Source organism: Ranitomeya imitator, chromosome 4 (genome assembly GCF_032444005.1).
Source record: "Ranitomeya imitator isolate aRanImi1 chromosome 4, aRanImi1.pri, whole genome shotgun sequence".
NCBI classification, from domain to species: Eukaryota; Metazoa; Chordata; class Amphibia; order Anura; family Dendrobatidae; genus Ranitomeya; species Ranitomeya imitator.
Window position 1 is genome coordinate 179286032 of NC_091285.1, and position 144179 is coordinate 179430210.

The window sequence follows — 144179 nt, forward strand, 5'->3', positions numbered from 1 at the left end:
AAACTGCTGCGGATCCGCAGCGTTTTCCGCAGCGTGTGCACATACCTTTAGAATTAGGCTATGTGCACACGGTGCAGATTTGGCTGCGGATTCGCAGCAGTGTTCCATCAGGTTTACAGTACCATGTAAACATATGAAAAACCAAATCCGCTGTGCCCATGGTGCGGAAAATACCGCGCGGGAACGCTGCGTTGTATTTTCCGCAGCATGTCAATTCTTTGTGCGGATTCCGCAGCGTTTTACACCTGTTCCTCAATAGGAATCCGCAGGTGAAATCCGCACAAAAAACACTGGAAATCCGCAGGTAAAACGCAGTGCCTTTTACCCGCGGATTTTTCAAAAATGGTGCGGAAATATCTCACACGAATCCGCAACGTTGGCACATAGCCTTAGGGTTAGGGTTGGAATTAGGGCTGTGGTTAGGGTTAGGGGTGTGTTGGGGTTAGGGGTGTGTTGGAGATAGGGTTGTGATTAGGGTTATGGCTACAGTTGGGATTAGGGTTAGGGGTGTGTTGGGGTTAGTGTTGGAGGTAGAATTGAGGGGTTACCACTGTTTAGGCACATCAGGGGTCTCCAAACGCAACATGGCGCCACCATTGATTCCAGCCAATCTCGTATTCAAAAAGTCAAATGGTGCTCCCTCACTTCCGAGCCCTGAAGTGTGCCCAAACAGTGGTTTACCCCCACATATGGGGTACCAGCATACTCAAGACAAACTGCGCAACAATTACTGGGGTCCAATTTCTCCTGTTACCCTTGTGAATCTAAAAAAATGCTTGCTAAAACATAATTTTTGAGGAAAGAAAAATGATTTTTTATTTTCACGGCTCTGCGTTGTAAACGTCTGTGAAGCACTTGGGGGTTCAAAGTGCTCAACACATATCTAGATAAGTTCCTTGGGGGGTCTAGTTTCTAAAATGGTGTCATTTCTGGGGGTTTCTACTGTTTAGGCACACCAGGGGCTCTGCAAACGCAACGTGACACCCGTAGACCATTCCATCAAAGTCTGCATTTCAAAAGTCACTAGTTCCCTTCTGAGCCCCGACGTGTGCCCAAACAGTGGTTTACCCCCACTCATGGGGTATCAGCGTACTCAGGAGAAACTGGACAACAACTTTTGGGGTCCAATTTCTCCTGTAACCCTTGGGAAAATAAAAAATTCTGGGCTAAATAATTATTTTTGGAGAAAGAAAACGTATTTATTATTTTCACGGCTCTGCATTATAAACTTCTATGAAGCACTTGGGGGTTCAAAGTGCTCACCACACATCTAGATAAGTTCCTTTCGGGGTCTAGTTTCCAAAATGGGGTCACTTGTGGGGGGTTTCTACTGTTTAGGCACATCAGGGGCTCTGCAAACGCAACGTGACGCCCGCAGAGCATTCCATCAAAGTCTGCATTTCAAAACGTCACTACTTCAATTCCAAGCCCCAGCATGTGCCCAAACAGTAGTTTACCCCCACATATGGGGTATCACCGTACTCAGGAGAAACTGGACAACAAATATTGGGGTCAAATTTCTCCTGTTACCCTTGGGAAAATTAAAAAATTCTGGGCTAAATAATTATTTTTGAGGAAAGAAAACGTATTTATTATTTTCACGGCTCTGCATTATAAACTTCTATGAAGCGCTTGGGGGTTCAAAGTGCTCACCACACATCTAGATAAGTTCCTTTCGGGGTCTAGTTTCCAAAATGGGGTCACTTGTGGGGAGTTTCTACTGTTAAGCCACATCAGGGGCTCTGCAAACGCAACGTGACGCCATCAAAGTCTGCTTTTCCAAACGTCACTACTTCACTTCCGAGCCCCGGCATGTGCCCAAACAGTGATTTACCCCCACATATGGGGTATCAGCGTACTCAGGAGAAACTGGACAACAACTTTTGGGGTCAAATTTCTCCTGTTACCCTTGGGAAAATAAAAAATTGCAGGCTAAAAGATCATTTTTGAGAAAATAATTTTTTATTTTATTTTCATGGCTCTGCGTTATAAACTTCTGTGAAGCACTTGGGGGTTCAAAGTCCTCACCACACATATAGATTAGTTCCTTGGGGGGTCTAGTTTCCAAAATGGGGTCACTTGTGGGGGAGCTCCAATGTTTAGGCACACAGGGGCTTTCCAAACGCGACATGGTGTCCGCTAACAATTGGAGCTAATTTTCCATTCAAAAAGTCAAATGGCGCGCCTTCCCTTCCGAGCCCTGCCGAGTGCCCAAACAGTGGTTTACCCCCACATATGAGGTATTGACGTACTCGGGAGAAATTGCCCAACAAATTTTATGATCCATTTTATCCTACTGCCCATGTGAAAATGAAAAAATTGAGGCGAAAATAATTTTTTTGTGAAAAAAAAGTACTTTTTCATTTTTACAGATCAATTTGTGAAGCACCTGAGGGTTTAAAGTGCTCACTAGGCATCTAAATTAGTTCCTTGGGGGGTCTAGTTTCCAAAATGGGGTCACTTGTGGGGGAGCGCCAATGTTTAGGCACACAGGAGCTATCCAAACGCGACATGGTGTCCGCTAACGATGGAACTAATTTATCATTCAAAAAGTCAAATGGCGCTCCTTCCCTTCCGAGCCTTACCATGTGCCCAAACAGTGGTTTTCCCCCACATATGAGGTATCAGCGTACTCAGGACAAATTGGACAACAACTTTCGTGGTTCGAGGTATCGACGTACTCGGGAGAAATTGCCCAACACATTTTAGGATCCATTTTATCCTGTTGCCCATGTGAAAATGAAAAAATTGAGGCTAAAAGAATTTTTTTGTGAAAAAAAAGTACTTTTTCATTTTTACGGATCAATTTGTGAAGCACCTGGGGGTTCAAAGTGCTCACTATGCATCTAGATAAGTTCCTTGGGATGTCTAGTTTCCAAAATGGGGTCACTTGTGGGGGAGCTCCAATTTTTAGGCACACGGGGGCTCTCCAAACGTGACATGGTGTCCGCTAAAGAGTGGAGCCAATTTTTGATTCAAAAAGTCAAATGGCGCTCCTTCCCTTCCAAGCCCTGCCGTGCGCCCAAACAGTGGTTTACCCCCACATATGAGGTATCAGCGTACTCAGGACAAATTGGACAACAACTTTCGTGGTTCAGTTTCTCCTTTTACCATTGGGAAAATAAAAAAATTGTTGCTAAAAGATAATTTTTGTGACTAAAAAGTTAAATGTTCATTTTTTCCTTCCATGTTGCTTCTGCTGCTGTGAAGCACCTGAAGGGTTAATAAACTTCTTGAATGTGGTTTTGAGTACCTTGAGGGGTGCAGTTTTTAGAATGGTGTCACTTTTGGGTATTTTCAGCCATATAGACCCCTCAAACTGACTTCAAATGTGAGGTGGTCCCTAAAAAAAATGGTTTTGTAAATTTCGTTGTAAAAATGACAAATCGCTGGTCAAATTTTAACCCTTATAACTTCCTAACAAAAAAAAATTTTGTTTCCAAAATTGTGCTGATGTAAAGTAAACATGTGGGAAATGTTATTTAGTAACTATTTTGTGTCACATATCTCTCTGGTTTAACAGAATAAAAATTCAAAATGTGAAAATTGCGAAATTTTCAAAATTTTCGCCAAATTTCCGTTTTTATCACAAATAAACGCAGAATTTATTGACCTAAATTTACCACTAACATGAAGCTCAATATGTCACGAAAAAACAATCTCAGAACCGCTAGGATCCGTTGAAGCGTTCCTGAGTTATTACCTCATAAAGGGACACTGGTCAGAATTGCAAAAAACGGCAAGGTCTTTAAGGTCAAAATAGGCTGGGTCATGAAGGGGTTAATCACCTGACAAACGTGCAGTCCTAAACAAAAATAAATAAGGGGCTGAATGAACAAGAGATGAGAAATTTGTGTTTCTCCTGGGCCAGACACTAAATAAGAGCTGCACAAAACCTTAAGCTTATTTCTAGAGATGACCACAGATGTTACAGGAAAATTCGAATTGCAGTGAAGTTATTTGATACAAAATGATTGTTCCTATTTATACTCTGGGTTCTTTACATGTTTTTTTTTACGCCTGCCGTCCATTAAATCATGCCTCTTCTTTTCTCCTTCGACCTTCGCCTATTGCTTGCATCTTGTTTGACTTCTGCAGTCGGGCAACACGCCTTGTAACATTGTGATCTCATGAAATGCACCGCGATGACACAGTGAGCAGTGACGTCAAAGGCCTTGTTATGCTGGAATCCATGGTCTGGATTAACCCCTTTCTGACATTAGACGTACTATCCCGTCAAAGTGGGGTGGGCCCGTATGACCACAGACGGGATAGTACATCATGGGGGAGCACGGCCGATCGCACGGCCGATCGCGGCCGGGTGTCGGCTGACTATCGCAGCTATCGCAGCTGACATCCGGCACTATGTGCCAGGAGCAGTCACGGACCACCCCTGGCACATTAACCCCTAGCACACTGCGATCAAACATGATCGCAGTGCTCCGGCAGTATAGGGAATCATCGCACAGGGAGGGGGCTCCCTGCGGGCATCCCTGAGATCTCCGGAGCAACACGATATGATTGCGTTGCTGCGAGGGTCTCTTACCTCCTCCTCCCTGCAGCAGGCCTGGATCCAAAATGGCCGCAGGGCTGCATCCGGGTCCTGCAGGGAGGTGGCTTACCAGTGCCTGCTCAGAGCAAGCGCTGGTAAGCCTGCAGGAGTGCATGTCAGATCGCTGATCTGACACAGTGCACAGCAAAGTGTCAGATCAGTGATATTACACTATAACATGATGCCCCCGTGGGGCAATGTTATAGTGTTAAAAAAAAATTAAATGTGTAAAAAAATTAAAAAAAAATCCCTAAAAATATAATAATAATATATTGTACCTATAAATACATTTCTTTAACTAAATTTAGAAAAAACAATAAAAGTACACATATTTAGTATCACCGTGTCCGTAGCGACCCCACCTATAAAACTGTCCCAATAGTTAACCCTTTCAGTGAGCACCGTTAAAAAAAAAAAAAAAAAAAACGAGGCAAAAAACAACGCTTTATTATCATACCGCCAAACAAATAGTGGAATAACACGCAATCAAAAAGATGGATATAAATAACCATGTTACCGCTGAAAACATCATCTTGTCCTACAAAAAACAAGCTGCCATACAGCGTCATTAAAGAAAAAAGAAAAAAGTTATAGTCCTAAGAATAAAGCGATGCAAAAATAATTATTTTTTCTATAAAATAGTTTTTATCGTATAAAAGCGCCAAAACATAACAAAATATATAAATGAGGTATCACTGTAATCATACTGACCCGAAGAATAAAACTGCTTTATTCATTTTACCAAACGCAGAACGGTATAAACGCCTCTCCCAAAAGAAATTCATGAATAGCTGGCTTTTGGTAATTTTGCCTCACAAAAATCGGAATAAAAAGCGATCAAAAAATGTCACGTGCCCCAAAAAAAACAATAGAAACGTCAACTCGTCCCTCAAAAAACAAGACCTCACATGACTCTGTGGACCCATATATGGAAAAATTATAGCTCTCAAAATGTGGTAATGCAAAAAATATTTTTTGCAATAAGAAGCGACTTTCAGTGTGTGTGTGTGTCAGTCCACTAAAAACCCGCTATAAAAGTAAATCAAACCCCCCTTCATCACCCCCTTAGTTAGGAAAAAATAAAAAATTACAAAAATGTATTTATTTCCATTTTCCCATTAGGGTTAGGGCTAGGGTTAGGGTTAGGGCTAGGGTTAGGGTCAGGGCTAGGGTTAGGGTCAGGGCTAGGGTTAGAGATAGGTTTAGGGTTAGGTCCAGGGTTAGGGCTAGGGTTAGGGCTAGGGTTAGTGTTAGGGCTAGGGTTAGGGCTAGGTTTAGGGTTAGGGCTGGGGCTAGGGATAAGGCTACAGTTAGGGTTGGGGCTAAAGTTAGGGTTAGGGTTTGGATTACATTTACGATTGGGAAAAGGGTTGAGATTAGGGTAAGGGGTGTGTTTGGATTAGGGGTTCAGTTATAATTGGGGGGTTTCCACTGTTTAGGCACATCAGGGGCTCTCCAAACGCGACAGGGCAACTAAACTCAATTCCAGCCAATTCTGCGTTGAAAAAGTAAAATGGTGCTCCTTCCCTTCCGAGCTCTCCCGTGCACCCAAACAGGGGTTTACCCCAACATATGGGGTATCAGCATACTCAGGACAAATTAGATAACAACTTTTGGGGTCCAATTTCTCCTGTTACCCTTGGGAAAATGCAAATTTGGGGGCTAAAAAATAATTTTTTGTGGAAAAAAAAAGATTTTTTATTTTCATGGCTCTGCCTTATAAACTGTAGTGAAACACTTTGGGGTTCAAATATCTCACAACACATCTAGATAAGTTCCTTGGGGGGTCTAGTTTCCAATATGAGGTCACTTGTGGGGGGTTTCTACTGTTTAGGTACATTAGGGGCTCTGCAAACGCAATGTGACGCCTGCAGACCAATCCATCTAAGTCTGCATTCCAAATGACGCTCCTTCCCTTCCGTGTAGAGTTGAGCGACCTTGACCTTTTTAGAGTCGAGCCGGGTTTCGCGAAACCCGACTATCTCAAAAGTCGGGTCGAGTGAAATCGGCCGATTATGACGTAAAGTCGGGATCGACCAAAACACGAAACCCAATGCAAGTCAATGGGGCAGCATAGTCGGCAGTGAGTGGGGGCCAGGAAAACACCTAGAGTGCCCATTTTAATGTCAAAACCATCCATTCTTCTTAATGAAGCTTGTCAAGCGTAATTTACCTTATAATAATTGGAAGGCATTTGAAATTGGGGGTCATTTGGCTAAAGTTGTGGTGGGTAGGGCTGGTTCAAGTAATTAGTGGGCCCAGGAAATCTGGACCACGTCACGGCAGTGGAGCAGGGAGAGGTAAGTATTTCAACTTTGCAAGTGCTGTGAACCTGAGCAAGCAGGGGGGGCCCACTCGTTGGCATTGGCACTGGCACAGGGCCCCTCAAAGTACAGCGGTGTGTTTGCACGGCGGGGGCGCCTCCCACCGGCAGCAACACTTTTGCGTACTATGAGAGGCCCTGTGCCAGTGACGTCGCCAACTAGTATTCCTCCCCCCACCTGATGAAGGAACCTGCACTTTCATCTGCACCTTCCTCTTTGTCCCCGTTTAAGGTGGTATGGTATGCGGGAAGAGCAACCTGACTTTCAGCAGGGTCACAATGTTGTTGTGTAGCGTGCACGGGGAATGTTGCGTTATGGGTCAATGTACCAGCAGACTCATCTATCACTGGCTGGGCAATGGGCAGGATGAGGAGGAAACACAGATATAGGCCCAAAGAATAAAGTTGGCTAAATGCAGTTCAAAATTGGTAACACAGGAATAACCAGGGGGCATTGCAGTGGAGGACAACTGGAATGAGAGGCTGACACAGAGAGTAGGCCCAAATCAGTAAGTAGTCGAAATGCAGTTCAAAATTGGCAACCGTAGTAAACAGGCGGCACAGCTTTGTTCAGTGGAGGAGAACAGCAAGGAGTGGCAGACACCGATAGTAGGCCCCAACCCAACTAGTAGGCCAAATGCAGTCTAACATTAACAACTACTTAACGAGCACCTGAAAACGGAATTTCAGGACAGGAAACCAGGAGAACAGCAAGGAGTGGCAGACACCGATAGTAGGCCCCAAACCAACTAGTACGCCAAATGCAGTTGTTCCGTTTAACCACAATTTAATGAGAGCCTGAAGATAGAAGTTCAGGAAAGGCAACCTGGAGAACACCTTGGAGTGGAACACACCATCTCTCTACACCCCATACCCAATTTGTAGGCCTAATGCAGTGTAGTTTCCAAGAACTACTAAACGAGAGCCGGAAGATCGAAGCTCAGGAAAGGCAACCTGGAGAACACCTTGGAGTGGAACACACCATCTCTCTACACCCCATACCCAATTTGTAGGCCTAATGCAGTGTAGTTTCCAAGAACTACTAAACGAGAGCCGGAAGATCGAAGCTCAGGAAAGGCAACCTGGAGAACACCTTGGAGTGGAACACACCATCTTTCTACACCCCATAGCCAATTTGTAGGCCTAATGCAGCGTAGTTTCCAACAACTACTAAACGAGAGCATGAAGATCGAAGCATTGGCGAGGAAACCTGGGGAACACCTTGGAGTGGAACACACCATCTCTCTACACCCCATACCCAATTTGTAGGCCTAATACAGCATAGTTTCCAACAACTACTAAACAAGAGCCGGAAGATCGAAGCTCAGGAAAGGCAACCTGTAGAACACCTTGGAGTGGAACACACCATCTCTCTACACTCCATACCCAATTTGTAGGCCTAATGCAGTGTAGTTTCCAAGAACTACTAAACGAGAGCCGGAAGATCGAAGCTCAGGAAAGGCAACCTGGAGAACACCTTGGAGTGGAACACACCATCTCTCTACACCCCATACCCAATTTGTAGGCCTAATGCAGTGTAGTTTCCAAGAACTACTAAACGAGAGCCGGAAGATCGAAGCTCAGGAAAGGCAACCTGGAGAACACCTTGGAGTGGAACACACCATCTCTCTACACCCCATACCCAATTTGTAGGCCTAATGCAGCGTAGTTTCCAACAACTACTAAACGAGAGCATGAAGATCGAAGCATTGGCGAGGAAACCTGGGAAACACCTTGGAGTGGAACACACCATCTCTCTACACCCCATACCCAATTTGTAGGCCTAATGCAGCATAGTTTCCAACAACTACTAAACGAGAGCCGGAAGATCGAAGCTCAGGAAAGGCAACTTGGAGAACACCTTGGAGTGGAACACACCATCTCTCTACACCCCATACCCAATTTGTAGGCCTAATGCAGTGTAGTTTCCAAGAACTACTAAACGAGAGTCGGAAGATCGAAGCTCAGGAAAGGCAACCTGGAGAACACCTTGGAGTGGAACACACCATCTCTCTACACCCCATAGCCAATTTGTAGGCCTAATGCAGCGTAGTTTCCAACAACTACTAAACGAGAGCATGAAGATCGAAGCATTGGCGAGGAAACCTGGGGAACACCTTGGAGTGGAACACACCATCTCTCTACACCCCATACCCAATTTGTAGGCCTAATGCAGCGTAGTTTCCAACAACTACTAAACGAGAGCCGGAAGATCGAAGCTCAGGAAAGGCAACCTGGAGAACACCTTGGATTGGAACACACCATCTCTCTACACCCCATACCCAATTTGTAGGCCTAATGCAGTGTAGTTTCCAAGAACTACTAAACGAGAGCCGGAAGATCGAAGCTCAGGAAAGGCAACCTGGAGAACACCTTGGAGTGGAACACACCATCTCTCTACACCCCATAGCCAATTTGTAGGCCTAATGCAGCGTAGTTTCCAACAACTACTAAACGAGAGCATGAAGATCGAAGCATTGGCGAGGAAACCTGGGGAACAACTTGGAGTGGAACACACCATCTCTCTACACCCCATACCCAATTTGTAGGCCTAATGCAGTGTAGTTTCCAAGAACTACTAAACGAGAGCCGGAAGATCGAAGCTCAGGAAAGGCAACCTGGAGAACACCTTGGAGTGGAACACACCATCTCTCTACACCCCATACCCAATTTGTAGGCCTAATGCAGTGTAGTTTCCAAGAACTACTAAACGAGAGCCGGAAGATCGAAGCTCAGGAAAGGCAACCTGGAGAACACCTTGGAGTGGAACACACCATCTCTCTACACCCCATACCCAATTTGTAGGCCTAATGCAGTGTAGTTTCCAAGAACTACTAAACAAGAGCTGGAAGATCGAAGCTCAGGAATGGCAACCTGGAGAACACCTTGGAGTGGAACACACCATCTCTCTACACCCCATAGCCAATTTGTAGGCCTAATGCAGCGTAGTTTCCAACAACTACTAAACGAGAGCATGAAGATCGAAGCATTGGCGAGGAAACCTGGGGAACACCTTGGAGTGGAACACACCATCTCTCTACACCCCATACCCAATTTGTAGGCCTAATGCAGCGTAGTTTCCAACAACTACTAAACGAGAGCCGGATGATCGAAGCTCAGGAAAGGCAACCTGTAGAACACCTTGGAGTGGAACACACCATCTCTCTACACCCCATACCCAATTTGTAGGCCTAATGCAGTGTAGTTTCCAAGAACTACTAAACGAGAGCCGGAAGATCGAAGCTCAGGAAAGGCAACCTGGAGAACACCTTGGAGTGGAACACACCATCTCTCTACACCCCATACCCAATTTGTAGGCCTAATGCAGTGTAGTTTCCAAGAACTACTAAACGAGAGCCGGAAGATCGAAGCTCAGGAAAGGCAACCTGGAGAACACCTTGGAGTGGAACACACCATCTCTCTACACCCCATACCCAATTTGTAGGCCTAATGCAGCGTAGTTTCCAACAACTACTAAACGAGAGCCGGAAGATCGAAGCTCAGGAAAGGCAACCTGGGGAACACCTTGGAGTGTAACACACCATCTCTCTCCACCCGATACCCATTTTTTAGGCCTAATGCAGTGTAGTTTTCTACAACTACTAAACGAGAGTCGGAAGACCGAAGCAATGGCAAGGAAACCTGGGGAACACCTTGGAGTGTAACACACCATCTCTCTCCACCCCATACCCAATTTGTAGGCCTAATGCAGCCTACTTTCCGACAACCTGGGGAACACCTTGGAGTGTAACAAACCCTCTCTCTACACCACGGAAGGGCTGATTCTTAGGAAGGAAGGCTGTCGGAAAGAAGCAGGGCGCGTCCGAGGGTGATTATATTCTTATTAGGTATATACTCACCCTCGGACGCGCCCTGCTTCTTTATTTATAATGAATGTTTATTTGCAATGTGGTTTTGACTTACTCTATTTTTTTGGTAAATAATGATTTTATTATTTTCATTGTTTTGCATCTTCTTGGCAATAATATAAAGAAGACGCGACAGGACAACACTCGGTGGATGCCATATCTGTGTTTTAAATTGAAAAAAACTTTCAGTTAACTACTTGCAGGAGAAAGTTATTGTAGCTGGTGGCCATTTTTAGTACTGTACCAGATTTTTGTTGTATGTGTTTGTTTTTAATGTTAAAATGTCTGCATTTGATATCTCTCCAGTATTTTCTTTTTTATAAGCAAAATACTTATTTTTATATATTCTGATGTTGGTTCCAGGGGTACACGGGCAGCAGTGGTGTGGTCAGTGGAGGCTTAGTGGAAGGAGTGACCGCAGACAGGCATCGAAGGCCTAAAATAATAACACATGGCTGTAGGCAATTTTAAATTGGTTCCAGGGGTACACGGGCAGCAGTGGTGTGGTCAGTGGAGGCCTAGTGGAAGGAGTGACCGCAGACAGGCATCGAAGGCCTAAAGTAAAAAAATTGGGCTGGCTGTAGGCAATTTTAAATTGGTTCCAGGGGTACACGGGCAGCAGTGGTGTGGTCAGTGGAGGCATATTGTAAGGAGTGACCGCAGACAGGCATCGAAGGCCTAAAATAATAACACATGGCTATAGGCAATTTTAAATTGGTTCCAGGGGTACACGGGCAGCAGTGGTGTGGTCAGTGGAGGCCTAGTGGAAGGAGTGACCGCAGACAGGCATCGAAGGCCTAAAGTAAAAAAATTGGGCTGGCTGTAGGCAATTTTAAATTGGTTCCAGGGGTACACGGGCAGCAGTGGTGTGGTCAGTGGAGGCCTAGTGGAAGGAGTGGCCGCAGACAGGCATCGAAGGCCTAAAATAATAACACATGGCTGTAGGCAATTTTAAATTGGTTCCAGGGGTACACGGGCAGCAGTGGCCTGGTCAGTGTAGTAGTAGTAGAAAGAACGGACCGCAGACAGGCATCGAAGGCCTAAAATAAAAATATTGGGCTGGCTGTAGGCAATTTTAAATTGGTTCCAGGGGTACACGGGCAGCAGTGGTGTGGTCAGTGGAGGCATATTGTAAGGAGTGACCGCAGACAGGCATCGAAGGCCTAAAATAATAACACATGGCTGTAGGCAATTTTAAATTGGTTCCAGGGGTACACGGGCAGCAGTGGTGTGGTCAGTGGAGGCCTAGTGGAAGGAGTGACCGCAGACAGGCATCGAAGGCCTAAAATAATAACACATGGCTGTAGGCAATTTTAAATTGGTTCCAGGGGTACACGGGCAGCAGTGGCCTGGTCAGTGTAGTAGTAGTAGAAAGAACAGACCGCAGACAGGCATCGAAGGCCTAAAATAAAAAAATTGGGCTGGCTGTAGGCAATTTTAAATTGGTTCCAGGGGTACACGGGCAGCAGTGGTGTGGTCAGTGGAGGCATATTGTAAGGAGTGACCGCAGACAGGCATCGAAGGCCTAAAATAATAACACATGGCTGTAGGCAATTTTAAATTGGTTCCAGGGGTACACGGGCAGCAGTGGTGTGGTCAGTGGAGGCCTAGTGGAAGGAGTGACCGCACACAGGCATCGAAGGCCTAAAGTAAAAAAATTGGGCTGGCTGTAGGCAATTTTAAATTGGTTCCAGGGGTACACGGGCAGCAGTGGTGTGGTCAGTGGAGGCCTAGTGGAAGGAGTGACCGCAGACAGGCATCGAAGGCCTAAAATAATAACACATGGCTGTAGGCAATTTTAAATTGGTTCCAGGGGTACACGGGCAGCAGTGGCCTGGTCAGTGTAGTAGTAGTAGAAAGAACGGACCGCAGACAGGCATCGAAGGCCTAAAATAAAAAAATTGGGCTGGCTGTAGGCAATTTTAAATTGGTTCCAGGGGTACACGGGCAGCAGTGGTGTGGTCAGTGGAGGCATATTGTAAGGAGTGACCGCAGACAGGCATCGAAGGCCTAAAATAATAACACATGGCTGTAGGCAATTTTAAATTGGTTCCAGGGGTACACGGGCAGCAGTGGCCTGGTCAGTGTAGTAGTAGTAGAAAGAATGGACCGCAGACAGGCATCGAAGGCCTAAAATAAAAAAATTGGGCTGGCTGTAGGCAATTTTAAATTGGTTCCAGGGGTACACGGGCAGCAGTGGCCTGGTCAGTGTAGTAGTAGTAGAAAGAACGGACCGCAGACAGGCATCGAAGGCCTAAAATAAAAAAATTGGGCTGGCTGTAGGCAATTTTAAATTGGTTCCAAGGGTACACGGGCAGCAGTGGTGTGGTCAGTGGAGGCATATTGTAAGGAGTGACCGCAGACAGGCATCGAAGGCCTAAAATAATAACACATGGCTGTAGGCAATTTTAAATTGGTTCCAGGGGTACACGGGCAGCAGTGGTGTGGTAAGTGGAGGCCTAGTGGAAGGAGTGACCGCAGACAGGCATCGAAGGCCTAAAGTAAAAAAATTGGGCTGGCTGTAGGCAATTTTATATTGGTTCCAGGGGTACACGGGCTGCAGTGGTGTGGTCAGTGGAGGCCTAGTGGAAGGAGTGACCGCAGACAGGCATCGAAGGCCTAAAATAATAACACATGGCTGTAGGCAATTTTAAATTGGTTCCAGGGGTACACGGGCAGCAGTGGCCTGGTCAGTGTAGTAGTAGTAGAAAGAACGGACCGCAGACAGGCATCGAAGGCCTAAAATAAAAAAATTGGGCTGGCTGTAGGCAATTTTAAATTGGTTCCAGGGGTACACGGGCAGCAGTGGTGTGGTCAGTGGAGGCATATTGTAAGGAGTGACCGCAGACAGGCATCGAAGGCCTAAAATAATAACACATGGCTGTAGGCAATTTTAAATTGGTTCCAGGGGTACACGGGCAGCAGTGGCCTGGTCAGTGTAGTAGTAGTAGTAGAAAGAATGGACCGCAGACAGGCATCGAAGGCCTAAAATAAAAAAATTGGGCTGGCTGTAGGCAATTTTAAATTGGTTCCAGGGGTACACGGGCAGCAGTGGTGTGGTCAGTGGAGGCATATTGTAAGGAGTGACCGCAGACAGGCATCGAAGGCCTAAAATAATAACACATGGCTGTAGGCAATTTTAAATTGGTTCCAGGGGTACACGGGCAGCAGTGGCCTGGTCAGTGTAGTAGTAGTAGAAAGAACGGACCGCAGACAGGCATCGAAGGCCTAAAATAAAAAAATTGGGCTGGCTGTAGGCAATTTTAAATTGGTTCCAGGGGTACACGGGCAGCAGTGGTGTGGTCAGTGGAGGCATATTGTAAGGAGTGACCGCAGACAGGCATCGAAGGCCTAAAATAATAACACATGGCTGTAGGCAATTTTAAATTGGTTCCAGGGGTACACGGGCAGCAGTGGCCTGGTCAGTGTAGTAGTAGTAGAAAGAATGGACCGCAGACAGGCATCGAAGGCCTAAAATAAAAAAATTGGGCTGGCTGTAGGCAATTTTAAATTGGTTCCAGGGGTACACGGGCAGCAGTGGCGTGGTCAGTGGAGGCATAGTGGAAGGAGTGACCGCAGACAGGCTTCGAAGGCCTAACATAACAAAAATGTCAATACAATGGTATTGTCAGTGGCAGGCATTGAAGGATGTCAGCCCATAGACTAAACATTGGTGGAGCTGTGAGATAATTTTGCAAGTGGTAGAGCACTGTTTGAGCTGGGGGGGGAACTGTCTTGTGGCCGGCGGTACAGGCCCAGGGCCCCTCATATTACAACGGTGTGTCTGACGTTGGGTGCGCACCACCACCACCAGAGACACTTTATTGTACTAGGAGGGACCCAGTGGCAGTGCCGTCGACCAAAAGCGGGCACACCCACCTCTTCAGACAAACAGCACTCTCACGGGTGCTGTCGCCAAGTGTCGATACCACGGCCCCGTGTGGGGAGTTTGGCCATTTAGTGAGGTGTAAACATGTCGTATGCTGGACAATCAGGTGCAGAAAATTACGAGATTGGAAAAGGCATTCAGAATAGTCCACAGGCAAGACCTTTTCATAGGAAAGCTAGGTGTCGGCTGGGCAAGGTGGGGCAAAAGATTTCGAAATCCAGTTGTGGTTCATTTTAATGAAGGTTAGATCATCTACATTTTGGATAGCCAGACGAGTCCTTTTTTCTGTTAGTATTGAACCTGCAGCACTGAATACTCTTTCTGATAGGACACTAGCTGCCGGGCAAGCAAGCTCCTGCAATGCATATTCTGCCAATTCTGGCCAGGTGTCTAATTTTGATGCCCAGTAATCAAATGGGAATGACGGTTGAGGGAGAACATCGATAAGGGATGAAAAATAGTTTGTAACCATACTGGACAAATCCTGTCCTGTCTGCGGTCATAGCAAAATCACTCCACAACCTGGTCAGAAAACCCCTCTGGCCAACGCCACTTCTGATTTCTGCCCCTCTAACTCCTCTGGTCTGCTGGCCCCTGCAGCTCGTGTGAGAACGATCACGGGCGCTGTGTGCAGGGAATGCCAGAAGCAAACGGTCAACAAGAGTTGATTGTTTGGTTGCTAATATTAGTTCCAAGTTCTCATGTGGCATTATATTTTGCAATTTGCCTTTATAGCGAGGATCAAGGAGGCAGGCCAACCAGTAATCGTCATCGTTCATCATTTTAGTTATGCGTGTGTCCCTTTTGAGGATACGTAAGGCATAATCCGCCATGTGGGCCAAAGTTCCAGTTCTCAAATCTGCGGTTGTGCTTGGTTGAGGGGCAGTTTCAGGCAAATCCACGTCACTTGTGTCCCTCCAAAAACCAGAACCCGGCCTTGCCGCGCCACCAATTTCCAGTGGCCCCGGAAAAGCTTCCTCATTAAAAATATAATCATCCCCATCATCCTCCTCGTCCTCCTCCTCCTCTTCGCCCGCTAACTCGTCCTGTACACTGCCCTGGCCAGACAATGGCTGACTGTCATCAAGGCTTTCCTCTTTCTCAGCTGCAGACGCCTGATCCTTTATGTGCGTCAAACTTTGCATCAGCAGACGCATTAGGGGGATGCTCATGCTTATTATGGCGTTGTCTGCACTAACCAGCCGTGTGCATTCCTCAAAACACTGAAGGACTTGACACATGTCTTGAATCTTCGACCACTGCACACCTGACAACTCCATGTCTGCCATCCTACTGCCTGCCCGTGTATGTGTATCCTCCCACAAAAACATAACAGCCCGCCTCTGTTCGCACAGTCTCTGAAGCATGTGCAGTGTTGAGTTCCTCCTTGTTGCAACGTCTATGATTAGGCGATGCTGGGGAAGGTTCAAAGAACGCTGATAGGTCTGCATACGGCTGGAGTGTACGGGCGAACGGCGGATATGTGAGCAAAGTCCACACACTTTGAGGAGCAGATCGGATAACCACGGATAACTTTTCAGGAAGCACTGCACCACCAGGTTTAAGGTGTGAGCCAGGCAAGGAATGTGTTTCAGTTGGGAAAGGGAGATGGCAGCCATGAAATTCCTTCCGTTATCACTCACTACCTTGCCTGCCTCAAGATCTACAGTGCCCAGCCACGACTGCGTTTCTTTCTGCAAGAACTCGGACAGAACTTCCGCGGTGTGTCTGTTGTCGCCCAAACACTTCATAGCCAATACAGCCTGCTGACGTTTGCCAGTAGCTGCCCCATAATGGGAGACCTGGTGTGCAACAGTGGCAGCTGCGGATGGAGTGGTTGTGCGACTGCGGTCTGTGGACGAGCTCTCGCTTCTGCAGGAGGACGAAGAGGAGGAGGAGGGGGTGCGAACGGCTACAGCCAACTGTTTCCTAGACCGTGGGCTAGGCAGAACTGTCCCAAACTTGCTGTCCCCTGTGGACCCTGCATCCACCACATTTACCCAGTGTGCCGTGATGGACACGTAACGTCCCTGGCCATGCCTACTGGTCCATGCATCTGTTGTCAGGTGCACCTTTGTGCTCACAGATTGCCTGAGTGCATGGACGATGCGCTCTTTAACATGCTGGTGGAGGGCTGAGATGGCTTTTCTGGAAAAAAAGTGTCGACTGGGTAGCTCGTAGCGTGGTACAGCGTAGTCCATCAGGGCTTTGAAAGCTTCGCTTTCAACTAACCGGTAGGGCATCATCTCTAACGAGATTAGTCTAGCTATGTGGGCGTTCAAACCCTCTGTACGCGGATGCGAGGCTAAGTACTTCCTTTTTCTAACCATAGTCTCATGTAGGGTGAGCTGGACTGGAGAGCTGGAGATCGTGGAACTAGCGGGGGTGCCGGTGGACATGGCAGACTGAGAGACGGTGGGAGATGGTATTGTTGCCGCCGGTGCCCTAGATGCAGTGTTTCCTACTACAAAACTGGTGATTCCCTTACCCTGACTGCTTTGGCCTGGCAAAGAAACCTGCACAGATACTGCAGGTGGTGCGGAAAATGGTGGCCCTACACTGCCGGAAGGGATGTTGCGTTGCTGACTAGCTTCATTGGCCGAGGGTGCTACAACCTTAAGGGACGTTTGGTAGTTAGTCCAGGCTTGCAAATGCATGGTGGTTAAATGTCTATGCATGCAACTTGTATTGAGACTTTTCAGATTCTGTCCTCTGCTTAAGGTAGTTGAACATTTTTGACAGATGACTTTGCGCTGATCAATTGGATGTTGTTTAAAAAAATGCCAGACTGCACTCTTTCTAGCATCGGATACCTTTTCAGGCATTGCAGACTGAGCTTTAACCGGATGGCCACGCTGTCCTCCAACAGGTTTTGGCTTTGCCACGCGTTTTGGGCAAGATACGGGCCCGGCAGATGGAACCTGTTGCGATGTTGATGCCTGCTGCGGCCCCTCCTCCTCCGCTTCAGAACTGCTGCCGCCTGCACCCTGTTCCCCCAATGGCTGCCAATCGGGGTCAAGAACTGGGTCATCTATTACCTCTTCTTGTAGCTCGTGTGCAACTTCGTCTGTGTCACCGTGTCGGTCGGTGGTATAGCGTTCGTGATGGGGCAACATAGTCTCATCAGGGTCTGATTCTTGATCATTACCCTGCGAGGGCAATGTTGTGGTCTGAGTCAAAGGACCAGCATAGTAGTCTGGCTGTGGCTGTGCATCAGTGCACTCCATGTCAGATTCAACTTGTAATGGGCATGGACTGTTAACTGCTTCACTTTCTAAGCCAGGGACGGTATGTGTAAAGAGCTCCATGGAGTAACCCGTTGTGTCGCCTGCTGCATTCTTCTCTGTTGTTGTTTTTGCTGAAGAGGACAAGGAAGCGACTTGTCCCTGACCGTGAACATCCACTAACGACGCGCTGCTTTGACATTTACCAGTTTCACGAGAGGAGGCAAAAGAGCTAGAGGCTGAGTCAGCAAGATAAGCCAAAACTTGCTCTTGCTGCTCCGGCTTTAAAAGCGGTTTTCCTACTCCCAGAAAAGGGAGCGTTCGAGGCCTTGTGTAGCCAGACGACGAACCTGGCTCCACAGCTCCAGACTTAGGTGCAATATTTTTTTTCCCACGACCAGCTTATACTCCACCACTACCACTACCCTCATTACCAGCTGACAATGAACGCCCCCGGCCACGACCTCTTCCACCAGACTTCCTCATTGTTTTAAAAACGTAAACAAACTAACGGTATTTGTTGCTGTCACACAAATTACACGGTGAGCTATAACTTCAGTATGATTTAGCTACCCCTTTACAGGTGAGTGAGACCACAACGAAAATCAGGCACAATGTTACACACTCTGTTGTTGGTGGCAACAAATGAGAGAGATGCCACACACGCAGGACTGTCACTGAAGCACAAATGTAAATATTAATCTCCCACTGATTTGATTTTTTTTTTTTTTTCAGGGAGACTTTAGGAAAAAAAAATAATAGAATAAAATGATTTTTTCAGGAAGAATTTAGAAACTAAATAAAATAAAATGATTTTTTCAGGGAGAATTTAGAAAACAAATAAAACAAAAAAAGGCTTTCTATGGCCCACTGAGTGAGAGATGACGCACACAGGAGTCAGGAGTGGCACACAAGCCCAGAGGCCAATATTTATCTCCCACTGATTGATGTAGTGATTTTTTCAGGTAGATTTTGGAACCCAAATCAAGCTAAAAAAATAATAGGCTTTCTATGGCCCACAATTGGAGAGAGAGAGAGAGAGATGGCACACCCAGGAGTAAAGACTGGCACACAAGCAGAAAAGGCAATATTAATCTCCCACTGATTTGTTTTTTTGTTTTTTTTCAGGGAGACTTTAGGAAAAAAAAATAATAGAATAAAATGATTTTTTCAGGAAGAATTTAGAAACCAAATAAAATAAAATGATTTTTTCAGGGAGAATTTAGAAAACAAATAAAACAAAAAAAGGCTTTCTATGGCCCACTGAGTGAGAGATGACGCACACAGGAGTCAGGAGTGGCACACAAGCCCAGAGGCCAATATTTATCTCCCACTGATTGATGTAGTGATTTTTTCAGGTAGATTTTGGAACCCAAATCAAGCTAAAAAAATAATAGGCTTTCTATGGCCCACAATTGGAGAGAGAGAGAGAGAGATGGCACACCCAGGAGTCAAGACTGGCACACAAGCAGAAAGGGCAATATTAATCTCCCACTGATTTGTTTTTTGTTTTTTTTCAGGGAGACTTTAGGAAAAAAAATAATAGAATAAAATGATTTTTTCAGGAAGAATTTAGAAACCAAATAAAATAAAATGATTTTTTCAGGGAGAATTTAGAAAACAAAACAAAAAAAGGCTTTCTATGGCCCACTGAGTGAGAGATGACGCACACAGGAGTCAGGAGTGGCACACAAGCCCAGAGGCCAATATTTATCTCCCACTGATTGATGTAGTGATTTTTTCAGGTAGATTTTGGAACCCAAATCAAGCTAAAAAAAATAATAGGCTTTCTATGGCCCACAATTGGAGAGAGAGAGAGAGATGGCACACCCAGGAGTCAAGACTGGCACACAAGCAGAAAGGGCAATATTAATCTCCCACTGATTTGATTTTTTTTTTTTTTTCAGGGAGACTTTAGGAAAAAAAATAATAGAATAAAATGATTTTTTCAGGAAGAATTTAGAAACCAAATAAAATAAAATGATTTTTTCAGGGAGAATTTAGAAAACAAATAAAACAAAAAAAGGCTTTCTATGGCCCACTGAGTGAGAGATGACGCACACAGGAGTCAGGAGTGGCACACAAGCCCAGAGGCCAATATTTATCTCCCACTGATTGATGTAGTGATTTTTTCAGGTAGATTTTGGAACCCAAATCAAGCTAAAAAAATAATAGGCTTTCTATGGCCCACAATTGGAGAGAGAGAGAGAGATGGCACACCCAGGGGTCAAGACTGGCACACAAGCAGAAAGGGCAATATTAATCTCCCACTGATTTGTTTTTTGTTTGTTTTTTCAGGGAGACTTTAGGAAAAAAAATAATAGAATAAAATGATTTTTTCAGGAAGAATTTAGAAACCAAATAAAATAAAATGATTTTTTCAGGGAGAATTTAGAAAACAAATAAAACAAAAAAAGGCTTTCTATGGCCCACTGAGTGAGAGATGACGCACACAGGAGTCAGGAGTGGCACACAAGCCCAGAGGCCAATATTTATCTCCCACTGATTGATGTAGTGATTTTTTCAGGTAGATTTTGGAACCCAAATCAAGCTAAAAAAATAATAGGCTTTCTATGGCCCACAATTGGAGAGAGAGAGAGAGATGGCACACCCAGGAGTCAAGACTGGCACACAAGCAGAAAGGGCAATATTAATCTCCCACTGATTTGTTTTTTTTTTTTTTTTCAGGGAGACTTTAGGAAAAAAAAAATAGAATAAAATGATTTTTTCAGGAAGAATTTAGAAACCAAATAAAATAAAATGATTTTTTCAGGGAGAATTTAGAAAACAAATAAAACAAAAAAAGGCTTTCTATGGCCCACTGAGTGAGAGATGACGCACACAGGGGTCAGGAGTGGCACACAAGCCCAAAGGCCAATATTTATCTCCCACTGATTGATGTAGTGATTTTTTCAGGTAGATTTTGGAACCCAAATCAAGCTAAAAAAATAATAGGCTTTCTATGGCCCACAATTGGAGAGAGAGAGAGAGATGGCACACCCAGGAGTCAAGACTGGCACACAAGCAGAAAGGGCAATATTAATCTCCCACTGATTTGTTTTTTGTTTGTTTTTTCAGGGAGACTTTAGGGAAAAAAATAATAGAATAAAATGATTTTTTCAGGAAGAATTTAGAAACCAAATAAAATAAAATGATTTTTTCAGGGAGAATTTAGAAAACAAATAAAACAAAAAAAGGCTTTCTATGGCCCACTGAGTGAGAGATGACGCACACAGGAGTCAGGAGTGGCACACAAGCCCAGAGGCCAATATTTATCTCCCACTGATTGATGTAGTGATTTTTTCAGGTAGATTTTGGAACCCAAATCAAGCTAAAAAAATAATAGGCTTTCTATGGCCCACAATTGGAGAGAGAGAGAGAGATGGCACACCCAGGAGTAAAGACTGGCACACAAGCAGAAAGGGCAATATTAATCTCCCACTGATTTGTTTTTTTGTTTTTTTCAGGGAGACTTTAGGAAAAAAAATAATAGAATAAAATGATTTTTTCAGGAAGAATTTAGAAACCAAATAAAATAAAATGATTTTTTTCAGGGAGAATTTAGAAAACAAATAAAACAAAAAAAGGCTTTCTATGGCCCACTGAGTGAGAGATGACGCACACAGGAGTCAGGAGTGGCACACAAGCCCAGAGGCCAATATTTATCTCCCACTGATTGATGTAGTGATTTTTTCAGGTAGATTTTGGAACCCAAATCAAGCTAAAAAAATAATAGGCTTTCTATGGCCCACAATTGGAGAGAGAGAGAGAGATGGCACACCCAGGAGTCAAGACTGGCACACAAGCAGAAAGGGCAATATTAATCTCCCACTGATTTGTTTTTTGTTTTTTTTTTCAGGGAGACTTTAGGAAAAAAAATAATAGAATAAAATGATTTTTTCAGGAAGAATTTAGAAACCAAATAAAATAAAATGATTTTTTCAGGGAGAATTTAGAAAACAAATAAAACAAAAAAAGGCTTTCTATGGCCCACTGAGTGAGAGATGACGCACACAGGAGTCAGGAGTGGCACACAAGCCCAGAGGCCAATATTTATCTCCCACTGATTGATGTAGTGATTTTTTCAGGTAGATTTTGGAACCCAAATCAAGCTAAAAAAATAATAGGCTTTCTATGGCCCACAATTGGAGAGAGAGAGAGAGATGGCACACCCAGGAGTCAAGACTGGCACACAAGCAGAAAGGGCAATATTAATCTCCCACTGATTTGTTTTTTTTTTTTTTTTCAGGGAGACTTTAGGAAAAAAAATAATAGAATAAAATGATTTTTTCAGGAAGAATTTAGAAACCAAATAAAATAAAATGATTTTTTCAGGGAGAATTTAGAAAACAAATAAAACAAAAAAAGGCTTTCTATGGCCCACTGAGTGAGAGATGACGCACACAGGAGTCAGGAGTGGCACACAAGCCCAGAGGCCAATATTTATCTCCCACTGATTGATGTAGTGATTTTTTCAGGTAGATTTTGGAACCCAAATCAAGCTAAAAAAATAATAGGCTTTCTATGGCCCACAATTGGAGAGAGAGAGAGAGATGGCACACCCAGGAGTCAAGACTGGCACACAAGCAGAAAGGGCAATATTAATCTCCCACTGATTTGTTTTTTCTTTTTTTCAGGGAGACTTTAGGAAAAAAAATAATAGAATAAAATGATTTTTTCAGGAAGAATTTAGAAACCAAATAAAATAAAATGATTTTTTCAGGGAGAATTTAGAAAACAAATAAAACAAAAAAAGGCTTTCTATGGCCCACTGAGTGAGAGATGACGCACACAGGAGTCAGGAGTGGCACACAAGCCCAGAGGCCAATATTTATCTCCCACTGATTGATGTAGTGATTTTTTCAGGTAGATTTTGGAACCCAAATCAAGCTAAAAAAATAATAGGCTTTCTATGGCCCACAATTGGAGAGAGAGAGAGAGATGGCACACCCAGGAGTCAAGACTGGCACACAAGCAGAAAGGGCAATATTAATCTCCCACTGATTTGTTTTTGTTTTTTTTTTCAGGGAGACTTTAGGAAAAAAAATAATAGAATAAAATGATTTTTTCAGGAAGAATTTAGAAACCAAATAAAATAAAATGATTTTTTCAGGGAGAATTTAGAAAACAAATAAAACAAAAAAAGGCTTTCTATGGCCCACTGAGTGAGAGATGACGCACACAGGAGTCAGGAGTGGCACACAAGCCCAGAGGCCAATATTTATCTCCCACTGATTGATGTAGTGATTTTTTCAGGTAGATTTTGGAACCCAAATCAAGCTAAAAAAATAATAGGCTTTCTATGGCCCACAATTGGAGAGAGAGAGAGAGATGGCACACCCAGGAGTCAAGACTGGCACACAAACAGAAAGGGCAATATTAATCTCCCACTGATTTGTTTTTTGTTTTTTTCAGGGAGACTTTAGGAAAAAAAATAATAGAATAAAATGATTTTTTCAGGAAGAATTTAGAAACCAAATAAAATAAAATGATTTTTTCAGGGAGAATTTAGAAAACAAATAAAACAAAAAAAGGCTTTCTATGGCCCACTGAGTGAGAGATGACGCACACAGGAGTCAGGAGTGGCACACAAGCCCAGAGGCCAATATTTATCTCCCACTGATTGATGTAGTGATTTTTTCAGGTAGATTTTGGAACCCAAATCAAGCTAAAAAAATAATAGGCTTTCTATGGCCCACAATTGGAGAGAGAGAGAGAGAGAGAGATGGCACACCCAGGAGTCAAGACTGGCACACAAGCAGAAAGGGCAATATTAATCTCCCACTGATTTGTTTTTTGTTTTTTTTTCAGGGAGACTTTAGGAAAAAAAATAATAGAATAAAATGATTTTTTCAGGAAGAATTTAGAAACCAAATAAAATAAAATGATTTTTTCAGGGAGAATTTAGAAAACAAATAAAACAAAAAAAGGCTTTCTATGGCCCACTGAGTGAGAGATGACGCACACAGGAGTCAGGAGTGGCACACAAGCCCAGAGGCCAATATTTATCTCCCACATTTTTTTTTTTGTTCCAGGGAAAATTTATAAACCCAATAAAAAAAATAATAAATAGGCTTTCTATGGCCCACTATCTGAGAGAGAGAGAGAGATGGCACGCTTAGGACTGGCACACAAGCCCAAAGGCCAATATTAATCTCCCTTTTTTTTTCAGGGAGAATTTATAAAACCAAAAAAAAAAAAATAAATAGGCTTTCTATGGCCCACTATTTGTGAGAGAGATGGCACGCTCAGGACTGGCACACAAGCCCAGAGGCCAATATTAATCTCCCACTTTTTTTTTTTTTTTTTCCAGGGAAAATTTATAAGCCCAATAAAAAAAATAATAAATAGGCTTTCTATGCCCCACTATCTGAGAGAGAGAGATGGCACGCTTAGGACTGGCACACAAGCCCAAAGGCCAATATTAATCTCCCACTGATTGATTTATTGATTTTTTCAGGTAGAATTTAGAACCCAAATAAAGCAAAAAAAAAAAATGGGCTTTCTATGGCCCACTGAGTGAGTGATGATGCCAATATTTTTCTCCCACTGATTGATGTAGTGATTTTTTCAGGTACATTTTAGAACCCAAATCAAGCAAAAAAATAAATAGGCTTTCTATGGCCCACTATTTGTGAGAGAGATGGCACGCTCAGGACTGGCACACAAGCCCAGAGGCCAATATTAATCTCCCACTTTTTTTTTTTTTTTTTTCCAGGGAAAATTTATAAACCCAATAAAAAAAATAATAAATAGGCTTTCTATGGCCCACTATCTGAGAGAGAGAGATGGCACGCTTAGGACTGGCACACAAGCCCAAAGGCCAATATTAATCTCCCACTGATTGATTTATTGATTTTTTCAGGTAGAATTTAGAACCCAAATAAAGCAAAAAAAAAAAAAATGGGCTTTCTATGGCCCACTGAGTGAGTGATGATGCACACAGGAGTCAGGAGTGGCACACAAGCCCTGAGGCCAATATTTTTCTCCCACTGATTGATGTAGTGATTTTTTCAGGTAGATTTTAGAACCAAAATCAAGCAAAAAAATAAATAGGCTTTCTGTGGCCCACTAACTGAGAGATGGCACACACAGGAGTCAAGAGTGGCACACAAGCCCTGAGGCCAATATTTTTCTCCCACTGATTGATGTAGTGATTTTTTCAGGTAGATTTTATAACCCAAATCAAGCAAAAAAATAAATAGGCTTTCTATGGCCCACTGAGTGAGAGATGGCACACACAGGGATGGCACTCTAGCAGAAATGTCAATCTTAATCTCCCACAAAAAAAAAAAAAAAAAAAAAACAAGGAGTGTCCTTCAATTACTATCTCCCTGCAGTAATCTCAGTCAGGTATGGCAGGCAGCAATAAGGAGTGGACTGATGCACAAATTAAATAAAAAGTGTGTACAAACAAAAAAGATAGCTGTGCAGAAAGGAAGGAACAAGAGGATTTGTGCTTTGAAAAAAGCAGTTGGTTTGCACAGCGGCGTACACACAGCAATGCAGCTATCAGGGAGCCTTCTAGGGCAGCCCAATGAGCTACAGCGCTGAGGGGAAAAAAAAAAAATGTAGCTTCCACTGTCCCTGCACACCGAAGGTGGTGTTGGGCAGTGGAAATCGCTACAGCACAAGCGGTTTGGTGGTTAATGGACCCTGCCTAACGCTATCCCTGCTTCTGACGAAGCGGCAGCAACCTCTCCCTAAGCTCAGATCAGCAGCAGTAACATGGCGGTCGGCGGGAACGCCCCTTTATAGCCCCTGTGACGCCGCAGACAGCAAGCCAATCACTGCAATGCCCTTCTCTAAGATGGTGGGGACCAGGACCTATGTCATCACGCTGCCCACACTCTGCGTTTACCTTCATTGGCTGAGAAATGGCGCTTTTCGCGTCATTGAAATGCGACTTTGGCGCGAAAGTCGCGTACCGCATGGCCGACCCCGCACAGGGGTTGGATCGGGTTTCATGAAACCCGACTTTGCCAAAAGTCGGCGACTTTTGAAAATGAACGACCCGTTTCGCTCAACCCTACTTCCGTGCTCTGCCATGCGCTCATACGGTGGTTCCTCCTCACATATGGGGAATCAGCGTACTCAGGACAAATTGGATAACAACTTTTGGGGTCCAAATTCAACTGTTACCCTTGGAAAAATACAAAATTGAGAGCTAAAAATAATTTTTGTGGAAAAACAAAGATTTTTTATTTTCACGGCTCTGCGTTATAAACTGTAGTGAAACACTTGGGGGTTCAAAGTTCTCACAACACATCTAGATGAGTTCCTTAGGGGGTCTACTTTCCAAAAGGGTGTCACTTGTGGGGGGTTTCAATGTTTAGGCACATCAGTGGCTCTCTAAACGCGACATGGCATCCCATCTCAATTCCAGTCAATTTTGCATTGAAACGTCAAATGGCACTCCTTCCCTTCCGAGCTCTGCCATGTGCCCAAACAGTGGTTTACTCCAACATATGGGGTATCAGCGTACTCAGAACAAATTGTACAACAACTTTTGGAGTCCAATTTCTTCTCTTACCCTTGGGAAAATAAAAAATTGGGGTCGAAAAGATTATTTTTGTGAAAAAATATGATTTTTTATTTTTACGGCTTTGCATTATAAACTTCTGTGAATCACTTAATGGGTCAAAGTGCTCACCACACATCTAGATAAGTTCCTTAGGGGGTCTTCTTTACAAAATGTGGTCACTTGTGGGGGGTTTCAATGTTTAGGCACATCAGGGGCTCTCCAAACGCAACACGGCGTCTCATCTCAATTCCAGTCAATTTTGCATTGAAAAGTCAAATGGTGCTCCTTCGCTTCCGAGCTCTGCCATGCGCCCAAACAGTGGTTTACCCCCACATATGGGGCATCAGCGTACTCAGGACACATTGTTCAACAACTTTTGGGGTCCATTTTCTCCTGTTACCCTTGGTAAAATAAAACAAATTGGAGCTGAAGTAATTTTTTTGTGAAAAAAGTTAAATGTTCATTTTTATTTAAACATTCCAAAAATTCCTGTGAAACACATGAAGGGTTAATAAACTTCTTGAATGTGGTTTTGAGCTCCTTGAGGAGAGCAGTTTTTAGAATCGTGTCACACTTGGTTATTTTCTATCGTATAGACCCCTCAAAATGACTTCAAATGAGATGTGGTCCCTAAAAAAAAATGGTGCTGTAAAAATGAGAAATTTCTGCTCAAATTTTCACCATTATAACTCCCTAACAAAAAAAAAATTGGTTCCAAAATTGTGCCGATGTAAAGTAGACATGTGGGAAATGTTACTTTTTAAGTATTTTGTGTGACATATCTCTGTGATTTAAGGGCATAAAAATTCAAAGTTGGAAAATTGCAAAATTTTCAAAATTTTCGCCAAATTTCCATTTTTTTCACAAATAAATGCAGGTAATATCAAAGAATTTTTACCACTATCATGAAGTACAGTATTTCACGAGAAAACATTGTCAGAATCACCGAGATCCATTGATGCATTCCAGAGTGATAACCTCATAAAGGGACAGTGGACAGAATTGTGAAAATTGGCCTGTGTGACAGCTCTGAGAATACTCAAAACCGAATATGTAGGAATCAAAAACTCTAGTGCGTGTACATATAATCCCTTAAAACTTTACCTTTATTAATATAAGATATAAAACCCAAAACCCAATAAAAGGAGAATGATATCAAAGTATGCCACAAAAAACACTCTATCCTATCTCCGGTCAGGGATATTGCAGGGGAGAGAGGGAGAGCCGGCGTTGTGGGGGTGCCAAAAAAATCATTTCTTAGGGTGCCAACCTCCACAGCAAGGCAGGCATGAGCAGTAGGTGTATCTAGGACCGGAGATAGGATAGAGTGTTTTTTGTGGCATACTTTGATATCATTCTCCTTTTATTGGGTTTTGGGTTTTATATCTTATATTAATAAAGGTAAAGTTCTGTGTGACAGCTCTCCAGCGACCAAACAGCGACGCTGCAGCGATCGACATCATTGTCGGTATCGCTGCAGCGTCGCTTAGTGTGACGGTACCTTTAGATTTAAATTGGATCCCTCTGCTGATCCGCTCATATCTAATGTTGAGTGATGGTTTGTGTGAGTCTATTAGTGTCTGTAATTTATAGCTGTATGGCCCCGATTCATCAAAGCTTTCACTGCTGAGTTGCAACTTTAAAGACTTGAAAAGTCACAAAATTTAGGCGCAACTGTTTTCATGCCAGCTTCTCTGGGCACAGTGGGGGCGTGACACCACAGCTTGTCTTATTCATGATGAACTGTGGCATTCTGCACCCCAGAAATCATAGACTGGAAGCCATAGACTGGAATGAAATTTCTGACGTAGCCCTTGGATGTGCACGACACCTGTCAGTTGCTCCAGGTTCATGATCAGATGTGCACTTTGGAAGTGTCTGACTCCACGATGTCCACTCATTGAGACTGGCATAAATTGCGCCTGTCTTGATGAATAGTACATTCGCCTAGAGCTGAATTATGATTTGCTGCCATCATTTGCTGATTATCCTCACTCCAAATGGGAGGCTTTCTCTAAACACTAAGAGAACTTATAGGCAACCCGAAATACTAACCCGTCTTCCCAAAATAACTTTGGGCTGCAAAAGTAATTTTTATTTATGATATGAGTAACGGCAGTGGAAATTTTTCATATACATATATAGGGAATTAAATCAGTTTGTATAATAATATTTAACTTTTTAAGAAATATTTCATAAATTGCTGAACACGATCAAGCACATCAAATCTACCTTTCTGAAAAGTAAATTATTTGGCGTCTACCATTTGCAGATTATACACATGTCTGTTTCTAATGGACAAAAGATATTACTAATTAACCCATACTGCTGTGATTTCAGCAAGAGGTGATTGAAACAGCATGTTTTTCTAAGATGAAAATTGATATACATGTTTATAGAGTCCTATTATATGACACTAACATATTTTGTCTTTTGTTAGAATATTGTATTCATGGCTTGATTTTATTAACACTATATCTAATACTCTTTGAAAAGATTAACCTTTTTAATGTCAAAATGTACTAGCTTCCATTAATCATGTTCAAGATACAATGCATTTTAATCTCACTCCAGTATTCTTCCTGTGAAAAATAGAAAATAACACTAAGGTACGTACGTGTTTTTTATTGAAGAAAACTCACAGGAGTATAATGAAAGCTGGAATCACACACATAGTTTTCTTGCACTGTTTTGATGAAGATTTTGATACTGTGATTGAAACACTGTTGACAAGGCTGCATTGTTCGAAGTACCCTTCCCCCACAGATTCATTATATTTAATGGTGGAATTCACCCCTTTTCTTTTTCTTTGCTATGCAATACTGATCATTATGCATGGTGTTTAAAAAAAATTAGTTATGAGCTGGTTCTTTGCAATATCCAGATCATAATTTTTGTGCCACATTTCACACTTCTAGTGGAGGAGGCTTATTCGCCGTGCAGTGCTCCTCTTCAGAGGAAAAGAGGACTTAAACCCTATAGCGCCACCTGTTGGAAGTAGCGATCCTACAAGTTACAATCAACCCTTTAACGAGTCGTGCAATATGACTTAGGATAAAAGCCAAATCAGTATCTCAATTCACAGACACGGTGTTTCGGGCTGTTGGCCCTTGTCAATGCGAAGCATGAGAACTTATTTGGCTAGGTGAGAAGCTCTGGACTGGGGTCTAAGGGGTATCGTTTCTCCTTATGGAGAGTGACATACCAGCTGGCTTGTCAAGGTAAGGAGGTTTATTCACCGGGCAATGCTTCTCTGGGAAATTTAATATGCAAATTGCCTCTTCAGAGAAAAAGAGGACTTAAACTCTATAGCGCCACCTGTTGGAAGTAGTGATCTTACAAGTCACAATCAACCCTTTAACGAGTCGTGCAATATGACTTAGGATAAAAGCCAAATCAGTATCTAAATTCACAGACACGGTGTTTTGGGCTGTTGGCCCTCATCAGTGCGAAGCATGAGAACTGATTTGGCTAGGTGAGAGGCTCTGGACTGGGGTCTAAGGGGTGAGGTTTCTCCTTGTGGAAAGTGACATACCAGCTCTGGCTTGTCAAGGTAAGGAGGCTTTTTCACCGTGGAATGCTTCTCTGGGAAATTTAATATGCTAATTGCCTCTTCAGAGAAAAAGAGGACTTAAACTCTATAGCACCACCTGTTGGAAGTAGCGATCCTACAAGTCACAATCAACCCTTTACCGAGTTGTGCAATATGACTTAGGATAAAAGCCAAATCAGTATGTCACTCTCCGCAAGCAGAAACCTTACCCCTTAGACCCCAGTCCAGAGCCTCTCACCTAGTAACATAGTTAGTAACATAGTAACATAGTTAGTAAGGCCGAAAAAAGACATTTGTCCATCCAGTTCAGCCTATATTCCATCATAATAAATCCCCAGATCTACGTCCTTCTACAGAACCTAATAATTGTATGATATAGTAACATATATTGTATGATATAGTAACACCTAACCAATTTCTCCACATTGTTCTCAAAATAAGCTACTATAGGACCACTGTAACACCAGTGCAGTTGCCTAAGCTGTAAGGGTAAACCCATCCTTTTGAACTGAACAAATCAAAGACTACTGACCTTGCAAGAGATCAGTTGCTCTGATCAGTCAGGATGGAGCACACCCTGGTTTTCTCTGATCTCTCTAACTACACATTCACCAGGCATATCTTAGGCTATGTTCACATTAGCGTTCCGCTAATGTGCGTCGCTGTTGCGTCGGCGACGCAGCGGCGACGCGCCCCTATGTTTAACATGGGAGACGCGTGCGGTTTTTTTGTTGCGTTTTCCGACACGTGCGTCGTTTCCGACGCTAGCGTCGGACGCAAGAAAATGCAACAAGTTGCATTTTTCGTGCGTCCGATTTTCGTCAAAAAACGACGCGCGCGTTTTTTTGTGCGTCGTGCGTTGCGTCACCGACGCAGCGGCGCGCAACGCTAATGTGAACGTAGCCTTAACACACAATTTGTATCAGAGACCTTCTCCGCAGACTTATGTGCCTGGAGAAGATACTGTAGGATTCACTGCTTGATCTATATACTACTCACAGTGCCTTATGGTGAGTGAAGGCGCAAGCAGTGTAGAGTTAGGTTGGGCTGTATGGATGCATGGAACGCTTGCACACGGTGTTAACTCTCATGCTCCAAACACTTAATAGTGATTTACAGTATTTTGCAAAGTGTTCAGTAGAAGCACAACATTTGGAAAATACCCTAATATTCCTCAGAATATCCTTGCATTCCTGGAGCAGTTTCTTTCTGAAGCCAATGCACTTCTTAGAACACGTGGTTTCTTATGAATGGGACACAGGTGATTAGGGTTTGTGATCTTTTCACCTTTGTTGCTCTTGTCAGTGGCTTATGTGCAGGTGCTTAGGGGCAGGGGCCTTGTATGTTCTGGTGTAGGAATGAAGCTCAGGATGAGGAATTGGCAGCAGATTGTACTTATCTTGAATACAGGATACTGAAGAAGGATCTGTGTCCTGTTGCATTGGAAGAATATCTGTACTGTCAGTAACAATTGTAGCATTCAGGAATTAGCTATTTTGGCTTAGTAGGTAGTCTCTTATATGCATAAGAGGGTCTTCTGCATCTATTTTGCTTAAACTGATGCTATTTATTTGACTCCCAATGACAGCTTATTGCAGGACCTTAAACCTTGCCATGATTGTGGCGAGCTGGCACTCTTTCTCTTGAGCCTCTCTTTCTGACCTTTTTTGTGCTGCTTCTGCTGTCACGCTCACTCTGAATGCATTCATTTCTGCCTTCCTGCGCACCGGTCTACTGCTACACTTGCTTCCAGTGCATTCATATCTGCCTTCTTTTGTACAAATACGGTTTGTATTTTAGTTACCTCAGCTTGTCCATGTGCCCTTTAAGCTGCTCACTAAGACTTAAATGTTTCGAAGAACATCACTTAGATCAGTGTTCCCCAACTCCGGTCCTCAAGAGCCACCAACAGGTTATGTTTTCAGTATTTCCTTAGTATTGCACAGGTGATAATTGCATCATCTGCACAGGCAATAATTCCATCACCTGTGCAATACTAAGGAAATCCTGAAAACATAACCTGTTGGTGGCTCTTGAGGACCGGAGTTGGGAACCACTGACTTAGATGATCATTTTGACTACTTGGTGGACCCAGAAATACCAGATAACATCTTTGAAATTTGTGCAATTCTTGAATCGATCTTGGATTTAACATCAGGTACTGTGGTCTCTCTCAAAACTAAGTTACTGAAACTTTGCAGATCTTCAAGAGAATCATGTGTATTAACCTTCTTCAGAGTTATACTATATCCTTGGGCTTTTCTGTCATAAATGTCATACACTGAACACAGTTTTTCTAGAGCTTCCTCTAATGGTAGTTTGAGGGAAGCTGACTGAGAGATGATGTTGATGTGACTCAGAAAATGTTGCCGTAAGTCTGATACATTACAAAAAAGTTCATGTTGACCTTGTAAGAGCATTTAGACTTCTCACTGGAATGTGGATAGGGACCTATGCTTCATTCACGTGATGGTGGATCTTGCAAAGGGCATGTAGTCTTTTCCTCAGCCATTCTACTTCACAGGCAGAATGGATCTGTATAGTTAAATGATCTACTGGATTGTAACGTGGTATATACTGAGGGCAGCTGTGTTGTGAATGATGCTTTACACACTCACAATGATGATTTCCTTTATGCTGGTAGCAGACTTTCTGATGTCAGTGCTGTATCTACAGTACATCGAAGCTGTAATATGACTTTATGGATGTATACAGCAGAAGTCATTTTTACTATTCTGACATCATAACTAGGATGTGAGTGCAGATCACTCTTGACTCGAGATATTGTTTCAAGATTGCCTTGACTGCAGTAGGCACGTATAAAGATTACAGAAGAAGGTATATTCATGTACTATGTACTATGTACTATTACATTAGCAGTAGATGCACCAGCTGCAGTAGGCAAAAAATACTTTTCTGAATCAGAGCTACAAGACATGTGCTTCTTACAATGGCTGACACAGAAATAGGAAGAAAAGGAGGGGGTTGCTGACATCGGAGCTAAGCAGGCAGAAAGGGAGAGAAGGAGGACAAACTTCTAAAAGGCAAACCTTATGGCACAGCAACAATACAATGGTGTATGATACCCATGTTGTGGGACATAATTATCACCACTGTGCCCATTGGGGCTCACAATCAATGTTCCCTATCCGTATGTCTTTGTGTGGGAAACCGGAGCACCCAGAGGAAACTCATGAAAACACAGGGAGGACACACAAATACGTGCAGGTGTTATTCTTGGTGAGATTTGAACCCAGGATCCCAGAGCTGCAAAGTAATAGTGATAAATACTAAGCCACGTGCTGCCAAATTTTGTAAATCTTTAACTCTAGTAGCGTGCCCTATGCTGTAAAGAAGTAAATAAAGAGATTAATTTACTCTATAAAAATTATTTAATTTTCATTCTTGATCAACACAATAAAAGTTTAGAGAAAAAGTCTTCATGCGCCTACTGACCAAATTTAACCTTTACTGTCTCTGAGTTCTTATTAACAAACCTTGTTGTCTTTTTGAGTGGAAGAGTTAGGGTACCGTCTCACAGTGGAACTTTTGTCGCTACGACAGTACGATCCGTGACGTTCCAGCGATATCCATACGATCTCGCTGTGTCTGACACGCAGCAGCGATCAGGGACCCTGCTGAGAATCGTACGTCGTAGCAGATCGTTTGGAACATTCTTTCGTCGCTGGATCTCCCGCTGTCATCGCTGGATCGGTGTGTGTGACACCGATCCAGCGATGCGTTCGCTTGTAACCAGGGTAAACATCGGGTTGCTAAGCGCAGGGCCGCGCTTAGTAACCCGATGTTTACCCTGGTTACCAGCGTAAATGTAAAAAAAACCAAACACTATATACTTACATTCCGGTGTCCGTCAGGTCCCTTGCTGTCTGCTTCCCGCACTGACTGACTGCCGGCCGTAAAGTGAAAGCAGAGCACAGCGCGCTGTGCTGTGCTTTCACTTTACGGCCGGCAGTCAGTCAGTGCGGGAAGCAGACGGCAAGGGACAGACATCGGAATGTAAGTATGTAGTGTTTTTTTTTTTACGCTGGTAACCAGGGTAAACATCGGGTTACTAAGCGCGGCCCTGCGCTTAGTAACCCGATGTTTACCCTGGTTACCCAGGGACCACGGCATCGTTGGTCGCTGGAGAGCTGTCTGTGTAACAGCTCTCCAGCGACCACATAACGACTTACCAACGATCACGGCCAGGTCGTATCGCTGGTCGTGATCGTTGGTAAATCGTATAGTGTTACGGTACCCTTAGGGTACCGTCACACTATAACATTTCGATCGCTACGACGGTACGATTCGTGACGTTCCAGCGATATCGTTACGATATCGCTGTGTCTGACACGCAGCAGCGATCAGGGATCCTGCTGAGAATCGTACGTCGTAGCAGATCGTTTAGAACTTTCTTTCATCACTGGATCTCCCGCTGTCATCGCTAGATCGGTGTGTGTGACACCGATCTAGCGATGCGATCCAGCGATGCGTTCGCTTGTAACCAGGGTAAACATCGGGTAACTAAGCGCAGGACCGCGGTCCGGCGCTTAGTTACCCGATGTTTACCCTGGTTACCCGGGGACCTCGGCATCGTTGGTCGCTGGAGAGCTGTCTGTGTGACAGCTCCCCAGCGACCACACTATGATTTACCTACGATCACGGCCAGGTCATATCGCTGGTCGTGATCGTAGGTAAATCGTAAAGTGTGACGGTACCCTAAGGCACACATGCAAATTGAATGTTTGCAGCATCTTTTGTTAAACTGGAGCTGACATTGCTTATTTAGCAATAGAACTTAAAAGAAGGGGTGGGGGGTGTTTCTGTGATTACAACTCTATAACCTATTCTTCTGAAAAGAAAAGAAGAAAGTATGGCAAGATCTTCAAAAAGACTCCCCAGGGATTCCCTTAACTCCTCACAAAGCACCAAATTGTTGAGTGTATAGAGAGCATGCAGCGAGAAATCCTTCTAAACCATTTTTCCTTTTTACTTTACAGCATCAGTGCTCTCAGCAGCTTTTGTTTTTACTTGATTATTTAGAAAAAAATATATATACCCTCATAACATTGCCAAGAATGTCAATGCATTTTCAATTAGCTATTATATTTTCAAATAGACCAACCTACAAAGCCTGCAGCAAAGCATAGCTATAAACGCGGCTTTTAATATGCTACTTACTATAAACCTGTACTAGAAAGAGCTGAAAGAGGCAATAGATTGTATAGTGATGGGCAGGTCCAGTTCGGGTTTTCCATAGCCTTTCGGAGATAGTCAGAGTGAGAGTTATTATGCTTCCGTGTCATTCACCCACAGTCTATACCAGTAAGGCTTTAATTTTTTTTGGTTTAGTTTTGTTTTTCTTTTGTAAAGATCACATACAGTGGAATGTAAAAGTTTGGGAACCTCTAGTCAAAATTGCTGTTATTGTGAACCGCTAAGCAAGTTGAAATGATCTCTAAAAGGGCTAAAGTTAAAGATGGATAGCAAGAGATAAAAAATTGGGAGCTTAGATCTCAAATAATCAAAAAAAAACAAAAAACTAGGCAATGCAGTAAATAAATAAATCCCCAGTTTAGATCAAAATACAAAAAATCTTTATTAACAATTAAATAACCAGGACACATTCATGTAAATATTACCATTAGTGTTGAGCGATACCGTCCGATACTTGAAAGTATCGGTATCGGATAGTATCGGCCGATACCCAAAAAATATCGGATATCGCCGATACCGATATCCGATACCAATACAAGTCAATGGGACATCAAGTATCGGAAAGTATTCTCATGGTTCCCAGGGTCTGAAGGAGAGGAAACTCTCCTTCAGGCCCTGGGATCCATAGGGATGTGTAAAATAAAGAATTAAAATAAAAAATATTGATATGCTCACCTCTCCGGCGGCCCCTGGACATCACGCTGCTAACCGGGAGGCTTCTTTGTTTAAAATGCGCGCCTTTAGGACCTGCGAATGACGTCCCGGCTTCTGATTGGTCGCGTGCCGCCCATGTGACCGGCATGCGACCAATCAGAAGCCGCGACGTCATTCGCAGGTCCTTAATTCCTAGAATTAGGAGTTTTTGTGAATGAGAATGACGTCGCGGCTTCTGATTGGTCGCGTCACATGGGCGGCACGCGACCAATCAGAAGCCGCGACGTCATTCTCATTCACTAAACTCCTAATTCTAGGAATTGAGGACCTGCGAATGACGTCACGGCTTCTGATTGGTCGCGTGCCGGTCACATGGGCGGCACGCGACCAATCAGAAGCCGGGACATCATTCGCAGGTCCTAAAGGCGCGCATTTTAAACAAAGAAGCCTCCCGGTTAGCAGTGTGATGTCCAGGGGCCGCCGGAGAGGTGAGCATATCAATATTTTTTATTTTAATTCTTTATTTTACACATCCCTATTGATCCGATACCGATACCCGATATCACAAAAGTATCGGATCTCGGTATCGGAATTCCGATACCGCAAGTATCGGCCGATACCCGATACTTGCGGTATCGGAATACTCAACACTAATTACCATACATTACGAAAATAGTACTAAAATCAGGCAGGCAATGATACAACCGTGGGGCAGCACAAGGAGCCAAAGGATGTGGTGAGGAGCACAGAAGAGGTGCACTGCGGCACTTGGGGGGGCACCCTAACTAGGGGTAAGTTGACTGTGTGAATGCTTTGGCATGGCCAGGCTTAGGGAGCAGTTGGGGTACCTTGCCCTTAAGGGTGCATGCAGATATACTAGTGTACTGTGGCCAAGACAGTATATGTCAACCGCTATTACATTGGTGGCCGCCAGGTATACTTTAAAGGCTATGTTCAGCTGCATCTTGTTACACTTATATAAATGATATATTTAATCTGCAACCCCGTGCTCCTCACCACATCTTTTGACGGGTTCATTGTGCTGCCCCATGATTGTATCATTGCCCGTCTGATTTTAGTACTATTTTAATAACGTTTGGTAATATTTACATGCCTCTGTTCTGGTTGTATAATTATTAATAAAGATTTATTGCATTTTGATCTAAACTGAGGATTTATTCATTTATTTATTTACTATATTAACAAGGTTTTTTTGATAATTAGAGTTCTAAGCTCCCAATTTTTTTCACTCAAGCTATATTATATGGAGAGTTTCTCTAGCCATAATTATGGTTCTTTCTTCAATCCATGTTTCTACCTATGTATGCATAAAACTATAAATGGTACATTTCGTTTGTATTTTAAACAAATAAAGATATATATATATATATATATATATATATATATATATATATATATATATATATATATATTTATATATATATTTGTGATATTTTTTTTCTTTTTTATTAAATTTGCAAAAATTACTACTTTTCTGTTTTTGGGGTGCAGAGTGTGCATTAATGTGAAAAAATGAACTTTTAGAATTTACCAAATGGCTGCAATGAAACAAAGAGTTAAAAATTTAATGGGTTCTGAATACTTTCCGTACCCACTGTATATACAGGGGTTGGACCAAATAATGGAAACACCTAACGTTTTGGCATCATAATCTTCGAACATGTTATAAACATGCAAACCATGACATATGGTAATGTTTTGTAGTTGATTATTTGTGTTATGTGATATGTGTATGTAAATTAACTGTTTGTTTTGCAGAATTCTAAGAACATTGATGAGAACCTGATATCAATGGCAGACCTCTCTGATTTTCAAAGAGGCAAAATTGTTGGTGCTCGTATGGCAGGCGCTAGTGTTACAGAAAGTGCCTGAGTGCTTGGCGTGTCAAGAGGTACTGTCTCAAAAATAATGACTGCGTTAGAAAGAGAAGGAAAAATGTCAAAGCACAGGTCCGGACGAAACTCAAAGTTGACTGAGAGAGACCGTCAGACTCTAAAGCAAATTGTGAGAGAGGATCGCAAGACCACGGCTCCGAAAATCACTGCTGAGCTCAATGAACACCTAAAGAACCCAATTTCCATGAAAACAGTTTGTCGGGAGCTGCACAAATCTGGATTCCACGGAAGAGCTGCAATTAGAAAACAGCTGCTCTCAATGACAAATGTTTCCAAGCGTTTAGAGTGGTGTAGAAACCCCCAGAATTGGTCCCTCGAGCAGTGGAAACATGTGATATTCTCAGACGAATCATCGTTTACCCTATTTCTGGAACATCCACAGCTGAGGTTGCACGCTCGAGAGCCGCCAACCTGCCCTCCAGCTGCTGGATTAACCGCTGCAGTCTCTGTTCATCCACCATTACTAGCCAGACTCTGGTGCTAGTATAACGTTAGGGCTAGCGGAACGCACCAAATAATGAAGAGGTAGATATGAGGTGCGTTCGCAGCCCTGGGTCCTCCATGCAGAGATGGTACCTGCTGCAAAGTAATGTTGGATGGACACTTGTTCACATGTGGGTTAGACTTCACCCTGTGTGAATAGTAGCGAACTCTGTTGCTTCACAGAGCCGCTAAAATGGGCTGCGCCCTGTTAACAGACACAGAGTGCAGCTGCAAGACACTAGTGGGCTCTCTATGAATCACCCCCACTAATCTGGTGATTGGACTCGCTCTGACCCTCGGTGGCTTTTGAGCCCGTGCCTGAGGACGCCCCGAGTCAGATGCAGAGTCCAAGTGGGAATTCCCACCCTACACTGACAGGCTGTCAGGAAAGCGCACTGACTGCGAAAGGTGCCGTATAAGCGGGCACTGCAAAAGGCACTGTAAACGTGTGCTAGGTGTGCAGGTAACATTGTCGGGTGCTAGATAGCTTTCACCATTCGTGAGCAGTCAACAGCACTAGGAATGGGAATGATTAAGGAGCTTTCATCCATCAACAGTCATTCATCTACATACACACGTTAACAAGTTTATACTAGCGCATGGCCGTGTGGCCATGCAAATGTTTTATAGAGGAAGCTCTCCGGGACCTTCCTTGTGGTCCAATAGGAGCTGCTGCAGGACCTGAGCATGTGACCCCTGACCTCCAATGAAAGGTCTTCCCTTGGGCATGCTCAGTAGAGGAAAAGCACGACTTAGTCCCAGGAGTGTCTGCCTGCCGCTGAATAGTGCTGGTTACAATGGCTGAGCCTGGAAGGGCAGCAGTAACCAAGCACACAGTATCTGCCTGAGCCAGATGCTGGGACCGACTTCTCAGCTGAGCAGGCTCCACTGCGGCTGGAGAAGAATGGGAGACTGCAGCGGAGGTGGTTCGAGATTCCCCCTGTGCAGCAGTGGGAACTCGACACCTAACACCTTGCATGGCTAGAACCTAGTACCACCCCCTTTTGAAAATATCACAGCTTTTAAATGCTTTTTGTTGTTAGTCAAGAGTCTTTCAATTCTCGTATGAGGGATTTTCATCCATTCTTCCTTGGAAAATTCTTCCAGTTCTGTGAGATTACTGGGTCATCTTACCTGCACTGCCATTTTGAGGTCTAGCTACAGATTTTCAATGAAGTTCAGATCAGGGGACTATGAGGGCTATTTTCAAACCTTCAGCTTGTGCCTTTTGAGGAAGCCTATTGGGGATTTTGATGTGTGTTTAGGATCATTATTCATTTGTTGAAGCCATCCTCTTTTCACAAACTTTTGCATGCCATTGTACAAGGCCAGCGTCACCATCCCACGCACATGGGCAAGTCAGGGTCTTGGACAATGGGTTGGGCTCACTTGCCATCTGGATACCGTTAATAATAAGGCAGGTTTTGGTCACCTCACTTATAGCATAACCTCGCACAGACTCTATAGCCTAACACAACAATGCTGGGAGATATACATTCAGGAGATGTTCAGGCATCTATTGCCATGGCGCCACAGACGGAAGTGAGTCACAGCATGGAACTGGAAGAGCAGCTGGTCAGGAAATTTCACCTGAAAGGATGGAGGGAAAGGGATGAGAGTGGATCAGGGAGCTGCAGGGGCGCCAGAGGCAGGGGTGGACATGCCATCAATACACCTGCTCAAGGACTCTGTAGAAGGGGGCCCAAAGAACTAATGATGTTGGTTGGTCCTGCAGAAGCAGTAAAATTTTGAGGAGAGGCAGGGGCCCATTCTGTCACTTGCAGACAAAGAGGGGTCCTCTCTGCTTAACTCTGCAAATGGCAATATCAAGGGCCCCTGCATCTCCTGATACTGTTGGAGCCACTGCTGACAGGAGCTCTGCAGGAGGTGCACTGTGCTGCAGGGAGAGAGCATTATGCCGTGTGTAAGCCCCTCTTTTCCTCCTGCATGGATCTCAGTCGAGTTGGGGCTGCCCTACACTCACTGAGTATCAGCCTTGATGCATGCTGTGGGGTGGTGACTTTTTGGCTCCTGTCATGATCATCTGCAAAGTAAGTGAATGGCCAGACGTGAATGGCCAGTGGGGTAGATAAGTGTGCTTAGTGAAGACATTAGCCACAGCCACTATAAAGGGAGATAATGGAGAGGGCCTTTACACAGTGTTGCAGTGACACTTGTGCCTCACCCCCTGTAAGCCAGTCTCAGACTCCGCTTTATCTGCACACCTGTGATTGGCTGACACTTAATGAAGGACATGTATCTGCCTTCACATGTTTTCACACCAGGCCCAAGTGGACAGATTCATGGTGAACCGCTAATTTTGTGGACTTCCTGACCCATTCATGTACAGTCCAGGTAAACTTTCTGTCAGAGCTCAGTGGCTGGAAGCCTCAGTAATTATGTCTTCTCTGAGTGAAAACATCATTATGTCCAGCAGGTGGTGGCATCACAGATTGATGCTGTTCCCGACTGGATTTGTGAGACGTCTGCAGCTGCCAGCAGTATCGGAGCGTGGAAAGGTGCCCCAGCTCCCAATTACACAGGCTCCCCCACCTCCATGATAGCAGTGTCTGCTCCATAGCTGCCAGTGTATATCCCATGTCCCATCTTCTCTCTCCGTCTCCGGTTATCACTAGGCATGCAGTTGGGACAGAGGGAGAGGGAGTACAGACATGGCAGCTGTTTTGTATGCAGAGGCAATGACAGGAAGCTGCTCATCTCTCAGCCCTGCTCGGCTGTGTACCTAATATCCTGCTGACCACTCATGACTAGGGTTGAGCGAAACGGGTCGGCAATTTTCAGAAGTCGCCGACTTTTGGCAAAGTCGGGTTTCATGAAACCCGACCCGACCCCTGTGTGGGGTCGGCCATGAAGTCGGCGATCTTCTGAATCTGGAATCGGAATTCCGATACCGATTCCCGATATGTTTAAGATATCGGGAATTGGTATCGGAATTCAGATTTAAGTGTAAAATAAAAAATAAAAATAAAAAATATCGCTATACTTACCCTCTGACGCGCCCTGGTACTAACCGGGAACCTTCCTTCCTTCGAATCAGCATTTCCAGGACCTTGCGGTGACGTCGCGGTGACGTCGCGGCTTGTGATTGGTCGCGCGACGCCCATGTGACCGCTCGCGCGACCAATCAGAAGCCGTGACGTCACTGCGACGTCACCGAAGGTCCTGGAAGCGCTGATTCTTAGAAAGGAAGGCTGCCGGAAAGAAGCAGGGCACGTCCGAGGGTGCGCATATTCCTATTAGGTATATACTCACCCTCGGACGCGCCCTGCTTCTTTCCGGAAGCCTTCCTTCCTAAAAATCAGCGCTTCCAGGACCTTCGGTGACATCACGGCTTCTGATTGGTCGCGCGAGCGGTCACATGGGCGTCGTGCGACCAATCACAAGCCGCGACGTCAACGCGACGTCACCGCAAGGTCCTAGAAGCGCTGATTCGAAGGAAGGAAGGTTCCCGGTTAGTACCAGGGCGCGTCAGAGGGTAAGTATAGCGATATTTTTTATTTTTATTCTTTATTTTACACGTAAATATGGATCGCAGGTCCTGAAGGAGAGTTTCCGCTCCTTCAGACCCTGGGAACCATTGGAAACCCAATGCACTGCATTGGGTTTCGAGTTTCGGCCGACCCCGACCCCGACTTTTTTATAGGATCGGCCGATTTCACTCGACCCGACTTTTGAAAAAGTCGGGTTTCGTGAAACCCGACCCAATCCTATAAAAGTAAAAGTCGCTCAGCACTACTCATGACTGCTTCTGGAGACTGACTTTAGCATAGGTATATCTAAATCTGGGTACAAGTCTGTAGCATACGTAAATGTATGTAGTATATAGAGTTTACGTATAATAGTAACTTGTATGAATATGGTATATAGTGTATTCAAGTAGGTATTTAATTTATATATAGTGTACATAACAGCATGTAGTATATAGTGTACATGACAGTGTGTATATGGTACACATATAGGTAATATTGTGTACATAGTTTATTACACATGTTACAATGAGTATGTACAGTAAACAGTGTGTTTCTCTATAGGTACATACGTTCTTGTGGATATACTGTGCATATGTGTATGTATGTGTGTGTATATAAATATATATGTGCTGCTCTAATTCTCTTTTTCTCATATATATATATATACAGTTAGGGCCAGAAATATTTGGACAGTGACACAAGTTTTGTTATTTTAGCTGTTTACAAAAACATGTTCAGAAATACAATTATATATATAATATGGGCTGAAAGTGCACACTCCCAGCTGCAATATGATAGTTTCCACATCCAAATCGGAGAAAGGGTTTAGGAATCATAGCTCTGTAATGCATAGCGTCCTCTTTTTCAAGGGACCAAAAGTAATTGGACAATGGACTCTAAGGGCTGCAATTAACTCTGAAGGCGTCTCCCTCGTTAACCTGTAATCAATGAAGTAGTTAAAAGGTCAGGGGTGGATTCCAGGTGTGTGGTTTTGCATTTGGAAGCTGTTGCTGTGAGCAGACAACATGCGGTCAAAGGAACTCTCAATTGAGGTGAAGCAGAACATCCTGAGGCTGAAAAAAAAGAAAAAAATCCATCAGAGAGATAGCAGACATGCTTGGAGTAGCAAAATCAACAGTTGGGTACATTCTGAGAAAAAAGGAATTGACTGGTGAGCTTGGGAACTCAAAAAGGCCTGGGCGTCCACGGATGACAACAGTGGTGGATGATCGCCGCATACTTAATTTGGTGAAGAAGAACCCGTTCACAACATCAACTGAAGTCCAGAACACTCTCAGTGAAGTAGGTGTATCTGTCTCTAAGTCAACAGTAAAGAGAAGACTCCATGACAGTAAATACAAAGGGTTCACATCTAGATGCAAACCATTCATCAATACCAAAAATAGACAGGCCAGAGTTAAATTTGCAGAAAAACACCTCAAGAAGCCAGCTCAGTTCTGGAAAAGTATTCTATGGACAGATGAGACAAAGATCAACCTGTACCAGAATGATCGGAAGAAAAAAGTTTGGAGAAGAAAGGGAACGGCACATGATCCAAGGCACACCACATCCTCTGTAAAACATGGTGGAGGCAATGTGATGGCATGGGCATGCATGGCTTTCAATGGCACTGGGTCACTTGTGTTTATGACATAAGAGCAGACAAGAGTAGCCGGATGAATTCTGAAGTGTACCGGGATATACTTTCAGCCCAGATTCAGCCAAATGCTGCAAAGTTGATTGGACGGCGCTTCATAGTACAGATGGACAATGACCCCAAGCATACAGCCAAAGCTACCCAGGAGTTCATGAGTGCCAAAAAGTGGAACATTCTGCAATGGCCAAGTCAATCTCCAGATCTAAACCCAATTGAGCATGCATTTCACTTGCTCAAATCCAGACTTAAGACGGAAAGACCCACAAACAAGCAAGACCTGAAGGCTGCGGCTGTAAAGGCCTGGCAAAGCATTAAGAAGGAGGAAACCCAGCGTTTGGTGATGTCCATGGGTTCCAGACTTAAGGCAGTGATTGCCTCCAAAGGATTTGCAACAAAATATTGAAAATAAAAATATTTTGTTTGGGTTATGTTTATTTGTCCAATTACTTTTGACCTCCTAAAATGTGGAGTGTTTGTAAAGAAATGTGTACAATTCCTACATTTTCTATCAGATATTTTTGTTCAACCCTTCAAATTAAACGTTACAATCTGCACTTGAATTCTGTTGTAGAGGTTTCATTTCAAATCCAATGTGGTGGCACGCAGAGCCCAACTCGCGAAAATTGTGTCACTGTCCAAATATTTCTGGCCCTAACTGTATATACAAGGGGGTTTGGCGGGTGGCTATGTGGTTAATGGGCGGTATGTATCACAGAGGTGGGTTGCCCTGTGATGGAAGCCTGGGCTTATTTTGCTCTGCAGATATACTGCTGAGGGTTACTATAGATTTGGAAGGCTTCCAGGTGACTTGGAGAGATAGGTAGGTCCAGTCACATACATACCTCACCCAAGGGGGTATACAGAATATATATATATATATAGTGACGATTCTCCAGTCTCTGTGGATGGGGATAATCACTTGGCTGGTCATTGAGGTATACGCTGGGACGCTCAGGACTAAATAGTTAACTTGGTTTATTAATACACACCATAAACTGAGTTTCAGGTACTTGATAACATGCAGTACTGCGTGCACTGTCTGGCCACCGTTTGACTCTACAGTACCCACGGTACTCGCTGAGCTTGGTGTGCCTAACACGGATTAGTGCCCATCAACTGTCCGTCACAACCGCACAGGTTCCTGGATACCTCTTATCCTCAGAGGCGTCCTTTCCGGAGATATACCACAGGCCGCTTCTCTCTGGCTCAGCCTAGCTCGCACTGCCCCTGCACAAACACACAGACTCCATCTTGAATTTTCAGACACACCCCCTTGGGTGAGGTATGTAAGTATTAATGTATGTAATAATTGTCTGGAGAAGAAAAGGTAAGCATTACCATTAGTCCTGTGTCATAACAACAGTTAAGCTTCCTGAGGCCATTCATGTATGGGGTTGCTTTTCATCTAAGGGAGTGGGCTCATTCACATTTTTGCCAAAGGACACTGCAATGATTATAGAAAGGCATCTGGAAATAATTTATAATCTCAGTAAATGCTTACCATAGTACTCTATTAACCAAAAAAACACCTGACTAAAATAGCTAAAAACAATGAAGCAGCAAAGTTTGTAAAAATCAAAATTTGTGTCAGTCTCAAAACTTTTGGACACAAATGTACAAGCCATGTATCCCATTACTATAGAAGGAAATTTGTGGGGTGATGTCACATGGATTTTGAGGCAAAATACGAGTATATGCCTCTTTGGCTGCACACTGTGATGCTAGTCTTTACTCACGGACAGGCTGTGAGGCAGAAAAGTCAGATGTTCCAGAGTCAATCCCAAGAGAGCACGTAGGTAACCAAGGGAAAAGACAAAGGCAGATTACAAAGAAAGAACACAATTGGTGTGCAATTTCGCTTTAATGAAAAAAGATATTCTGGGGAAAGACTCGTCATGTGTCTGCAAGTAAACTCTTAGCCACATTCCGACTATATGGCGTGGCCTCGGTCAATGCTAGTATATTGAGCGAGGAAGGAAACAGCCTAGTCAGAATGTGACCGGGAGAGTGCATAATGCATACTTGCAGTCATATGACCGCTTTCCTGATGCCAGCACTAGAGAATCCCCACAGCGCACACGTAACTGTGCATTTGAAGTTTAAGACTGATCAAGCCATTTAAGCTGTAAACTTTGTGGATTATGTAAATGTTCCAGTCACTTAGATAGGCCGAGTTCAACACACAGCTAAACTTTATCTATCATCTCTAAAATCCTAAAAAATTTAACACTAAGCAGAGATCAAAATATTTAAGCCAATAGTTAAGCATAATATTTAAGCAATTTAAGCAATATTTAAGCATAATATATATATATACATATATATATATATATATATATATATATATTATGCTTCTTATGTACTTCTGGACATACCTGGGTTCATGAGCTGCCCTATATGTCAGATTTGCAGTGGGCCACGCCTGTGGCCAGACTGCCCTGTGAAATAATGCTTTGCATCTGGCATAATTTAACATACATTCAGGACACTGTGGGCTGAGGCAGCAGCTTCAGACCCACTGAGTGTGGGCACCTTTGGGCAGTGATATATGTGAAGCATGAGGGGGCACAAGAATTGTCACGAAAAGGGTTGACTTGCATAAATTCCCTCTGCTATATGGGATTGCATAATTTACATTAGATATCACTCATGTAATGTAAGAAGTCAGTGAAATTTTTGGCATTGTACTATACAGCTATTTCTCTGTGCATCTCTTTGGTATGTGTAAAGGGCCCACTGAGATTCTTTCACCTGGGGCCCATGAAAACCTGGAGCTGACCCTGGCACTGTAAGTATAATCATCATCATAGAAAATAGCTTTACCCCAGGTGTCTCCAGTCCCAGGGGAGGACATATCATTGGTGCAACCCGTGCAGTCGCACAGAGGCCCAAAAGGTAAGGACCCACTGCCACCTCCAAAGCTTGTGGAATTTTGAATTATGATGCGATATTGGACTGCAAAGGGTTCATGTATTGTTCTTGTACGGGGGCACTTTTCTGTCTGTATCCGCCAGTGTACAGTTCAGTACCTGTAGATCCTGCAAAGTCATTTTCTCTGATGAAGTCAGCTTCAGACTGCTTGGGAGATCTGCAAGAATAATTGTCTGGAGAAGAAAAGGTGAGCACTACCATTAGTCCTGTGTCATAACAACAGTAAAGCTTCCTGAGGCCATTCATGTATGGGGTTGCTTTTCATCTAAGGGAGTGGGCTCATTCACAATTTTGCCAAAGGACACTGCAATGATTAAAGAAAGGCATCTGGAAATAATTTATAATCTCAGTAAATGCTTACCATAGTACTCTATTAACCAAAAAAACACCTGACTAAAATAGCTAAAAACGATGAAGCAGCAAAGTTTGTAAAAATCAAAATTTGTGTCAGTCTCAAAACTTTTGGACACAAATGTACAAGCCATGTTTCCCATTACTATAGAAGGAAATTTGTGGGGTGATGTCACATGGATTTTGAGGCAAAATACGAGTATATGCCTCTTTGGCTGCACACTGTGATGCTAGTCTTTACTCACGGACAGGCTGTGAGGCAGAAAAGTCAGATGTTCCAGAGTCAATACCAAGAGAGCACGTAGGTAACCAAGGGAAAAGACAAAGGCATAAGTCAGGTCACAGTCCAGGATCAATAACAAGAGAGAGCAGATCAAAGCCAAAGGACAAGACAAAGGGATATTCAGAACACGGTCCAAAAGGGTAATGCAACAGAAGATCAGAACTCAGAACAACAGAATCAGGCTAATACTCACCAGGAAGTACAAATTACATCTGGTAGCTAGGGCAATCTCCAGAACACCGAACACCTGGAGAAAGTCCCGCACCTCCCAGTCACAGATTGGACAACTGAGCTATCAATCAAAGCACTGACATATAAGTAAGTCCATCACATGATTGGGAAGCCAAGCTGTCAATCAAAACACTGACAGTTCAGCAAGACACAGTTGTCATCAGACAGCATAGCAATCGCTCACGGAGCGCAGGAATTGTGACACACACCTCCCACAACAAAATGCAATAAAATGTGATCAAAGCATTGCATGTGCCCCAAAATGATACCATTGCTTTGCTTTAATAAGTTCAGAATATTTTAAGACGCTGCAATAGTAACCTATGCACGTATAGAATCACCATAATCATACTGACATGGGAAGTCTTGTTGCCCGTTCATTTTTATTGCACATTGAATGCATATAACAAAACCTGTAACGTAATAGCCAATTTGATTTTTTTTTCACCTTTACACGTGACTTGGATTTTTCCCCCAGAATTCCTATCTAGTATGTTCTTGCACTTAACCTATGGAAATAAATGAAATCAAAACAAAGGCAATAAAGTGCAAAGGGCTGAGGGCTTGTTAGTTTTTCAATGAGGAGTTATTATGGTGAAATATCGCTTTAAATCTTAGTTCTTAGTTGTAAATATTAATTTTTGTATCAGTCCCGTGTTTGTTCTTTACATAGGATCAAGTTACTTAAATTCCAAAAAAGACACTGTTTTGGTTAGTGGAACATATAAAATAACACATGCTTACTGAAATTTGTCGTAGACTAAATTGGACTAGTCTTAGTTTTGTTTCACTAAAGCCATTTCCTTACCATCACCATAAAAGGTAACTGAAATCAGTTGGGATACTTTGATTAATATTTCCATTCTACAAGAACCTGTTTGGGGGTTAGATTTCAGTCATTGGCTTTCGGTAACCGTGGAGAGATTACTAACTGCCCCCGTATAGTTTGGTGCCTTCAGGAATGAGTCTGCATGTTCCAACTCTTGCTCAGGCAGTGGGTTAAATTCCAATATGTGTTCCCACTGATGGCAGATCTATTTCCAGTGCACTTACGCTGAACAGTGAACGGGAAACAAAACATTCATTACTGTTCAATTGTGTTTCTTCCGTGAACTTAATAGCTTGCTTAAGTAATGTTCTCCTAGCTTAATGTTGCTGGAGTGTTTGAGTTGTGAGTAAAAGTTCAGCTGTTAGAATTTGTCCATCACTGATGGAGACGATGAGAGGTTGCACTGACGTTATCACATGGGTTATACAAGAGTTTCCCTCCTCTGTTTACTCTGTCCTAATAGATACTGACCTTTACCTTCACTAATTCAAACATAGCGTAAAATTGGCAGAAGTATTTATATCCATACTTATCTAATGCCTACATTCTCTGATGTCCATATTTCATTATATTTAATGTCAGGCAGCTTTTTGCTAAAAGGACAAAACTAGACAAAGATAAAATATCTATGATAAAATATCTATGAAGTACATAATATCCAATCTAACTTGTCAGATTACAAAGAAAGAACACAATTGGTGTGCAATTTCGCTTTAATGAAAAAAGATATTCTGGAGAAAGACTCGTCATGTGTCTGCAAGTAAACTCTTAGCCACATTCCGACTAGATGGGCGCGGCCTCGGTCAATGCTAGTGTATTGAGCGAGGAAGGAAACAGCCTAGTCAGAATGTGACCGGGAGAGTGCATAATGCATACTTGCAGTCATATGACCGTTTTCCCGCCGCCAGCACTGGAGAATCCCCACAGTGCCCAAGTAACTGCGTATTTGAAGTTTAAGACTGAACAAGCCATTTAAGCTGTAAACTTTGTGGATTATGTAAATGTTCCAATCACTTATATAGGCCAAGTTCAACACACAACTTTTTGTATCATCTCTAAAATCCCCAAAAAATTAACACTAAGCAGAGATCAAAATATTTAAGCCAATAGTTCATGAACCTTTAATATGCATTTATACCATAAAAGACCATTGATAGTTAACATACAAGCTGATCAGTGGTTATTTAATAGCCTCTATAGAAAGACTGACCATGCACACGATGCACATAGAACATCAGTAATATTCTAATAGCTTTTCATTAATCTCGACAGCACATATTTACACAGGCTGATGTGCCGCCAATAATGCTGATGAGGTAGACAAAGGATCGTATCACCGGATGCATGAGTGTTTTGCTCATTTGTTGGTTGACCAGCAAACTGTTTACACTGCAAGAAAGTCAGCATTTCTAGGAATGCATGTTCACGATAATCGAGCAGTGTAAATCCACTTTAAAGGGCATCAGAACATGTACAGTGGGGAAAAAAGTATTTAGTCTGCCACCAATTGTGCAAGTTCTCCCACTTAAAAAGTTGAGGGAGGCCTGTAATTGACATCATAGGTAGACCACAACTATCAGAGCCAAAATGAGAAAACAAATCCAGAAAATCTCCTTGTCTGATTTGGCAAGATTTATTATGCAAATTATGGTGGAAAATAAGTATTTGGTCATTAACAAAAGTTCATCTCTATATTTTGTTATACATCCTTTGTTGGTAATGACACAGGTCAAACATTTTCTGTAAGTCTTAACAAGATTGGCACACATTGTTGGTGGTATGTTGGTCCATTCCTCTATGCAGATCTCCTCTAGAGCAGTGATGTTTTGGGCGTGTTGCTGGGCAACATGGACTTTCAACTTCCGTCCAAAGGTTTCCTATGGGTTTGAGATCTGGAGACTGGCTAGGCCACTTCAGGACCTTCATATGCTTCTTACGAAGCCACTCATTTGTTGCCCCAGCAGTGTGCTTGGGATCATTATCATGCTGAAAGACCCATCCACGTTTCATCTTTAATGCCCTTGCTGATGAAAGGAGATTTGCACTCAAAATCTCACAATACATGGCCCCATTCATTCTTTTATGTATATGGATCAGTCGTCCTTGTCTCTTTGCAGAGAAACAGCCCCAAAGCATGATGATGCCACCCAAATGCTTCACAATAGGTATGGTGTTATTTTGTTTCTACCAAACAGTTCTATTTTGGTTTGACTTTCTCCCAATACTCTTCTGCATAATCCAATTGCTCTCTAGCAAACTTCAGACAGGCACGGACATGTAATGGCTTAAGCTGGGGGACACGTCTGGCACTGCAAGATCTGAGTCCCTGGCGGAGTAGTGTATTACTGATGGTAACCTTTATTACGGTCATTCCAGCTCTATGCAGGTCCTTCACTAGGTCCTCCTGTGTGGATCAGGGATTTTTGCTCACCGTTCTTGTGATCATTTTGACCCCACGGGGTGAGATCTTGTGTGGAGCCCCAGATCGAGGGAGATTATCAGTGGTCTTGCATATCTTCCATTTTCTTATTATTGTTCCCACAGTTGATTTCAAGCTGCTTGCCTATTGCAGGTTTGGCTTCCCCAGCTTGGTGCAAGGCTACAATTTTGTTTCTAGTGTCCTTCGACAGCTCTTTGGTCTTCACCATAGTGGAGTTTGGAGTGTGACTGTTTGAGGTTGTGGACAGGTGTCTTTTATACTGATAACAATTTCAAACTGGTGCCATTACTACAGCTAAGGAGTGGAGGTCAGAGGAGCCTCTTAAAGAAGAAGTTACAGGTCTGTGAGAGCCAGAAATCTTGCATGTTTTAAGGTGACCAAATAATTATTTCCACCATATTTTGCAAAATAAATCTTGCAAAATCAGACAAGGAGATTTTCTGGATTTATTTTCTCATTTTGTCTCTCATAGTTGTGGTCTACCTATGATGTCAATTACAGGCCTCTCTCATCTTTTTAATTGGGAGTCTATGCACAATTGGTGGCCGACTAACTGCTTTTTTCCCCTGTAGAATATGTATAAAAGAGAAATGGCACGTTCATGAAAGTTTTTGCATTTTACACAGGTATCCACCCAGTGGACAGAGAACATTAGGACAGAGGACATTATTTCCTTTCCTGCACCAATTCATATAACGTGTAAACCGGTCTAATTATCCTTAGTCGCTAATAGCAAGTGTAAACAGAAAGGCTTCCTTTTTCTGATATAAATTATACCCACATTAACAAGCTTTTAGATATCTAAATCTAAAATGTATTGCACAATGTTAGGAGTCAAGTTCCCTCTGCTGCACAGGGGGAATCTCGATCCGTGTCTGCTGCAGTCTCCCATTCTGCATCGGCCGCAGTGGGGTCTGCTCAGCAGAGACGTCGCTCCCAGCGTCTCGCTGAGGCTGATTCTGTGCAGAGGGTCACTACTGCTTTTTCTGGCTTTCCTATGGTACCCTGCACTGATCTGCGGCGAGCAGGCTTCTCTGGGACTAAGTCCTTATTTACACACACTGAGCATGCCCAGGGCAAGATCTCCCGTTGGAGGTCGAGGGTCACATGCTCAGGTACTGCAGCGCATCCCATTGGTCCTCCAGGAAGGTCCTGAAAGGGCAAAACTTCGGTAGCAGCTTCCTGTGCTGCAACTATATAAACTGCGCATGACCGCAAGGCCATGCGCTAGTATTGTTTTGATATTATGTGTGTGTGTAGATGGATGTATGTCGAAGGATGAAAGCTCCTAAATATCCCATTCCTAGTGTTATTGTCTGTTTGTGAATGGAGGTAGCTATCTAGCGCCCGACTAGCCATCAGCACATAACACACATCACAGTGTCCAGTTGCTGTGTCCGCCAGTACGGCGCCGTGCGCTTTCTCTGCGCTTTCCTGACCCAAGCCTGGGTGGTTAGTGGCGTCCGTCAGTGCGGCACCGCATGCACTCTCGTGCCTTTATATATTATTATTTATGTTTCTCTGACACCCCAGTTGCGGTGTCGAGTGCATGAGGTCTTCTGAACTCAAATCCTCAGTCTCGGGTTTGAGATTAGAGACTCCTTGCTTGCGCTCTATGTGCGGTACCGTGGTCCTGTGACGCAACAGGGTCGCTTCCTTCACACAGGGTGAAGTTAACCCATGTGTGTATTCTTATAGTCCCGCCATATAGTCCGTCTTTACTAGCAGCAGGGTTTTTACCTGCACGGTGGACCTCGGACTGCGAACGCACCTAGTTCCATATCATCTTATATTTGGTGCGTTCCTCCAGTCCTTAACACACATTTTTATAATTTATCTATATAAAAAATAAGCTAATAAGAATTGTCTTTAATGTTAAACATGTCCCTTGTGCATAAAAACAGCCCAGACAAATAGTGACAGTGCTACCCATAACATCCGGACACCTGCTCAATGGCGGAAACTCTTGAATTTTCTGTAGGCACTGTTTCACATGAAGCTTGTGCACAGATGTTCATTACAGAATCAGATGTTCCCTTCTTCTTGATTTAAAACTGGATTAAATACAAATAAGAGCTTTAATTTTCTTTTCTTCTAGGAATGAAAATACACTGCATTCTTCATAGGTAAGATTTATTATGTGCCTGTGGTTTAATGTGTAATCACATAACAGTAAAACTGATTTTGAAAACACAAGTTGGGCCTCTTGCAGTTTTCATTCCTAGAAGATTTTTCATCTTTTAGCATTTCATTTACACAAAGACCTCAAATGAAGATAAATAAATTACTTACAGTTCTTGGCATCTGTTTACAAAGGAAAATTGTATCTTCAGAAATTAACTTTTAGTTAGTATGTGAATATCTAAATCTTTTTATCTTACGAGGGGTTTAAAATGTCCTAAATGGATAAATCTTATTCATCAAACCACTGGTATTGTAGGTTGTATCTTTTCTTAATTTATATTATTATTTTTTGTTTCATTCGTGTGTTTTGTCTAAAAAGTGTCCAATGTCATTTAAATTCAGGCTGTAGACAGTGGAAGCTATAAACTTTAAGTCTCAAAATAGGTAAATACTGAATGTAGCTGACCAATGTCTTTGGTTATAAGGTGGTTTTTAATGAGAACAGTGATACATTAGGTTGGTATATAAAGTCATGGCTGAAAGTGCAGCCTTGAAATTGTTCCAGAAAATGAAGAATTTCTACCAGAAAATTATTGCAACTAGACATGTTTTGTTATATATGTTTATTTTTCTATTAAAATAACACAGAGCAAAACAGGGAAAAAAGGCAAATTGGACATAATTTCACACAAAACCCTCAAAACTCACACAAAACTCTCAAAATGGCCATGACAAAATATTTGGCAATCTATCAAAATGTATCCTATTACCATGTTGCCACACAAGAAACATCTCATGATGGTTAAAACCAGTGAGCTGTCGCAAGACTTTTACAGCCTTATTGTTGCAAAACATACTGATGGCATTGGTTACAGAAGAATTTCTAAGCCACTGAAGGTTCCAGTAAGCACTGTTGGGGCCACATTCCAGAAGTGGAAAGAACATAATTTTTTTAAAGACTAAGCACGACCAGGTGCTCCCCACAAAATTTCAGGCAGAGGAGAGAAAAGAATTATCATAAAAGTAGTCCAAGAGCTAAGGACAACTTGTGAAGAGGTAAAAGAAGACCTGGAATTAGCAGGTACACGTGCTTCAGAGAAAAAATAAGTAATTCACACAACTTCCATAGCCTGTATGCACGTTCACCACGCAAGACTTCATTGCAGAACAAAAAGCATGTTCAAGTGTGTTTAAAGTTTGTTCAACAACATTTAAAAAAGCCTGTGAAATACTGGAAGAATATACTCTGGTCAGATGAGACCACTGTACATATTTATGTGTTTCACGTACAAAGCAACTACATTTTTGCTTTAATTTGTAAGTGAAATTTTCCATCAAGTATTAAGTGTGTTCTCTCTGGGAAGAAAAGTGTTCTAATGGCATTTTCCCAAAAATATGGCGCAGGTATTGCACACTACAGTTATGAATAATAATGTGTCATTTTTAATTCTGTTCTGCATCAAGTATTATAAATTTGACTAAGTGTAAATGACTTGCAGTAGCTAAGCCAGATTTAATATGGACTATAATAAAATGTCTGACAATTGAAACGTCTAGTATGCTCTGAATTGTGCCAAATGGATGAGTAAGATGCTTACCTTAGATTATCTTGATGCAGGGATGGTTAATTTTTAAACATATACAGCGAGTGAAATAATTATTGAACACATCATCAATTGTCTAAGTAAATAACTTTCTAAAGGTGTTATTGATATCAAATTCTCACTAGATGTCAGTAGCAATTAGTGATACGTGAATTTGTTTGGAAAACGATAGCCAAACATAAATTCAACACAAATATGGCACATTTGGATTCATGATCGGAAACCCGAGCAAAATGTTATAAAATTGGTAAAAATCAGTAACATTCGATAAAAGTGTGGGAAAATATTTGTGCTGCCACAAAAATATTTTAAAGATTTTAGCAACGGTAATATTGGTGTACCATGAACGTTTGGCACATATTTGATGAGGCGAGGGGGTTTGCAGAGCTCAGAGGCGCGGCGTTCTTGTAAGCATAGCACAGCAGTCATTTTTTTTATTCCAAACCTTATGTGTGTACATTGCGGCTAGCCAATCACGGAACAGGAAACACTCACAATGTCCTGACACAACGGCTTGTGTCATTCGCTGCTGAAATCACATGTCCCTATCCATATAAATAGCAGACATCTTGTTTTAATGCCATTTTGACACTGCAGCAGTGCAGAGAGGCTGCTTCTGATGCTCCCACTGTTAACAGCAAGATTTTAGCTAGTTAGGCGATTGTGTATCAGTCAGATAGTGTTGCTAGATAGTGTCTAGTGTGGCATTAAAATTTACCTTCTGGAATTTTTTTGAGGGGCCATTACTGAGGTTCACAGACAAAGCCAGCAGGGCACATGTCCTACAAGTGTTTTGTGCACTGTTTCTATTGTGCTTCATGCATGAGTATAGCATTCTAAATAATATTTTTTCAGTAGCTAAATGTGAAAAAGCCTGCCATGTCCTACATTTTAGATAGATGGTTGATCAGATAGGGAAGCTAGATAGTGTCCAGTGTGGCTGCAAAGTTTATCTTCTGGAATGTTTTTTTTTTGGCCATCACTGAAGTCCACAGACAAAGCCAGCAGGTCACATGTCCTACAAGTGTGCTGTGCACTGCTTCTATTGTTCTCCATGTACAAGTAAAGCATTTTAAATAATATTTTTTCAATAGATAAGTGTGAAAAAACCTGCTGTATCCCACCTTGTCATTTATTGCTGTGATGATATGAAACTCTGTAGACCTAAGGCACATTAAAAAAAGTCGATTTTTTCTTTTGCTGAATGAGATACAGCCCACAGTATCCCACAATGTCATGTTGTGGCGGTGATATGAACCTATTTGCAGACCTAACGCGCATTACAAAAAATTCTAATATTTTCTGTTGATAAATGTGATACAGCCCACTATATCCAACCTTTTCATTTAGTGGCATTGAAATTGTTCTGTGTGCAGAGCTGGTGCACATTAAAATTAATTTATTTTATTTTTTTACAAACGTGATACAGCAGGCGAGATCTGTGTTTGAAATTGTTTTGAGCATATCTTCTAGATTATGTTCTTCTTTGGAAACCAATTTCTCACGGGCATCTTTTATAATTAGGTTGAGACATTATTCAGTTACTAACATCATATAGCAGGGGACATGTCTCTTTTAAATTGTTTGGAGCATCCACTCAATTTTATACAGGCCTTATCGACAGGCGCAAAAATATTCTTCCATTACTAGCATCATATAGCAGGGGACATGTTACTTTTAAATTGTTTGGAGCATCCACTCAATCTTACTCAGACCTTATGAGAGGCCCCCCAAAATTCTTCTGTTTCTAACATCATACAGTAGGTGACATATCACTTTTAAATTGTTTGGAACATCAACTCAATCTTATACAGGCCTTATCAACAGGCCCAAAATAATTCTTCTGTTACTAGCATCATACAATAGGGGACATGTCACTTTTAAATAGTTTGGAGGCTATCTTCTAGATTAGGGGGCCGCCTGTGGAACAGGGAGAATCATCCATATATATGGGTAAGTTGCATGATGTGATTATATGACGGTTACTGATTATGTGGGTTTGCACTGTGGCATCTTACTTTGTTTTGGAGCCATATAGGATCTTGGAATCCATCTCATAGGTCTCTAGTACTTTAATACATCACAAGCAGCACCTGGGATGTAATATATTTCTCCTTTTGTTTCTCAGCATACCATACGTATCTTCCACACCTTGTTTTGGCATACATGCTATTTTTGTATTATTATATTATCTGACATTATTGGTCAAATTAAAATTTGTATTTTTTATTAATATGATCTTTGCGATATTTATACTCTGTTCTCTTGTTCAATGTGTATTTTGGAGTTCCTGGATTTGTCCTACAGATTTGGACAATAGTATTGGGGGAGGTATACTATTTTACTCCTGGCCACAAACTGGCTATAAGTTTTCTGAGTTTTGTGTTGTATCTTCTATATTATGTGCATCTTTGGCATCCAATTTTTCATGGACATCTTTTATACCTAGCTTGAGACATACATCTGTTACACCTATCTTCTGACGAGCATCAAACGCTGTCTGGTAATTGGTGTTGGGTAGATGAGTAACAGTTGTAGGCTGGATCCTGAATCCATAGCGCCCTGTTATAAATCCTGTTGTATGTTCCCATTCCCATAAAAAATAATTCTGTTACTAAAGTCATACAGTAGGGGAGATCTCAGTTTTAAATTGTTTGGAGCACATCTTCTTTGTCATACAGGCCTCATTCACACAGATTTTTTTTCTGTGATTGACTCAATTACTGCCACTGAAATTAAGCTGTGCAGAGTAAAAAAATATAATTTTTAGTTGCTAATACTGAACTCATAGCACACCATCTGTGCAACATGACTGGGAAAAAGCGAGTTCGTGGTGGAAGGGGGATTATGCTCGGTGTTCGAGGTCTAACTGGGGTAGATGGTGAAATTGATGCCACTTTATTGGTAACTGCCACTAATCTTTGGAAATGTCTACACTCTTGGTTGCGTGTCTATTTGCTGGGTTATTTGTAGTGGAAGATGCATTGGTCCCTATTATACTATTTCTACTCTCTTGAAATTGATACCACTTTGTTGGTGTCTCCAACTAATTTTTTTAAAATTTGTGCACTCATGGTTAGGTGTCCATCTATTAAATTGGGTGTAGTGGATGATGTGTCGGTCCCTATTATACTATTTCTGCTGTGGTGAAATTGATACCACTTTGCTGGTGTCTGCCACTATTTTTTGGAAATGTGAACAATCCTGGTTGGGTGTCTTTCTGCTGGGTTGGCTGCAGTGGAAGATTTGTTGGTCCCTATTATACTATTTCTACTGTGGTGAAATTGATGTCAACTTGTTGATGTCTGCCAATATATTTTTGGAAATGTGTAGACTCCTGATTGAGTCTCCTTCATATGTGTCGCCGGTAGCGTTAGGCCTCCAAGATCGGCAGTCCTCCACTCTCATTGAGTCAACTACACATGTTACTATTCTTACATTTTTCTGACAATAGTAATAGTAATCTACAAAACTGATATTTGTGCCATCTGAGTGTGGCTGAGCATCAATTTCTATTTTTTTTTCACTTATATAGCACCAATAATTTAACATTCACTTTACAGATATTTACAGACATTACTGCCACTGTCACCATTGGGACTCATAATTGAAATTTACTATCTCTGTCTTTGGAGTGTGGGTAGAAAAATAAGTACTGGGAGGAAACCCTTGCATACATGGTTAGAACATACAAACTCTTTGCAGATGCTGTCCTTGGTGGGGTTGAAACACAGGACTCCAGCGCTGCAATGCTGCTAATGTTTTCGCGTGCTGCCACTTGTCCGAGTAGGGATTTGGTAGGACACCTAGATACGCCCCTTCCAGGCTTTCAGAGGGATATGGAACAGTGATTCAAACACCTTGCCTGTTACAGTCTACATCTGCTGAGTTTGCTGTAGTGGAAGAAGTGTCGGTCTCCGCTATACTAATTCTACTTTATTGCAATTGATGACACCTTGTTGTTGTCTGACACTATTTTTTTGTAAATGTGTAGACTCCTGGTTTGGTCTCCTTCACGCATGTTGCTTGTTGCAGTAGGCCTCCGAGACCGTCAGGCCTCCAATTCCTTGGACTCAACTACCAGTGTTACAAAGCGGAAATTTTTCTGACAATGGTAGTCTAGAAAACTGATATTTGTGCAACCTGAGTGTGGCTCAGCATGAAAGCAGGTAGATGTGTTGCATGTGGTATCAGGGCTCCAGCAAAGGAGCTCTACACCAGTCCCTGACCCACCTCATCTTACTGTGATGTTCATTGGAAAGCTTTAAATGCTGCCCCAGACCCCGATACCTCATGCCTGTCTGAGTGCTGCAGTGCCATGCTAAAATCTGTAAAGTGGGTGAATTGAGGCCACTTTCCTGGTGTCTGAGCCTCATTTGATGTGCTTTGGCAGCATTTGGGGCCATTCTAAGATGTTGTGCATGCGTTTTTGCCTCCCAATAGAGTGAATGGCGCTCGGCTATGTTCGGCGAATATTTGACGAATTAACCCCTTCATGACCCAGCCTATTTTGACCTTAAAGACCTTGCCGTTTTTTGCAATTCTGACCAGTGTCCCTTCATGAGGTAATAACTCAGGAACGCTTCAATGGATCCTAGCGGTTCTGAGATTGTTTTTTCGTGACATATTGGGCTTCATGTTAGTGGTAAATTTAGGTCAATAAATTCTGTGTTTATTTGTGATAAAAACGGAAATTTGGCGAAAATTTTGAAAATTTCGCAATTTTCACATTTTGAATTTTTATTCTGTTAAACCAGAGAGTTATGTGACACAAAATAGTTAATAAATAACATTTCCCACACGTCTACTTTACATCAGCACAATTTTGGAAACAAAATTTTTTTTTGCTAGGAAGTTATAAGGGTTAAAATTTGACCAGCGATTTCTCATTTTTACAACGAAATTTACAAAACCATTTTTTTTAGGGACCACCTCACATTTGAAGTCAGTTTGAGGGGTCTATATGGCTGAAAATACCCAAAAGTGACACCATTCTAAAAACTGCACCCCTCAAGGTGCACAAAACCACATTCAAGAAGTTTATTAACCCTTCAGGTGCTTCACAGCAGCAGAAGCAACATGGAAGGAAAAAATGAACATTTAACTTTTTAGTCACAAAAATGATTTTTCAGCAACAATTTTTTTATTTTCCCAATGGTAAAAGGAGAAACTGAACCACGTACGTTGTTGTCCAATTTGTCCTGAGTACGCTGATACCTCATATGTGGGGGTAAACCACTGTTTGGGCACACGGCAGGGCTTGGAAGGGAAGGAGCGCCATTTGACTTTTTGAATGAAAAATTGGCTGCACTCTTTAGCGGACACCATGTCACATTTGGAGAGCCCCCGTGTGCCTAAAAATTGGAGCTCCCCCACAAGTGACCCCATTTTGGAAACTAGACGCCCCAAGGAACTTATCTAGATGCATAGTGAGCCCTTTAAACCCCCAGGTGCTTCACAAATTGATCCGTAAAAATGAAAAAGTACTTTTTTTTCACAAAAAAATTCTTTTAGCCTCAATTTTTTCATTTTCACATGGACAACAGGATAAAATGGATCCTAAAATTTGTTTGGCAATTTCTCCTGAGTACACCGATACTTCACATGTGGGGGTAAACCACTGTTTGGGCACATGGTAAGGCTCGGAAGGGAAGGAGCGCCATTTGACTTTTTGAATGAAAAATTATCTCCATCGTTAGCGGACACCATGTCGCGTTTGGAGAGACCCTGTGTGCTTAAACATTGGAGCTCCCCCACAAGTGACCCCATTTTGGAAACTGGACCCCCCAAGGAACTTATCTAGATGCCTAGTGAGCACTTTAAACCCTCAGGTGCTTCACAAATTGATCCGTAAAAATGAAAAAGTACTTTTTTTTCACAAAAAATTTATTTTCGCCTCAATTTTTTCATTTTCACATGGGCAATAGGATAAAATGGATCCTAAAATTTGTTGAGCAATTTCTCCCGAGTACGCCGATACCTCATATGTGGGGGTAAACCACTGTTTGGGCACACGGCAGGGCTCGGAAGGGAAGGCGCGCCTTTTAACTTTTTGAATGGAAAATTAGCTCCAATTGTTAGCGGACACCATGTCGCATTTGGAGAGCCCCTGTGTGCCTATGCAATGGAGCTCCCCCACAAGTGACCCCATTTTGGAAACTAGACCCCCCAAGGAACTTATCTAGATGCATACTGAGCACTTTAAACCCCCAGGTGCTTCACAGAAGTTTATAATGCAGAGCCATGAAAATAAAAAATAATTTTTCTTTTCTCAAAAATGATTTTTTAGCCTGGAATTTCCTATTTTGCCAATGGTAATAGGAGAAATTGGACCACAAATGTTGTTGTCCAGTTTGTCCTGAGTATGCAGATACCCCATATGTGGGGGTAAACCACTGTTTGGGCGCATGGCAGGGCTCAGAAGGGAAGGCACGCCATTTGGCTTTTTAAATGGAAAATTATCTCCAATCATTAGCGGACACCATGTCGCGTTTGGAGAGCCCCTGTGTGCCTAAACATTGGAGATCCCCCACAAATTACCCCATTTTGGAAACTAGACCCCCAAAGGAACTAATCTAGATGTGTAGTGAGCACTTTGAACCCTCAAGTGCTTCACAGAAGTTTATAACGCAGAGCCATGAAAATAAAAAAAAAAAATTATTTTCTCAAAAATGAATTTTAGCCCGCAATTTTTTATTTTCCCAAGGGTAACAGGAGAAATTTGACCCCAAAAGTTGTTGTCCAGTTTCTCCTGAGTACGCTGATACCCCATATGTGGGGGTAAACCACTGTTTAGGCACATGCTGGGGCTCGGAAGTGAAGTAGTGACGTTTTGAAATGCAGACTTTGATGGAATGCTCTGTGGGCGTCACGTTGCGTTTGCAGAGCCCCTGATGTGGCTAAACAGTAGAAACCCCACACAAGTGACCCCATTTTGGAAACTAGACCCCGAAAGGAACTTATCTAGATGTGAGGTGAGCACTTTGAACCCCCAAGTGCTTCACAGAAGTTCATAACACAGAGCAGTGAAAATAATAAATACGTTTTCTTTCCTCAAAAATAATTTTTTAGCCCAGAATTTTTTATTTTCCCAAGGGTTACAGGAGAAATTGGACCACAAAAGTTGTTGTCCAGTTTCTCCTGAGTACGCTGATACCCCATGTGTGGGGGTAAACCACTGTTTGGGCACACGTGGGGGCTCAGAAGGGAAGTAGTGACTTTCGAAATGCAGACTTTGATGGAATGGTCTGCGGGCGTCACATTGCGTTTGCAGAGCCCCTGGTGTGCCTAAACAGTAGAAACCCCCCACAAGTGACCCCATTTTGGAAACTAGACCCCCAAAGGAACTTATCTAGATGTGTGGTGAGCACTTTCAACCCCCAAGTGCTTTACAGAAGTTTATAACGCAGAGCCGTGAAAATAATAAATACGTTTTCTTTCCTCAAAAATAATTTTTTAGCCCAGAATTTTTTATTTTCCCAAGGGTTACAGGAGAAATTGGACCACAAAAGTTGTTGTCCAGTTTCTCCTGAGTACGCTGATACCCCATGTGTGGAGGTAACCCACTGTTTGGGCACACGTGGGGGCTCAGAAGGGAAGTAGTGACTTTTGAAATGCAGACTTTGATGGAATGGTCTGCGGGCGTCACGTTGCGTTTGCAGAGCCCCTGGTGTGCCTAAACAGTAGAAACCCCCCACAAGTGACCCCATTTTGGAAACTAGACCCCCCAAGGAACTTATCTAGATATGTGGTGAGCACTTTGAACCCCCAAGTGCTTCACAGACGTTTACAACGCAGAGCCGTGAAAATAAAAAATCATTTTTCTTTCCTCAAAAATGATGTTTTTGCAAGCAATTTTTTATTTTCTCAAGGGTAACAGGAGAAATTGGACCCCAGTAATTGTTGTGCAGTTTGTCCTGAGTATGCTGGTACCCCATATGTGGGGGTAAACCACTGTTTGGGCACACGTCGGGGTTCGGAAGTGAGGGAGCACCATTTGAATTTTTGAATACAAGATTGGCTGGAATCAATGGTGGCGCCATGTTGCGTTTGGAGACCCCCTGAAGTGCCTAAACAGTGGAAACCCCTCAATTCTCCCTCCAACACACCCCTAACCCTTATCCCAACTGTAGCCGTAACCCTAATCACAACCCTAACCCCAACACACCCCTAACCACAACCCTAACCCCAACACACCCCTAACCCTAACCACAACCCTAATTCCAACCCAACTCTAAGGCTATGTGCCAACGTTGCGGATTCGTATGAGATTTTTCAGCATCATTTTTGAAAAATCCGCGGGTAAAAGGCACTGCGTTTTACCTGTGGATTTACCGTGGATTTCCAGTGTTTTTTGTGCGGATTTCACCTGTGGATTCCTATTGAGGAACAGGTGTAAAACGCTGCGGAATCCGCACAAAGAATTGGCATGCTGCGGAAAATACAACGCAGCGTTCCCGCGCGGTATTTTCTGCACCATGGGCACAGCGGATTTGGTTTTCCATATGTTTACATGGTACTGTAAACCTGATGGAACACTGCTGCGGATCCGCAGCGGCCAATCCGCACCGTGTGCACATAGCCTAATTCTAAAGGTATGTGCACACGCTGCGGAAAACACTGCGGATCCGCAGCAGTTTCCCATGAGTTTACAGTTCAATGTGAACCTATGGGAACCAAAAATCGCTGTACACATGCTGCGGAAAAACTGCACGGAAACGCAGCGGTTTACATTCCGCAGCATGTCACTTCTTTCTGCGGATTCCGCAGCGGTTTTACAACTGCTCCAATAGAAAATCGCAGTTGTAAAACCGCAGTGAAATGCGCAGAAAAACCGCGGTAAATCCACGATAAATCGGCAGCGGTTTAGCACTGTGGATTTTTCAAATCCGCTGCGGAAAAATCCGCATAGGACCAGAATACGTGTGCACATACCGAAACCCTAACCCTAGCCCTAACCCTACCCCTAACCCTAACCCTAGCCCTAACCCTACCCCTAACCCTACCCCTAACCCTACCCCTACCCCTAACCCTACCCCTAACCCTAACCCTACCCCTAACCCTACCCCTAACCCTAACCCTAGTTCTTACCCCAACCTTAGTGAAAAAAAAAAAATTCTTTATTTTTTTTATTGTCCCTATCTATGGGGGTGACAAAGGGGGGGGGTCATTTACTATTTTTTTATTTTGATCACTGAGATAGGTTATATCTCAGTGATCAAAATTCACTCTGGAACGAATCTGCCGGCCGGCAGATTCGGCGGGCGCACTGCACATGCGCCCGCCATTTTGGAAGATGGCGGCGCCCAGGAAAGAAGACGGACGGACCTCGGGCGGCCAGGTAAGTATAAGGGGGGGGGAGATCAGGGCACGGGGGGGGCGTCGGAGCACGGGGGGGTGGATCGGATCATGGGGGGGGGTGGATCGGAACACGGGAGGGAGGATTGGAGCACGGGGAAGGATTGGAGCACGGGGTGAGGGATCGCTGTGCGGGGGGGGGGGGTGGATCGGAGCACGGGGGGGTCGCTGTGTGCGGGGGGGGGATCGGAGTGCGGGGGGGTTTGATTGGAGCGCGGGGGGTGTGATTGCTGCACGGGGAAGCGGACAGGAGGACGGGGGAGCGGAGCACAGGACGGAGGGGAGCGGACCACAGATCGGGGGGCTGGGGGGGCGATCGGAGGAGTGGGGTGGGGGCACATTAGTATTTCCAGCCATGGCCGATGATATTGCAGCATCGGCCATGGCTGGATTGTAATATTTCACCAGTTTTTTAGGTGAAATATTACAAATCGCTCTGATTGGCAGTTTCACTTTCAACAGCCAATCAGAGCGATCGTAGCCACGAGGGGGTGAAGCCACCCCCCCTGGGCTAAACTACCACTCCCCCTGTCCCTGCAGATCGGGTGAAATGGGAGTTAACCCTTTCACCCGGCCTGCAGGGACGCGATCTTTCCATGACGCATATGCTGCGTCATGGGTCGGAATGGCACCGACTTTCATGACGCAGCGTATGCGTCAAAGGTCGGGAAGGGGTTAATCGATGAATATTGCAAATTCAGTGAACGTATTCTGAAGCAAACATTGAAATAGTCGCCCATCTTTAGTAGCAACCCATACATAAAGGCAAATAAATGAAACTATAGATGTCCATAAATTATGTTATGTATAATAATGAGAAATAACACAGAAAAAACGTATTGAACACATGAAGAATGAAAGGTGCAAAAAGCCATTTGAAAGTTATGACATCAACTGAAATCTATTAGTAATTAGAAAGCAATCCTGCTACTTAGTGAAAATATTACTAGCTGGTTCAATTGATGGCCTATAAAAAGATGTCTTATTATCAAGGTGCCACATAGGAAACAACTCATGATGGGTAAAACCAATGAGCTATCTCAAGGCCTTCACAACCTTCTGGTTGCAAATCATACTGATGGCATTGGTTACAGAGGAATTTCTATACAACTGAAGGTTGCCGTGAGCACTGTTGGGGCCATAATCCAGAAGTGGAAAGACCATAATTTCATTTCACCATAAAAAAGCATGTTTAACCCCTTAGCGACCGCCGATACGCCTTTTAACGGCGGCCGCTAAGGGTACTTAAACCACAGCGCCGTTAATTAACGGCGCTGTGGAAAAAGTCAATAGCGCCCCCCAGAGGCCGATTTTCTCCGGGGTCTCGGCTGCCGGGGGTAGCCGAGACCCCAGAGAACATGATTCAGGGTTTTTTTAACCCACCCCGCATTTGCGATCGCCGGTAATTAATCGTTTACCGGCGATCGCAAAAAAAAAAAAAAAACCCGATCTCTTTTTAATTTCTCTGTCTTCCGATGTGATCGCACATCGGAGGACAGAGAAAAGGGGTCCCAGGTGGCCCCCCAATACTCACCTAGCTCCCCCGATGCTCCTCGTGTCTCCCGGTGGGCGCCGCCATCTTCAAAATGGCGGGCGCATGCGCAGTGCGCCTGCCGGCCGGCACCGGGAGAGTCTTTGGGGTCTCGGCTGCCGGGGGTAGCCGAGACCCCAAAGAGCATGATCGGGGTCGGTATTACCGACCCCTGTTTTGCGATCGCCGGTAATTAACTGTTTACCGGCGACCGCAAAAAAAAAAAAAAAGTAAAGTGTAATTCTCTGTCCTCTGATGTGATCGCACATCAGAGGACAGAGAAATAGGGGGATTCGGGGACCCTAGCATACTCACCTAGGTCCCTGGATCCTCATGCTGCTCCTCCTGGCCGCCGGCAGAAGAAAATGGCGGGCGCATGCCCAGTGCGCCCGCCATCTGTCTCCATCTGCCGGCCGGCAGGAGAACAGCAGTTGGGGCTAAAATTAGGGGTAGGGTTAGGGGTAGGGTTAGGGGTAGGGTTAGGGGTAGGGTTAGGGGTAGGGGTAGGGTTAGGGGTAGGGTTAGGGGTAGGGTTAGGGCTAGGGTTAGGGCTAGGGTTGGGGCTAAATTTAGGGTTAGGGTTGGGGCTAAATTTAGGGTTAGGGTTGGGGCTAAATTTAGGGTTAGGCTTCTTTCACACTTACGTCGGTACGGGGCCGTCGCAATGCGTCAGCCCGACATACCGACGCACGTTGTGAAAATTGTGCACAACGTGGGCAGCAGCTGTAGTTTTTCAACGCATCCGCTGCCCAATCTATGTCCTGGGGAGGAGGGGGCGGAGTTACGGCCACGCATGCGCGGTCAGAAATGGCGGATGCGACGTACAAAAAAACGTTTCATTGAACTTTTTTTGTGCTGACGCTCCGCCAAAACACAACTGATCCAGTGCACGACGGACGCGACGTGTGGCCATCCGTCACGATCCGTCGGCAATACAAGTCTATGGGCAAAAAACGCATCCTGCGGGCACATTTGCAGGATCCGTTTCTTGTCCAAAATGACGGATTGCGACGGAATGCCAAACGACGCAAGTGTGAAAGTAGCCTTAGGGCTAGGGTTAGGGTTGGGGCTAAAGTTAGGGCTAGGGTTGGGGCTAAAGTTAGGGTTAGAGCTGGGATTAGGGTTAGGGTTTGGATTAGGGTTGGTATTAGGGTTAGGGTTGGCATTAGGGTTACGCTTGGGATTAGGGTTAGGTTTGGGATTAGGGTTAAGGTTAGGGTTGTGATTAGGGGTGTATTGGGATTAGGGTTAGGTTTGAGGTTAGGGTTGAGATTAGGATTAGGGGTGTGTTGGATTTAGGGTTTTGATTAGGGTTATGGTTAGGGTTGACATTAGGGTTGTTTTGGGGTAAGGGTTGTGATTATGGTTAGGGTTAGTGATTAGGATTATGGATCAGGTTGGGATTAGGATTAGGGGTGTGTTGGGGTTAGGGTTGGAGCTAGAATTGGGGGGTTTCCACTGTTTAGGTACATCAGGGGGTCTCCAAACACGACAGCCAATTTTGCGCTCAAAAAGTCAAATGGTGCTCCCTCCCTTCTGAGCTCTGCCGTGCGCCCAAACAGTGGGTTACCCCCACATATGGGGCATCAGCGTACTCGGGATAAATTGGACAACAACTTCTGGGGTCCAATTTCTCTTGTTACCCTTGTGAAAATAAAAACTTGGGGGCTACAATATCTTTTTTGTGAAAAAAAAAATATTTTTTATTTTCACGACTCTGCATTCTAAACTTCTGTGAAGCACTTGGGCATTCAAAGTTCTCACCACACATCTAGATAAGTTCCTTGGGGGGTCTAGTTTCCAAAATGGGGTCACTTGTGGGGGGTTACTACAGTTTAGGTATATCAGGGGCTCTGCAATCGCAACATAATGCCCACAGACCATTCTATCAAAGTCTGCATTCCAAAAAGGCGCTCCTTCCCTTCCGAGTTCTGCCGTGCGCCCAAACAGTGGTTTACCCCCACATATGGCACATCAGCGTACTCAGGATAAATTGGACAACAACTATTGCAGTCCAATTTCTCCTGTTACCCTTGTGAAAATAAAAACTTGGGGGCTACAATATCTTTTTTGTGGAAAAAAAAATATTTTTTATTTTCACGACACTGCATTCTAAACTTCTGTGAAGCACTTGGGCATTCAAAGTTCTCACCACACATCTAGATAAGTTCCTTGGGGGGTCTAGTTTCCAAAATGGGGTCACTTGTGGAGGGTTTCTACTGGTTAGGTACATCAGGGGCTCTGCAAACGCAACATAATACCCGCAGACCATTCTATCAAAGTCTGCATTCTAAAACGGCGCTCCTTCCTTCCGAGCTCTGCCGTGCGCCCAAACAGTGGTTTACCCCCACATATGGGGTACCAGCATACTCAGGACAAATTGGACAACAACTTTTGGGGTCCAATTTCTCTTGTTACCCTTGTGAAAATAAAAACTTGGGGGCTAAAAAATCTTTTTTGTGGAAAAAAAAAATATTTTTTATTTTCACGGCTCTGCATTATAAACTTCTGTGAAGCACTTGGGCATTCAAGGTTCTCACCACACATCTAGATAAGTTCCATGGGGGGTCTAGTTTCCAAAATGGGGTCACTTGTGGGGGATTTCTACTGTTTAGGCACATCAGGGGCTCTCCAAACGCGACATGGTGTCCGATCTCAATTCCAGCCAATTCTACATTGAAAAAGAAAAACGGCACTCTTTCTCTTCCAAGCTCTGCGGTGCGCCCAAACAGTGGTTTACCCCCACATATTGGGTATCGACGTACTCAGGAGAAATTGCACAACAACTTTAGTGGTCTAATTTCTCCTGTTACCCTTGTGAAAATAAAAATTTGTGGGCAAAAAATAATTTTTGTAGAAAAAATGCAATTTTTTTTTTTCACGGCTCTACGTTATAAACTTCTGTAAAGCACATGGGGGTTCAAAGTGCTCGCCACACATCTAGATAAGTTCCTTAAGGGGTCTAGTTTCCAAAATGGTGTCACTTGTGGGGGGTTTCCACTGTTTATGCACATCAGGGGCTCTCCAAACACGACATGGCGTCCAATCTCAATTCCAGCCAATTCTACATTGAAAAAGTAAAAAGGCACTCCTTCTCTTCCAAGCTCTGCGGTGCGCCCTAACAGTGGTTTACCCCCACATATTGGGTATCAGCGTACTCAGGAGAAATTGCACAACAACTTTTGTGGTCTAATTTCTCCTGTTACCCTTGTGAAAATAAAAATTTGTGGGCAAAAAGATCATTTTTGTAGAAAAAATGCGATTTTTTTTTTCACGGCTCTATATTATAAACTTCTGTGAAGCACATGGGGGTTCAAAGTGCTCACCACACATCTAGATATGTTCCTTAAGGGGTCGAGTTTCCAAAATGGGGTCACTTGTGGGGGGCTTCCACTGTTTAGGCACATCAGAGGCTCTCCAAACGCGACATGGCGTCCAATCTCAATTCCAGCCAATTCTACATTGAAAAAGTAAAACGGCGCTCCTTCACTTCCAAGCTCTGCGGTGCGCCCAAACAGTGGTTTACCCTCACATATGGGGTATCGACGTATTCAGGAGAAATCGCACAACAACTTTTGTGGTCTAATTTCTCCTGTTACCCTTGTGAAAATAAGAATTTGTGGGCGAAAAGATCATTTTTGTGTAAACAAAAGCGATTTTTTATTTTCACGGCTCTACGTTATAAACCTCTGTGAAGCACATGGGGGTTCAAAGTGCTCACCACACATCTAGATAAGTTCCTTAAGGGGTCTAGTTTCCAAAATGGTGTCACTTGTGGGGAGTTTCTACTGCTAAGGCACATCAGGGGCTCTCTAAACGTGACATGGCTTCTGATCTCAATTCCAGCCAATTCTGCATTGAAAAAGTCAAATGGCGCTCCTTCACTTCTAAGTTCTGCGGTGCGCCCTAACAGTGGTTTACCCCCACATATGGGGTATTGGCGTATTCAGGAGAAATTGCATAACAAAATTTATGGTTACATTTCTGTTTTTACACTTGTGAAAATAAAAAAAATGGTTCTGAATTAAGATGTTTGCAAAAAAAAGTTAAATGTTCATTTTTTCCTTCCACATTGTTTCAGTTCCTGTGAAGCACGTAAAGGGTTAATAAACTTCTTGAATGTGGTTTTGAGAACCTTGAGGGGTGTAGTTTTTAGAATGGTGTCACACTTCATTATTTTCTATCATATAGACCCCTCAAAATGACTTCAAATGTGATGTGGTCCCTAAAAAAAATGGTGTTGTAAAAATGAGAAATTGCTGGTCAACTTTTAACCCTTATAACTCCCTAACAAAAAAAAATTTTGTTTCCAAAATTGTGCTGATGTAAAGTAGACATGTGGGAAATGTTATTTATTAACTATTTTTTGTGACATATCTCTCTGATTTAAGGGCATAAAAATACAAAGTTTGAAAATTGCAAAATTTTAAAAATTTTCACCATATTTCCGTTTTTTTCATAAATAATCGCAAGTAATATCGAAGAAATGTTACCACTAACATGAAGTACAATATGTCACGAAAAAACAATCTCAGAATCAGCGGGATCCGTTGAAGCGTTCCAGAGTTATAACCTCATAAAGTGACAGTGGTCAGAATTGCAAAAATTGGCCTGGTCATTAAGTACCAAATTGGCTCTGTCACTAAGAGGTTAAGCAAGTTTAAAGCTTGCTGAACAATATTTAGACAAGCTTGTGAAATACTGGGAGAATATAGTCTGGGCAGATAAGAGGGTCATATTCAATCATTCTTTTGTATATGACTATGCCCAGCAGCTTTGCCAACACGTTAACCTATAAGAAGGTGGCTGTGTTTGACAAATACCTTTATGCAATAATATCAGGCATCATAGACAAAAAAGAGTTGTTCACTTTGTCATTCGCCCGGCATCAGGCTATAAACAGCCATTGACTTCCACACCCACTATTAATGTCTTTTGTTTTGCATTTAAGGGTGTCTTAAGACACCATAGAACTATCTGCAATCATTTCCTGTTCTATCTGGATCATAAAAAAAGGAAACGAAAATAGAATTCACACAATTTCCCTTTTTGGATAAATAGTTATTTTCATGAGATTTCATAAACACACTGAAATCAATGATGTTGATTTATGATACCACTGTCCAGAAATTTTGCACTTGTTCTCCCTAATGCGTGTTTCATTTTTTGTACATTCTTCAGCTCATAGTAATTTCAGGACATCAGCACTTTCCTTCACATTCCACTGGCTTGAGATGATAACGCAGGTATGGTACTTGTATATTCCAGAGTGACAAGTATAGAACACACAACAGATGGCCACCAGCAGTTACTTTTATTAAGATAAATTGTATGTTCAATCAGGTCAATTTATCAGCAGCTTATTAGGTGATCTCCAAAAAGGGCAAAACGTGACCATTTTCTCCTACTCTTCATAAAATGTATTACTTTCTTTGTGTCTAAATTTGATGAGACGACTAATTTTTTCATAGCTGTAATAAATATAAAAGAATAAGCTCTTGTTCTAAGATGTATTTCTTCCATCTAAAACGCCAAGGATTTACAGTTCAAAACTGTTTGCAGTTTTACTGTCACATTTGGCTGTAGACACTTCTAAAGTTTTACAAAGTAGTTAATTGTGATTTGTGGATTAGTCTTTTTATTATGCCTATATTAAAAAAACTACATTTAGCTATATGAACTGTATATCTCAATCAAAACTGAATAAAAAAATTACCGATTACAGTAATAAAATAAACAGCCAAGGTTTTGCAGTATGTAATCTGCATGTAAGAAGAATGAGAAAAGGCTCATAGCAAAGAACCGTGACCCGTAGCACTGAAGTAAACACCTTTACTGACTGTCACTTAGAGCCGTATGTTTATGTTATTCGCTTAAGGAATACTTGTCTGATTGAATGCCGTTAGATTTTGCACTAGTGCTGATTAGAGTTGAGCGACCTTGACCTTTTTAGAGTCGAGCCGGGTTTCGCGAAACCCGACTATCTCAAAAGTCGGGTCGAGTGAAATCGGCCGATTATGACGTAAAGTCGGGATCGACCGAAACACGAAACCCAATGCAAGTCAATGGGGCAGCATAGTCGGCAGTGAGTGGGGGCCAGGAAAACACCTAGAGTGCCCATTTTAATGTCAAAACCATCCATTCTTCTTAATGAAGCTTGTCAAGCGTAATTTACCTTATAATAATTGGAAGGCATTTGAAATTGGGGGTCATTTGGCTAAAGTTGTGGTGGGTAGGGCTGGTTCAAGTAATTAGTGGGCCCAGGAAATCTGGACCACGTCACGGCAGTGGAGCAGGGAGAGGTAAGTATTTCAACTTTGCAAGTGCTGTGAACCTAAGCAAGCAGGGGGGGCCCACTCGTTGGCATTGGCACTGGCACTGGGCCCCTCAAAGTACAGCGGTGTGTTTACACGGCGGGGGCGCCTCCCACCGGCAGCAACACTTTTGCGTACCATGAGAGGCCCTGTGCCAGTGACGTCGCCAACTAGTATTCCTCCCCCCCACCTGATGAAGGAACCTGCACTTTCATCTGCACCTTCCTGTTTGTCCCCGTGTAAGGTGGTATGGTATGCGGGAAGGGGGACCTGACTTTCAGCAGGGTCACAATCTTGCAGTGTAGCGTGCACGGGAAATGTTGCGTTATGGGTCAATGTACCAGCAGACTCATCTATCACTGGCTGGGCAATGGGCAGGATGAGGAGGAAACACAGATATAGGCCCAAAGAATAAAGTGGGCTAAATGCAGTTCAAAATTGGTAACACAGGACTAATCAGGGGGCATTGCAATGGAGGACAACTGGAATGAGAGGCTGACACAGAGAGTAGGCCCAAATCAGTAAGTAGTCGAAATGCAGTTCAAAATTGGCAACAGTAGTAAACAGGCGGCACAGCTTTGTTCAGTGGAGGAGAACAGCAAGGAGTGGCAGACACCGATAGTAGGCCCCAACCCAACTAGTAGGCCAAATGCAGTCTAACATTAACAACTACTTAACGAGCGCCTGAAAACGGAATTTCAGGACAGGAAACCAGGAGAACAGCAAGGAGCGGCAGACACCGATAGTAGGCCCCAAACCAACTAGTACGCCAAATGCAGTTGTTCCGTTTAACCACAATTTAATGAGAGCCTGAAGATAGAAGTTCAGGAAAGGCAACCTGGAGAACACCTTGGAGTGGAACACACCATCTCTCTACACCCCATACCCAATTTGTAGGTCTAATGCAGCGTAGTTTCCAACAACTACTAAACGAGAGCATGATGATCGAAGCATTGGCGAGGAAACCTGGGGAACACCTTGGAGTGGAACACACCATCTCTCTACACCCCATACCCAATTTGTAGGCCTAATGCAGCGTAGTTTCCAACAACTACTAAACGAGAGCCGGAAGATCGAAGCTCAGGAAAGGCAACCTGGGGATCACCTTGGAGTGGAACACACCATCTCTCTACACCCCATACCCAATTTGTAGGCCTAATGCAGCGTAGTTTCCAACAACTACTAAACGAGAGCCGGAAGGTCGAAGCAATGGAGAGGAAACCTGGGGAACACCTTGGAGTGTAACACACCATCTCTCTACACCCCATACCCAATTTGTAGGCCTAATGCAGCGTAGTTTCCAACAACTACTAAACGAGAGCCGGAAGATCGAAGCAATGGAGAGGAAACCTGGGGAACACCTTGGAGTGTAACACACCATCTCTCTACACCCCATACCCAATTTGTAGGCCTAATGCAGCGTAGTTTCCAACAACTACTAAACGAGAGCATGAAGATCGAAGCAATGGAGAGGAAACCTGGGGAACACCTTGGAGTGGAACACACAATCTCTCTACACCCCATACCCAATTTGTAGGCCTAATGCAGCGTAGTTTCCAACAACTACTAAACGAGAGCATGATGATCGAAGCATTGGCGAGGAAACCTGGGGAACACCTTGGAGTGGAACACACCATCTCTCTACAGTGGAACACACCATCTCTCTACACCCCATACCCAATTTGTAGGCCTAATGCAGCGTAGTTTCCAACAACTACTAAACGAGAGCCGGAAGATCGAAGCTCAGGAAAGGCAACCTGGGGAACACCTTGGAGTGGAACACACCATCTCTCTACACCCCATACCCAATTTGTAGGCCTAATGCAGCGTAGTTTCCAACAACTACTAAACGAGAGCCGGAAGATCGAAGCAATGGAGAGGAAACCTGGGGAACACCTTGGAGTGTAACACACCATCTCTCTACACCCCATACCCAATTTGTAGGCCTAATGCAGCGTAGTTTCCAACAACTACTAAACGAGAGCCGGAAGATCGAAGCTCAGGAAAGGCAACCTGTGGAACACCTTGGAGTGTAACACACCATCTCTCTGCACCCCATACCCAATTTGTAGGCCATGCAGCGTAGTTTCCGACAACTACTAAACGAGAGCCGGAAGATCGAAGCAATGGAGAGGAAACCTGGGGAACACCTTGGAGTGTAACACACCATCTCTCTACACCCCATACCCAATTTGTAGGCCTAATGCAGCGTAGTTTCCAACAACTACTAAACGAGAGCCGGAAGATCGAAGCAATGGAGAGGAAACCTGGGAAACACCTTGGAGTGTAACACACCATCTCTCTGCACCCCATACCCAATTTGTAGGCCTAATGCAGCGTAGTTTCCAACAACTACTAAACGAGAGCCGGAAGATCGAAGCAATGGAGAGGAAACCTGGGGAACACCTTGGAGTGTAACACACCATCTCTCTACACCCCATACCCAATTTGTAGGCCTAATGCAGCGTAGTTTCCAACAACTACTAAACGAGAGCCGGAAGATCGAAGCAATGGAGAGGAAACCTGGGGAACACCTTGGAGTGTAACACACCATCTCTCTACACCCCATACCCAATTTGTAGGCCTAATGCAGCGTAGTTTCCAACAACTACTAAACGAGAGCATGAAGATCGAAGCAATGGAGAGGAAACCTGGGGAACACCTTGGAGTGTAACACACCATCTCTCTACACCCCATACCCAATTTGCAGGCCTAATGCAGCGTAGTTTCCAACAACTACTAAACGAGAGCATGATGATCGAAGCATTGGCGAGGAAACCTGGGGAACACCTTTGAGTGGAACACACCATCTCTCTACAGTGGAACACACCATCTCTCTACACCCCATACCCAATTTGTAGGCCTAATGCAGCGTAGTTTCCAACAACTACTAAACGAGAGCCGGAAGATCGAAGCTCAGGAAAGGCAACCGGGGGAACACCTTGGAGTGGAACACACCATCTCTCTACACCCCATACCCAATTTGTAGGCCCAATGCAGCGTAGTTTCCAACAACTACTAAACGAGAGCCGGAAGATCGAAGCTCAGGAAAGGCAACCTGGGGAACACCTTGGAGTGTAACAAACCCTCTCTCTACACCACGGAAGGGCTGATTCTTAGGAAGGAAGGCTGTCGGAAAGAAGCAGGGCGCGTCCGAGGGTGATTATATTCTTATTAGATATATACTCACCCTCGGACGCGCCCTGCTTCTTTATTTGTAATGAATGTTTATTTGCAATGTGGTTTTGACTTACTCTATTTTTTTGGTAAATAATGATTTTATTATTTTCATTGTTTTGCATCTTCTTGGCAATAATATAAAGAAGACGCGACAGGACAACACTCGGTGGATGCCATATCTGTGTTTAAAATTGAAAAAACCTTTCAGTTAACTACTTGCAGGAGAAAGTTATTGTAGCTGGTGGCCATTTTTAGTACTGTACCAGATTTTTGTTGTATGTGTTTGTTTTTAATGTTAAAATGTCTGCATTTGATATCTCTCCAGTATTTTCTTTTTTATAAGCAAAATACTTATTTTTATATTTTCTGATGTTGGTTCCAGGGGTACACGGGCAGCAGTGGTGTGGTCAGTGGAGGCCTAGTGGAAGGAGTGACCGCAGACAGGCATCGAAGGCCTAAAATAATAACACATGGCTGTAGGCAATTTTAAATTGGTTACAGGGGTACACGGGCAGCAGTGGTGTGGTCAGTGGAGGCCTAGTGGAAGGAGTGACCACAGACAGGCATCGAAGGCCTAACATAACAAAAATGTCAATACAATGGTATTGTCAGTGGCAGGCATTGAAGGATGTCAGCGCATAGACTAAACATTGGTGGAGCTGTGAGATAATTTTGCAAGTGGTAGAGCACTGTTTGAGCTGGGGTGGGGGGAAACTGTCTTGTGGCCGGCGGTACAGGCCCAGGGCCCCTCATATTACAACGGTGTGTCTGACGTTGGGTGCGCACCACCACCGCCAGAGACACTTTATTGTACTAGGAGGGACCCAGTGGCAGTGCCGTCGACCAAAAGCGGGCTCACCCACCTCTTCAGACAAACTGCACTCTCACGGGTGCTGTCGCCAAGTGTCGATACCACGGCCCCGTGTGGGGAGTTTGGCCATTTAGTGAGGTGTAAACATGTCGTATGCTGGACAATCAGGTGCAGAAAATTACGAGATTGGAAAAGGCATTCAGAATAGTCCACAGGCAAGACCTTTTCATAGGAAAGCTAGGTGTCAGCCGGGCAAGGTGGGGCAAAAGATTTCGAAATCCAGTTGTGGTTCATTTTAATGAAGGTTAGATCATCTACATTTTGGGTAGCCAGACGAGTCCTTTTTTCTGTTAGTATTGAACCTGCAGCACTGAATACTCTTTCTGATAGGACACTAGCTGCCGGGCAAGCAAGCTCCTGCAATGCATATTCTGCCAATTCTGGCCAGGTGTCTAATTTTGATGCCCAGTAATCAAATGGGAATGACGGTTGAGGGAGAACATCGATAAGGGATGAAAAATAGTTTGTAACCATACTGGACAAATGTTGTCTCCTGTCACTTTGAATTGATGCTGCAGTACCTGTCCTGTCTGCGGTCATAGCAAAATCACTCCACAACCTGGTCAGAAAACCCCTCTGGCCAACGCCACTTCTGATTTCTGCCCCTCTAACTCCTCTGGTCTGCTGGCCCCTGCAGCTCGTGTGAGAACGATCACGGGCGCTGTGTGCAGGGAATGCCAGAAGCAAACGGTCAACAAGAGTTGATTGTTTGGTTGCTAATATTAGTTCCAAGTTCTCATGTGGCATTATATTTTGCAATTTGCCTTTATAGCGAGGATCAAGGAGGCAGGCCAACCAGTAATCGTCATCATTCATCATTTTAGTTATGCGTGTGTCCCTTTTGAGGATACGTAAGGCATAATCCGCCATGTGGGCCAAAGTTCCAGTTCTCAAATCTGCGGTTGTGCTTGGTTGAGGGGCAGTTTCAGGCAAATCCACGTCACTTGTGTCCCTCAAAAAACCAGAACCCGGCCTTGCCGCGCCACCAATTTCCAGTGGCCCCGGAAAAGCTTCCTCATTAAAAATATAATCATCCCCATCATCCTCCTCGTCCTCCTCCTCCTCTTCGCCCGCTACCTCGTCCTGTACACTGCCCTGGCCAGACAATGGCTGACTGTCATCAAGGCTTTCCTCTTCCTCAGCTGCAGACGCCTGATCCTTTATGTGCGTCAAACTTTGCATCAGCAGACGCATTAGGGGGATGCTCATGCTTATTATGGCGTTGTCTGCACTAACCAGCCGTGTGCATTCCTCAAAACACTGAAGGACTTGACACATGTCTTGAATCTTCGACCACTGCACACCTGACAACTCCATGTCTGCCATCCTACTGCCTGCCCGTGTATGTGTATCCTCCCACAAAAACATAACAGCCCGCCTCTGTTCACACAGTCTCTGAAGCATGTGCAGTGTTGAGTTCCACCTTGTTGCAACGTCTATGATTAGGCGATGCTGGGGAAGGTTCAAAGAACGCTGATAGGTCTGCATACGGCTGGAGTGTACGGGCGAACGGCGGATATGTGAGCAAAGTCCACGCACTTTGAGGAGCAGGTCAGATAACCCCGGATAACTTTTCAGGAAGCACTGCACCACCAGGTTTAAGGTGTGAGCCAGGCAAGGAATGTGTTTCAGTTGGGAAAGGGAGATGGCAGCCATGAAATTCCTTCCGTTATCACTCACTACCTTGCCTGCCTCAAGATCTACAGTGCCCAGCCACGACTGCGTTTCTTTCTGCAAGAACTCGGACAGAACTTCCGCGGTGTGTCTGTTGTCGCCCAAACACTTCATAGCCAATACAGCCTGCTGACGTTTGCCAGTAGCTGCCCCATAATGGGAGACCTGGTGTGCAACAGTGGCAGCTGCGGATGGAGTGGTTGTGCGACTGCGGTCTGTGGACGAGCTCTCGCTTCTGCAGGAGGACGAAGAGGAGGAGGAGGGGGTGCGAACGGCTACAGCCAATTGTTTCCTAGACCGTGGGCTAGGCAGAACTGTCCCAAACTTGCTGTCCCCTGTGGACCCTGCATCCACCACATTTACCCAGTGTGCCGTGATGGACACGTAACGTCCCTGGCCATGCCTACTGGTCCATGCATCTGTTGTCAGGTGCACCTTTGTGCTCACAGATTGCCTGAGTGCATGGACGATGCGCTCTTTAACATGCTGGTGGAGGGCTGGGATGGCTTTTCTGGAAAAAAAGTGTCGACTGGGTAGCTCGTAGCGTGGTACAGCGTATTCCATCAGGGCTTTGAAAGCTTCGCTTTCAACTAACCGGTAGGGCATCATCTCTAACGAGATTAGTCTAGCTATGTGTGCGTTCAAACCCTGTGTACGCGGATGCGAGGCTAAGTACTTCCTTTTTCTAACCATAGTCTCATGTAGGGTGAGCTGGACTGGAGAGCTGGAGATCGTGGAACTAGCGGGGGTGCCGGTGGACATGGCAGACTGAGAGACGGTGGGAGATGGTATTGTTGCCACCGGTGCCCTAGATGCAGTGTTTCCTACTACGAAACTGGTGATTCCCTGACCCTGACTGCTTTGGCCTGGCAAAGAAACCTGCACAGATACTGCAGGTGGTGCGGAAAATGGTGGCCCTACACTGCCGGAAGGGATGTTGCGTTGCTGACTAGCTTCATTGGCCGAGGGTGCTACAACCTTAAGGGACGTTTGGTAGTTAGTCCAGGCTTGCAAATGCATGGTGGTTAAATGTCTATGCATGCAACTTGTATTGAGACTTTTCAGATTCTGTCCTCTGCTTAAGGTAGTTGAACATTTTTGACAGATGACTTTGCGCTGATCAATTGGATGTTGTTTAAAAAAATGCCAGACTGCACTCTTTCTAGCATCGGATACCTTTTCAGGCATTGCAGACTGAGCTTTAACCGGATGGCCACGCTGTCCTCCAACAGGTTTTGGCTTTGCCACGCGTTTTGGGCAAGATACGGGCCCGGCAGATGGAACCTGTTGCGATGTTGATGCCTGCTGCGGCCCCTCCTCCTCCGCTTCAGAACTGCTGCCGCCTGCACCCTGTTCCCCCAATGGCTGCCAATCGGGGTCAAGAACTGGGTCATCTATTACCTCTTCTTGTAGCTCGTGTGCAACTTCGTCTGTGTCACCGTGTCGGTCGGTGGTATAGCGTTCGTGATGGGGCAACATAGTCTCATCAGGGTCTGATTCTTGATCAGCACCCTGCGAGGGCAATGTTGTGGTCTGAGTCAAAGGACCAGCATAGTAGTCTGGCTGTGGCTGTGCATCAGTGCACTCCATGTCAGATTCAACTTGTAATGGGCATGGACTGTTAACTGCTTCACTTTCTAAGCCAGGGACGGTATGTGTAAAGAGCTCCATGGAGTAACCCGTTGTGTCGCCTGCTGCATTCTTCTCTGTTGTTGTTTTTGCTGAAGAGGACAAGGAAGCGACTTGTCCCTGACCGTGAACATCCACTAACGACGCGCTGCTTTGACATTTACCAGTTTCACGAGAGGAGGCAAAAGAGCTAGAGGCTGAGTCAGCAAGATAAGCCAAAACTTGCTCTTGCTGCTCCGGCTTTAAAAGCGGTTTTCCTACTCCCAAAAAAGGGAGCGTTCGAGGCCTTGTGTAGCCAGACGACGAACCTGGCTCCACAGCTCCAGACTTAGGTGCAATATTTTTTTTCCCACGACCAGCTGATGCTCCACCACTACCACTACCCTCATTACCAGCTGACAATGAACGCCCCTGGCCACGACCTCTTCCACCATACTTCCTCATTGTTTTAAAAACGTAAACAAACTAACGGTATTTGTTGCTGTCACACAAATTACACGGTGAGCTATAACTTCAGTATGATTTAGCTACCCCTTTACAGGTGAGTGAGACCACAACGAAAATCAGGCACAATGTTACACACTCTGTTGTTGGTGGCAACAAATGAGAGAGATGCCAAACACGCAGGACTGTCACTGAAGCACAAATGTAAATATTAATCTCCCACTGATTTGATTTTTTTTTTTTTTTAAGGGAGACTTTAGGAAAAAAAAATAATAGAATAAAATGATTTTTTCAGGAAGAATTTAGAAACCAAATAAAATAAAATGATTTTTTCAGGGAGAATTTAGAAAACAAATAAAACAAAAAAAGGCTTTCTATGGCCCACTGAGTGAGAGATGACGCACACAGGAGTCAGGAGTGGCACACAAGCCCAGAGGCCAATATTTATCTCCCACTGATTGATGTAGTGATTTTTTCAGGTAGATTTTGGAACCCAAATCAAGCTAAAAAAAATAATAGGCTTTCTATGGCCCACAATTGGAGAGAGAGAGAGAGATGGCACACCCAGGAGTCAAGACTGGCACACAAGCAGAAAGGGCAATATTAATCTCCCACTGATTTGTTTTTGTTTTTTGTTTTTTTCAGGGAGACTTTAGGAAAAAAAAAATAGAATAAAATGATTTTTTCAGGAAGAATTTAGAAACCAAATAAAATAAAATGATTTTTTCAGGGAGAATTTAGAAAACAAATAAAACAAAAAAAGGCTTTCTATGGCCCACTGAGTGAGAGATGACGCACACAGGAGTCAGGAGTGGCACACAAGCCCAGAGGCCAATATTTATCTCCCACTGATTGATGTAGTGATTTTTTCAGGTAGATTTTGGAACCCAAATCAAGCTAAAAAAAATAATAGGCTTTCTATGGCCCACAATTGGAGAGAGAGAGAGAGAGAGATGGCACACCCAGGAGTCAAGACTGGCACACAAGCAGAAAGGGCAATATTAATCTCCCACTGATTTGTTTTTGTTTTGTTTTTTTTCAGGGAGACTTTAGGAAAAAAAAATAGAATAAAATGATTTTTTCAGGAAGAATTTAGAAACCAAATAAAATAAAATGATTTTTTCAGGGAGAATTTAGAAAACAAATAAAACAAAAAAAGGCTTTCTATGGCCCACTGAGTGAGAGATGACGCACACAGGAGTCAGGAGTGGCACACAAGCCCAGAGGCCAATATTTATCTCCCACTGATTGATGTAGTGATTTTTTCAGGTAGATTTTGGAACCCAAATCAAGCTAAAAAAAATAATAGGCTTTCTATGGTCCACAATTGGAGAGAGAGAGAGAGATGGCACACCCAGGAGTCAAGACTGGCACACAAGCAGAAAGGGCAATATTAATCTCCCACTGATTTGTTTTTGTTTTATGTTTTTTCAGGGAGACTTTAGGAAAAAAAAAATAGAATAAAATGATTTTTTCAGGAAGAATTTAGAAACCAAATAAAATAAAATGATTTTTTCAGGGAGAATTTAGAAAACAAATAAAACAAAAAAAGGCTTTCTATGGCCCACTGAGTGAGAGATGACGCACACAGGAGTCAGGAGTGGCACACAAGCCCAGAGGCCAATATTTATCTCCCACTGATTGATGTAGTGATTTTTTCAGGTAGATTTTGGAACCCAAATCAAGCTAAAAAAAATAATAGGCTTTCTATGGCCCACAATTGGAGAGAGAGAGAGATGGCACACCCAGGAGTCAAGACTGGCACACAAGCAGAAAGGGCAATATTAATCTCCCACTGATTTGTTTTTGTTTGTTTTTTTTTCAGGGAGACTTTAGGAAAAAAAAATAGAATAAAATGATTTTTTCAGGAAGAATTTAGAAACCAAATAAAATAAAATGATTTTTTCAGGGAGAATTTAGAAAACAAATAAAACAAAAAAAGGCTTTCTATGGCCCACTGAGTGAGAGATGACGCACACAGGAGTCAGGAGTGGCACACAAGCCCAGAGGCCAATATTTATCTCCCACTGATTGATGTAGTGATTTTTTCAGGTAGATTTTGGAACCCAAATCAAGCTAAAAAAATAATAGGCTTTCTATGGCCCACAATTGGAGAGAGAGAGAGAGATGGCACACCCAGGAGTCAAGACTGGCACACAAGCAGAAAGGGCAATATTAATCTCCCACTGATTTTTTTTTTTTTTTTTTTTTCAGGGAGACTTTAGGAAAAAAAAAATTAGAATAAAATGATTTCTTCAGGAAGAATTTAGAAACCAAAGAAAATAAAATGATTTTTTCAGGGAGAATTTAGAAAACAAATAAAACAAAAAAAGGCTTTCTATGGCCCACTGAGTGAGAGATGACGCACACAGGAGTCAGGAGTGGCACACAAGCCCAGAGGCCAATATTTATCTCCCACTTTTTTTTTTTTGTTCCAGGGAAAATTTATAAACCCAATAAAAAAAATAATAAATAGGCTTTCTATGGCCCACTATCTGAGAGACAGAGAGAGATGGCACGCTTAGGACTGGCACACAAGCCCAAAGGCCAATATTAATCTCCCTTTTTTTTTTAAGGGAGAATTTCTAAAACCAAAAAAAAATAAATAAATAGGCTTTCTATGGCCTACTATTTGTGAGAGAGATGGCACGCTCAGGACTGGCACACAAGCCCAGAGGCCAATATTAATCTCCCACTTTTTTTTTTTTTTTCCAGGGAAAATTTATAAACCCAATAAAAAAATAAATAAATAAATAGGCTTTCTATGGCCCACTATCTGAGAGAGAGAGATGGCACGCTTAGGACTGGCACACAAGCCCAAAGGCCAATATTAATCTCCCACTGATTGATTTATTGATTTTTTCAGGTAGAATTTAGAACCCAAATAAAGCAAAAAAAAAAAAAAAATGGGCTTTCTATGGCCCACTGAGTGAGTGATGATGCACACAGGAGTCAGGAGTGGCACACAAGCCCTGAGGCCAATATTTTTCTCCCACTGATTGATGTAGTGATTTTTTCAGGTAGATTTTAGAACCAAAATCAAGCAAAAAAATAAATAGGCTTTCTATGGCCCACTGAGTGAGTGATGATGCACACAGGAGTCAAGAGTGGCACACAAGCCCTGAGGCCAATATTTTTCTCCCACTGATTGATGTAGTGATTTTTTCAGGTAGATTTTATAACCCAAATCAAGCAAAAAAATAAATAGGCTTTCTATGGCCCACTGAGTGAGAGATGACACAGACAGGGATGGCACTCTAGCAGAAATGTCAATCTTAATCTCCCACAAAAAAAAAAAAAAAAAACAGGGAGTGTCCTTCAATTACTATCTCCCTGCAGTAATCTCAGCCAGGTATGGCAGGCAGCAATAAGGAGTGGACTGATGCACAAATTAAATAAAAAATGTGTACAAACCAAAAAGATAGCTGTGCAGAAAGGAAGGAACAAGAGGATTTGTGCTTTGAAAAAAGCAGTTGGTTTGCACAGCGGCGTACACACAGCAATGCAGCTATCAGGGAGCCTTCTAGGGCAGCCCAATGAGCTACAGCGCTGAGGGGGAAAAAAAAAAAATGTAGCTTCCACTGTCCCTGCACACCGAAGGTGGTGTTGGGCAGTGGAAATCGCTACAGCACAAGCGGTTTGGTGGTTAATGGACCCTGCCTAACGCTATCCCTGCTTCTGACGAAGCAGCAGCAACCTCTCCCTAAGCTCAGATCAGCAGCAGTAACATGGCGGTCGGCGGGAACGCCCCTTTATAGCCCCTGTGACGCCGCAGACAGCAAGCCAATCACTGCAATGCCCTTCTCTAAGATGGTGGGGACCAGGACCTATGTCATCACGCTGCCCACACTCTGCGTTTACCTTCATTGGCTGAGAAATGGCGCTTTTTTTTTAAAATGAACGACCCGTTTCGCTCAACCCTAGTGCTGATGTTTCTATGTAATGGACAGTTCAGGATGTGAACTACGATGAATGCACAATTACTTAAGGCATAGCTGTCATGACACAGCTGTCAGGTGACCCGGGACCAGGGGCTCCTTCCCTGTCCCTAAAACTAGGGGGCGCCCTAGCTTCCCCACTACTACCCGGGATACTTCTGTAGGTGAAGATGCCGGGGCCTCCACCCTTGCCTTATCTTCTAAGCTAGCCCTCCGTCTGTTCACCTCTCCCACCTAGGGAAGAGGGGGCGCTACTGTGCACCATAGTACACCAACCCAACAAACAAAGCAACATGGACTGGGGTTAACAGGAAACTCCAGGCAAACAAAAGCAGAGAAAGATAAGGAATTGCCATGTATACAAACTAAGCAACAGTCACTAATAATTCCTTCAACTCTCCTTCTCATATGTGCTCCTCTCCCACCGTTAGCCATGTAGCAAATGCTAGCTCTGATGAGGATTAGTGACAAACCCAGATTATAATTGGAAAAGGAGTGGCTAACCAAGCACAGCTGTGAGCACAGTGATTTCCAACATGGCTGATTAACCCCTGTTCTGCCAGAAGAAATAAACATATGTAAAATGAAGTGCTTCTTTTTGGCGCTGGAGAAGGAGCAATCAGACGCTGCTGTCTTCTCAGTCCACACTGTCGCTGTAACCCCGTGACAATAGCTTTGGGTTTCAGCAGCTCAGAATTTTTCTTTATCTTGATGCTTGATTGAGAAACCTATTTATTTGTTATGTTTCTTCTCTGTATATGCTCATGGTTTCCTTGGCAGTGTCAGGAAATGACAACACAGAGTTTTTGTTGTTTTGCAATTGACGATCTACAGAAATACATTGAATTACACAAAAGTCTCATGTATATTTCATTTTAAAGGTGTTGTCTGATTGAAAAATAGTACATGTATACAAATTGTGGGTTTCTGTAACATTGTATTGAAAATAATATAAAAAATTATCAGGAAATAAGGGAAAACAAGGAAATGAAGGAATATTATTCAGTAATTATATAATTACAGGTAATGTTCTAGCTGCTATTTACTATGTGATGTGAAAGCAGCAGTAGGGGCAGATACCCTGATTGTAGAGCTGTGTGACTTAAGGTACCTTCACACTCAGCGACACTGCAGCGATACCGACAACAATGTCGATCGCTGCAGCGTCGCTGTTTGGTCGCTGGAGGGCTGTCACACAGACAACTCTCCAGCGACCAACGATCCCGAGGTCCCCGGTAACCAGGGTAAACATCGGGTTACTAAGCACAGGGCCGCGCTTAGTAACCCGATGTTTACCATGGTTACCAGCGTAAACGTTAAAAAAACAAACACTACATACTTACCTTTCGCTGTCTGTCCCCCGCCGCTTTGCTTTCCTCTGCACTGTCAGCGCCGGTCAGCCGGAAAGCAGAGCGGTGACGTCACCGCTGTGCTTTCCGGCTGGCCGGCGCTGACACAGGATGCAGGAGGAGTGCAGAGAAGCACAGCGCCTGGGACAGACAGCTGAAGGTAAGTATGTAGTGTTTGTTTTTTTAACGTTTACGCTTGTAACCAGGGTAAACATGGGGTTACTAAGCGCGGCCCTGCCAGCGGGAGATACAGCGACGAAATAAAGTTCTGGACTTTCCTCAGCGACCAACGATCTCCCAGCAGGGGCCTGATCGTTGGTCGCTGTCACACATAACGATTTCCTTAACGATATCTTTGCTACGTCACAAAAAGCAACGATATCATTAATGATATCGTTATGTGTGAAGGTACCTTTACTAGACTGTTTGCTGTAGGTTCAATAAATTCAAGGTTTCATCAGCAGGTGATTATCATTACTGGATTAGGTGTCACATGCCTATTAGTCTTCCTGTGTTGTGAAGCCATGCCCCTAACACTGATTGGCAGTTTTCTCTCAATGCACAATGTATACAGAAAGTTGCCAAAACTGCTGCACCCAGTAAACTAAGTGATACGAGGTTAAAATCAGGATCTCTGACATCATGCTGTTCTCAGGTGGGGTAGCCAAACCCTGGTGAAAGATTCTATTTTAATATAATGCAACTGTTGGGTAAAAGCACATGCCGTTATTGAATACATGTATCATTCAAGTTCAAACATCTAAGGTAAAGACATTATTAGCTCCTTTATCAAGCCCCAAGTAGGGAGGAAGGCAATAAAAAAGAAATAGCAGCTAATAACAGAAAATACATATAAAGCATAATTCCAGTGAAACATACAGTTGTGCTCAAAAGTTTAAACACCCCGGCAGAATTTTTGCTTTCTTGGCCTTTTTTTTCAGAGAATATGAATGATAACACCAAAACTTTTTCTCCACTCATGATTGGTGGTTGGGTGAATCCATTTATTGTCAAACTACTGTGTTTTCTCTTTTAAAATCATAATAATAACCCAAAACATCCAAATTACCCTGATCAGAAGTTCATATACCCAATTTCTTAATACCGTGTATTGCCCCCTCTAACATCAATGAAGGTTTGAAGTCTTTTCTGGTAACTGTGGATGAGGTTCTTTATTGGCTCAGATGATAAAGCTGCCCACTCTTCTTTGCAGAAAACCTCCAGTGCCTTTAAATTCCTGAACTGTCTAGCATGATCTCCCCAAAGTGGCTCAATGATATTGAGGATACTAAGATGACCACTCCAGAACCTTCACTTTGTTCTGCTGTAGCAAATGACAGGTCAAATTGGTCTTGCGTTTGGATCGTTGTCATGTTGGAACGTCCAAGTACGCTGATGAGTGAAAATTTGCCTCCAATATTTGGTGATAATGTGCTGCATTCATCTTTCCTTCAACTTTGACCAAGTTTCCTGTGCCTTTGTAGCTCGCACATGCCTAAAACATCAGCGATCCACCTCCGTGCTTTACAGTAGGAATGGTGTTCCTTTCATCATAGGCCTTGTTGACCTCTCTCCATATCATATCTAACATTTATGGTTCTGGCCAAAAAGTTCAATTTTCATCTCATCACTCCAAATTACCTTGCTCCAGAAGATTTGAGGCTTGTCTCTGTGTTTTTTGCATATTGTAAGCGAGATACTTTGTGACATTTGCTCAGTAGTGGCTTTCTTCTGGCGACTCAACCATGTAGCCCATTTTTCTTCAAGTACCTCCTTATTGCGCATCTTGAAACAGCCACACAGATAGTTTTCAGAGAGTCCAGTATTTCAGCTTATGTTATTTGTGGGTTTTTCTTGCATCACGAACAATTTTTCTGGCAGTTGTGGACGACATTTTTGTCGGTCTACCTGACCATGGTTTTGTTTTTACAGAGCCCCGTTCCACTTGTTAATAACAGTTTGAACGCTGCTGACTGGCATTATCAATTCCTTGGATATCTTTTTGTATCCTTTTCCTGGATTATACAGTTCAACTACATTTATCCGTAGATCTGTTGACAATTCTTTTGCTTTCCCCATGACTCACAATCCAGAAACGTCAGTGGCTGGATGAAAGATGCAAGAGTCTGTCTGAATCCCAGAAACTCACTCAGCTTTTATGCACACACACTGATTACAAGCAAACAGGTCACAGGTGAGGATGTTACCTTTCGTAGCCATTCAAACCCATTTGTATCAACTTCTGTGCATGTTATCAGGCCAAAATCACCAGGGTATGTGAACTTTTGATCAGGGTCATTTGGATGTTTTGGGTTGTTACTATGATTTAAAAAGAGAAAATACAGTAGTTTGACAATAAATGGCTTCACCCAACCACTAACCATGAGTGGAGACAACTTTAGGTGTTATCATTCATATTCTCTGAAAAAAAGGCCAAGAAAGCAAAAATTCTGCCTAGGTATATAAACTTTTGAGTGCAACTGTACACTACACTAATACATTATTATCCATAGATTCAATAAATCATAGTATCATAGTGCAAAAGGGATGAGTGAGGCAAAAAAAAAAAATCATGAAAAGTGGTGTTAGAAAGTTCAGTGCTTATCCATTGAAGGAGATCGTTGCTGTAACCTACAAACAGCCCCTGTGCTGTGTGATTAAAAATAATTAAATGCTTTATTTGAATTGTGAGGTAATACAGGAACATCTATTTGATATTATTTAAATTGCAAATAGTGTCTTCAGAGAACTTCTGTTTCTGGAGGTGCCATCATGGAAATAGATTACAAAGCCCATTTTGTTACAGGATAAATATATCATTGTACTTTGTTAACCAGTAAATAGAAGTATAATTAAAACTCAGAGACCTTAGTGGTATCAACTAGAGTATCAACCACCGTGGTCTCTCAATTTCGACTATTTTACACAGAGCAGTCATCTTAATGGGAACTGTGAAATTCTCTATTTGTAGTGCTGCAGGGAATATACTCCCTTTCTGAGCAGAAAATTTAGGGAAGAATGGTTAAGCAAATTTTGCAAAATGTTGTCCTCTTGATTTGAATAGAAAGATGAGGGAAGGGTAGAAGTAGGGAAAAAAAGGGAAATTTAGATCAAGGGGGCAAGAAGGCGAATGTAATGGGATGGTCATTAAGAGATTTTACAATATTGTTTTTTTTTTTTGTGACTCAAGTTTTGTAAACAATTTCAGTATTTAATACAAAATTAATAAACATTTACAGATAATCTCTAGAAGAGTAAGAACTATAAATTCAGGTGATCAGCTTATCCTTAGAAGACGTATCTAGCAAGTAGGAATTTTCAAAGCTAACAACCGCTTTAACCCTTCACCCCTGGAGCTTTTTTCGGTTCTTCGTTTTTGTTTTTCGCTCCCCTTCTTCCAAGAGCCATAACTTTTTTACTTTTTCCGTCAATATGGCCATGCGAGGACTTTTTTTTTGCGGGGCGAGATGTACTTTTGAGCGCCATAATTTGGTTTACCATGTCATGTACTAGAAAAACAGAAAAAAATTCTAAGTACAGTTCCAAACTGACCTGCCTTTATGATTCTTCAGGTCATTATGAGTACATAGACACCAAACATGTCTGGGTTCTTTTTTATCTAAGTAGTAACAAAATTCCAAACTTTGATTTAAAAAAATTGCGCCATTTTCCAATACCCCTTGTGTCTTCATGTTTCATGATCTCAGGTTAGGTGAGGATTTATTTTTTGCGTGTCAAGCTGACTTTTTATAATTATACCATTTTGGTACAGATATGTTTTTATCGACCATTACTGCATTTCAATGCAATGTCACGGCAACCAAAAAAACGTAATTTTGGCTTTTTTACTTTTTTCTTGCTACGCCATTTAGCGATTAGGTTAATCCTTTTTTTATTGATAGATCGGGTGATTCTGAACTCGGCTATACCATATATGTGTAGGCATGGTTTTATTTTTATTGTTTTATCTTGAAAGGGGGTGATTATTACGTTTTTTTACATTTTTTAAATTGTTAAAAACATTTTTTTTTACTTTTGGCATGCTTCAATAGTCTCCATAGGAGACCAGAAGCTGCCATAGCTCGATCGGCCCTGCTCCATAGAGGCGATGGTCAGATCGCCTCTATGTAGCAGAATTGCTGACTTGCTATGAGCGCCGACCACTGGGTGGTGCTCACAGCAATCCGGCACTAACAACCATAGCAGTCTCAAGGAGACCTCGGGTTGTCATGCCAATACATTGGTGACCCGCGATCATGTGACACAGGTCACCGGTGTGTGTATTTCCAGCGCAATTGCCAGAAGCGCCATTTAAATGCTGCTGTCAGAGTTTGACAGTGGCATTTAACCAGTTATTAGCAGCGGGTGGATTGCGATTCCACCCGTGGCTACTGCGGTCACATGATGACATGTCCTGGGAAAGATGTAGGCTCCCCACCGGATCCCACTTCAAAGGGAGGGATACCGACATCGGCGTACTATTACGCCCGATGTCGGTAAGGGGTTAAGCAGATTGCCAAATGACAAATAGCAGTTGATAAATATATGATATAGTATATCCTATTCCTATTCATATCTCCTCTTTTAGTCATGTCATCTTTACACCGCGTTCCAAATTATTATGAAAATTGGATTTAAGTGTCATAAAGATTTAATTGTTTTGTTTTTCAAATAAACTCATGGATGGTATTTTCTCTCAGGGCTCAATGAATCACTGAAATCAATCTTAAACACATGTAATAATTAGTTTTCCAGGTGATTCTAATTAAAAGAAAACTACTTAAAAATCATGTTCTTCATTATTATGCAGGCCACAGTTTTCAAGTAACATGGAAAAGAAAAAGGATCTCTCTGCTGCCGGAAAGCATTTAAGAGTGCAATGCCTTGGTCAAGGGATGAAAACATTAGATATTTTGCAAAATCTTAAGTGTGATCATCATACTGTTAAGAGATTTGCTTCTGAATCTGAGCACAGACGTGTTCGTGCTGATAAAGGCATAATGAAGAAGATTTCTGCCAGGAAAGTTCATCGGATTAAGAGTGCATCTACTAAAAAGCCATTACAAACCAGCAAACAGATATTTGAAGCTGTTGGTGCCTCAGTCCCTCGAACCTCAAAGTGTAGGATCCTTCAAAGGCTTGCTTTGGTTCATAAACCTACAATTCGGCCACCCCTAAACAGTGTTCACAAGCAGAAATGGTTGCAGTGGACCCAGACATACATGAAGAATAATTTTCAAACAGTCTTGTTTACTGATGAGTGTCGAGCAACCCTGGATGGTCCAGATGGATGGAGTAGTGGATGGTTGGTGGATGGCCACCATGTCCCAACAAGGCTGCGACTTCAGCAAGGAGGTGGAGGAGTCATGTTTTGGGCCAGAATCATGGGGAAACAGCTGGTAGGGCCCTTTGAAGTTCCTGCAGGTGTGAAAATGGCCTCTGCAAAGTATATAGAGTTTCTGACTGACAACTTTCTTCCATAATATAAAAAGCAGAAACGTGCCTTCAGGAGCAAAATCATCTTCATGCATGACAATGCCCCATCTCATGCTGCAAATAATACCTCTGAGTCATTGGCTGCTATGGGCATAAAAGGAGATAAACTCATGGTGTGGCCACCATCTTCCCCTGACCTCAACCCTATAGAGAACCTTTGGAGTATCATCAAGCAAAAGATCTATGAGGGTAGGAGTCAGTTCACATCAAAACAGCAGCTCTGGGAGGCTATTCTGACTTCATGCAAAGAAATACAAACAGAAACTCTCCAAAAACTCACAAGTTCAATGGATGCAAGAATTGTGGAGGTGATATCAAAGAAGGGGTCCTATGTTAACATGTAACTTGACCTGTGAGGATGATTGGAGTTAAATAGCTTTTTTGTTCAGTGAATGTGACCTCCTAATGCTGCAAATTCCACAAATGAGCATTTTCAGTTCTTTAAAACACATCAAATGTTTAGAAATTCTACTGTGCCTAATAATTTGGAACAGTGCATTTTGAGTTTTTATTCATTTTGAAGATTACACTGTTATCATTGGGAGGTTTCTTCAATAAAATTCAATGTATATTCTAACAGGTGATGACTTTTATTAGACTGACTGTCATTTGCACCGACCATTTAGGAAAATCCGAGAAAAATGTAATTTGCATAATAATTTGGAACATGGTGTAATTCCATTCTTGTAATCTTGCATTTCAAATTGCATTCTCTACTTTCCCAATTGGCAGTCCCTCTTCCATTTCTACAGTGTGTCTTTCTTGTCTTTTGGCTGTATTGCTTTGGTATGTCTGATGTATTGATTTGGTTTCTTGGTAGCTTTTTTTGCTGATCTGACCTTTGTATCTCTAATGCTTATCTTTGTTTTATACTCGACCTTGCTAACTTAGACTATTTAACTTTGCTCTGTTCCACTGCGTATGGCAACCATATGGCTCCTGTTCCAAGGTGTCCTTTAAATTGAGCAGACTGCAAGGGCCTCTAAAAAGTATGGGGCTGATTCATCAAAACTGGCATTCTGTATAGCAGCCATGATCAAGGGTGCACTGGAGTATTATGCATCAATTTTATTAAGAGGTGTCTGCCTCTGAATGAATTTGGCACATCTTTTCAGTGAGCCAGCATGAGAAATGTACTATGTTCCTATCAAAATTTACTCCACTTTTCTGTTGTAAATTGTGATGAATTTGTTGGGACACATTTGACCATGCCCCCTAACTCCAAACTGGTATTTAAATGACAATTATGTAATTTTTTTTGGACAACTATGAGTTGCGCAAACCTTTTGTGACATTGCAAATGTTTAAAGTTTAATGCCAGATTTCGGAAGAACATTTTTTTTATGAATCAGCTTTATAATCTTTATGATTTACAAGGATGTGGAGATTCCATATAGACAGCTTTCATTCAGGGAATTTATATTCTACAGGTAATCTATATATGAGAGATTATTGACAAGCAATATATTTTTTTCCTATTTAGAGGACTGAAAACACTATCAAATTTTTATTATCTTTTACTCATAAATTAAGTCTTTTGGGTATCAATGTTTTATTATAATCATACTGTATATCATTGACAGTATTACTTTATTATTTTTCATACTATTGCATTCTGCAATGCTGGACATTAATAATCCTCAATCTCATCAATCACTTTCCCCAACCTAATATCCATGCCTTTCAATACATGTTAGATTAATGTTGGTAAAAAAGGGGAGCCTCCAGACTCAGGCAGATGATATCAGGGGACAGAGGGATCAGTTATGTTAGTTTACAAATTGCAATTGTATTTTGTTTTTGCTGGATAAAACACTAACATAGGTACATGTCACCGGCTTACTCCACTCGACCTATCACAAATCGACTAAGTCTAGAATGCATGTGCTTGGGAGAGGATTGCAAGAAAGAGTAAAGAAACCTTTTGGAAATAAATTGTGGTCTGATTTTGATGGAAGTCAAAATTATAGAGAACATGAAAAGCTATACTCAAAGAGTGGTAATAACCATGATGAGTTATAATTTTCCAATATTAGCCTCCCTAATATTAGTGGCTTCTTTATATTTTTTTGTTTGCAAGTTGGACCTTTTAATATACAGGTGCTTCTCACAAAATTAGGCTACTTTCACACTAGCGTCGGATTCGGCCCGTCACATTGCGTCGGGCCGAGATTCCGATGATAACGTTTGATGCGCCGCACAATGGGTGCAGCAGATGCATTTCTCCGGTGCCTCCGCTGCCCCATTGTGAGGTGCGGGGAGGTGGGGGCGGAATTCCGGCCGCGCATGCGTGGTCGGAAAAAGCGGTCCGTCGGCAGCAAAAAACATTACATTTGACGTTTTTTGCTCCCGGCGGTCCGCCACAACACGGCGCAACCGTCGCACGACGGTTGCGACGTGTGACAATACGTCGCAATGCGTCGGTAATGTTACTCTATGGGGCAAAAGCGCATCCTGCAAACAACTTTGCAGGATGCGTTTTTTCCCCTAAACGACGCATAGCGACGTATTAAAAAAAACGCTAGTGTGAAAGTAGCCTTAGAATGTCATCAAAAAGTAAATTTATTTCAGGTCTTCAATAGAAAAAGTGAAACTCATATATTATATAGAGTCATTACAGAGTGATCTATTTCAAGTGTTTATTTCTGTTAATGTTGATGATGATATAGAAAACCCAAAAGCAATCATCTCAGTAAATTAGAATAATTAACAAAAAACACCTGCAAAGTCTTCCTAAGCATTTAACCACTTCATGAGCGGAGCTTTTCCATTTTTGTGTTTTCGTTTTTTGCTCCCTTCCTTTGCAGAGCCATAACTTTTTTATGTTTTCATCATTATGGCCATGTGAGGGCTTAATTTTTGCGGGACGAGTTGTACTTTTGAACGACCCCATTGGTTTTACCATGTCATGTACTAGAAAACGGGAAAAAAAATCCAAGTGCAGTGAAATTGCAAAACTAATGCAAAAATATTTAGAATTCCTCAGTGGTTGATACCTTTTAATGGCTAACTGAAAATATGGTAACAAATTGCAAGCTTTCGAGACTACACAGGTCTTTTCATCAGGCAAAGACTAAAAGAAATTCTGAAGAATTACATATTTATGCACAACATAGCACAGAAAAAAAAACATGGATAAGACAGGTGACATGAAGCAGAATTACCATGAGTGATAAACAGTTATGTCCATAAATATTGGACCAGTTCTTAGATAAGGATTGTTTTATTGTCCTCTGATTGGGGTGTAGTTCTGTTATGATGACCCCTCATAGTCTGAGGGGCAAGTTCCTTAGTTGATGTAAAAAGACATAAATCCATGTGACACATTCATTCCTCCACTAAGACTGTCAAAGGTCGTCATCAGTTTATATTCCCAGACTCATCTGTCTCTCTTAGATTTGAAGCTACCTTTTAACACAAGTAATTTCATGAAGATGAGAGACACCAGACCCAACAATGCAGATGAGCTGAAGGCTGCTATCAGAGCAACCTAGGCTTCCATAACACCTCAGCAATGCTACTGGCTGATCACCTCCATGCCACACTGTATTGATGCTTAAGTGATGCAAAAGGAGCCCCAAACAAGTATTGAGTGCATTTACTGAACATATATTTCGGTAGGCCAACATTTTGAATTTTAAAATCATTTTTCATGCTGGTGTTATAAAGTATTCTAATTTACTGAGATAATGACTTTTGGGTTTTCATTGGCTGTAAGCCATAATCATCAACAATAACAAAAAAGAAACACTTGAAATAGATCACTCTGTTTGTATTGACTCTATATAATATGAGTTTCACTTTTTGTATTGAAGAACTGAAATAAATTACATTTTTGATGATATTCTAATTTTGTGAGAAGCACCTGTACATCCTATGTTCGGTGCAGGAGTATAAAGCAGGTTGAGAAGCTGAACCTGCCCCATTAATGGTGTGTGCCAGTTTTGTAATAAAGCCATTACATGCTTCCGAACACCAAAACTTGAGCTTGGTCCGATCACGACTGTTTAACAATTTAGGTGTCTGTGTCAATCTCTGACTGTGGCATTTAACTGGTTTTCAACTGTGCGTTGATGGAATGTTACCATGTCAGCTGGAGGCTGGTTGGAGGCCTCCCGCTGCTGCCCTCTTGGTGCTGCAATGAAGGAGATCATTCATTTTAAGAACATAAAAGTTTAAATAATCCCCCTTTTCCCAATGACAAAATATTTTTTTTTTAAATTTAATTTAAAAAAAGCTTATTTGGTTTTGCATCAAATTCTATAAAAACATGAAATTATTTAAATAATATAATAAGTGTCATAAAGAATAAATATCTAAATTATTATTATTTTTATTATTATTGTGCATTTTTATAGCGCCATTTATTCCATGGCGCTTTATATGTGAAAAGGGGCCAAATATAGACAAATACAACTAAACATGAGCAAAAAACAAGGCACACAGGTACAGAAGGAGGGAGGGCTTACAGTCTGCAGGGGATGGGTGGGAATACAGTAGGAGAGGATAGGAAATGCCAGAATTGCCATTTTTAAGACACTGCACCTCCACACAAAAAAGAGATAAAAAATAATTTGATCACAAGAAAAAGAGATCAAAACAGTACCCCAAAATAATGGCAAAAAAACCTACAGCTTAAGTCGCAAAAAATGACTCCAAACAGCAAAGGGGTTGATGAACTATGACAGCAAATTATTATTAAGCACTTTAATAGTAATTATTATAATAATTATTTTTTATTTTTTTATTTTATTTCTATAGCACCAACATATTCTTCAGAACTATTGAACTATTGATACTAAGTGTATGGGGGATGTAGAAAAGGATTATAGGACCAGATTCTGAAGAAATCTTTGGAAGAGGGAAAACATGGAATGTTACATTAATGAGATAAGACAAGAGGCCTGTACAAAGAGAAGTGTTTTTAGAGAATGCTTAAAAACTTTTGGAACTGGGAATTAACCACTTTACTACCTATGACGTATATATACGTCATAGGTCGCCTCCCCCTCTTTTCTGATACTTGACAACTGATCTTTTCCATTTTTTTTTTAATTTGGATAAATACCTATCAAAGAGTTCACGGATATCACTATTGGTAACTAAAATCAACACATAGCCTCTCCTTGATTTTAGTTACTAATAGTGAAATCTGAACTCTGTGATAGGTATTTATCCAAATGAAGCTGTGCTAATCTATGGAAACTCACAACAAGTGACAACATTTTGGAAACTAGACCTCTCAGGGAAAATATCTAGATGTGAATTGAACACCTTGAAACCCCAGGTGATTCACAGAAGTTTATAACATTGAGTGGTGAAAATGAAAAAAATCACATTTTTCCCACAAAAATGTTTTTTAGCTCTAAATTTTGCTTCTACATAAGGGTAACAGGAGAAATTGCACAATATAATTTGTTGTGCAATTTCTCCTTAGCACTCAGATACCCAAAATGTGGAGGAAAACTACTGTTCTGGTGCAAGTCAGGCCTTGGAAGGGAAAGAGCGCCATTGGACTATTTGAACGCAAAATTTTCTGGAATAATTGGTGGACAAATGTCGCGTTTGGAGAGCCCCTGTTGTGCCTAAACAGTGGAAACCCCACACAAGTGACACCATTTTTGAAACTAGACTCCTCAGTGAACTTATCTAGATGTGTATTGAGCACCTTGAAACCCCAGGTGCTTCACAAAAGTTTATAACGTTCAAGAAAAATTAATCACATTTTTCCCACATGTGACCGCCACGCGACCAATCACAAGCCGTGACGTCATTCTCAGGTCCTAAATTCCTAAAAATGTTTTTTAGCCACAAATTTTGTATTTCCACAAGGGTAACAGAAAATGAACCCTAAAATTTGTTGTGCAATTTCTCCTGAGTTCACAGATACCCTATATGTGGTCGCAACTAATTTTGAGGTACAGTGCAAAGCTCAGAAGGGAAGGAGTGCCATATTAGAGTGCAGATTTTGCTACATTGACTTGACACATTGACAGAGCCCTTGAGGTGCCAAAACAACAGAAACCCACAATAAGCAACCCAATTTTACAAACTACACCTCTTAATGAATTCATCTAAGGGTGTGGTGATCATATTGACCTCACAGGTGGGTCACATAATTTTATACTATTTAGTGGTGAAGAAAAAAAAATATATTTTTACCACAAAGATTGTGTTTTACCCCCAAATGTTACTTTTTCATACTGAGAAATGGGTACAAATTGCACAAAAACTTGTCCCACAATTTCTGCTGAATGTAGAAATACCCTATATATCGCTATACAGTTTACAGTATTGCTTAGCAACACAGAGAGAGACTTGGGAGGAACTGAGTACTATTTGCCTCCTGGGGTGCAGATTTTCCTAGAATAGTTGGTGGACTCCATATACTGAGCCCCTAAGTGCTAGAAAAGCAAAATCTTCCCTCAAGTGACCCCATTTTGGAAATTATATCCTTTCACAAATTTCTCCGCAGGTGCAGTGACTCCATGGGTGTTTTCCAGAAACAAGCAGTAGTGGATGTTGCTGAGTGAAAATTGCAAATTGCCATTGAAGTGACCATTATGTTGAATTAATCAGTACACTGTAGTGCCCATTACATTATGCCCAGCTTATACTTCTGGAAACACACACGTGTACATAAGGCAGGCTCTCATCACCACAGAAATTCCAAACATGTGGGCGCTAATGTGGTTTAGACACACTGAGGCTCAAAATGGAGGGGGGGGCATTGGATTTGGGAGTGCAGAATTTGCTGATTTTTTTTTTAGTGCCGAGGAGCCTTTTCGCTTTTCCAGAACATTTGTGCTACCGGTAACGTGGAAGCCCCCTATATTTCCGTTAACAGATGACAGACCAGAGTGGGGACATTTTTTGTGGATTGCGTTAATACTTTTATTGGGAACATTCTACATAACATTTAGGATCACATTTATCTGGCTCTCTACGCTGAGCACTTTGGGGTTTCCATCAAAATTTCAGAGTGAAGTGACACATGAAACCCCCAAGGGATCGATTCACTATAATGAGACAGCAGTGTTACCCTGGACTCCGTATGGTCTTTGCTCAGCATTGTTCTTCTTTCCCAAACCTGTGGTCTACCATGCTTTTATGTCAGCCTAAAAAGACGTACACCTCTGGATTAAAGGTCCTATGGCATCTGGCGTCCACAGTGACTCCATCTGCCTCATTATAGGCAGATGTGTGTACTCAGCACAAAGCGCAGGATAAATGTGAGCCGAGCCTTACTGCACACTTTTGGAGGCAGAATTAACAAATCAACAGCAGGTGAAAAATTAGTTTTATTCATTTTTTATGCCGTTCCTTGTGTGGTGTAAATGATTAGATGACTGTTCTGCCTTCCACCAAGTATGATGTTGTGTGGATTCCAGTATACGGCTAAACCCTCATCCACTTCCCAGGACACAAACTGTATGGATTCTTAAGCCTATATTTATTGAGATGATGATGTGCATGATAATGGTGAACAATAATGCTTTATGATAAAAGTGGATGATATTGGTAAAAACTGGAAAGAATAAACAGTGTATCAGTGCTGGCACATCACAGTAACAACAGCATGATACAGGGTGCAATTACATCAGCAATTGGGACATTACAGCAAAGAATGATGCAGGGTGCATAATACAGAAATGCTACTAGCACTGTTCTGCTCTATATAGAAATGCACCTATCTATATGCAGAGCTAAGAGCGATATCACTAAACTGGAAGATACAGAGCACAATATGCCTCACCTCATCACAATATGCTATACGGAGGCTGCATAAGGCTCACATATACAGATTATAACACACACATGACAACTCTTACCAGGATCCACTGGATAGGAGGAGTGATTGTAGGCAGTGAGCCATGAACACCTGTGCAGTTCAAACAAGAACACACTGCTCTTTTAAAGGAGAAATACTCATGTATACAGAAAACAGGATAGATGGGTAAATAATGACCTCTAAGGGTTGTAACTGGTACTACGCTATGAATATTTAACTGCTGCTCATAAATGAGCAGAACAATTACTTTATTTTTCGAGTTGGTGTGATTACAGCGATACCAGATTTATATTTGTTTTTATGTTTGGCTGCTGTCACACACTAAAAGAGGCTTTTTATTGTAAAAACTAGCTTTTGCATCGCCGTATTTAGACAGCTATTAATTGTTTCATATTTTGGCCGACGGAGTCATGTGACAGCTTCTTTTTTTGCAGGCCGAGTTGCCGTTTCCACTGGTACCATTTTCGAGCACATGACTTTTTTGATTGCTTTCTATTCTGATTTTTGGGAGGTAGAATATACGAAAACCAACAATTCAGTAATTGTTTTTTTTTATACCATTCCGCATGTGGTAAAATTGATAAGGCAGCTTTTTTCTTTGGGTCAGCATGACTACAGCGATACTCTATTTATAATGTTTCCTTATGTTTTTGAGCTTTTACATAATAAAAACTATTTTATAGAAAAATGTATTTATATTTAGAGCCATAACTTGTTTATTTTTTTCGCTTACAAAGTATATATATATATATATATATATATATATATGCTTATAATAACTATTTTTTACTTTTTTACACTGTTCCACTATGGGACATCATCTTTATACTGACGGTTCGAGGAACTGATGCTCTGCATTGCTTCTGTACTGCAGGGCATCAGAGCAGCATCTGACAGACAGAAGAGGAGTCGTTTCATCTCCTGCTCTTAGCAGGCGCTCAAAAGCCACATTCCCTGCAGGACCCAGAAGGACCCCATGGCCATCTTGAGGCTGAGGGTCGCCATGGAGACGACCAGGAGAATGTGATCACATCAAATTGTGCGGATGGGAGCAGACAGGGAGCTCACTCCCTATGCCATGCTCCTCGATGTCGCTGTTACTATTAACAGCGGCACCAACATAGGAGTTAAACGACCATGATCAGTGCTAGCATCAATCATGTGTGTTGCTACAATGTGTCAGCTCTCACATAGAGCTGGTATCTGCACCCGATTGCTTCAGCGCTTAACGTGAGCCCATGCGATCGCGGCACATTACATATGCTGAAGTTTGCGGGAATGCAGTTCCCTCTGCGCCGTATATGTAAGGCGCATGTCAGGAAGGGGTTAATAGCTCAGTAGTCTAATGTAATGTATTATATTCGCTAGTGATAAAACAATGATTTTATCAAAACTACTGCAAGAAATAAGTAATAAATCGCTGGAATTAGTGTCATTGCCCCTACATTATACTGCCCTCAGAGTAGGTAGCAAAAGCCTGGTGACAGATTCCCTTTAATGATTTTTTTTTTTACATTGAATAAAAGGTAATTGTTTACTGTAAGGCTATGTGCACACGTTCAGTTTTTTTCACGGTAAAAACGCTATAAAAACTCATTTAAAACGCATACATTATGCATCCTATCATGTAGAATGCATTCTGCATGTTTTGTGCACATGATGCATTTTTTTCCGCGAAAAAAACGCATCGCGGTAAAAAAAAGCAGCATGTTCATTAATTTTCTGGATTTTCTGCGTTTTTCCCGCGATTCTATGCATTTGGGAAAAAACACATAAAAAACACATCAAAAACGCGTGAAAAACGCGTGAAAAACGCGGTAAAATCGCATGCGGATTTCTGGCAGAAATGTCCGGTTTTTGTCAGGAAAATTTCTCCAAGAAATCCTGACGTGTGCACATACCCTAACTAGTAAAGTATATGAAAGCCAAAAATTACATACAAAAACAGACGAACATAATTTATAGATAAATGGGGCTACAGGATTCCTGCTGGAATCCTCTTATCATTCCCAGTGAAATAGCACACATGTTGAGGATTCTTTGAAACAACTACTTATCTCTATTCTTGATAAAACAGCCAGACAGAACAGCTTTGCACTCACGGATGGTTGTGATGTGTAAAATTTTAACTTGGCCTATATGATGTAAACTAAAAACTATTTGCTCAATATTCACTAACAGATGTAGTTTTAAGCTTTTTCTACTTAAAGACTTTTAAAAACAACTGCATTAAGTACATTCAACCCCATACCACACTAAAGGACTTTCAAATATACAGGAAACAAGAATAGTCCTTATAAATTAAAAATGTGTCTATAAGGTCTGGAATTAATATGATAAAAGCAATGTCAGTTGAAAATAAGTTACTATTTAGGACTAATTGCTACAATGAGGGCAATGAGAATGCGAGACATGAAGTGTTATCAACTAGATTCTTATCTTGTTGTCATATGTATGTTCCCATGTAGAATAAATGATGCAGTTGGAGGTGTTTTTTTGTGTTGAAAATTATTACTATTTATTACTATAATGACATTTTTTCCATGCACGACACAGCTGTCAGGTGACCGGGGACCAGGGGCTCCTTCCCTTTCCCTAACACTCGCCTTGCTCCCCAGGATACTTCAGATGGAGAAGATGACGGGGACTCTGTCCTTGCCTTATCTCCTGTGTTAGCCCTCCATCTGTTCTCTTTCGCCACCCAGGGAAGAGGGGGCGCTACTGTGCACCGTAGTACACCAACATGACAAACAAGGAAACACTAACAAGGAAAATACCAGGCATGCAAAATATTCACTCAAATATAACAGAGAAATGCACCAGGGTGTGAAGGTAGGGTAATAAACCAAAACAGAAAAGGATAAGGAATTACTACGTATAAAAACCAATCAACAGTCACTAATAACTCCTTCAACTCTCCTTCTCATACGAACTCCTCTCCTTCCGTTAGCCATGCAACAAAAAATCTAGCCCTGACAAAGATTAGTGTCAGAGCCCAGATTATAAAGGGAAAAGGAGTGGCCAACCGAGTACAGCTGTGAGCACAGTGATTTCCAACATGGCCGATTAAAACCTGTTCTGCCAGAAAGATTAAAAAAACACATTTAACATGAAGGAGAAGTGCTTCTTGTCAGGGCCAGAGTAGGAGCAATGAGACGCTGTGGTCTTCTGGCTCCACACTGTCGTGGTAACCCTGTGACAGGCACTTTACATGGGAAAAAGGGTATACATATTAAAAAGTGAGTATAATAATCTTAAACAAAGTGAGTCACCGACTGGTACAAGTATCTAATGCCAAGAGATGAGAGAATATGTATTAAGAGGGAATGGCCCACTGCGTCAAAGGCAGAGGACAAGTCCAGGAGGAGGACAGAGTAGTGCAATTTGGATTTCACAGTTAGATCATTGGTGACTTCAGTCAGGGCAGTTTCATTGAAATGATGCGGTCGGAAACCAGATTGTAAGTGGTCAATTCTTACAGAATGCAGGAATAGAGGTGAGAGGGCAAAATGGACATGTTATTCCAGTAGTTTTCAAGCATAGGGAGAAGTGATATGGGGCTATAGCTAGACAGAGACGATGGGTCAAGGGAGGGCTTTTTAGGATAGGTGTGATCAATGTTTAAAGCATGAAGGGGAGACACTAGCTGTTAGTGACAGGTTGAAGAGATGGGATAAGCTTGTGATGAAGACTGTGGTGAAATTTGGGAGTATGTGGTATTGTATCAGGTCATGTGCACGGATGGTGAAATGTGATCTAGAGAGTAGATAGGAAAGTTGATCTTTCATAATGACAGAGAAACTGGTTTGGAGGAGGAGCACTGAATAGATATGAAGAGGTGCTGTGTGGACTTTTTCTGATGTAATAAATCTTCTGCTTTAAGAATAAGGCAAAGTCTTCAGCTGAAATGAGTGGAGAGGGAGGTGGTGCTGGGGGACAGAGGAGAGAATTGAAAGTGCTGAATAGATGTTTAGAGTTGTAAGACAGGGTGGATATGAGAGATGAGAAGAACGTTTGTTTTGCTGGAGTGAGTGTTGACTTGAAGGTAGTGAGTGACAATTTGAATGTGATGAAGTGCTCATTTTAATGGGATCTTTTCCATCTATACTCAGCAACCCTGAAAGCCCGCCTCAGTTCTTCAGTCAGGCTGGTGTTCCAGATAAATCAGGCTGATGTTCCAGATAAATTTACTATGTTTAACACTACAAAAAAAAATTGGATGTGACTTAATTGAAAGTATACCCATGCTCATTGTGCATTGGAAGGCAATACAAAGGCGAGCCTGAAAAAAATGCATGTAAAACCGCAATTGTGCTTTTATGATCAGAATTTCAGTATTTATGCACTAAAACTAAATTTAGAATAAAACACTGCATCAAATTTGCACCAGAAACACATCCAATGCAAGTCAATGGGAAAGCCAAATATTTTTCTGCTAGACCCAACAAACAGGTCTGGAGGCATGAGCCACATGACAAGAAGAAAGCCCTTTTGTATTGGATGCAATGATAGTTGGAGATAGATCAGGAGTAGTGATGAGTGAATAGTACATATTCGGATTCAGGAAAATCGGCACAAATAATTTATATTATCCGTGTATTTGTACCAAATAACAAATCCAATGCAAGTTAATGGGAAAGCTGAAAAACAGGTCTAGGGGCATGAGAAAAAAGTTGAAATGGATAGGAAAGGGCTAAAACTAAATGGGAACAGCATGGAGAAGATGCCTGCATGCCTTTCTCACATTTGGCATCTGGAAATAATGTTGTCAGACTATACCCCAAAAATTTTTAAAGGGAAAAATGCTAAGAAATATTATTTCCTTCATAATTACAAAGTTTATAACGCAAAATAAAGATAAAGAAAGAACATAAAAAATTATACCTCCCCTTTAACATATGTTCACACTTATTTTTTACTTTAACATTTGTGATGGCTCTCACTTCTACATTTGGGATGACCCTCCCTCATGCCAAATTGTTAGCAAAATAGTGGAATGCATATTCACCTTCCCTTTACAATGCCATTTCAAACATTTGAATCTTGGGCAATCCCCACCACCACCACCATGTCCACTGCCATATCATTATGCAGCCCTCACAGACAATTAGCAGAGTGCCTGCAGGTGCCGTGAAACCTGAGTTTGGTAAGGGCCCTCAGATGGCCCTGTATCATACATTTGGGAGAGCTCTAACTCCTACATTTGGGAGGACCCTCCCTCATGCCAAATAGCAAGATAGTGGAATACATATTCCCCATCCCTTTTATAATGCCAATTCAAACATGCCTATTTGAATTTTGGGCATTGCCCACCACCACCACCTTGTCCACTGCCATATCATTATTATTATTATTTATTATTATAGCGGCATTTATTCCATGGCGCTGTACATGTGAGGAGGGGTATACATAATAAAAACAGGTACAATAATCTTGAACAATACAAATCGCAACTGGTACAGGAGGAGAGAGGACCCAGCCTGCGAGGGCTCACAATCTACAAAGGGATGAGTGAGGATTAGTGTTGAGCATTCCGATACCGCAAGTATCGAATATCGGCCGATACTTGCGGTATCGGAATTCCGATACCGAGTTCCGATACTTTTGTGGTATCGGGAATCGGTATTGGATCCATATTAATGTGTAAAATAAAGAATTAAAATAAAAAATATTGATATACTCACCTCTCCGGAGGCCCCTGGACATCACCGCTGGTAACCGGCAGCCTTCTTTGCTTAAAATGAGCGCGTTTAGGGCCTTCCATGACGTCACGGCTTCTGATTGGTCGCGTGCCGCTCATGTTACCGCCACGCGACCAATCACAAGCCGCGACGTCATTCTCAGGTCCTAAACTCCTCATTCTAGGAATTTAGGACCTGAGAATGATGTCACGGCTTGTGATTGGTCGCGTGGCGGTCACATGAGCGGCACGCGACCAATCAGAAGCCGTGACGTCATGGAAGGCCCTAAACGCGCTCATTTTAAGCAAAGAAGGCTGCCGGTTACCAGCGGTGATGTCCAGGGGCCTCCGGAGAGGTAAGTATATCAATATTTTTTATTTTAATTCTTTATTTTACACATTAATAGGGATCCCAGGGCCTGAAGGAGAGTTTCCTCTCCTTCAGACCCTGGGAACCATCAGGATACCTTCCGATACTTGGTGCCCATTGACTTGTATTGGTATCGGGTATCGGTATCGGCAATATCCGATACTTTTCGGGTATCGGCCGATACTATCCGATACCGATACTTTCAAGTATCAGACGGTATCACTCAACACTAGTGAGGATACAATAATATCATTATGCGGCCTCGCTGACAATTAGCAAAGTGCCAGCAGGTGCCGTGAAGTCTGAGTTTGGTAAGGGCCCAAGGATAGCCTTGTATCATACATTTGGGAGAGTTCCTACTCCTACATTTGGGAAGTCCCTCCCTCATGCCACATAGTTATCCAGATAGTGGAATACATATTCCCCATCCCTTTACAATGCCATTTCAAACATGCCCATGTGAGTTTTCCACTGCCATGTCATTATGCAGCCTTCACTTTTAATTTTCAGAGGGCCACCATGTACTGTGAAACCTGCATTATGTAAGGTCTACAGTTCATTTTTGCCACCAGATCCCAATGGAACCACTATCATAGCGGATGAAGCCACTGTAAGGTGAATGTAATACAGGAGTTAGGTGAGCTCAATAAATTTGGTTCTACCAGACACCAAAATCATTAGAATAAGATTCTGAATACAGTGTATGTAAGCGAGGGACGGTATTGTGGTCATTCTGTCAGGCCTGAAGCCCATGTCAGGAACATGTACAAGCCTCAGTTTACTTGGAAGCAGCCTCATCAAGGGAAAGAGACAGGAGTGCCATAGACCAATCTGCAAAAGTCTATGCATTTTCTATTGGTTTAATAAATAGCGTATCTTTATCTAACAGTTTTGTGACCGGCACAAAGCCTGCAGAGATACACAAACGTGTCTATTTATCGCTGTTTTCCGTGAGTCTGCTGTTGCCATGTGTAATAAAGCTGATATCTTTAAAAAAATTGCCTCACATTGCTAGATATATTGAATTTGTCATAACACCTCTGTGATGGTACTTGTCAAAAATAGATCCAGGAATTTATTTTTCATAAGCATAAAGCATTCAATATGAGAATGGGTGACGTTAAGGGACATGGATGTGGTGGTGCCCGCCAAGGCCGTGTTACAGATCAGAATGTGACTGGATCTCTTTTTAGCTTCCTGTCAAAATGTGGTCAGTGCGGTACACCACTGACGAATCCAGACATTTGCCAGAATGTTGTGCGTTGGATGGCAGACAAAGGCTCCAGTGTGTTGACAAGCATCACCACAAACTCTTCAACATGGTCCAGTCTCAGTAGCCAAGAGGTAGGGCCTCTGAATCCTCTGAGGAACTGTATACGTTCCCTTGTAATTTGTCAGGCCTCTCAACATGCACCATTAAAGAGGGTCATGAGGAGGTGGAGTGCAGTGATGCCCAATCATTTGAGCACCCACAACCAAGAGAAAGTCACGCTGGGGAAGGTCAATTCATATCTGAAGAGGTGGAGGATTATCAGGACACAGAGTTGCTATGAGGTCAGCCTAAAATCACAACTCAGAAGTAGGATCAGATTGAAGATTTGGAAGATGACGTGGTCAATGATTAGGCCACTGATCCAACATGGAATGGTGTCACGCCTTACGAGCACAGCTGTGAAGACAGGGATGGATCTCTAGCACAAAAAAGGCAAGAAAAGGTTGACCAGAGGGAGAGCTCGGTCAACTGTTCCACAGAGCTCCCTGCACTCAGCTAGATAAAAGGCCAAAGATTACAGGGGAGGGCCATGCACACCAGGTGCAACCCAGGGGGAATTTCTACCATCTAGAGCATTGTCATGAGACCATCACATCAGCAAGGGCTATCTGTGGGTGTAACTATGACGAGGAATGAGAAGTTGACCAAGGTGGTGAAGGACTACTTAAGTGACTATACCAGCGCCTTTCCTTATTCTGCAGTGTGTTAGGTGTCGAGTTCCCGCCTCTGCACAGAGGGAATCTCGAACCATCTCTGCTGCTGTCTCTCATTCTTCTCCAGCCGCAGTGGAGTCTGCTCAGTGGAGACGTCGTTCCCAGCGTCTTGCTCAGTCTCTGTGCATAGGATTACTGCTGCTTTGCCTGCTTCTGCCATTGAAGCCAGTGCTGGGCAGCGGCGAGCAGATGCTTTTGGGATCTAAGTCCTGCTTTTTCCCTTCTGAGCATGCCCAGGGTGAGATCTCCCATTTGAGATTGAGGGTCACATGCTCAGATGCTGCAGCGGTTCCCATTGGTCCTTTATTGGAAGGTCCTGAATGTGCTGCAGCTATATAAGCTGCACATGACCGCACGGCCATGCGCTAGTGTACATTTGTAAACGTGTGTGTGTTGTGAGTTAAAGTCGTTCATTAAAATCCCCTCCCTATTGGATGACTGTTCGCGGAAGGTGGGCGATTGCTATCTAGCGCCCGACATTGCTACCAGCACGTTACACACCACACAGCGTCTAATTGCTGTGACCGCCAGTGCGGCGTCGTGCGCTTTCACAGTGCTTTCCTGACCCAAGCCTGGGTGGTTAGTGGCGTCCGCTAGTGCGGCACCGCATGCACTCTCGTGCATCTTTTATCATTACTTTGGTTACGCTGACACCCCATTAGCGGTGTCGAGCGCAAGTAGTCTAGTCGGACTCGTATCCCAAGTCTTGGGACTGAGTTTGGTGACTCCTTGCTTGCGCTCTTGTGTGCGGTACCGCGGCCCTGTGACTTAACAGGGTTCGCTTCCTTCACACAGGGTGAAGTTAACCCATGTGTTTTTCACATTGTACCTCCATATAGTCCGTCATTATTTGGCAGCATGTTCCATCTCTGCACGGTGGACCCCGGGCTGCGAACGCACCTTAATCTATCTTATTATTTGTTGCGTTCCGCTAGCCCTAGCACAGTGTCCTTTAACTATTGGTTGTCCAAACTCCACATTTGGCCCGACCTCTCCTTCTACACCTTGGAGGTGCTGTCATGCCCTGCTGTAAATGTGATGTCTGAGTGGGTTTTTAGTTAGACTGATGCAATTATAACAGATAGGCGCACACACCTGTCAATGGAAAATGCAGACAGGCTGGCTCTTCTAAAATTGAAAAAGGGCTGGATTTACTGTGACTTTGCAGTCCCTATGGACAACAGCAACGTAATGAAAAAGCAGCCCAAATATTTTTTTGGGGAAGTTGTATGTTATGCTGTGCTATCAGGCAACACAGTGTGCAGTAATCAGCGCACATACAGTGATATGGCAATAACCCAAAAACAATAGAACAAGCTCTGAGATGTGGAATCTCTGCAGACTGCAATACCTGAACCTATCCTCACACAACTAAAAGCAGCAGTGGATTGCGCCTAACACTACCTATGCAACTCGGCACTGCCTGAGGAGCTGACTAGCCTGAAGATAGAAATACAAGCCTGACTTGCCTCAGAGAAATACCCCAAAGGAATAGGCAGCCCCCCACATATAATGACTGTTAGCAAGATGAAAAGACAAAACGTAGGAATGAAATAGATTCAGCAAAGTGAGGCCCGATATTCTAGACAGAGCGAGGATAGCAAAGAGAACTATGCAGTCTACAAAAAACCCTAAAGCAGAACCACGCAAAGGGGGGCAAAAAGACCCACCGTGCCGAACTAACGGCACGGCGGTGCACCCTTTGCGTCTCAGAGCTTCCAGCAAAAGAGAATAGCACAGCTGGACAGAAAAAACGGAAACAAAAACAAAGTAACACTTATCTAGCAGAGCAGCAGGCCACAGGAAAGATGCAGTAGCTCAGATCCAACACTGGAACATTGACAAGGAGCAAGGAAGACAGACTCAGGTGGAGTTAAATAGCAAGGCAGCCAACGAGCTCACCAAAACACCTGAGGGAGGAAGCCCAGAGGCTGCAATACCACTTGTGACCACAGGAGTGAATTCAGCCACAGAATTCACAACAGTACCCCCCCCCTTGAGGAGGGGTCACTGAACCCTCACCAGAACCCCCAGGCCGACCAGGATGAGCCACATGAAAGGCACGAACAAGATCTGGGGCATGGACATCAGAGGCAAAAACCCAGGAATTATCCTCCTGAGCATAACCCTTCCATTTGACCAGATACTGGAGTTTCCATCTAGAGACACGAGAATCCAAAATTTTCTCCACAATATACTCCAATTCCCCCTCCACCAAAACAGGGGCAGGAGGCTCCACAGATGGAACCATAGGTGCCACGTATCTTCTCAACAACAACCTATGGAATACATTATGTATGGAAAAGGAGTCTGGGAGGGTCAGACGAAAAGACACCGGATTGAGAATCTCAGAAATCCTATATGGACCAATAAAACGAGGTTTAAATTTAGGAGAGGAAACCTTCATAGGAATATGACGAGAAGATAACCAAACCAGATCCCCAACACGAAGTCGGGGACCCACACGGCGTCTACGATTAGCGAAAAGCTGAGCCTTCTCCTGGGACAAGGTCAAATTGTCCACTACCTGAGTCCAGATCTGCTGCAACCTGTCCACCACAGAATCCACACCAGGACAGTCCGAAGACTCAACCTGTCCTGAAGAGAAACGAGGATGGAACCCAGAATTGCAGAAAAATGGAGAGACCAAGGTAGCCGAGCTGGCCCGATTATTAAGGGCGAACTCAGCCAACGGCAAAAATGACACCCAATCATCCTGGTCAGCAGAAACAAAACATCTCAGATATGTTTCCAAGGTCTGATTGGTTCGTTCGGTCTGGCCATTAGTCTGAGGATGGAAGGCCGAGGAAAAAGATAGGTCAATGCCCATCCTACCACAAAAGGCTCGCCAGAACCTCGAGACAAACTGGGAACCTCTGTCAGAAACAATATTCTCAGGAATGCCATGCAAACGAACCACATGCTGGAAGAACAAAGGCACCAAATCAGAGGAGGAAGGCAATTTAACCAAGGGCACCAGATGGACCATTTTAGAAAAGCGATCACAGACCACCCAAATGACTGACATCTTTTGAGAAACGGGAAGGTCAGAAATGAAATCCATCGAAATATGTGTCCAAGGCCTCTTCGGGACCGGCAAGGGCAAAAGCAACCCACTGGCACGTGAACAGCAGGGCTTAGCCCTAGCACAAATCCCACAGGACTGCACAAAAGCACGCACATCCCGTGACAGAGATGGCCACCAGAAGGATCTAGCCACTAACTCTCTGGTACCAAAGATTCCTGGATGACCAGCAAGCACCGAACAATGAAGTTCAGAGATAACTTTACTAGTCCACCTATCAGGGACGAACAGTTTCTCGGCCGGACAACGATCAGGTTTATTAGCCTGAAATTTCTGCAACACTCTCCGCAAATCAGGAGAGATGGCAGACACAATGACTCCTTCCTTGAGGATACTCGCCGGCTCAGATAACCCCGGAGAGTCGGGCACAAAACTCCTAGACAGAGCATCCGCCTTCACATTTTTAGAGCCCGGAAGGTACGAAATCACAAAATCAAAACGAGCAAAAAATAACGACCAACGGGCCTGTCTAGGATTCAAGCGCTTGGCAGACTCGAGATAAGTAAGATTCTTATGATCAGTCAATACCACCACGCGATGCTTAGCTCCCTCAAGCCAATGACGCCACTCCTCGAATGCCCACTTCATGGCCAGCAACTCTCGGTTGCCCACATCATAATTACGCTCAGCAGCAGAAAATTTCCTGGAAAAGAAAGCACATGGTTTCAACACTGAGCAACCAGAACCTCTCTGTGACAAAACCGCCCCTGCTCCAATCTCAGAAGCATCAACCTCGACCTGGAACAGAAGAGAAACATCTGGTTGACACAACACAGGGGCACAGCAAAAACGACGCTTCAACTCCTGAAAAGCTTCCACGGCAGCAGAAGACCAATTAACCAAATCAGCACCCTTCTTGGTCAAATCGGTCAATGGTCTGGCAATGCTAGAAAAATTACAGATGAAGCGACGATAAAAATTAGCAAAGCCCAGGAATTTCTGCAGACTTTTCAGAGATGTCGGCTGAGTCCAATCCTGGATGGCCTGGACCTTAACCGGATCCATCTCGATAGTAGAAGGGGAAAAGATGAACCCCAAAAATGAAACTTTCTGCACACCGAAGAGACACTTTGATCCCTTCACGAACAAGGAATTAGCACGCAGTACCTGGAAAACCATTCTGACTTGCTTCACATGAGACTCCCAATCATCAGAGAAGATCAAAATGTCATCCAAGTAAACAATCAGGAATTTATCCAGATACTCACGGAAAATGTCATGCATAAAAGACTGAAAAACAGATGGAGCATTGGCAAGTCCGAACGGCATCACCAGATACTCAAAATGACCCTCGGGCGTATTAAATGCCGTTTTCCATTCATCTCCCTGCCTGATTCTCACCAGATTATACGCACCACGAAGATCAATCTTAGTAAACCAACTAGCCCCCTTAATCCGAGCAAACAAGTCAGATATCAATGGCAAGGGATACTGAAACTTAACAGTGATCTTATTAAGAAGGCGGTAATCAATACACGGTCTTAGCGAACCATCCTTTTTGGCTACAAAAAAGAACCCTGCTCCCAATGGTGATGACGATGGGCGAATATGTCCCTTCTCCAGGGATTCTTTCACATAACTGCGCATAGCGGTGTGTTCAGGCACGGACAAATTAAATAAACGACCCTTAGGGAATTTACTACCAGGAATCAAATTGATAGCACAATCACAATTCCTATGCGGAGGTAGGGCATCAGACTTGAGCTCTTCAAATACATCCTGAAAGTCAGACAAGAACTCTGGGATGTCAGAAGGAATGGATGACGAAATAGACAAAAATGGAACATCACCATGTACTCCCTGACAACCCCAGCTGGTTACCGACATAGAGTTCCAATCTAATACTGGATTATGGGTTTGTAGCCATGGCAACCCCAACACGACCACATCATGCAGATTATGCAGTACCAGAAAGCGAATAACTTCCTGATGTGCAGGAGCCATGCACATGGTCAGCTGGGCCCAGTACTGAGGCTTATTCTTGGCCAAAGGTGTAGCATCAATTCCTCTCAACGGAATAGGACACCGCAAAGGCTCCAAGAAAAATCCACAACGTTTAGCATAATCCAAATCCATCAGATTCAGGGCAGCGCCTGAATCCACAAACGCCATGACAGAATACGATGACAAAGAGCATATCAAGGTAATGGACAGAAGGAATTTGGACTGTACAGTACCAATGACGGCAGAGCTATCGAACCGCCTAGTGCGCTTAGGACAATTAGAAATAGCATGAGTGGAATCACCACAGTAGAAACACAGCCTGTTCAGACGTCTGTGTTCTTGCCGTTCAACTTTAGTCATAGTCCTGTCGCACTGCATAGGCTCAGGTTTACTCTCAGACAATACCGCCAGATGGTGCACAGATTTACGCTCGCGCAAGCGACGACCGATCTGAATGGCCAAGGACATAGACTCATTCAAACCAGCAGGCATAGGAAATCCCACCATGACATCCTTAAGAGCTTCAGAGAGACCCTTTCTGAACCAAGCCGCCAGTGCAGATTCATTCCACAGAGTGAGTACTGACCACTTCCTAAATTTCTGACAATATACTTCTACATCATCCTGACCCTGGCATAAAGCCAGCAAATTTTTCTCAGCCTGATCCACTGAATTAGGCTCATCGTAAAGCAATCCAAGCGCCTGGAAAAACGCATCAACATTACTCAATGCAGGGTCTCCTGGCGCAAGAGAAAACGCCCAGTCCTGTGGGTCGCCGCGCAAAAAAGAAATAATAATCAAAACCTGTTGAATAGGATTACCAGAAGAATGAGGTTTCAAGGCCAGAAATAGCTTACAATTATTTTTGAAGCTCAGGAACTTAGTTCTGTCACCAAAAAACAAATCAGGAATAGGAATTCTTGGTTCTAGCATAGATTTCTGATCAATTGTATCTTGAATCTTTTGTACATTTATAGCGAGATTATCCATTGAGGAGCACAGAGCCTGAATATCCATGTCCACAGCTGTGTCCTGAAGCACTCTAATGTCTAGGGGAAAAAAAAAAAAAACTGAAGACAGAGCTGAGGAAAAAAAAATGATGTCAGGACTTCTTTTTTCCCTCTATTGAGAATCATTGGTTTGGCTCCTTGTACTGTTATGCTGTGCTATCAGGCAACACAGTGTGCAGTAATCAGCGCACATACAGTGATATGGCAATAACCCAAAAACAATAGAACAAGCTCTGAGACGTGGAATCTCTGCAGACTGCAATACCTGAACCTATCCTCACACAACTAAAAGCAGCAGTGGATTGCGCCTAACACTACCTATGCAACTCGGCACTGCCTGAGGAGCTGACTAGCCTGAAGATAGAAATACAAGCCTGACTTGCCTCAGAGAAATACCCCAAAGGAATAGGCAGCCCCCCACATATAATGACTGTTAGCAAGATGAAAAGACAAAACGTAGGAATGAAATAGATTCAGCAAAGTGAGGCCCGATATTCTAGACAGAGCGAGGATAGCAAAGAGAACTATGCAGTCTACAAAAAACCCTAAAGCAGAACCACGCAAAGGGGGGCAAAAAGACCCACCGTGCCGAACTAACGGCACGGCGGTGCACCCTTTGCGTCTCAGAGCTTCCAGCAAAAGAGAAAAGCACAGCTGGACAGAAAAAACGGAAACAAAAACAAAGTAACACTTATCTAGCAGAGCAGCAGGCCACAGGAAAGATGCAGTAGCTCAGATCCAACACTGGAACATTGACAAGGAGCAAGGAAGACAGACTCAGGTGGAGTTAAATAGCAAGGCAGCCAACGAGCTCACCAAAACACCTGAGGGAGGAAGCCCAGAGGCTGCAATACCACTTGTGACCACAGGAGTGAATTCAGCCACAGAATTCACAACAGTTGTATTAACATCCATCCCTGACATCCAAACGCATTTTGTTCATGAAATTAGCTTCTCCACTTCCTGCTTCTACATCAAGTACTTAGAGGTCATGTATGTATTCCCACGTGGCTAATGTTTTGTAATTTGTGAAAACTTGCCACATTATGCAACAGTGAAACTTGTACTCCTTATCATTTGCCTTCCTGTCACACTCCAACAGCGGAGTAATGAAGATTATTGCCCCAGCTAAATTGTTACGTAAGATTATCTCTACCCGGATTGCACTAGTCGCACAACTGCTAGATGAAGAAATGCTATTGTGTAAGGCAAGAGAAAATTATTAACTTTTTTTCAATCGCCTTGCTGACACACTCCAAATATAGAGTCATGAAGATTATTGCCCCTGCTAAACTACGTAAGATGATCTCTACCCAGATTGCGCCAGTCACACAACTGCTAGATAAAGAAATGCCATTTTTTAAACAAATATTTTTTTGGGGGGGATTTTTTTAATTCGCCTTTATGAGGCATGCCAACAGCAGAATCAGGAAAATTAATGGGAAATAGTAGTGATGTTTCCGTAGCTCAAGAGGTTTAGCACTAGTCGCACAACTGCCTGACAAATATTAAGTATTTAAGCAATAGATGAGGATGTTACGTAGTTCGCCAAAAATTATTTTATATATGCTGTTGCTACCTAATATTTATTTCCCTCTACAATAGTTTATTTGTATATTTTGATAGTGGATGAAACCCTCCCTAATTCACCCTAATTCCACAGTCTGTTCCTAATAATAACTACTATACAACACAGTGGAAAGTAGCAGAGATCTGCAGCATGTGTTTGCAATGATCAGAACACCCACGCAGATGCCTGCCTTTCACCCCCAACCCTCCCTCCTATTAAATCTTTCAATACTGCTAAAATCCCGACCTAACAAGTAATCTAATCTCTTCCCAATCTTCAGCTCTTAAATGAGCTTTTTGGAATGAATAAACACTGAGAATAAACGCCTATCACTCTCCCTACACTACTCTCACTGTCCCTAACCTCAAACTACACTCTCCCTATGTTGTTTCTAGCTGCAATGTGGGCAAGATGGAGCTGGCAGCCTTTAAATAAACCCTATGATTCTGGAAGGCCAACCAGTCCCAGTAATGCCATACCAAAAATGGCACCGGCATTACTGTGATTGGCAAGCCAGCCTAGCATGTTCATTGGCTTCAAATAATCCACCAAACATGCTTGGCGGGTCATTCGAATATACCGAGGCAAATAATTAATTATTCGTCGAGTAACGAATAGCCCGAATAGCGTACTATTCGTGAGAGTAACAAATAGTGCCGAATGTATTCGCTCATCACTATTTAGGAGACCATATGGGTGACATCCTGAAAAGGCTATCAAGATGGAGAGAGTCCCAACAGCAGATTTGGATGATTTTCAGGCCCAAGTGCATTCAGTTTTGCAGCATATTATTCAAACAATTAACCCCTTAACTCCCGGGCCATTTGCCATTATTGCGTTTTTGTTTTTTTCTCTTCTTCTTCCCAGAGCCATAATGTTTTTATTTTTTGGTGAAAATGGCCATGTGAGTGCTTGTTTTTTGTGGTACAAGTTGTACTTTTGAACGTCACCATTTGTTTTACCATATCATGTACTGAAAAATGGGAAAAAAAATTCAAAGTCAGGTGAAATTGCAAAAGAGGTGCAATTTCAGGCTATGTGCACACGTTCAGGATTCTTTGCCGAATTTTCCTGAACAAAACTAGACTTTTTCTGCAAGAAAACCGCTCGTGTTTTTATCTAGTTTTTTAGCGTATTTTTCACGTTTTTTTCACGTTTTTTATGCGGATTTATCCGGAGATTTTCTGCAAAATTAATGAACATGTTACGTTTTTTTCCGTGATGCGTGTTTTTTGCAGAAAAAAAGCAACATGTGCATAAAAATTGTGGATTGCATTCTAAAAGTAGGATGCTTAATGTAAGCTTTTTTTAGCATTTTTGCAGAAGAAAACCGCCTAAAAAAGGTGAAAAAATGTGAAAAATCCTGAACGTGTGCACATAGCCTCACAGTTGTTTTTTTTGCTTTAATTACCATGTTCTCTAAATGCTAAAACTGACCTGCTATTATGATCCTTCAGGTCATTACAAGTTCATAGACACCAATCATGTCTAGGTTCTTTTTAATTTAAGTGGCAAAAAACATCCAAAATTTGGTAAAAAAAATAATGGTGCCATTTTCTGAGACCTGTAGTGTCTCCATTTTTCATGATTTGTGGCTGGGTGAGGACTTATTTTTTGTATGACAAGCTGACGCTTCTATTGATACCATTTTCATGTAGATACATTATTGCATTATATTGCAATGTAGCGGCGACACAAAAAACGCAATTCTTGAGCTTTGACTTTTTTTTTCTCGTTATGCCGTTCAGCAATCAGGTTAAGGGTTTGTGTCCACTTTCAGGATGGCCGGCGGTATCGTCGGAGCGGCTTTGCCGCTCTGCGGTAAGCCCTGCCCCCTTCTGGGATGCGATGATGCCGGATGTGTTCATAGCACACATCCGGCATCATCGCACCCATCGCATAGGGCCCTGTGCTATATCTTGCGGCGATGCAGCGTAGCCGCAAGATATACGGACATGCTGCGATCTGAAAAGACGCGCAGCATGTCCGGAGTCGCAGGGCCGCCGCGTGCGTGTTACCACGCATAGTGGAGACGGGATTTCATTCAATCCCCTCCACTATGCTGTAACATCTGGATGCTGCGTGTCTGACGCTGCGGCTCTATGCAGCGTCAGACACGCAGCGTTTCCTGCACGTGGAAACATACCCTTATTGTTTTTTAGATTGATAGATCAAGCGATTCTGAATGCGGTGATACCAAATATGTGTATGTTTTATTTTTTTATTGTTTTATTTTGAATGGGGTGAAAGGTGATTTGAACCTTTATAAATTTTTTAATATTTTTAATCCCTTAACCGCCAGAGCTTTTTTCAGTTTTGCGTTTTCATTTTTCGCTCCCCTCCTTCCAAGAGTCATAACTTTTTTATTTTTTTGTCAATATGGCCATGTAAGGGCTTATTTTTTGGGGGACTAGTTGTACTTTTGAACAACACCTTTGGTTAAGCCATGTCGTCTACTAGAAAATGGGAAAGAAATTCCAAGTACGATGAAATTGCAAAAAAGTGCAGTCCCAAATTTGTTTTTTGTTTGGCTTTTTTGCTAGGTTCCCTAAATGCTAAAACTGACCTGCCATTATGATTTTTCAGGTTATTACGAGTTCATAGACACCAAACATTTCTAAGTTTTTTATCTAAGTGGTGAAAAAAAAGTGCTAATTTTCCGATACCCGTAGCGTCTCCATTTTTCTTGATCTGGGGTTGGATGAGGGCTTATTTTTGGCGTGCCGAGCTGATGTTTTTAATGATACCATTTTGGTGCACATATGTTCTTTTGATCACCCATTATTGCATTTTAATGCAATGTCGCGATGACCAAAAAAAGTAATTCTGGCGTTTTGACGTTTTTTATCACTACGCCGTTTAGCGATCAGGTTAATCCTTTTTTATTGATAGATCAGGGAATCTGAATGCGGCAACATAAAATATGTGTAGGTTTGATTTTTTATTGTTTTATTTTGAATGGGAAGAAAGGGGGGTGATTTGAACTTTTATTTTTTTTATATTTTTAAAAACTTTTTTTTAAACATTTTGCATGCCTCAATAGCCTCCATGGGAGGCTAGAAGCTGCCACAACTTGATCGGCTCTGCTGCATAGAGGGGATGCTCAGATCGCCTCTATGTAGCAGAATTACAGCCTTGCTATGAGCGCCGAACACAGGGTGTTCCAGCAATCGAGCATCAACAGCCATAGAGGTCTCAAGAAGAACTCTGGTTGTCATGCTGACACACCGATCATGTGACAAGGGGGTCACCGGTGCACGCATTTCCGGATGGATGTCCCGAAGCACTTGTTAAAAGCCACTGTCAGAGTTTGACAGCGGCATTTAACTAGTTAATAGGCTCCCGCGAATCGCGATTCCACCCGCGCCTATTGCAGGCATATGTCAGCTGTTCAAATCGGTTGACATGTCCCAGCTTTGAGGTGGGCTCACCACCGGAGCCCACATTAAAGTGGGGAATACTGCCATCGGCGTAATAGTACGTCGAATGGGAGTAAGGGGTTAAATCATTTCTTTACTTTTTGCATGCTTCAATAGTCTCCATGGGAGACTAAAACCTGCACTTGTCCTATCGGCTCTGCTAGACACAGGCAATCATCAGATCACCTGTACACAGCAGAAATGCTCACTCGACCACCGGGCGGCACTCATAGTAATCTGGCAATGACAACCATAGAGCTTTGCTGGAGATGTCTGGTTGACATGTCAACCCATCGGTGACCCGCGATCATGTGATGGGGTCACCGATGGGCAGGACTTCCAGCGTGCTTCCCAGTAGCATAAGGTAAATGTCGCTGTCAGAGATTAACAGCGGCATTTAATGGGTTAACAGCTGAGGGTGGATCTCGAGTCCACCAGTGGCTGTTAGAGACACATATCAGCTGTTCAAAACAGCTGACATATGCCAAAAAAGATGTGGGCTCAGTACTGGAGTCTAATGTAGGTGTATTATTATGCCCAACGTCGGAAAGGGGTTAAAAACCTCATTGATAACATACAAAGGTGTGTAAGTGCAGGTATTTCTGAATTTGTGCTCATACTTGAGATGTTTTGAAAATTGTGTTTCCATTTTTTCATTTGTATATTACTAACATGTCTACAATCCTGTGATTTTCATAATTCAATGACTTTTCCCAATTGGTTTGGCAATTTCAATGTTGAGGAATGTATTAGACTAATTTGATGTTCATACAAGCAAACCAATACTGCAGTCTGATGCTACTGTTTTTTTTTGAGTTTTTGCAGTTTTCCTAGGTCTACTGCGTAAAAAATAAAAATAAAAAAACAAATAAAAACAACTTGCAAAAAAATTGCCTTTAGTCACCATATCCTGAGAGCTACAATTTTTCTTTATAGTTTACTTGATAGAGTTATATCAGCATTCAGCACTTGTTTTTATTGAGCAGAGGGCTGTAGTTTTATCATTACTATTTGGAGACAAACCAACTTTCTGATCATTTTTTATTCCATTTGTTTGTAGGTGACAAATTCCATTTTGTTTGTAGGTGACAAGACCAAAAACCAGGATTTTGATATTGTATTTTTTTTTATTTTGGTGTTTGCTACTCATGATGGAATCTGCAGAGATTCGAATTAAAAAAAAACTTCTCAAGTTAATCAGGGTAATGTTATTTGCATTGAAGTTGTCTGATGCAAATTGAACGTTCCTTATTATGCTCTCTCCAAAACCTAGGGCATATTAAACCTAGAATGCAAAAAATAAATAAAAATATGCACACTGCCACCCTTGCACACAATCCTCTAGTCCTTTAATTTTGCCTTTCCCTACTGCACTCATCTTCTTCAAAAGTTTAAAACATACCTTTTGCTCTTTACTGTGAGAGAACTATTCAAGATTCAGCCAGGTGAGAATATCACACCAGAAAAAATATCAAAGAAACAATCACTGCAACAAAGTAAGGACAAAGGAGTTCTAGGATTCACAATTGAACTCATCCTTTCATTGGGGAACTGACCATCTCTAAATATTGGCCAGTTGGGCACCCTGGTTTGCCAACACTAGAACAATTGAATGGCTGCAATTGGCAGAGTAGAATTCTCCAGTTCATGGTCTGCACATTCCACATCTCCTGACCAGGGAAATAGCCTAAGTCACTTATGATATGTGAGTATACAGATGAAACAGCAAGGACTGACAGCTGTTTGTTTGTGTCACAGAGCAATTTTCCCTGTCTGTCAGTGTTTCTGCTGCAAAACAATTACATCTAAAATTCAATACTCTTCCCTGGGACACATTTGTCAAACAGAAGAAAATTAGTAAGGAGGCGCACTCAGCTTGTGCAGTGAAGGAGGTGCTAGCTGAGCAGGACTGATCCAAACGTCAACAGGCGAAGGTTAAAACAGCTGCACTATCAATCATTTGCAAAAGTTTTTAACAAATGAAAATATTGACACCAAAAAAGAAAAAATATATATCTTTTGTGTGATAGGCAAAAAAATCAAGAAGCATGTAAGCTTGTGATGTTTCGACCCCGTCTGGGTCTTTTTCAAACAACGTTATAGTTAATTTTAATTGGCCCAACAAATGCTGCGCGGTTTAAGGTGCCAGGAATTTGCATGAGGATGAGGTTTCTGGATACACATGTATAAAGGCATGTGATTGATCACTTGACAGACACCATGCAAGTGCCTTAAACTCCAGTGTTCAATGGAGTGCTGTTTCCGGACCGGCAGCATGGTGAGGACCGTGCAGGTACCATTCAGCTTTAGTAATATGAGCGTTCAGTATCCTCTCCTACACTGATGAAATTGATCAGTGTCGGGCAGGAGGAGAGAAAAGTGTGCCGTTGCATAGTTCTCTCAGTGCTATATGAGCACTCCTCATTCACAGAGGGAGTTGCCTCCAAACTAAAAGTTGCCCACTCTATTAGAAAGATTTCTCCTTTGGAAAAGTGTGATCTAGGGCTCGCTAACACAACAGTATTAATTGGACAAGTGCTATCTGATTTTTTTTTAAAGAAAAGCACTCGAACCAATAATATGTAATATGGTAGTGTTGATCAACTTTTTCTTTTTCACACCATTCGGCAAAATTTTAGCATGCTGTGATTTGTCACATAAATCTGACGAGACTCATCCGTTCAAGTCTATGGGTGTGTGGATATCATCAGACTGTACATCTCATTGAAGTCTGATTTCCATGGATTCACAGAATGGAGGATATGGAGAAATTTTGTCCTCCATTTGCTTCTCACAGGGTGCTCCGATTCTAGCATCCAAAAGAATCAGATCACATTATGCTTACACTTGGATTAAAATCTGATTTGTTTGATTAGAGTGTAATTAACATAATTGACCCAATTCTCTCGGATGAGATGATTTATGTGTGTTTGACCCTATACTTATATTTAGAAAAATATGGTAAGCCCCTTATGTGCTGATATTAGCTAACAGATGGTAGAATAGAAAGTGACACGTAAGCAGGTACCCGGTGGGGGAGGTATGTGTATGTGCTCAAATTCATTAGCCTAGGACGTCAGTCCAAACAGAATTCGGCAATGTCAGATATGAGACTGTGCATCAATTCAAGCTAGTGCTAGCAACATTTTTGTAGTCTGTTTTTTTAAATATCGCTAGAAAGGCTCCTTTGTAAAGACAAGTCCTCTCTATTCAAGGAAATGCAGCTCACTATTTACCTACTTTACTGTATCTCACAACATACAGGAAAGGAAGTGCAAGTTATTTTCTGAAAAATAAGAAAAATGTTATGCATATAATTAGATATGTGTCTCCGGGATGTGGGAAAACCAGTTTTCTTGGTTTGCCTACACAATACTCTCTTTGTACCAGCCTAATTTAAATTCTCATATTTCGTAAAACTGATTATTATTAAGAACAGCATGGCACCTCTGAAAATCCATTAAAATGTAACACATGGCATGGATTAATGAAACAAGAAAAAACTGTGTCTGCTCTAATTTATGATTTTACCTGTTTAGTGTGGAGCAACAAAAAAAAAAATTACATTATTTTGCCGTTTTCCTAATTATATACAATCTTGACGTTTGGGATTTTGTGAATCCAGAAAAGTTTTGATTGAATCTTTTTTCTCAAATTTTTCTTGCGCTGTTAGCACACACACAAATGCAGTGTTCACTACTGAACACTGAAGGGCATGCAATGAAAGATTACTGAATCCAATGCCAGTCAGGATGTAAATTGTGGGCAGAGTTTTTACGGCCCCCCCGAAAAATGGTATAAATATCCAAATGGCCCTTGGCAGAAAAAAGATTCCCCACCCCTGCTGTAGAATTATGTAGAGTATATAACCTTTTAGGAGTGTGCTTCTATGAGTGCTGGGAGCAAGAGTTTACTTTTTGTATATGGTAATATAGGGCAGTTGGGGGTCAGAAAATACTTATGTTAATTCCCCATTGTATTTTCCCCTCTCTTTTTTCTTTGCAGAAATGTTCAGACTAACAATATCAGCCATTAAGCTAAGCCCATGCCCCCTTGGTAGTTTTTATAGTGACATTCTCACACTGTCTTCCTTTTAACGCTAAGCTTTATTCTTCCTGAACTTCCTTTATTCTTCCTGAACTTCCTGTCACTTACTTTATAATCTTGGGGCATGAATAATTGTCTGCATTCCCTTGTATTGTTTTTTTTTTTTGCAGTTATCCTTGTATATCTTTTTTTCTTTGCAGATCACAGCTCTGGCAGATGGTCTTAATGTTGAGTTGACCGTTGGGAGGCTTTCAGCTTGAAAACCACTTGTAGCGAGGAATGTGTTAGATATTAAGTTCCTTATAAAATTTATGACTGGTCTATGTAAAATAATGTTGTGAACAACCTCCATCAAACAAAGCTCTTGTAGCGTATTTAAATAAAGGTAAATTCACTAGGTGCCAAGCTCATGTCATGCATTTAGGTATGCCTCCAGCAGTGTTAGAAAGTAGCAAACTATAACATGCCCATGCCAGTTTGATAAAACACATCATTGTGTCACTATTTGTATTCCACATGTTTACAAAGAACTGCAAGAACACATTAAATTATGAGAAGAACTAAGTACACTCTCTTTGAATTCTATGGTTTAGCATATCAAAAAACAAAACATGTGGTCCTTGAAAGGTCTTTTAATTGCATTTTTTAAGTAATTGATTCTGTTTGTACTGCCATGAAGTGAACATTTAACATGTTAACTAAGGCAAGGTTCACGTTGCATTAGTGCAGTCCGTTCAATGCATACGTTGAACGGACTGCCCTAACGCAAGTGCCGACTTTTGCACAGCGCTAGCGCAGATGGAGCAAATCCTATGGATATGTTGGTCATAGGAATCTGAATAAAGTTATACCTTGATATCTGCAATCGTTATCTTATCCCAAAGATATCCAGGTTTATCTGTATGTAAATTAGTTCTTCCAAACTAAGGGACAGACATGGATCCGCATGATGTCAGGGGTTGCTTTGATGTCTCATAGATCATTGGCCTACGGCGATCTGCGACTTATGAGACTGATGGCGATAGAGAAGAAAGTTTTGGCTTCCATCTCTATCACAGGATTGAACTGTATGGGCGTCATGTTGATGCTAAATAGTTCAATGTGGTGGTTACAATAGATCTAGGGCTCTGGTCAAGTAGTTCAGTGCTGGAGCCCCATATTTTTAACACTAGTCATGCCCCTGCAGCTTTGCGTTAATAAAATGCTTTTTTCTTCAAGTTTATCAATATATTTAAAGATAAATATTGTTTTTGGAGATGAAAGGTTAACTTCAAACTTTTTTCTACGCTAATCATTGTAGTCCACCAGTTAATCACAAATTAAATCCCTCTTGTTCCTGCATGTTTTTTCCCTTTCCTGCAGTCCATACTTATAACCCAGAGGCTTTTATAGACTAGCGAGTCAATAGTCCACAAAATCTATAGATTTTTAAGTAGAATACTGTAAATACTTGTACTAAAGTTATGTTAACAACACTTATTGAATAATCAGGTACATAATTGGGACGCCTTTAGAGTGAAAGCACAGTGTCCCCCTATCTAGCTGATATCCAGGGTTGATTTTTATATTAAAATAGATTCTTCTACTTGTTACTTCTCTTTTCTAAGTATAGGCATTACATATTATTTACATGGACAACAAAATGTTCTTGTTGTACTGTACTTGGTTGGATAAACACAATGAGGGATGAAAGCAATGCTTGATTTGCAAATGGTTCCTTTCTTAAATATGGGGAAGTTGCTATTTAGAATCAAATGTCTGTCAATAGTTCAAATTAATGATGTGTTGGTGCAGATTATGACACCCTTATAATATCATTCTCTGTATCTACAAGCTCATACCATACTGTATTAAGACCAAACACTATATACGGTAGAAGTATGGTGTAATAGAAATTTAGAGGACTGTTACTGACATTTTTATGGGAGACCTATAATGGGCAACAACATTACCATTGTAGGTGGCTGGTAAAAAAAGAGCTAGTTTAGCTAATACCTTGTGGACATTTTAGCTGCTAGTAGAAGTGGATTTGGACTGGCGTTGTGGCACATAGTGGCTACTACTGGGAAACATTGTGGCTGAGTTTGGGGGGTCATTGTGGCTAGCACTGTATAGAGGTGCACTGTTGATGGCACTAACTTTATCACAAACTCTAGTTGACACTATGTGATAGATACACTGTGTCTGAGATTTGGGATGGAAACATATGAACAGGGCATGCTATAAATGAACTTTATAAAAGAGTCACTGTAGCTGGCACTATAAGCAGATATCACTGTGTGTGTAACTGTCTGAGAGACATTTGTCTGGCACTAGAAAAGGAGTAGGCTTTGTCTACCACTATACGTAATACACACATCAGGTATAGTGGTATGTTGTGAATTCTGTGGCCAAGCTCCTTCCTGTGGTTGTGAGTGGTACTTCGGCTGGTTCTGTCTATGAGCTTCCTTTGGTGGATGAGAGTGGTACTGCGGCTTCTGAGTTTCCTTCCTCAGGTGATGAGGTTAAGTCGTTAGGTGTTGCTCTATTTAACTCCACCTAGTGCTTTGATCCTGGCCTCCAGTCAATGTTCTAGTATTGGTCTTGCTTTCTCCTGGATCGTTCCTGTGGCATGTCTATCCTGCATAAGCTAAGTTTTGCTTGTGTTATTTTTGTTTGCTATTTTTTCTGTCCAGCTTGCTATATTGGTTTTTCTTGCTTGCTGGAAGCTCTGGGACGCAGAGGGAGCACCTCCATACCATTAGTCGGTGCGGAGGGTCTTTTTGCCCCCTCTGCGTGGTTGTTTGTAGGGTTTTGTGTTGACCGCAAAGCAATCTTTCCTATCTTCAGTCTGTTCAGTAAGTTGGGCCTCACTTTGCTAAATCTATATCATCTCTGCGTTTGTATTTTCATCTCAACTCACAGTCATTATATGTGGGGGGCTGCCTTTTCCTTTGGGGTATTTCTCTGAGGCAAGGTAGGCTTATTTTTCTTTCTTAGGGCTAGCTAGTTTCTCAGGCTGGGCTCGAGGCGCATAGGACTGGTCATGAGCGCTCCATGGCTACCTTTAGTGTGGTTGGATAGGATTAGGGATTGCGGTCAGCAGAGTTCCCACGTCTCAGAGCTCGTCCTATGTTTTTGGTAATTGTCAGGTCACCTGATCAGAACAGTGGTAACTATTACCCCCCACACCTTTTTTCAAAAAGTCTTTCATTCAGTGGTGGACAAATCATTGGTGCAAGCTTGGCAGGTGCACAGGAAGACTTGCAGGTGTTTTTTTGTTAATTATTCTAATTTACTGAGATAATGACTTTTGGGTTTTCATTGGCTGCAAGTCATAATCATTAACATTAACAGAAATAAACACTTGAAATAGATCACTCTGTTTGCAATGACTCCATATAATACATGAGATTCACTTTTTGTATTGAAGAACTGAAATAAATTACAGTAACTTTTTGATGATATTCTCATTTTGTTAGAAGCACCTGTATAAAGTGGGTACGGGTAAATTTTTCACTCTTTGTTTCACTGCATTTGGCAAATTCAAAAAAGTTTTTTTTTTCTCATTAATGTACACTTTGCACCCCATCTTGACTGAAAAAACGGAAATATAGTAATTTTTGCAAATTAATTAAAAAAGAAAAACTGAAATATCACATGGTCATAAGTATTCAGACCCTTTGCTCAATATTGAGTAGAAACACCTTTTGAGCTAGTACAGCCCGGAGTCTTCTTGGGAATGATGCAACAAGTTTTTCACACCTGGATTTGGGGATCCTCTGCCATTGTTCCTTGCAGATCTTCTCCAGCTCCTTCAGGTTGGATGGTGAACGTTGGTGGAAAGCCATTTTCAGGTCTCTCCAGAGATGCTCAATTGGGTTTAGGTCAGGGCTCTGGCTAGGTTTAGTCAAAAAAGGTCACAGAGTTGTTCTGAAGCCATTCCTTTGTTATTTTAGCTATATGCTTAGGTCATTGTCAAGAGCACTCTGGAAGAGGTTTTCATCCAGGATATCTTTATACTTGGCCGCATTCATGTTTCCTTGAATGACAACCAGTCATCCTGTCCCTGCAGCTGAAAACATCCCCATAGCATGATGCTGCCACCACCATGTTTCACTGTTGGGATTGTATTGGGCAGGTGATGAGCAGTGCCTGGTTTTCTCCACACATATCACATAGAATTATCACCAAAAAAGTCTATCTTCATCTCATCAGAGCAGATAAATATATTTCTCATAGTCTGGGAGTCCTTCATGTGTTTTGTAGCAAACTCTATACAGGCTTTCGTGTGTCTTGTACTGAGGAGAGGCTTCCATCTGGCCACTCTGCAATAAAGGTCCAACTGGTGGAGGGCTGCAATGATAGTTGAATTTGGGGAACTTTCTTTCATCTCCCTACTGCATCTCTGGAGCTCAGCCACAGTGATCTTGGGGTTCTTCTTTACCTCATCCAAGCTCTTCTCCAACAATTGCTCAGTTTGGCTGGACAGCCAGGTCTAGGAAGACATCTTGTGGTCCCAAACTTCTTCCATTTATGCATTATGGAGGTCACTGTGCTTTTAGGAACCATGAGTACTGCAGAAATTATGTTGTAACCTTGGCCAGATCTGTGTCTTGCCACAATTCTGTCTCTGAGCTCCTTGGCCAGTTCCTTTGACCTCATGATTCTCATTTGGTCTGACATGCACTGTGAGCTGTGGGGTCTTATATAGACAGGTATGTGCCTTTCCATATCAAGTCCTATCAGTTAAGTTAAACACAGCTGGACTCCAGTGAAGGAGTAGAACCATCTCAATGAGGATCACAAGGAAATGGACAGCATGTGACTTAAATATGAGTGTCTGAGCAAAGGGTCTGAATACTTATCACCATGTGATATTTCAGTTTTTCTTTTTTATTAAATTTGCAAAAATTTCTACATTTCTGTTTTTCTTCAGTCAAGATGGGGTGCAGAATGTATATTATTGAGAAAAAAATGAACTTTTTTGAATTTACCAAACGGCTGCAATGAAACAAAAAGTTGAAAAAATAAGTCCTGTAAATACAAAATATTGTGTAATAATATGAATTGAAATAGCTTTAAAATCAACTCACACAAGTGTCTGTCCCGGGTGGTCATACTAATCAAGTCTAGTGCATGTGTAGATTGATTCAAAACGTGCAGTTACTACCTACATGTTAGGTTCTAATGAAATGCCATTACACCATTTCTCCAGGATATCTCAAGTGTCTTTGACTGGTCCTCTACTAGAGGTTTAAGAAGAACATGTCAGCATAATTTTGTAAAGTAAAGACATGGCTGCAATGGCGCTGTAATACTGATTACATTGTTACATTTGATGATGAAATCTGCATCCGCATCAGTAAGACGCCCAGCGGATTTATCATATTTTAATGAACTTTTGGTAGAAGGTAAAAAGTGAGTATCTTGGTATTTTTAAAAGTAATTCTTTCAAAAAAGAATTTAGGAAAGATATTATCTACAAATGCTTTAATCATTACATTTTCTGATTCACCAATATAAGCATTAATGGGACTGATAGAAGGTTGAATGTGTGTCCATATCCTTTAATTGTAAAATACTTCTTTTTTGCTTTTATCAACTAGACAGACCATGATGGTGCAAGAATTTTCATCTGCCTTTTAATCCACATCACTATAGGACTGTAACGTTTTAAGTGCTTTGTGATAAGTTATCTTTAGTTACCTTTGTAGAAATACATTTGAAATCTTTTACAACCAGTCAAATAAAGATTTCAATTCAAGGGCAATGACAAGAAGGGAACATCATGAGCCAGGGATTAACTGAGTTAGGGAATGTACCTTGTGTCTCTAGGGTCTGCTCACATAATAGTGCTGCCAAGTGCTCAAGTGCTGCCACGGACTCCTTCTCAGTATCGCCCTCCAATCCCATAACTGATTCCTTTTTATTGTATCATTTCTTCAGGAACAGTTTTTGAGAAAAAAGATTTAGATATTTCATGCCTGTGATAAAAATTAAGACAGTGAGTATTTAATCCCTTCTAAAAGCAGGCATGCGAAACGCGCGTAGGGATGGTGGCAATCATATGATGCCTTGTTGTATGTATATCATGGGTAAGATTTGTATTTGTACTTTTGAACGCTACTTATGCTGCAACTATGCAATAGCACTTTGTATTGTATTCCTGCATATTGTAGATGACCTGTTATTGTGTACTGAATATAAAGAAAGAGTTTTCTCCATTGTAATCACCAGTTTAATGCTGTGGTTACTAAACTAGTTTATTATGTAATCTGTTCATTTTTATTCAGTATGGGACAAAACTCTACATTCAGCAGGTCAGAGATGGAAATAAGCAGAGCCTTAAGAGAAGACTATTCCCAATGAAAGGGCATGTATCAAAGTTTTGACTGAAGATTTAGACACAAGTGTGTTTATATCTATTTTTAAGATGCTATGCTACAAAGTGCATGATTCTATCTATTATATATTATATAACGTAAACAATATGGTATTTTTGCTTATTTTTAACAGCTTAGCTACTTAATAATTAAACCTGGCAGGGCCTAAAGATCAAAGTGCCTGTATGGAGCCAGTGTAAACATGAGCTCACATCCTGTTTATTCTCAGCTTAGACTTCTTTATTGCAGACTGAACATGGTATATCCCCATAGCCTGGGTGACTGCACTCTTGAGTCACATGTCTGTCTGCTATCATTCCTTGTGCCTAACCTGAAAATAATTATTTTATTTATCCTGTTATATTTATCCTGCCTTCTCTCACTTATATATATACACTGCTCAAAAAAATAAAGGGAACACTTAAACAACAGAATATGACTCCAAGTAAATCCAACTTCTGTGAAATCAAACTGTCCGCTTAGGTAGCAACACTGTTTGACAACCAATTTCACATGCGGTTGTGCAAATAGAATAGACAACAGATGGAAATTATTGTCAATTATCAAGACACACCCAATAAAGGAGTGCTTCTGCAGGTGAGGACCACAAACTACATCTCAGTACCAATGCTTTCTGGCTGATGTTTTGGTCACTTTTGAATGTTGGTTGTGCTTTCACGCTTGTGGTAGCATGAGATTGACTCTACAACCCACACAACTGGCTCAGGTAGTGCAGCTCATCCAGGATGGCACATCAATGTGAGCTGTGGCAGGAAGGTTTGCTATGTATGTCAGCGTAGTGTCCAGAGGCTGGAGGCGCCACCAGGAGACAGGCCAGTACACCAGGAGACATGGAGGGGGCCATAAAATGGCATCAACCCAGCAGCATGACCGCTACCTCAGCCTTTGTGCAAGAAGGAACAGGAGGGCACTGCCAGAGCCATGCAAAAGTGACCTCCAGCAGGCCATAAATGTGCGTATTTCTGCACAAATGGTTAGAAACCGACTCCATGAGGATGGTCTGAGTACATGACGTCCAGAGATGGGGGTTGTGCTCACAGCTTAACACCGTACAGGACGCTTGGCATTTGCCACAGAACACCATGATTAGCAAATATGCCACTGGTGTCCTGTGCTCTTCAAAGATGAAAGCAGGTTCACACTGAGCACATGTGACAGACGTGACAGAGTCTGGAGTCTGGAGATGCCGTGGAGAGCGATCTGCTGCCTGCAACATCCTTCAGCATGACCGTTTTGGCATGACCGGTTTGGCAGTGGATCAGTAATGTGTTATGTAGGCAATCCAGTGACACAGTGTGCCAGCAATCAGAGCACATACAGTGATCTGACAATAACCCAAAAACAATAGAACGAGCTCTGAGACGTGGAATCTCTGTAGACCGCAATACCTGAACCTATCCTAACACAACTAAAGGCAGCTGTGGATTGCGCCTGACACTACCTATGCAACTCGGCACAGCCTGAGGAGCTGACTAGCCTGAAGATAGAAAAACAAGCCTGACTTGCCTCAGAGAAATACCCCAAAGGAAAAGGCAGCCCCCCACATATAATGACTGTTAGCAAGATGAAAAGACAAACGTAGGGATGAAATAGATTCAGCAAAGTGAGGCCCGATATTCTAGATAGAGCGAGGATAGCAAAGAGAACTTTGCAGTCTACAAAAAACCCTAAAGCAAAAAACCACGCACGGGGGGCAAAAAGACCCACCGTGCCGAACTAACGGCACGGCGGTACACACCTTGGCGTCTCAGAGCTTCCAGCAAAACAAATTGACAAGCTGGACAGAAAAAGTAGCAACAAAAACAAAGAAGCACTTATCTAAGCAGAGCAGCAGGCCACAGGAAAGATCCAGAAGCTCAGACCCAACACTGGAACATTGACAAGGAGCAAGGAAGACAGAATCAGGCGGAGTTAAATAACAAAGCAGCCAACGAGCTCACCAGAACACCAGAGGGAGGAAGCCCAGAAGCTGCAGTACCACTTGTGACCACAGGAGTGAATTCAGCCACAGAATTCACAACAGTACCCCCCCCTTGAGGAGGGGTCACCGAACCCTCACCAGAGCCCCCAGGCCGACCAGGATGAGCCACATGAAAGGCACGAACAAGATCTGGAGCATGGACATCAGAGGCAAAAACCCAGCAATTATCTTCCTGAGCATAACCCTTCCATTTAACCAGATACTGGAGTTTCCGTCTAGAAACACGAGAATCCAAAATTTTCTCCACAATATACTCCAATTCCCCCTCCACCAAAACCGGGGCAGGGGGCTCAACAGATGGAACCATAGGTGCCACGTATCTCCGCAACAACGACCTATGGAATACATTATGTATGGAAAAGGAGTCTGGGAGGGTCAGACGAAAAGACACAGGATTGAGAATCTCAGAAATCCTATACGGACCAATAAAACGAGGTTTAAATTTAGGAGAGGAAACCTTCATAGGAATATGACGAGAAGATAACCAAACCAGATCCCCAACACGAAGTCGGGGACCCACACGTCTGCGATTAGCGAAAAGTTGAGCCTTCTCCTGGGACAAGGTCAAATTGTCCACTACCTGAGTCCAGATCTGCTGCAACCTGTCCACCACAGAATCCACACCAGGACAGTCCGAAGACTCAACCTGTCCTGAAGAGAAACGAGGATGGAACACAGAATAGCAGAAAAATGGAGAGACCAAGGTAGCCGAGCTGGCCCGATTATTAAGGGCGAACTCAGCCAACGGCAAAAAGGACACCCAATCATCCTGGTCTGCAGAAACAAAACATCTCAGATATGTTTCCAAGGTCTGATTGGTTCGTTCGGTCTGGCCATTAGTCTGAGGATGGAAAGCCGAGGAAAAAGATAGGTCAATGCCCATCCTACCACAAAAGGCTCGCCAAAACCTTGAAACAAACTGGGAACCTCTGTCAGAAACAATATTCTCAGGAATGCCATGCAAACGAACCACATGCTGGAAGAACAAAGGCACCAAATCAGAGGAGGAAGGCAATTTAACCAAGGGCACCAGATGGACCATTTTAGAAAAGCGATCACAGACCACCCAAATGACTGACATCTTTTGAGAAACGGGAAGGTCAGAAATGAAATCCATCGAAATATGTGTCCAAGGCCTCTTTGGGACCGGCAAGGGCAAAAGCAACCCACTGGCACGTGAACAGCAGGGCTTAGCCCTAGCACAAATCCCACAGGACTGCACAAAAGTACGTACATCCCGTGACAGAGATGGCCACCAGAAGGATCTAGCCACTAACTCTCTGGTACCAAAGATTCCAGGATGACCAGCCAGCACCGAACAATGAAGTTCAGAGATAACTTTACTAGTCCACCTATCAGGGACGAACAGTTTCTCCGCCGGACAACGATCCGGTTTATTCGCCTGAAATTTTTGCAACACTCGCCGCAAATCAGGGGAGATGGCAGACACAATGACTCCTTCCTTGAGGATACTCGCCGGCTCAGATGAACCCGGAGAGTCGGGCACAAAACTCCTAGACAGAGCATCCGCCTTCACATTTTTAGAGCCCGGAAGGTACGAAATCACAAAATCGAAGCGGGCAAAAAATAACGACCAACGGGCCTGTCTAGGATTCAAGCGCTTGGCAGACTCGAGATAAGTAAGGTTCTTATGATCAGTCAATACCACCACGCGATGCCTAGCTCCTTCAAGCCAATGACGCCATTCCTCGAATGCCCACTTCATGGCCAGCAACTCTCGGTTGCCCACATCATAATTACGCTCAGCAGCCGAAAACTTCCTGGAAAAGAAAGCACATGGTTTCAACACTGAGCAACCAGAACCTCTCTGTGACAAAACCGCCCCTGCTCCAATCTCAGAAGCATCAACCTCGACCTGGAACGGAAGAGAAACATCTGGTTGACACAACACAGGGGCAGAACAAAAACGATGCTTCAACTCCTGAAAAGCTTCCACAGCAGCAGAAGACCAATTAACCAAATCAGCACCCTTCTTGGTCAAATCGGTCAATGGTTTGGCAATGCTAGAAAAATTACAGATGAAGCGACGATAAAAATTAGCAAAGCCCAGGAATTTTTGCAGACTTTTCAGAGATGTCGGCTGAGTCCAATCCTGGATGGCTTGGACCTTAACCGGATCCATCTCGATAGTAGAAGGGGAAAAGATGAACCCCAAAAATGAAACTTTCTGCACACCGAAGAGACACTTTGATCCTTTCGCAAACAAAGAATTAGCACACAGGACCTGGAAAACCATTCTGACCTGCTTCACATGAGAGTCCCAATCATCTGAGAAGATCAAAATGTCATCCAAGTAAACAATCAGGAATTTATCCAGATACTCACGGAAGATGTCATGCATAAAAGACTGAAACACAGATGGAGCATTGGCAAGTCCGAACGGCATCACTAGATACTCAAAATGACCCTCGGGCGTATTAAATGCAGTTTTCCATTCATCTCCTTGCCTGATTCTCACCAGATTATACGCACCACGAAGATCTATCTTAGTGAACCAACTAGCCCCCTTAATCCGAGCAAACAAGTCAGATAACAATGGCAAGGGATACTGAAATTTAACAGTGATCTTATTAAGAAGGCGGTAATCAATACACGGTCTCAGCGAACCATCCTTCTTGGCTACAAAAAAGAACCCTGCTCCCAGTGGTGATGACGATGGGCGAATATGTCCCTTCTCCAGGGATTCCTTCACATAACTGCGCATAGCGGCGTGTTCAGGCACGGATAAATTAAATAATCGACCTTTAGGGAATTTACTACCAGGAATCAAATTGATAGCACAATCACAATCCCTATGCGGAGGTAGGGCATCGGACTTGGGCTCTTCAAATACATCCTGATAATCAGACAAGAACTCTGGGACCTCAGAAGGAGTGGATGACAAAATAGACAAAAATGGAACATCATCATGTACCCCCTGACAACCCCAGCTGGATACCGACATAGAGTTCCAATCCAATACTGGATTATGGGTTTGCAGCCATGGCAACCCCAACACGACCACATCATGCAGATTATGTAGCACCAGAAAGCGAATAACTTCCTGATGTGCAGGAGCCATGCACATGGTCAGCTGGGTCCAGTACTGAGGTTTATTCTTGGCCAAAGGTGTAGCATCAATTCCTCTCAACGGAATAGGACACCGCAAAGGCTCCAAGAAAAACTCACAACGTTTAGCATAATCCAAATCCATCAGATTCAGGGCAGCGCCTGAATCCACAAACGCCATGACAGAATACGATGACAAAGAGCATATCAAGGTAATGGACAGAAGGAATTTGGATTGTACAGTACCAATGACGGCAGACCTATCGAACCGCTTAGTGCGCTTAGGACAATCAGAAATAGCATGAGTGGAATCACCACAGTAGAAACACAGACCATTCAGACGTCTGTGTTCTTGCCGTTCAACTCTGGTCATAGTCCTATCGCACTGCATAGGCTCAGGTTTAATCTTAGACAATACCGCCAAATGGTGCACAGATTTACGCTCGCGCAAGCGACGACCGATCTGAATGGCCAAAGACATAGACTCATTCAAACCAGCAGGCATAGGAAAACCCACCATAACATCCTTAAGAGCCTCAGAGAGACCCTTTCTGAATAAAGCTGCCAGCGCAGATTCATTCCACAGAGTGAGTACTGACCACTTCCTAAATTTCTGACAATATACTTCTATATCATCCTGACCCTGGCACAAAGCCAGCAATTTTTTCTCAGCCTGATCCACTGAATTAGGCTCATCGTAAAGCAATCCGAGCGCCAGGAAAAACGCATCGACATTACTCAATGCAGGGTCTCCTGGCGCAAGAGAAAATGCCCAGTCCTGAGGGTCGCCGCGCAAAACTGAAATAATAATCAAAACCTGTTGAATAGGATTACCAGAAGAATGAGGTTTCAAGGCCAGAAATAGCTTACAATTATTTTTGAAATTAAGAAACTTAGTTCTATCACCAAAAAACAAATCAGGAATAGGAATTCTTGGTTCTAACATAGATTTCTGATCAATAGTATCTTGAATCCTTTGTACATTTGTAACGAGATTATCCATTGAAGAGCACAGACCCTGAATATCCATGTCCACACCTGTGTCCTGAAACACCCAAATGTCTAGGGGAAAAAAAAGACTGAACACAGAGCTGAGAAAAAAAAATGATGTCAGAACTTCTTTTTTCCCTCTATTGAGAATCATTAGGTTGGCTCCTTGTACTGTTATGTAGGCAATCCAGTGACACAGTGTGCCAGCAATCAGAGCACATACAGTGATCTGACAATAACCCAAAAACAATAGAACAAGCTCTGAGACGTGGAATCTCTGTAGACCGCAATACCTGAACCTATCCTAACACAACTAAAGGCAGCTGTGGATTGCGCCTGACACTACCTATGCAACTCGGCACAGCCTGAGGAGCTGACTAGCCTGAAGATAGAAAAACAAGCCTGACTTGCCTCAGAGAAATACCCCAAAGGAAAAGGCAGCCCCCCACATATAATGACTGTTAGCAAGATGAAAAGACAAACGTAGGGATGAAATAGATTCAGCAAAGTGAGGCCCGATATTCTAGATAGAGCGAGGATAGCAAAGAGAACTTTGCAGTCTACAAAAAACCCTAAAGCAAAAAACCACGCAAAGGGGGCAAAAAGACCCACCGTGCCGAACTAACGGCACGGCGGTACACCCTTTGCGTCTCAGAGCTTCCAGCAAAACAAATTGACAAGCTGGACAGAAAAAGTAGCAACAAAAGCAAAGAAGCACTTATCTAAGCAGAGCAGCAGGCCACAGGAAAGATCCAGAAGCTCAGATCCATCACTGGAACATTGACAAGGAGCAAGGAAGACAGAATCAGGCGGAGTTAAATAACAAAGCAGCCAACGAGCTCACCAGAACACCTGAGGGAGGAAGCCCAGAAGCTGCAGTACCACTTGTGACCACAGGAGTGAATTCAGCCACAGAATTCACAACAGGAATGGTGCTTGCCAGAGGTAGCCTGACTGCCATTAGGTAATGAGATGACATCCTCAGACCCCTGGTGAAACCATATGCTTGTGCGGTTGACCCTGGGTTCCTCCTAATACAGGACAATGCCAGACCTCATGTGGCTGGAGTGTGTCAGCAGTTCCTGCAAGATAAAGGCATTGAAGCTATAGACTGGCCCGCACATTCCCCAGACCTGAATCCGATTGAACACATCTGGGACATTATGTCTCGCATATCCACCATTGTCATGTTGCACCACAGTCTGTCCAGGAGTTGGCGGATACTTTAGTCCAGGTCTGGGAGGAGATCCCTCAGAAGACCATCTGCTGTGTCATCAGGAGAATGTCCAGGCATTGTAGGGAGATCATACAGGCACGTGGAGGCCACACACACTACTGAGCATCATTTCCTTGTCTTGAGGCATTTCCACTGAAGGTGGATCAGCCTGTAAGTTCCTTTTCCACTTTGATTTTGAGAATCAATCCAACTCCAGTCCTCCGTAGGATCTTGATTGATGTGATTTACATTGATCACTTTTAGGTTTTATTGTTCTCAACACATCCCACTATGTAATGAATAAAGATTTACTATTGGAAAATTTCATTCAGTGATATCCAGGATGTGGGATTTTAGTGTTCCCTTAATTTTTTTGAGCAGTATATATATATATATATATATATATATATATATATATACATACATATATATATATATAACTAATTCCAATCCAGTCCTTAAGTTGGGGTGCCATCTTTGCCAGGGTGCTCCTTTGATGCGGCTGATTAGCGTGCTTTGCGAATAATTGCAGATAAAAGTTCTATCAGTGGTATTGGCCATGTAGATATACATTGAAGCAACAGTTAACCATGCTGCCATTAACAATGATAATGCTTTGAGCTACATTAATTTGTAAACTGTAAAGGGATCTATATTAATTTTAGTTTTCATTGTGAATGCACATTTTCCAGGATGCAGCCACAATATGTGAACACATATGGAAACAGGAACACATGGGCTACTTGCACAGTGAACAAGTCTGTATGATCATGTTCACACACCACCAAGAAACCTGAAGACACAAAAGAGAATAGTAAAACCAAAAACACTCAGTTTGAAAAAATGTTGCAGTAATCCGCAAGTGCTAGTAAAAGATGTAAAAAACAGGGTATTTGGTTGATACGTTTTTTGCAAAAAATGTATACTAAGCTGCTCTACCAATCTTCACGGTATACCCTTATCAGAGCAGTCCTAACTAATGTATGCAATCCCTATCTGATGTATTTAAAAACCTGATCATCTGTATATAACCTGTGTGAACAGGGTTCAGAGAGGAAAAATCCATGTGTGCATACAGGGTAGAACAGATTTTGTGCAGATAGCCCAAGAGGAGTGGTGGAACTCCCCAGTCTTGTAGACACAAGAGAACAATTATGGAAACAGGAACACATGGGCTACTTGCACAGTGAACAAGTCTGTATGATCATGTTCACACACCACCAAGAAACCTGAAGACACAAAAGAGAATAGTAAAACCAAAAACACTCAGTTTGAAAAAATGTTGCAGTAATCCGCAAGTGCTAGTAAAAGATGTAAAAAACAGGGTATTTGGTTGATACGTTTTTTGCAAAAAATGTATACTAAGCTGCTCTACCAATCTTCACGGTATACCCTTATCAGAGCAGTCCTAACTAATGTATGCAATCCCTATCTGATGTATTTAAAAACCTGATCATCTGTATATAACCTGTGTGAACAGGGTTCAGAGAGGAAAAATCCATGTGTGCATACAGGGTAGAACAGATTTTGTGCAGATAGCCCAAGAGGAGTGGTGGAACTCCCCAGTCTTGTAGACACAAGAGAACAATTATGGAAACAGGAACACATGGGCTACTTGCACAGTGAACAAGTCTGTATGATCATGTTCACACACCACCAAGAAACCTGAAGACACAAAAGAGAATAGTAAAACCAAAAACACTCAGTTTGAAAAAATGTTGCAGTAATCCGCAAGTGCTAGTAAAAGATGTAAAAAACAGGGTATTTGGTTGATACGTTTTTTGCAAAAAATGTATACTAAGCTGCTCTACCAATCTTCACGGTATACCCTTATCAGAGCAGTCCTAACTAATGTATGCAATCCCTATCTGATGTATTTAAAAACCTGATCATCTGTATATAACCTGTGTGAACAGGGTTCAGAGAGGAAAAATCCATGTGTGCATGCAGGGTAGAACAGCTTTTGTGCAGATAGCCCAAGAGGAGTGGTGGAACTCCCCAGTCTTGTAGACACAAGAGAACAATTATGGAAACAGGAACACATGGGCTACTTGCACAGTGAACAAGTCTGTATGATCATGTTCACACACCACCAAGAAACCTGAAGACACAAAAGAGAATAGTAAAACCAAAAACACTCAGTTTGAAAAAATGTTGCAGTAATCCGCAAGTGCTAGTAAAAGATGTAAAAAACACGGTATTTGGTTGATACGTTTTTTTGCAAAAAATGTATACTAAGCTGCTCTACCAATCTTCACGGTATACCCTTATCAGAGCAGTCCTAACTAATGTATGCAATCCCTATCTGATGTATTTAAAAACCTGATCATCTGTATATAACCTGTGTGAACAGGGTTCAGAGAGGAAAAATCCATGTGTGCATACAGGATGCAGCCACAATATGTGAACACAGCCTGAAAGCCACTTTCCATTTGCATTTGCCCATTAAGTAGGTTGGCCACTTCCTGGACAGATCCATCTTTAATGAAGTAGTTCTCATTGTAAGATAAAAAATATCTGATGCACACCTCTAGCATCAGCTCCATTTCAGCAATGTTCGTGGCAGGTTTGCAATGGCATTGTTGTGCCATGTGATCACTGCAGCAAATTGGCAGCCGCTATTGGACAGCTGTACACACACTTCCCTGAGACATGCACATAGCTCCCAAACAACCCAGATTCAGAGGGACTGCCCCAATTTGCGGACACAGTCCTGATGTCTAAACTTTTAATATGGTCATACAGGTTATAGACTGTTGAAAACAGTCCTCTCTGTGTGTCTCATATTAGCTGTGTTGTTGCTGAGAAATCATCTTTTATCACTTTATATAAATGACCTCTTCCAGGCTTGGGGGAGAATAGTGCCTGGAAGATAACTCTACCTCCAGAGCTTATTTTAAATATAAGGGGGAGTTACCAGTGTAATGTGTAATAGTTATCAGTGTTATCAATGTGATGTGTAATGGTCTCTCTCTGCTCTCCTGATCTCACTGCAGAGCTGTGTGTGACTATAACTGACACATCTACAGGTTTCTCTCAGCTTTAGCAGCCATCTCACAGGCATACAGGGTTGTAATATCTCTGCAAAACAACAGAGCTGAGAGAGAAGCAAAAAATCTAGGCAAATTTCATTTCTCATACTCTGTGTTAGCTACATGTCTCACACTGGTAACTCTTCTTTCATGTAAAACAAGCTCTGGGGGCAGAGTTATCTTTCGGGCTACATCCTCCCCAGAGCCTGGAATATATAATTTATATAAAGTGATAAAAATGATTTCTCAGTTACAACGCATATGATATGAGGTATACAGGTAGAATTTTTTTCAGTATTCTATAGCCTGTATGCCCATATTAATAGAATAGATAGGTCATATGGTCCTTTTATTGCTCACATTTGAAATCCCTATACTATTTAAATGTTACCCTTGCTGCCTTCATTATACTTGTGGTCCTTCCTGATGAAGTCTTTTGTACTTTGAAATGAGTAGAATAAACCACAATTTTCATTTGACATTTTGGGATATACAGCGGGGGAAATAAGTATTTGATTCCTTGCTGATTTTGTAAGTTTGCCCACTGACAAAGACATGAACAGTCTATAATTTTAAGGGTAGGTTCATTTTAATATTGAGAGATAGAATATCAAAAATAAAATCCAGAAAATCACATGGTATAAATTATATTCAGCGTCTTACTTTTGTTAAAACTGTAGAGGATCACTTCTCACCTTATATTCCCTAGTTACTACATGGGCCGCCTTTACAGAATTTATACACCTGTGGATGTGGAGAAGGCCAGATTTGCTTCAGCAAAGATAATGGTCTTAACCATCTTGTAGTTGCATCTGATACATGTGCTGACATGTTTGATAAGCTTGTGTTTCTTATTTTTATTATATCATGAATAGTTGGCAGGCTGAATCATATAAATGATTGGAATATAAATAAATATGACCTATTTATTTTATTTTATTTTATTTTTTTTAGAATGGACACATAACATGATTAATTTAAATGTCATTGTTTGCATCTATAAATATCCTTTATTTAATTAGCAATTAATCTGACATCATCCTTCAGTCAGCCATTAGTCATGTGTGCTGTATATATCATACTGTCGTTAAGGCCTGTAAACAGTTATTTAATTCTAAGCAATAAAGCAGTATAAAATAATTATTGTAAATGTCTGAGCAATTACCTGATTTAGACACATCACAATCCATCTTCTTGTTTCAGTGGCAAACCCAGGTGGAAAAGGGCCCCTTTGCAAGAACAGTACATAGGGCCCTCTTTGTGTCTGTGACAGAACCACCTTACTGCTTTGGAGGAGGAAATGGGCCTCCTTACCTCTTGGGCCCAAGTGAGGCTTCACAGGTTGTAACAATGTTATGTCCTTTACTGCCTTGATTGCAACGGTATAGAATGAAAAAAATGCTGTTATTAACCCCTTCATGACATATACTTATATCATATATCATGTCCCTGCCTTTGATGCAGGCTCCAACGTTGAGCCTGCATTTTTCCCTGCACATGACAGCTAATTCATTGTAGTGAGCCTTGCCTGGAGTGGCCATCCGACCATAATTGCCCCAACAGCGTGGCAACGACTGATCAAAGAGGTCACAAAAGACTAGAACAACATCCAAAGGACTACATGCCTCACTTGCCTCAGTTAAGGTCAGTGTTCATGACATCACATTAAGAAAGAAACTGGGCAAAAATTGCCTGCATGACAGAGTTCCAAGCCAAAAATCACTGCTGAGCAATAAGAATATAAAAGCCCATTTCTGTTTTGCCAGAAATCATCTTAATGATCCCCAAGACTTTTGGGAGAACACTCTGCGGACTGACAAGAAAAAAGTTGAACTTTTTGGAAGGTATATGTCCTATTACATCTGGAGTAGAAGTAATACAGCATTTCAGGAAAGGAACATCATACCAACAGTGAAATATGGTGGTGGCAGTGTGATTGTCTTGGGCTTTTTTGCTTTTTTAGGACCTGGAAGACTTGCTGTGATAAATGGAACTATGAATTCTGCTGTCTAAAAAAAAATCCTTAATCAGAGTGTTCGTCTGTTTGTGACCTCAAGCTGAAGTGCACTTGGTTTATGCAGCAGGATAGTGATCCAAAATGTACCAACAAGTCCACCTATGAATGGCTTGTGAAAAACAAAATTAAGACTTTCAAGTGGCCTAGTCAAAGTCCTGACTTTAATCCAATTGAGATGCTGTGGCATGATCTTAAAAAGTCGGTACATGCTCGGAAACCCTCCAATGTGGCTGTGTTGAATTCTGCAATGTGAGTGGGACAAAATTCTTCCAGAGCGTTGTAAAAGACTATTTGCCAGTCATCAAAAATGCTTGATTGCAAGCTGACCCAACCAGTTATTAGGTTTAAGGGGCAATCACTTTTTTTTACACTAGGCCCTGTTGCTTTGGATTTCTTTTTCCCTCAATAAAAGACCTTTATTTAACCCCTTCCCGACCTTTGACGCCACGTAGGCGTCATGAAAGTCGGTGCCATTCCGACCCATGACGCCTATGCGGCGTCATGGAAAGATCGCGTCCCTGCAGATCGGGTGAAAGGGTTAACTCCCATTTCACCCGATCTGCAGGGACAGGGGGAGTGGTAGTTTAGCCCAGGGGGGGTGGCTTCACCCCCTCGTGGCTATGATCGCTCTGATTGGCTGTTGAAAGTGAAACTGCCAATCAGAGCGATTTGTAATATTTCACCCATTATAACGGGTGAAATATTACAATCCAGCCATGGCCGATGATATTTCAGCCATGGCTGGAAATACTAGTGTGCCCCCACCCCACCCCTCCGATCGCCCCCCCAGCCCTCCGATCTGGCGGGTACACTGCTCCGGCTCCCCTCCGTCCAGTGCTCCGCTCCCCCCCGTGCTCTTGTCCGCTCCCCCCGTGCTCCAATCACCCCCCCGTGCTCCAATCACCCCCCCTGCACTCCGATCCACCCCCCCCGGTGCTCCGTTCCACCCCCCCGCGCTCCATTCCAGCCCCCCCGTGCTCCGTTCCACGCCCCCCGTGCTCCGTTCCACCCCTCCCGCACTCCGATTCCCCCCCCGTGCTCCGATCCCCCCCCCGTGGTCCCCCCCCCGTGGTCCCCCCACCCGTGGCCCCCCCCACCCCATCATACTTACCGATCCAGCCGGGGTCCCGTCCGTCTTCTCCCTGGGCGCCGCCATCTTCCAAAATGGCGGGCGCATGCGCAGTGCGCCCGCCGAATCTGCCGGCTGGCAGATTCGTTCCAAAGTGCATTTTGATCACTGAGATATAATCTATCTCAGTGATCAAAATAAAAAAAATAATAAATGACCCCCCCCCTTTGTCACCCCCATAGGTAGGGACAATAAAAAAATAAAGAAATTTTTTTTTTCCACTAATGTTAGAATAGGGTTAGGGTTAGGGTTAGGGTTAGGGGTAGGGTTAGGGTTAGGGGTAGGGTTAGGGCTAGGGTTAGGGTTAGGGCTAGGGGTAGGGTTAGGGTTAGGGCTAGGGGTAGGGGTAGGGTTAGGGTTAGGGTTAGGGTTAGGGCTAGGGGTAGGGGTAGGGTTAGGGTTAGGGCTAGGGTTAGGGTTTCGGTATGTGCACACGTATTCTGGTCCTCTGCGGATTTTTCCGCTGCGGATTTGATAAATCCGCAGTGCTAAACCGCTGCGGATTTATGGCGGATTTACCGCGGTTTTTCTGCGCATTTCACTGCGGTTTTACAACTGCGATTTTCTATTTGAGCAGTTGTAAAACCGCTGCGGAATCCGCACAAAGAAGTGACATGCTGCGGAATGTAAACCGCTGCTTTTCCGTGCAGTTTTTCCGCAGCATGGGCACAGCGATTTTTGTTTCCCGTAGGTTTACATTGAACTGTAAACTCATGGGAAACTGCTGCGGATCCGCAGCGTTTTCCGCAGCGTGTGCACATACCTTTAGAATTAGGCTATGTGCACACGGTGCGGATTTGGCTGCGGATTCGCAGCAGTGTTCCATCAGGTTTACAGTACCATGTAAACATATGGATACCAAATCCGCTGTGCCCATGGTGCAGAAAATACCACGCGGAAACGCTGCGTTGTATTTTCCGCAGCATGTCAATTCTTTGTGCGGATTCCGCAGCGTTTTACACCTGTTCCTCAATAGGAATCCGCAGATGAAATCCGCACAAAAAACACTGGAAATCCGCGGAAAATCCGCAGTTAAAACGCAGTACCTTTTACCCGCGGATTTTTCAAAAATGGTGCGAAAATATCTCACACGAATCCGCAACGTGGGCACATAGCCTTAGGGTTAGGGTTGGAATTAGGGTTGTGGTTATGGTTAGGGGTGTGTTGGGGTTAGGGTTGTGGTTAGGGGTGTGTTGCGGTTAGGGTTGTTTTTAGGGTTATGGCTACAGTTGGGATTAGGGTTAGGGGTGTGTTGGGGTTAGTGTTGGAGGTAGAATTGAGGGGTTACCACTGTTTAGGCACATCAGGGGTCTCCAAACGCAACATGGCGCCACCATTGATTCCAGCCAATCTCGTATTCAAAAAGTCAAATGGTGCTCCCTCACTTCCGAGCCCTGACGTGTGCCCAAACAGTGGTTTACCCCCACATATGGGGTACCAGCATACTCAGGACAAACTGTGCAACAATTACTGGGGTCCAATTTCTCCTGTTACCCTTGTGAATCAAAAAAAAATGCTTGCTAAAACATAATTTTTGAGGAAAGAAAAATGATTTTTTATTTTCACGGCTCTGCGTTGTAAACGTCTGTGAAGCACTTGGGGGTTCAAAGTGCTCACCACATATCTAGATAAGTTCCTTGGGGGGTCTAATTTCTAAAATGGGGTCACTTGTGGGGGTTTCTACTGTTTAGGCACACCAGGGGCTCTGCAAACGCAACGTGACACCCGCAGACCATTCCATCAAAGTCTGCATTTCAAAAGTCACTACTTCCCTTCTGAGCCCCGACGTGTGCCCAAACAGTGGTTTACCCCCACTCATGGGGTATCAGCGCACTCAGGAGAAACTGGACAACAACTTTTGGGGTCCAATTTCTCCTGTAACCCTTGGGAAAATAAAAAATTCTGGGCTAAATAATTATTTTTGAGGAAAGAAAACGTATTTATTATTTTCACGGCTCTGCATTATAAACTTCTATGAAGCACTTGGGGGTTCAAAGTGCTCACCACACATCTAGATAAGTTCCTTTCGGGGTCTAGTTTCCAAAATGGGGTCACTTGTGGGGGGTTTCTACTGTTTAGGCACATCAGGGGCTCTGCAAACGCAACGTGACGCCCGCAGAGCATTCCATCAAAGTCTGCATTTCAAAACGTCACTACTTCAATTCCAAGCCCCGGCATGTGCCCAAACAGTAGTTTACCCCCACATATGGGGTATCACCATACTCAGGAGAAACTGGACAACAAATATTGGGGTCAAATTTCTCCTGTTACCCTTGGGAAAATTAAAAAATTCTGGGCTAAATAATTATTTTTGAGGAAAGAAAACGTATTTATTATTTTCACGGCTCTGCATTATAAACTTCTATGAAGCGCTTGGGGGTTCAAAGTGCTCACCACACATCTAGATAAGTTCCTTTCGGGGTCTAGTTTCCAAAATGCGGTCACTTGTGGGGGGTTTCTACTGGTAAGCCACATCAGGGGCTCTGCAAACGCAACGTGACGCCCACAGAGCATTCCATCAAAGTCTGCATTTCAAAACGTCACTACTTCACTTCCGAGCCTCGGCATGTGCCCAAACAGTGGTTTACCCCCACATATGGGGTATCAGCGTACTCAGGAGAAACTGGACAACAACTTTTGGGGTCCAGTTTCTTCTGTAACCCTTGGGAAAATAAAAAATTCTGGGCTAAATAATTATTTTTGAGGAAAGAAAACGTATTTATTATTTTCACGGCTCTGCATTATAAACTTCTATGAAGCACTTGGGGGTTCAAAGTGCTCACCACACATCTAGATAAGTTCCTTTGGGGGTCTAGTTTCAAAAATGGGGTCACTTGTGGGGGGTTTCTACTGTTAAGCCACATCAGGGGCTCTGCAAACGCAACGTGACGCCCACAGAGCATTCCATCAAAGTCTGCATTTCAAAACGTCACTACTTCACTTCCGAGCCCCGGCATGTGCCCAAACAGTGATTTACCCCCACATATGGGGTATCAGCGTACTCAGGAGTAACTGGACAACAACTTTTGGGGTCAAATTTCTCCTGTTACCCTTGGGAAAATAAAAAATTGCAGGCTAAAAGATCATTTTTGAGAAAATAATTATTTTTTTTTTTTCATGGCTCTGCGTTATAAACTTCTGTGAAGCACTTGGGGGTTCAAAGTCCTCACCACACATCTAGATTAGTTCCTTTGGGGGTCTAGTTTCCAAAATGGTGTCATTTCTGGGGGATCTCCAATGTTTAGGCACACAGGGGCTCTCCAAACGTGACATGGTGTCCGCTAATGATTGGAGCTAATTTTCCATTTAAAAAGCCAAATGGCGTGCCATCCCTTCCGAGCCCTGCCGTGCGCCCAAACAGTGGTTTACCCCCACATATTGGGTATCTGCGTACTCAGGACAAACAGGACAACAATATTTGGGGTCCAATTTCTCCTATTATCCTTGGCAAAATAGGAAATTCCAGGCTAAAAAATCATTTTTGAGGAAAGAAAAATTATTTTTTATTTTCATGGCTCTGCGTTATAA